Source organism: Anopheles coustani, chromosome 2 (assembly GCF_943734705.1).
Source record: "Anopheles coustani chromosome 2, idAnoCousDA_361_x.2, whole genome shotgun sequence".
NCBI classification, from domain to species: Eukaryota; Metazoa; Arthropoda; class Insecta; order Diptera; family Culicidae; genus Anopheles; species Anopheles coustani.
This window is the reverse complement of record NC_071289.1, coordinates 2221467-2334975: the sequence shown is the minus strand read 5'-3', so window position 1 is coordinate 2334975 and position 113509 is coordinate 2221467. Positions and strand designations below refer to the sequence as shown.

Sequence of the window (113509 nt, the reverse complement as noted above, 5' to 3'; positions counted from 1 at the left end):
GTGTGTCAGTGTAAGCCGCAACGCGACGCATATGTAATGTATGCTGCCGTTTGGCATAATTTTTGTAAAGCCCCTCTTTTTTTTCCTCAGGTCGCTGCTGCAATGAACCAATTTTTGAAACAAACGACCCCAGCGCCGAATGATGGAATCAGAGCTCAGCCGTCTCAGCCGAGGACGACCACATGCTCGGAAACGGGACATGGCTGGTAGAGTTAGGTTTTCTGCAGGGACTCCACGGTGTGCTTACACAAACGTGCACCGTTGCCTCCATTCCAAGTGGAAGGCGGTTCTCTCGTCTGCTGCTGCCGGTCCAGGGTTCAATAAACATATGGCATTGCGTGACCAGCGCACGTTTTTATAACTACTTTCGTTGGCGATGAAGTATTTTAAGGTGCAGACGCGTGCGGAAGCACGTGGAACGACGACGCAAAGCGGGCGCAGTTTTCCCGTCCCGGGGCCCTCCCCTAAACCTACGACACGCGACCGGCCACACCATCACACCATCGTACGAGACCCGTGTAGCACTCAAACACAGAAATTACTTTTTCCCACTATCGAGCGAAAATTTCTCGTCGCAAAATGAACAGAAACTGCACAAACGGAAGCCCCGGGAAAAACCGGGGAAACGGCAGCAGCAGCGTGTGCAGAAAGAAAACTTTATTGAAAATTCATACCACGGAAAAGGCTAGACCCGGGCAGCCATGCTTGTACAGAGAGAAGGAGAGGGAGAGAGAGTGTGAATGGTGGATATTGTACTGCTTCTTGGACGGATGAAAGTAAAGTTACTGAACTATGAACTGCACGTTACATTTTTCCCATCTTTTTCTTGCGTGTTTTGCCCTGTTTGCTTAAGTTATTCTTTTTTTCCCCTCTCCCCCCACGCACAAATACCATTCTTCCAATATTTGGTCAGCTGTTAGGTTTGCCTTTTTTTTTTTTCGTCCATGTCTCGTCCTTTTCCACCGCAGTTAGGATTCAATTAAAATTTAAACCTCATTCCATTCACCTTCGCAGGACCTGCGTTAGTTGCCTCCTGTGTGGAAGAACCGGGAAGTTCGTTGCATTGGCATGGCACTACAAATTTCTTACCCCCCGCGAGACAGCGATTTATTGTTTATCACAATCTTACGAATGTAGCTGCGGAGAAACACACAATGCAACATAAGCGAGAAAGTTGAAAGGTGTTCTAATTTATGTTTGTGCCCTTGTTGGAGAACGGAAGTGCAGCAAATGATAAACATTGCTACGTTGTAAGCAGAGCTAATTTATGTTGGTAAATAAAATTGTACGATTCTGGTGTGTTTTCTCCTACTAGTTTAAAAGTTTCTTGAATGACAATCAACACACATTGGGACGTAACCAACCATTACATTTTAATTGCACCATCTCGGTACACAGCTGAAGCTTACATTCTCGCGCAAGACTTATTTCTACGGGGGATGCTGGTAAATTGGCAAATAAGAACTGAACCGTTCGCGACAAGGCGCTTGAAACCGCGAACCAGGCGCTTACACTCGATTTTAATTGAAATTCTTTCCCCCTTTCCCACCCCCCGTTCGGTTTACGCAAAGTTCTATTGTGCCATTTCCATCTTAAAAACTGGAGCACGAGGACGCTAGATGGCACGTCAATGGAATTGTACGACGCCAAAGTATAATGAGGGTGAAATTGCAGTCGAGTGAATTTGAGTGGAAAACATCCTCGACATCCCGTTCGGAGGAAACACCTTCTGGTGTGCTTAATGTCAACGACGACGCATCGTCGTGGGCTTTTCATCCGCAAGTTGGAGTGGGCAAGCCACGTCAATAATAAAGGACGAACCAAAAAAAAAGGGAGAAAGAAAACAGAAATCCCCCCCCACACGAGTACTTGGTACGAGTTTCTGTAGGCCCATTTTTTCGAGAATGGCGGTTTGTGTTTATGTTTATGTTTTCCCTCTTGAAGTGGCGACGGGGAATTTTAAACGTACTTTCGTAGTGTTTGGCAATGGCGACGAACAATAATAAACATGGTTGGCCAACGAAAACCGCTTCCCTTGAGGCCTAGAGGGGTGGTGGTTGGTTGCTCAAGGAGGGCGGCTGTGATACTGTTTGCAACAATGCACTCCTGTTTCACTAGTCAAGTGGGGATTTCTAAGGACTTGCGTTGTTGCCAAGTAGCGACGGATGATATTGAAATTCAAATTTCGACAACATTGGCGAATGTCTTCTGCAGGAACTAACCTACTTGCTATAATATCTTATAGTGTGTCTGTGTGGGTTGCGAGCTCGAGGCAATTTCGAATCTGAAAATGGGACTCTTCGCTTGTGGTCATGCTCAAACGGGACATAATGTTTGGGGGAGCACAAGATTTCCCATTCAAAAATTTCAAAACACATAAACACTCCCAACACAACCAGCCAGCCAGTCAGCCAAGGGTGGAAAAATTACAAATAAAAGAGAATGTTGTTGGCACGCAGGCGTTATAACTCGGCTTTATCAGCCGAAGGAGTGAGGCAGATGAGATCTGCGGGAGAAAAGCATTACCACCCGTTTCCGCTGGATTTTTTGACATTAGACGCCAAGCATAAGATGGTAAATAAACTTTGATCCAAACAAATTGAAAACAGGACGCAACTGGAAAGCGGAAAGTTAGATCGCCTTTGTAGGACAACCTGACAAGTAAATCTGTGTTCCAGGTGAGACATATTTTAATGAAATTAAACCCTTCTCCTGTCGCCTCGAAGTCTGTCGTCAAAAGTTGCTGACATTAGAATTGAAAGTTCATTTGCGAAAAAATAGTTTCCATTTGTTAGATTAAAATCGAGCTAATGGAGATTAGTTTTAGGTAGCATGCCACGGATGCCAAAAAAGTCAGATAGTTGCTGAAAAATAGTTTAGCCATTGACCCACCCCCAACTTGCACTCACATATGGAAAGTGAATTCAATGGAAAAGCACAATTGGATATAAGTTCTAACTGTCCCATCGAAGCCATTACCCACAAAAAAATGTAACTTTTTCTTTACGTCATACACTGTTCAGATTCCTGACGAAAGCCCCATTTCCTTTGCTCCTGTGTACAGAAAAAATAGGAAACATTCATATCCACACTTTTCAGTAGCATTATCCTTGTGCCCATAAATTCCACTGGCGGAAAAGAGGACGGCCGAGGGGAGCGCACTAGAGACTCGCCGCCCCTCATAACTCATAAAGTATCGATTTTGATATTGGAAAATTCAATAGGACACACACAAAAAAGGGTAGAAAAGGGTCTGAAGCTTACGCTTCTTTCGGTCCTCCTTTCAATCATTTCCAATGAAATCAGCTCGTTTTGGTGCTTCAGGCGACCGGGGGCGGAACGTGACTAAGACAATTTTCCGAGTTTTCCCCACCCTCCCACCCACCACCGATAGGATCCGGCTCTCCTTAGAGGCCGTTTTGGTGCGCTCATCTTTGGTTATGCCGACGTTTGTTAAAATGAAAACCGCAAGCGAAACCCATTATGAAGAAGCGACACTGGATGAGGGCAGAAGCTCTGGGACGAGGGAAAATGGGTTTCTCTTGAAAGACAATACACAGGCAGGACACTTGAATGTGTGGCGTCGTGTGTTCACACACTCAGGCGTATGCATCGTTGGTTCGTTTGACTTTATGGGGTGGGAGATAAATTGCGGCTAAAATTGTGTTTCTTTGAAGAAGTTCGATAAGTGCTTCGCCACAAGTCACAACATTATGCTCCGATTTATCTTCTTATTTTCATACAAAGATGCTCGGCATGGAAAGTCAAATAAAACCAAGTGGTGTCGTAACATTAGAGAGTATGAATTTTGAATTGAATTCCATTGAGCACAATCTTGATTCTGACAAGAGTGGATATTTTTCCTCGAATGCTATTTTCATGCTCTAGAAAATTCTGTGTAAGACTCACAGCATTGTAAATATCCGCAGGTTAAAATAGAATCGCTAAAATGTTTCAATGAGTTTGTAACTTTTTTTTATGAAACACGTTTATGTTTCATCAAACGTTCCATTCAATTTTAACGACGGCAGATTTGCAAATGGAACGTCGAAGGAAGTGGAAATCGCTTCACAAAAAAGCAAACAATCAGGCATCATCAACACTCCCTTTGCCCACTTACCAATTCCTCCACTCCTCACCCCACGAAGGCGAGAGTTCGATGAAAATTATCGCTACCGATGTCAACAATCAACGAAACATTGCGAACCTCACCGATCCACCCCTTCGCACCGAATGCTTGTAATATCTAGCGGAAACGTCAGATTGCCAATTCAATGGAAATTTGTTCCGTACACAGCTTCTGATCCGCACCCCCGTTGTCTCGTCGTTTCCCTGTTCCAGCTTTTTCAAACGATCGAACGAATGGTGAACAAAACCGTGTTCATAACAAGGCTGCTGCCGGCATGAAAGCAGAGGTGGACGCGCTTTTCCAACTGCCTGGAGGATGGGCGCAATGTTCGTGACATCACGACCAGCTACAAAAGGCTGCACCACACCACGCATCGGGCACGATACAGAACAAATTTAAACTACCAAGAAGAGCCAACAACTATAAAAACGGACCGAAAGAGACCGTCCTTCTACTATTCAACAGATAGCAATCGGTTCGGAATACGCAAAATACGTTTGTGCTGGCGATTGGAATCCCCACCGTCGATTACATGCCGATTCGATCGGGAATGTGTCGTGCGCCAATGGTTTGGGTAAAATTGGCTGCAATCGTGGGGAAGGAAGGAAGGACGTGGTTGATTTGTTAAGCCGGAAATAAGCCGGAAAACGTTAAACGGACACACACACGTAACGCGTGTGGGCGATGGGAAAAGACAGATTGCTTAACACACACCGAAACACCCCAGCCTCCCTCCCTCCTTTGGCATCGGATTAGATTCCTCGTCATGAATGGTCAGCAGTAACCCTCAGCCTTCCTTCCATGGGACTTTGTTTTGACAACTGGACACTCACTCACACACAGTCGTCCTTGTTCGTCCTTTCGATGTTGTTTTTCGCCGAACGCCGGGGAGACGGGAGTGCGTGCGATTGAATTTATGAATAAATTAGCAAATTCAATTTCAAATTTCCGGGCGTCGTTTTGCCAAACGGCGAAGGAGTGGCCCGGTCCGCGACTGTTTGACCATCGAAACCCAGTAAAGCCACCCCTCACCCCAGTTGCTTTGGGCGCTTCCGTGCAAACTTATTGCCGCGATGCAATATTTCAGTAAACACCACGCCACGAACACGAATATCACATATCAACCCCTCCGTTGAGGACGAAATAACGCACCTCGACATCGGGGGGAAATGTGTAATACGCCACCAACAACAACATCGCGGACATACATCCTCCTCCGTGTCGACAAACAGTTCGTTCGATGGACTGTGGTCAGGCGCACGACGGGTGTTCGTTTCTGTATCGCTTTTGGGTTAATTTATCGGACAAATATTAGCCACCGTTTTGAAGTCCTCGGACGGAAGACGACCCAGACAGACTAGGGGCCGGTGTATAGACGCCTGCTTCCCTCTTTTTGGTATCGAGACAAGAGGATTTGTGGTGGTTGTTCGTCTTCCTCAAGCACTCACAGCATGTTTTCGGTCGATGCGATTAACTGCTGCATTTAAATGGGATTACTATCGCTATTAATTGTCGAATAATTAAGCGCAGATACATATTGGAATTTGGGTGAGGGCTAACGTTAACGCACGGAATAGGGGTTAATTTTGTTTTTCGGTGGAAAACACATTTTCTGGAAAAGCTTTTCAGTTCGAAAATGAGACTTTTTCTGGGGATTCTTTAACATACGAGCTGCACTTGCAGCGACTCATGTTCGTTGGCGGAGGTGTACGCCGAAGGAATCAAATAAACTTTTCCGTCCATCCATCGACTTTTCTTCACGCGTCGCGTACCTTCCACCCCCCCTCCCTCCCGACCCAATCATCAGTGCCGAATCATTGCCATTTGCCAAACAAGACATGCGCAATACAACGCAAGAATTCTCTATCGACTCGGCAGCCAAACACACGGAACAACACAGAACACGGCAGACGGCGGCGGCGGTTCTAGCGCCATAAAATGTCTCCCCTCCTCAGGAAGGGAGCCGTTCCTTCAGGCGCCACAGGCGGGAAAAGGACGAACCGGACCAACAGCATGTCGAAGCCTCGAGAGAACTGTGTTGGGACGCATTGGCGCTTCTCGGCTTTGCTGCCATCAACGGGGGGGAAAGGTTTCTATGGGGTTGCAAATGTGTTACATTTCATTCCGCAGTGCTTCTTAAACAAACAAAAAAAAAACACCAGGAACGCCAAATTCAACTTCAACGAAGGCAAGCGCAATGACTCAAAGGAGCACAGGGGAGAACACCCCCCCGGGGGAGAACAGATTTTGGGAGGCAGAAAGAAGGAAGGAAGGCAAAAAATGGATCCGTCAGCAAGTTTGTATTCGGGTTCAGGAATTGCATGAACCAGTGGAGAGGCGGACAGTAGATAAGCATTCGAATCACGTCGTTATGCTTTGTGCAGGCTATTTTTAGCACATCCTTTTCGCGAATTCCTCCTGCCGTGAACTAAATACTGGAGGTAGAAAAAAACAGATAACTAAAGGGATGAGAGCAAACCTTTTCAAAGTGTTCTAGTGTGCTGGAACCGGGTGGGTTTTTCCTTTCGCTTGGTCGAAAGCTTGACGAACGAATGGCGTAACAAGCGATTGAACAAGAGGACAACACAGAACAGCGTGGAAGTTTTGGAAGACTTTCCGCCGTGATGGTATTAATTAATCATAGCCTCGAGCAATTACGCAAAACTAATGAGAAGGCCGCTGCTTTCACGGATGCCGCCACAAAGCTTGATGGACGGTTGGCTATAAGCATTAGGGTTTTGGGGTTCTGAGCGACATAATGAAGCTTAGTTCCAACGGCATTTTGTTCTACCATTTATATTGATAAGCTGCACCTAAGATATCTCTATTTTTCATAATCTTCTAACATTCCTAAATGACGTTAAATTCATGATGACCGTTAACACAGGTTACGATTTAAAAAAGTGACCTCTTCCATATTAGTCTAAATACCCTTCTCAAGGACTCTGTCCACCACGCCACTAAGGGACGTGGCCAGATAATTTCTAGCGCAGGCCATACCAATTACTGCCTAATCATCGTGTTTCAATCTGATTTTAATTACTCCCCCGTCGGCCAAACGAAAGGAAGGCAGCTACCCTTACGACTTAAACCCACGCTGGACACATCGCTGATTCCGGCCGTAAAATCTGCGTTCGGCCTCCTGAAAAGCGAATCGAGGGATTAGGTTACGGGTTTCCACTTCAACCGGGAAAATTGGCTCAATTTTCCGGGCCCCCTCAGGCTGACGAGATCCCGTGGAAGCGCCTCTGGCGCCGGAAAGATAACAAACCTGTCCCGCAAAAACAACTCCTCTCGAACCGGCGGTCGGCCGTTTGTTGCAGTGCGCAGAGAGTTGCCGTTTTTGGGTGCGCCCGTCGTGCTGGAAAAGACGCCGACGACGACGACGACGACGCGTATTCCTGGCGGCGAATACCAATTTGTTTAAATATGCAGAAAATTACTAGGCAACTCGAGCGCGCACGCCGCCTTGGGCTTACTCGAGAGGGGCTTTACGCCGAGGTATCTTTTTAATAAAAGGAGATAAATTTTGATACGGAAAATGAGCAACCGTAATCAGCTAGCATACGGGTAACACGCCAAACACACATTACTACCGAGCACTCTCCGAATGGAACTCCTTCCGCAACGAAATCGTGGTGGTTCGGATCGGACGCCAACTTTTAAAAGTTTTGCGACACAAGCACATAAAATGCCACCCTCATGGTGGCGAATACTTAACGCCCGCTTGTTTGCTGCGGCTTGTTGTTGGGTCATGTTTTCCTTCGGTTTTTTCTTTGGTTTGGAACGGTAAACTTTTATGGAGCCTTGGAGCTTCGATCGGGGTTTTTTTAAATTTTTTTTAGATATTCACCTCTTCACTGAAGCATGTGAGGTAGTTGCGGCGGAGTTTGATTTACTTTTCTTTTCAAACTTCTTTTTCAACCTAAGCAAAATCTTTTGATTTTATCTGTGCGGTGGGTGCTTGTTTTTCAAATATTATTGATACCTCTCATAAGAAAATTTGGTTCATTTTAGCAAAAACAAATCCTAGTTCAGGTTTTGTTTACCGAATCATTCAATAGAACTATGCAATACAATATGTTTTAGATACTTACCCAGTAAAGCAGACAGTCGATTATGGGAAAGCAAATATTAATTTGTCCCTCCACTCGGATCACACTATGTTGTCCGTAAACCCACCGCAAAACAGATCTATCGCACGATCTTTCCCTCCTCACTGTGCACACAACAATCGCACGACCATAAGCATTCAACCAAACACTGGCAAAGATAGTACCACCGCTTCGGAACCCGCGCTCGAGTCGTTTCCGAAATCCTTACACAACCAATTACCGCACGACGCAGGCCCTCTCGCTTATCGCTTGGGATGTTGTAGACTGTTATAATTTCTTCCGCAAAGGCGCATATCAAACGACTCTGGTTTATCGTTTATCATTAGCCATTTCCACCGGCTTTCCGTCGTGCTCAACGTCGTCGTCGTCGTCGTCGACTTCGGTTCAGACGTTCACCTTGTCCACCTCCTCGCCACAGATTTTCCGGACCAGTGTACCAACACACGTGCTCATAAACAATACAACAACACTCGGCAGGATGCGTACACCGACACAACCGTACTACACCGTTGTTCGTTCCCGGTCCTGTTAGTGTGTGTAGTGAAGTGTTTCACGATCCTCGTGACGACGTTGATAAGGATGGTTGGGGTTGAACTACTTTGCTCTCTCTCTTCTGGCATACGCTGACGCTCACCAACTACTCCAGTAGAGTCCGGCTAGACACGACGGCTTCTAAGCACACAACTTGCGGCATTCGAAATGTATCTTTCACATTCGCGACCCCGGAAGAAATCGTCTGTTACGGCCAACGATGAGACCACTCGAGGGCCTTCCACTCCAGAGTTATAAGCGACAGACCACAAACAGCACCACTTTGTACACCTCAAATGGCGTGTGACTTGTAGGACGACACCATGTCACCGTTCCTGCGCGATTGCTGCAAAATAGAAAAGGGAGGAAAAATCGTGTTATTAGCATACAACGCTCACTGGACAGTTTTCACCTCTCCTTGAGACACTCATTCTCCATTATTGCTAGCCTAGAGACACGCAGATGCCTCTTGGGCACGTTTTTAAATTAGCAAAGCGTCAGCAGCTACCGAAAGACAGCCTCTTTAAAAGTGCTAAGGATTGCGAAAGGCCTCGCGCTTCTAGAAGACAGATGCTTGGCCAGAAACTAACCGGAAATGAACAACAAAAAAAAGTGTCAGTAGGTCACCAGCACCCGCCCGGTTATTCGTGATCGGTTACATAAACTTATCGAACGCAACCGATGAAGGGAGCGCAATGCAGCGGCCCTCTGACGTACTTCGCGATATCAGAAGGGGTTCGTTATCTCATCTTCCCCCCAGGTTCGGTCAAGGGTTTTTTTTTTGTCAACAAGGACAATGAAATGGTCGATTTTTGACCAGCTGGGTTGGCTATAAGTAAAGAGCTCATGGATATTCACCCCGAAAATGGAAGCGATGGGGAGCGTGTATTACAGAAGCACACCTTTCGACTTACACACGCACAAACACACACTCACGCGCGTACATACACACACGCACACACACACAATCACAAACACACATGCAAGCGCACGCCGTCGCACACGAGAAATGTCACAACCAACGACCGCGGCAGCAACAACTTCTGGCGACCGAGCACGGCCAATCCTTTTCCATCGACTGACGGTGGCCGTTCGCGCTGGCCGTCCTCCGAGCAAGCAGGTTTTCCTCGGAAAACCCGAGGCCTGAATGCCGAACGGGATCCTTCAAACCCACACATACGCAAACATACCGAGGCGAAAAACAACTCCCATAAAAATGTGGTTTGCAATGGTGTTCGCGAGTGCCTCGCATCCTCCATCATGATTCGGGGTGTGTGCACACACACACACACACACACACAAACCCACCCACCCCCCGACGCCCAATGTGGTGTGTTGTGTGCAAGGGTGCGCGCGCATGCGCACCTGTCACGCACAAACACAAGGAGGCGGACAAACACCCTACGTCCGCACCGTAGCGACATACACAATGTCCTTGTCGAAGCTTGTTAAAGGCATGTGGTGTACATGTGTTGGAGGAAAACTGCAGGGAAATGCGGCTGTCGAGACCGGCTTTTGCCGTACGGTACATAACTGTATGCGTGCTTGGCTCTAGGCAAAAAAAAACATCTTCCAACCCCGCTAGAAGACGGGACGTGGGGACGGAAGATTTTGTTGGGGTTTCTGAATGCTTCTTTCCTTCCCCTCTCCCCACGGGAGTGGAAGTGGCAAGGACGAGAAGAAACCACACGGCCAACGCCACTAGCTTCACACTACAATTTCCCACATCCTTTTTTTGTGTGCGCCTTTAAAGCTGTTACCTCTATTCCTTTCGTCTTCAAAAAGGCAAAAAGCAACACTCCCATACTTTTATACCCGCTGGCATCTTCTGGACCCGTTCTAAACACCGTTGCTTGTGTTTTTTTTTTAATATTTTGTTTGCTTCCTTTTTCAAATCGCTGAAAAAGAAAAGGTTTATTAAAATAGGTTCGGATTTGAAAAAATCGCTTTTTGCTAACTGTACAAAATCGTGATGAACACATTACCTTTAAAGATACAAACTGATAAACCAGTTTGAAGTTTATCTATCAACGCGTATTCCCGAAATGTTGATTACGATTTTCTCGTGCAAAATCAAAAAGGAAAAGATTTATCCTTTAGGTGGATTACGCACAGATGTGTTGCATAGAAAAGAAAATATCCCACCGCAACTGTTTGGCCTAATGTGTTGTTGCACGGCTATCATGTTGCCATCTTTTGCACTTTTATGTTCCATATAAACTTCCGTGTGCAAGTGTACGATTCACCTGGCGAGACGAGATTCTGCTGCTTCTGCTTTTCCCTTCCTTTTGGCTCATCGTTGAAGTACAGTTTCCGCCGTGCGGTTTGCGAGAATGACATAATTACGGGCAAGAGAGGACACCCAAGAAGCGGCGCCTTCCGGTTTACACGTGCAAACCCCACAATGCTGTCAAACAAGCCACTTGTATCATCCTTCCGGGAGCCTTCAACCCGCACTCTCCCGGAGGAAAGCCACAACATACGCCTCTTACCTTATGTCACTAAATAAATAATAACGAGAGTAATAGTGCATACTTTTCTGCAGCATCCGTTGACGGAATAACAGCCTGCTTCGTAAGGTTGTCTAGGGCAACCGATGACCAAGGAGCACGAAGGGGGGGTTCACAACATTGCTGCATCAGTTACTTTCGAGTGACAATTGAAGGATCGTGTACAGCCGTTTCCGTTGCAAAAAAGGGTTCGCTCGACCTGTTTTCTGCCGTTCGATGGAGGGAAAAATGGAACGAACTGGAAAGTGATGAAATTTGATACATTGGCCGCATTTAGAAAACCTGTCTGTATAACGGGTTGCCCACCTGTCCCCGAGCACCGGGAAGGGTTCTGGTTAGAGCATGTTTCTCTAGTGACCCCGAAACATTGATGGGTTTCATTCGGACCGAAATCAATACTGTGCTGGTTCGTGTCAGCTGGAGCTGGTTAAACTGTGTAACTGAGCAAAATATTTTTCCAAACGCTATTTTGACATTTTATTTTGTACAATTTATTAATTCTATCAGTATGCTAATAAACAAATAATTACTAAAATAATTAAGAGACATTAGTAATTAAGATCTTTTACAAAAAAGGCCATATCACCACCAGCCCCTGCAGTAAACCGTTTTAAATTCCGATGGAAAAAAGCGGGATTTCATCCAACCCAAAACCTAGCACTCCTAGTTGCTCGCCGGCCACTGCCCTCTTCCATCCTACCGAGGAAAAGACCAACGAACGTCCTATTTGCTGTGTGACGTCAAACACGAAGCATTTCCAGCATCGATTTTCCCTTCATCCTGCTAACCGAAAGCGCACGAAGGGCTCCTGCGGCTTTCACAGATTGGCTCCAGCTGGCGGGTGGAAAAGGTTTCGCCGCTGACGACGACGACGACGACAACGAAGACATCCACTCGAACGCGCGATGAATCTCAAATTGATGATCAAAAGATTGGCCCAGAGAGAGAGAGAATATCGTTTATCGGAGGGGGGCGAAAACAACGGAAGTAACCCCTCCGGGTGCTACGCAAAGAGCGGTGCGTCGGAATGCCTTCGTCTCGCATTCGAGTTCAAAGGATGCGTAGGCCGTAGTCCTCCACCAGCATAGCGGAAGCGTGAAGTTGGGATGAAAAGGGGATGCTTTTCCGACACCAACACATCGGTAAACTCCCGGCACCGGGTAGGTTAACTGGGGTACAGGGAAATCTTGCGCCAGGAAATGGAAATGGCAAAAAAGCATAGCGTTGTATTTGTGCGCCGCTCTGCGTTCGTAACAAAGGGAACAACGGCGGCTACGGCAACTCTTACGGGGCAAAATACCTTCACGAAAATGCGTTTTCCCTTCCACGGTTAGGGAAAGAGTGTTGGCTGTTACTTTCTCTTAATGAAAAACAAACCATGGATGGAACGTTATTTTTGCGACAAGTCGAAGTTCGGTAAAACTTAGGAAAATTCGCTCGTAGGGGATTATCAATTGTAATTGGGAACAATCCTCGTGAAGTATAACTTTCGTTCTAGAACATCCATAGATCTCGTCCATAAAATTGAGGACACACTACATGAAACTCGAGGACGCACATTCATTTCCAGCCTCACATGCGACATAGAATTTCCTCCCATTCTTTCCCCCTTCCCTTCTCCATTAACCATACAGGACGGAAAAAAGGCTCTTCGTATGATAATGGCGATTGTGTTGGTGTCGTTTTTCCGGGCCTGTGTTGGTCCTTTTGAAGGGAAAACATGATCTCCTTGTATAATACATTGGTGTTGGTTTTTGGTTGCAACGAACTGATACCAACACGGTCATACTAATGGCCACGCTTTTTATCCCCCCGTAGGGACACGCAGATCAATAGAGATGAAGTTGTTGGCGGCTGTTGGTGACGAAGTTAGGCCGCAACCACGCCTGGAAGCATCGAAAAGCGGCACGCAGACGCCACCGTGTGTGGGTATTTGTGTGTGGTTGGCCCTATACCTCCAAAAAGAAACCATGTGGAACCATCTTCGCCATAGCAGACCGGCGGATCGAGAAGGCCAGATCGGCACCGACTAGGAATACCTTGTTTTAGCGGGGCGGCAAAGAGCGTATGGTTCTTAGGACGATGCACAAGTGGTGCATCACACTATAATCGGTCAGCGCTACTGTTAAACTACCACGGAAGAAGGATAACCAGGGGTATAATCACCACACAGCAGCGCACTAAAAACAAAAACCCATTGAAAGGGATTTGAAAGTTATCGGGACACATCAGAAACAAGATCCCCTGGAGCTAGAGGGAGGTCTGTAAAAGTTGGCGTACGAGAGAAGACGAATGAGATGAACATCTAGTTTCTTTTTCTCATGCTGTTCGAAGCATCATTTATCACTATCAAAGTGCACTTTTGGGATTAAGTACCAGCTACCCGTGGAAAGAGGAACGCGAGCGATAATCTCTGACCCACTGATGAAGGTTCTTATTTTCTATTCTCTATCACCTTTCAAGGGGTGGGTTAATTGCTATAGAAAATATGCTGATGGAGCTAAACGATGGTAACTACGTGAGATTCATTTACGTCAAATTTACACGGAAGTGTGAAGGAACGAAAGTTCAAAATACCTCTCACATAGCATTGCATAGCTTCGTGAATTGAAGATTATTTTCCTGACGGTACTGATAAGTTAGCTTGCTTCGATAGTATGTGCCACAAATGGGCACACCGATTGCTTCAGTTTTATAACGTTACATTATCGATCCGAGTGTATTGTCGCCAGATTGGATCGATCGTCGCCATCGAAGGCGTTGCTTCAAGATAAACTGAGCTTCCGGTCTCCGGAGTCTTGAATTTGCTATTGACAGCAATAGATAAAGAATCCACTGTTTGCTTCTCATCGATACGGAATTGCTGATGGTTCGCGGATCGGGGCAATTTTGCCTGGCCATACACCATTAATATGTTTACACTCCGAAGTTTAAGCCGTTTTCTTCTTCTTTTCCTCGGGGTTCGATGCAATACTGACATATAATCAATACATCTTCCGGAAAGTTTCCGTCCGCCAAGGAAGATTTAGAAATGCAATTCGTCTTCGCAACCGGCCAGGAGCGATAAGATATCACTGCATATAAACGTCAAGATTCTTCATATTTCGCAATCTACGAATGAAAGGAGCGAAGAATGTGCATCGTAAATCGTGACGGTACGAGGTGAAACTTACCGGGTTGCAAGATCCGTGAGTGTTGAGCTTAAGTGTTTGCAGAATCTTTGATGAAATGCTTGTTCTGCTATTGACGAAAAACGATGAATGCGGGAAGAATCCTTTCTTTCTACAGCAGGACACTGGTTTTCACTACAAACATTCACTGGGGACTTGGCTGGCAAACCTTCTCGAGCGACCGAACCGACCGGAACGATCAGCTGCTACTAACGCGCAAAACGTCCCTCAATCACTCCATGGAATGCGCAAACAAAGCGACTTCCAGCGTTCGCTAGACGAAGGAATGCGACCTTTTTCCGGTCGAGTTTTTGTTAGATTAACAGATCGTCACAGAGAAAAACATCCGAAACGGATTTAAAGACACCAAAATTATGTACGAGGATTATTTAGAATCGCAGGTTATGCGATTTGACAGTTCTTTGACATAGGGAGAGACAAAAGCAAAAAAAAGGTAAGTAACTGTCAAATGCCTGTCAATGCTCGACCGGTGTAAATACCTTGGCATTTTTAATATGAACAAACCGTTACGTGTTTTTCAGATTTTAATTTTTAAGAAAAAATGAAACAAGTACATGGATAATATAATGTACCATTTGTTCAAACGTTTTCTCTTTCCTTTACACACCAACATCACAATCAACTAAATTGACATGATTCATTAACGCATTCCTAGACTAACAAATCTCAAGTGAGGTCTTGTTACGGTCCTAATGAATTTTTAGTGCATTCCAACATAGTCGCACCTTAAAACAGCATTGTTTTCGAAGTTGATTAACCTTCAATTTGGAATTAACTTTCATGAAAAATTGAATTTCTTATCTCTCGTCTCCTCGTTACCACCGGACGGAGGTGGTCAGACTTTGCTCATTACGTGTGACCGAAGCAAAGTGTCTCCGATTACAATTTGAGATACGGCAGTTGATCAAAGTTCAAGTTCGGATGGTCTCCATATGAGGGGGGCAAGCGTGCACAGAAATATTTTATCAGCAATTGAACCGATGCCTTCTCGAGGCATTTTTGAAGCTATTTTTATTGGCATCAAAAAGGCTATTTTTGTGGGTTACCAAATTCGGGAGTAAACAAACGATGCAATGGTAATATTTACCGACTCGCAATATGTTAATGAACGTTAAACCTTGCCCCCAGACCCAGACCCGGGCCCGTCTGCGTCGTTGTCGTCTTCGAGATGGACACGTTTCCCACGCGTGTCTCCCCAGCGTCGAAGGCCACAGACGAAACTTGATTGATAAGCTTAAAACCCGACTTCCGATTTCAACAGCTGTAGGGCCCCGAGCACTGGGAGTTCTGATTCTAAGTTTCGTACAACTCGACCATTGACCTCCTTCCTCAACCACAATCGTGGGTGCGATCGCCCCGCGGGCCTTTAAGGGAATATTTACTAGGCCAATGAACAGAAGGCCACCCCACCGACTGCTGAAGGTTTAACGCTTGACGTCAGAGCAACGCGTACTTTGTACTGATCAAGAAGAAAAGGCCTTAACTGGAAAGTAAAGGCAAGGAAAGGAGCCTGATCGCAATTGCATCTGCAGGAATCGGACGGCGAATCCTGATGTGGTAATACCAATTGTTTGTTTGCGAACCCCCGACAGCGGAAACCATCCAGTGCATTTCTTCTTTTCCAAGTGGGACTAAGCTTATCAACCGTCCGCCGGAAAGTGGCCAACTGATCCTCATGAGCCTCCATCGGGCAGCACATGGAATATTTTCCATCCGTAGTTATTGATTGAATGGGAACGCATCGTCGAAAGGGCATCCACGCGGAAGGCAATGGCAGAGATAAGCCATGCAAAAACGCACCACGGTTTATGTTGTGCTAACCCCAAGGCGTTTCTTTTGACACTTTACTATCTTCTGCGTAAGTGCACAGCGACTCATTTCATCGATCATTTAATCTGGTCCCAACACGTCTGCGATTGGATGCATCTACACAAGAAAAGGAGACAAAGAGGCACACGGGTGGCAATAAAAAAAAAAGATTTTGAGCTTTAAACATTATAAATGTAGACAGAGTGTTTGCTGCAATGATTCGTTCCCCACGTTTTCAAATGTAAAAAGAGGAAGTGTTGACCTCTAGAACTGGCTGCAGAATGAATAGATGCTATTACGATAACCGTTTAAAAACACGTCGTCATTACTAGGTGGGAGGGTGACGGTAATTACAGTTCCTAAGTAACATTTTATGTTTTATCATGGTTCTAACAATGTTGTTAATGCTTATTATTAAATCTCATCTTAAGAGTAACAAATCTTAAAGACCTTCATAAACCCGTTTTAAATGTAAGAGGGCCCACTCTACAGAACGTTGTCAAAATCTTCCCTAACACCTTCCCCATTGACTAGTTTTAAGTGAAGGTTTTAAGAAGGACTTAACAGCATTTTCACAAGCTCTTTAAAAAAACAAAATGTTTAGACTTAATGGGTGGTTTTATGACTATCTTTAAAAGATTTTAAAGATGGTAAAATTATTAAAACTATTTTGCATGCTGAGAAACCTCTATAAATCTTATTGTACTTTGTACATCCATGTTAAAGCAGTGATAAAACTGATTAAAGTCTATTAGGTTTTGAAAATGTTACTTGGGTTTATGCGAAACTGTGAACAACACATGGATTCGAAAATAAATCACTTACCTCCAGTGGAATATTGAAACTTTGAAGCAATAAGCAGTACTTTGTTTTATATTTCATATAAAATTAGCTGATTAAGTTAAACCATTTCCGGAAATTATTTGTTTATGGTTTTGGGCTTGAAAAGCGTGATTGCTTCTGAAAAATGTTAACAAAGTCTCCAACGCTCGCTCTGGTAATAATCAACAATCCCACATGCGGCCCGTGAGACGATGGAAATTTTCTGCATAATTATTTTCTTGACGTCAAGAGACTAGGCATGGCATATCTGCACCGGTTAAATGCGAGATAGAGAACTGGTTTCTAGATGTTCGATTACTAGACGTATTTCTTTGAACAGGCCTGTGAGTGTTTTCCGTTCTTGGATCGTCTTTGTTACGATTAACGTGAAATGCTTTTTTACCCCTTCTCGAAGTTTGTTTTTAAATATTTTCATTAATTACACATTACATGGGACTTGATGTCCATTATGCAATTGAAATATGTATCTAAGCACCTTTACATGGCTTTTTTGGACAGTTATTATATGCCTTCGGTAGACGGATGATGAATTGACATAAAATGAAACTGTACACAAGATCACTTGGATAGAGGGTCGAGTGAGGGGTGACGATCTTGAACGATCTCTCGATGACACGCCCAACGAAAACCGGCAAGTCATTACCGTCCACAATGCTTCACCCGTTTTAAAAACAAATAATTGAAGAGCTTGAGGGTTTTTGCACATGTTTCGCAAGCGCCACTCTGCGGTGAACAATATTTTTAAGCCGTGTTTCCGTTTATCCTATTGCGATCGATGACGAACATGGAAGTTGAGACGTGGTTTACCCCGGGATGTGCCGAACAATGTAATGTGCAGTTTCCCGCCTGAATAAACAAACGGCGAAGTGTTTTTGAACTCTTAACTCTCACGCCCAGCTGAATCACACGAGCGATGAGTCGATCAAAAAAGATTCAGATCTAAATATTCCAACATTGCACAAGAATGAATGCGTTTTCTCACGGAGCTTTTTTGACCTCCACCGATTTTGCGGGGAGGAATTAACTTGCATCCGATTATAGGGCAGCGTCAGAGTTCAAGTAATTAGCTTGATTTCCCCACCAACCGGGCAGCGCAGTTCCGGTTTTGGTCGAGACGACTTCGCTGACCTTGTGCAGTTCGTGTAAACAGCAAACAACTTTCGCCACCTACACCAAGCTCCCTGGGGTCGAGTTCAAGTGATGATGTAACCAAGAAAGTACCAGCAAATGATATTTTAATTAGGGTTATCTCACGTCTTGAAAGTATTCCATTCGATAGTGTGGCGCTACAAAAGACTCCTATGAAACGAACCCTCTCTTATGCAGAAAAGCATGCTGTCGCAAAGCAGCAATTTTTGTGCATGTGATAAGAACCAAAAAAGGTACACCTGTTATCAACTTCGTAGCAATGTCGTGCGATGTGAATTTCGAAGACCGGAGTGTTAAGAAGACGTTGAAAAAACCACTGTTCGCCGAGGGCGAAGATAACATCGACTAAAGGGTGCCAAAATGCTCCCTCCCCCTACGAGGGGGAAACACTCATACAACATGCAGTCAATCGCTCCCGAATCAATCGTTATCAGCTGGAGCTGGAGCAGCAATGTATGGTGATCGGTTGGGGGGTTGCGGAAATCTCCACACCCCAAGACGTTGGGGTAGCTCACCGAGGGTTGAAGTGTTGGAATCTGTGCTTCACTAGCAGATGTATGCGGTCGCGCAACCAAGACAGCAAAACAGCAAGTCGCTGAGTCTGTCTCAACCTGCAAGCGCCGGCTCGTCGTCGTCGTCGTGCGGGGTTTGCCGCCTTCGATTGCGTTAGTTGAGAATCAGTAGTTCTTTGTCGCTAGACCGGGTTAGAAGTGGTCGCTCGTCTCGTCCGGTGGATATTCGCGTACGTCCACACAAAGGAGCAACACGTCGTCGTCGTAAGGACACAGAGACGTTACTTCTCGCGAGTGCCGACGGTGCACTTCGTGCGTGTTCTATTTCGTCTAGGCAGTGCAGCCAGGCTGTTTACGTTTTACGTGTTGGTGTACTCGTTTAATGCACTCTATCGTTGTGTACTACCATTCTCCAACGGAAGGAGAGAGATTGACTGTTCCACATTTAGTCTTGGCGTGACGTGAACGAGGTCTACCGGTCTCTTGAGTTACTAGGGAACAATCAGTGGCACCTGAGGTGGCTCAGAAGTTCACTGGACGTCGGTCAGAGTGGATCGTCACCGGGGGGTGGTAAGGGTTGTGAGCCGCGAGTGATTAGCAGTGTACATACAGGTGTGCCTGAGAGCCTTTAGGTCTGAGAGCTGATGACAAACAGACTCTAGGGAAGCCTGAATTGCTCTGAATCCGATTTTGAACAACTAGACGCGACGTTAGTCAAGAGGGTGCAAAGTGTAAGTGGTGTTGAGCAAAGTCTGGAGTTCCCACGAAGTGCCCCTCTCGAACGAAGATGGATATCCTACAGCAGGAAGTGCGGGGCATTGCGCTGGCCAATCTCTCCGAGGCTCAGTCGGCCCCGGTGTACAACCAAACGACGGTGCCGCTGAATCGTAAGGACTCGCGCAACATGGACCAGGCGGTAATTCGTAACAACACCGGCAACGGCAATTCGTTCACCTCGAACCACGACATCGAGAGCCATGCCGTCCGGCCGTTCCAGAACCTGCCGCCACGCGAACCCGTCGACATTCAGTTCAAAGATGTGTCGTACGTCGTGGATCTCGGATTTCGCAAAGGTAAGCACCGGCAGGAAGGTGACAAATCGACTTACCACTTCCCACCCCGGACCACGCGGTTCGTCCGAAAGGGATTTTCTCCCATTTTCCCAAGCGGGCGCTCCACGTGACTCCAGCGTTGCTATATTGTGCTGACGCCCAATATCAACCCTCGGAGGACGATCACCTTACCCCGTTTTTTCTTCTTTGCGCTACCCTCAGTATCACCCTCTGCGCGTTTGGCGCAGGCAAGGCGTTTTCGATTTTTATGAGTGTGTTTTTCTTTTTCTTACGGACGCCGCATTGATCGGCCTAGTGATAATCGCCCCCCGTTGAAAGACACTTTTTTCGCTTTCGTTCGACGACGTGCTGCAGCGCAAAACAGGGCACTTTAGCACCGCGCACCGTGATCCGCTTTGTGTGTGAACTCGAGCGTGCAACAAAGAGCCGTTCGGGAGGATCGCGTGTCTTTATCGCGATTTTCGACCGGATCGGGGTGAACGCGGTGGAAATTCCGCTCAGAATGCACCCTAGACGGGGGGGAGTGTTGGTGGCGCGCGGGATAGGTCAGGGCAAGCGTTTAGGACAAGACCCGCGGACGATGGCAACAAAGTGTTAAAGTCGCTCCCTACAGAGAGTGTCTCAAACACGAGACTCTAATCTCGTACGGTTTGTGCGAATGATTTGCATCAATTAGTCGCCCAACGGAAGGTGTCGGGGTGAGGGAGAAGAACGGGGACAGGGTAGTGTACCTTTCGAGAAGCGAGTCATATGCATCGAAACACTTTAATTGATTCACACTGCTATGTTTCTTCGAGCGATTCATCCAAACAACAACGATAGAAAGATAGATTTTATTGAACCACGATCGGGTGCTTCCTGTCACATTTCAAATGCCAACGAGCTCAAGATCACCCATTTTATGACCTAGCTTAGTTGTTTAACTGAATGTAACCTTCATAAAATGTATGACATAATCGTAAAAACACACTTCCTAATGTTCAATCAATTTGGTTGATTGAGGCGAAAACATCCACTTGGTTTTCGCCTTTTCGGAAGGTATCTGGTTTTACCAAAATTACACTTTGAAGGCCGTCGTCACATCATATTTACAGTTTACATTCTCATCGTTGGTTGTTTGGAAAGCTTATGAATACATAAAGAGCGTCAGTTTTGTTTTGTGTTCCTTGGAAATGCCTCGGTTATGACAATTCGAAAACAAACCGCGGTTAATGAATGACGTGAATGAATCATAATTTGTTCCACAAACCAAAGTCTTATTGATATTTGAACTACGTCGATCGTTTAGAGCGTTAAATCAAACGTTGCCTTTAAATATTCCAATCACATCTGAAACTATTCTTGTTCACCTAACGGACACACATGTGGTTTACCTTTGGAGAATAGTAAACAGCACAACGGGCTCGTGTCGTCCGTGTCCGTGATTGCAAGACACGATCGTGCATCGATCATCATCACGTAGTTTTCGCTACCGGTTTGTGTGGTCGATCGCACATGTCCTTGAAGTAGTTCGCACAGGGCAGGATTCCTGCAGGCGCCGGAACGATCCACTTCGATCACGATCGCGATCGGTGTTGCGAAGAAAGACGTCCGGTGTCAAGAGGACACTTGAATGCAGTCAGCCCTTTGCGTGAACAAAGAAAGTTCATAAAGAGAGAAGGAAAGTGTTGATAATGTCGATCGATGCCGGTGTCAAATAGACGCTTCAGTAAAACGGAGTGACGCATGGCCAGTATGAGGACCGCTCGGTTGGTTGTTTTGTTTGTTGACTGGCTTTGCACCGACAGCATAAAGATTGCAAGTGCGTCGATCGCCACGGTCAACTGGTTCTCTAACGTCGCTGGACGGCGTCGTCGCTGCAAGCCGTTAATTTTCCACTCGAACACACTTCCTCGTCGGCACCGGGGATCGTGACGGATGTTGTGTACGCGTCCACACATGCCACTGACTCACGTGCGTACGATCGCCCCAAGCCTGTAGCCCTCTAACCTTGCGGAAAAGGGTGGAAAAAGGTGCAGCCTACTATCTGTCGCGTACTCTCGTAGGCATCATTAGTCTCTCTCTGGAAGCCTTATTAGCAAAGCCGGTTTGCTGTGGCTCACATAGCGATTTTACACCTAGCACGTCCTTTAGCATTTGTCCTGCGAGGGAGCAAATTTATGAACTTGAACTCGGTTGGTGAGGATTGTGGCTGCGGAGATCGGGAGTAACATGTCATCCACGTGTGCACGCTTGCGGATTAATACCTAAACCCTGAGTTCGCGATCCGGAACGTCTTATTTGCAATTTGATTCAGCTGCCAAGCATAAATGAGGGAGTCTGTAAGTGATTCTTATCTGACCCTTCGTTATTCTGCTTGGATACAAACCTACCTGCTGCATGTATCGAGTAAATAATAATCAGAACGGCATCGGAAACAAGCCATTTCCGGTCGAAGCACTTGTTTAAGTCTGTTGCCCCTAAGATACTTGATACTCAACGAGCAAACATAAATCACAGTTTCATTACCCGTGATTGGAAAAATATGACACAGCCCTCTTTTGTGACGCAACCCTTCGTAAAAATAGCCACAGTACGAAAGAGCTCTACTTCAAAATTCACCTTTGCCCAGCTCGGGCCTCTTAGGGTGTTATCTGGCTCCAGGATAAGCTCCTGCCATTGTGCTGCAAACCAGCTGATAAACAACGAAACCACCACCAAGCTCTGGGGAAGAAATACAAAACGAGTGTAATGCATAATCCTTCTCGCCACTTCACGATTGAGGATCGCAATCGAATCGCAGCTCGTTGTTTTCATGTGCCCCTGCTTATTATCCCTTCTAGACCTCTAGGTGAGGATGAAGGTTGGTTGGGCGGGGATCAATCTCTGATTATTTGTCGTATGTCCCTTATCATGCAGCTTTGCTTGCGTCAACAAAGTCCATAGGTGGTTATGAGGCACAGTATTAACCATTTTTTTTCTTTAGTCTGTACTAAATCGTTCACTGGAGTATTAGTCGTACTTATAGTTTACTGTTCGACAAACAAAAAGCGCACGGTGATCGAGTGCTATCAAAACAGTTATTTACTACTCGGTCTCGAGCACTACCTCTTATTCCGGGAGCAAAACACCCAACTTAAACGGCGACGTTCTAAGCCGGCTGGGGGGTTGAAAGGACTTTGCCCTGCGGGGCTTAGTTCCTGGTGCTTCCATTACACTAGAATGGAGGTGTTGTAGAAGGTGGTTTGTTATTCAAAAAGGGCATATACACTCCGGATCGGAGAGAAAATATTGCTGTACTTTGAAACCAACATTTTATAAACTTCACACCCGGTATTCTTGCTTATCGATGATTCGTGGGAAATGGGGGGTGAAGGTGAGGTCCGGGGAGAGGGGACGGTGATACAAAAATCAAGGAAATAGCTGATAAGATACCACCTTGCTGATATTTATTTCACGGCCGTTTACATTCCCGGAGAAACAATTTTTGATTTATTATTCTACCAGCTCGGGATTATTTTGGTCTCGAGAATGCGATGGCGTGTGTGAGTAACGCTTTTTTACGACTTGCTCGTGGAAAAAGGTCCAAGGGTAAACATGTGATGTAGTAACGAGGAAGGCCGCTTCGATTAATCTCAATTTCTTCTTCTCGGTCTCGATTCTCCCTCCCTTCCAGGGCAAAAAGAAATTCTCCACAAGGTGAATGGGAAGTTCCCGGGCTCTCAGCTGATCGCCATCATGGGTCCGTCGGGGGCGGGTAAATCGACGTTACTGGACGTGCTATCGGGCTACCGGAAGACGGGCGTCGAAGGAGCGGTGTACGTGAACGGGCGCATTCGCAACCTCAACAGTTTCCGGCGGATGACGTGCTACATCACGCAGGTCGACCGGTTGCAGACGCTGCTGACGGTGCTGGAGAATATGCGCATCGCGGCGGATCTGAAGCTAGGTCCGGAAGTGACCCGTCACGAGAAGGAATCCATTGTAAGTCGCCTTTGCAATGGCCGATAGAGAGTTGTTACTAAACGTATGTTTGCTTCAAGATTGAAGACATCCTGACGGTACTTGGCCTGTACGAGCATCAGTTCACCATCACGAAGCGTCTGTCCGGAGGGCAGCGGAAAAGGTTGTCCATTGCGCTGGAGCTCATCAACAACCCGACGATCATGTTCTTGGACGAGCCAACCACGTAAGAAACTCAACTTCATGCAAGTGTTGGAACCTTCGATTGCTATTTTGTTTTTCTCCACAGTGGTTTGGATAGTTTCTCGTGCAACCAAGTTGTGGGCCTGCTAAAACAATTGGCCAACCAGGGACGAACGATCATCTGCACCATTCATCAGCCATCCGCCAAGCTGTTCCAGGAGTTTGATCAGGTGTACGTCCTCTCGAACGGCGAGTGCATGTATCAGGGTTGCACGAACAGTCTCGTTCCATTCCTGCAATCCGTCGAGATGCCTTGTCCTGTGTACCACAACCCCGCTGATTATGGTGAGTGCCCTCTCAACACTCAGTTAACTTTAGAATGTGACGTGATTATTTGGCTTTCACTGGTTTTAGTGATCGAACTTGCCTGCGGGGAGTATGGAGACGATCGCATCCAGCGCATGGTGATGGAGATGGGAAACGGTGAAAGCACTGAATGGTTCACCGATAAGCGGAAATTGCTAAAGCTCGAACAGCTACGCAAGAAGTACCCACTGAAGAAGATCATCGAGCAGAACGAGGATCTTACTACGACGTCCCAGGTGCACCAGCTTCAGGTGCTTATCAAGCGCGGCATAATCAAGGCTCGGCGAGACGCCACCCTTACTCATCTGAGGATTGGAGTGAACATAGTCATCGCCGCCATGCTGGGGTTCCTGTTCATTGACGCCGGCAACGAAGGGTCACGGGTACTCGACAACTACAATCTGCTTTTTTCCATCCTGATGCATCATATGATGGCCACGATGATGCTAACCGTGCTGACATGTAAGTCAAACAATTCTGACAACGACACAGACGACGCCTGACTGTCTGGCTGGTCAATGGCATAGAGTAACCCCCACATGCTATAACTTTCGATTTCTCGGTCTCTCACTCTCTTTCTTCCAGTCCCCACCGAGATGGGTGTAATTCTGAAGGAACACTTTAATCGGTGGTACACGTTAAAGTGTTACTACCTCTCGGTGTCGATCATTGATATTCCGCTCTCCGTATTCTGCTGTCTGATCTTCACCGTCATCATCTACCTGATGAGCGGGCAGCCCATGGAATGGTTCCGCTTCGGGATGTTCTTTACCATCAGTCTGTTGATTGTGTTGATAGCCCAGAGTATCGGACTGACCATCGGTGCCTGGTTTAATGTGGTGGTAAGTAATGGTTCGCTTATCGCACGTCAGTGAAGAGTTGTCCATGCTGAGTTGTAATACAATACGTGGCCTTTTCGGTCCATTTCCACAGAACGGTACCTTCCTGGGACCTGTACTGACCATCCCGATGATGATGTTCGCCGGGTTCGGTGTGACGTTGCGCGATCTTCCGAGCTACCTTAAATGGGGCAGCCACATCTCTTATCTACGCTACGGCTTAGAGGGTTACGTTAACGCAATATACGGCGAAAACCGCGAGACGCTCGATTGCGAGCTGAAGCCTTACTGCCATTACAGGTGAGTTGGTCAGTGTTGCTGTGTCTTCGAACCCATCGATGTAATATTGTCCTTTATCGTTTAGATATCCGGCCAAGTTCTTGTCAGAGATTTCGATGGAGGGCGACCAGTTCTGGAAGGACGTGTACGCTTTATGCGCCACGTTGTTGCTTGTCCGTGTGGCCTGCTACTTCTGCCTACGGTGGAAGGTTGTGTCCGTGCGGTAGAGAACGTCCTGTGTTTAGTCATAGGTTAGAGTCCAACGGTAGCGTAGAATTCCAACGCAGTTTTCCCCACGCAAGCTGATCCAGTTATCCAGCGCCATGTGATGAATAGCAATGTTTGATGTGATGTTCGTTGCCAGAGATCGTGCCAGTGGATGGAGGGGGAACACAACAAAACGAAACCAAAAAGGGTTTGCCAAAAGAATTCGTTTCAATTCAGATTCCACAATCTTATCGAGGTGCATTTTTAGCTGTATATAATTCAGAACAAGATTACTTTTCTCTTTGCTTTCGTGCTCCTAGAAGTTAAACGTTTACTGTAGCTGTGAATGAAATGTCCCCTTTTTCTTTAGCAGATTTCGTCGGTTTAAGGTTTTTTTACTGATAAAGTACCGTTGAATTAGCGCCTAATGTATTGTTAGTAATTGTTTTAGTCAATAAATGCAACACAAACACATTCTATAAAATAACTGCGTTTGTTTCTGAGTTTTGAACTTGGTCATTCTTCCAGGTAACGATCAATTCCGTGCAATAGAATGCTTTATTAGACCAACAGCAATTCATTTTATGTACTGGTCAATGTAATTGCTAGTAAGAAACGATAAACTTGCTCAATCGTTTGTGTTAGCGTCAATTATTGATCCACGTTCAATACATTGTTACGACGAACGTGATACGACGTGAAGATTGTTGGATTTTAATTATATAATTAGACTAGACAGCTTATGGAAGAATCGTGACCGATGGATACTCAATCAAACTGGGATTTTAAATAACAGTCTATGGATAAAGTATGACAATGTATTCTGCTCCGAAATATAACCAAGGATATTCCATTGTACTATGGAGAATACTAGCAAATTTAATTTCTTAGTCTGATAAGTTAACTGTTTGGTAGAGAGATGGAACTTGGGGAAGAAAGATACTAATTTAATTTAAAACAGCAAAAGCCAATCCAGGGAAAATCTTTTGAATGAAAGGACTTTTAAAGATGATTTTGTCTAATGAAAAATGTTTCAATCATTTCTATTTTTGAAAAACCTATTTTTTTAAACATTAGCAAACCGGTACACTAGCCGGTAGTTGAACCAGTTTACCGTTTCACCAAGCTACATAAGCAAAGATAAACTTGACCATTTACCAAGGTGTAGATAATCGGTATTACAAATAAGGTGTCTTGAATAAAGCTTGTTTTAGGATTTTCAAAATAAAAGTTTACTGGCCGTTGTTAATTTTTCATTTATTGACGATTTTAATTTTGCTGCATTGGTAAATGTTGTATCTTAAATACTTATTATTCAACCATAACAAAACATACATCAGGTTGGTTTCATATTCCATCCATGTCCTTCGAACTGACACAAATTCCACAAGGCCACTACGGTTTTCTTAGAGATGACTGGTTTTAGTTGGTGACACTGTAAACTCTTTCTAATTTCACAAAATCAGCTCAAGTTTCAAACATGTAAAACGTGTATAACCCCGTTAACAGCGAAGTGTGATCGTTGCATGGTGATCATGCTTCAAAGAAACGGTGGCATAATCCATCAGGTAGAATTTTGCCGCTGCGTCGCGCTATGATTGCATTAGAGATGCATCAAAGATGCAATACTCGCTCGGCGGGGTCGCAGTTGTAACACGCTAATAGAAGCTAATGGAAAGGGTAAATGCTGCAAAACGGTAGTCATCTTTCTCGCTATGCTGCTCACGGTATCACGATTAAGCGGTGGGGGGTTTATTGTTTCCACTGGAATGGATCTCACTGAAATGATTAGTGTGCTTTTAAGAAATTCGAACCGAAGAGTTTCAAAATCGTAATAGAATAACATACAGTAGATCAAGGCAAACATGAAGCGACTAAAACACGCAAAAAGGAACAGTCACCCTTTCGTCAGACAAACATCAGTTTTATCGGACGCACAGGGGACGCGAAAACAAACACCATTCGCTGAGGTAAGCTTGCTACCTAATGACCAGTTATTAACCCGACCTAATTATATATTGAACGTAGCCTTTTCGGAGCATAACATTGTCACATTAATTTGTATTTGAACGGAAATGGAACAACGGTTTGCTACGCGACTGTTACTACTATCGTTGATTTCATCAGCAATTGTTGACCATCCATTCACTAAAATTGGTGGGAGCTAACGTTCCCAAACATTAGAAGCACTCATAGTTTCCACCCACTATTGAACTTGAAAGATAAGCGAATGTATTTGATATTGTGGAATCGAAAAAAAGTGTAATTTCGGTTTCGTACAGTATTACAGGTGTTATCTTATCGTGCAATAAAATCACCAACGTCAGGCCCGTAGAGACAGTGCTGCGATAAGCGCGGTGCAGCAAGGGTTGCGAAAATGCACTTTGGAGGCACGGTAGTATCAAAAAATCCAGGTGCAATGACCTAAAACGGGAGGGTGTTTATTATCAGTTTTATCAGGATTAGACTATCGACTTCGGCGAATCGGGTCCTTCCATTCGGGAATCCTTGACATTGATTTCTTACCCAGGATTACATGTGCTCACGATCTTTTCCCCTTCATTTGGGGAAACCAATCATCCAGCACACGCTTACATTGTAGGGAAAACCGCATGGGTAAACGCATCGCCCCCTTGCACACCTCGCTGTAATGAGAGATAAATACGGCAGATTACGTTACCTGCTGCCGCCATCGGATATGTAATCAAAGGCTTGGACTAGAATCGAAGGTAAGCATCGAGTCTCGTCGCCGTAGTCGTCGCGATCGGCTTTTGTAACAGGCGTGTTCCAAGCGCTGGTCCTGGGCCGTCGAACGAACCGTCGGCAAAAATGGGTCATACGGTGCAACGGAGACCTTCTAGTGGAACGAGTTTAGCCGCTAGGTAGTAAATAGGCCCCATTACTAGTAGACGCATCGTCGCGTTCTACCACAAACACATTGCCGGGTGTTTGGATGTTGCCAATTAGAACACGGTGTTTCTTGGGTCAAACCCTTCGGGTGTCGGTTTTCGAACAGCTGTGTGATTCATTTTTCTCAGCATCGATCCTCCGATGGATCGGTCACGACCCCTTTTTGCCTTGGATCATAACCGTGCGGGTGTTGGTGGCGCCTTTGAGGGTGTAGAATCTATTTGCATTCGTATAATTAATTATCTCCCGGCGGCAGCATAGCCGGGCTACGCGTGATCACTGCATTGACTAATGGGCAACGCTATATTTCTCCTATCGCGCGGAAACTGTTGCGTATTTTCCACGGTAGTACTGGGGAGGGCTTCGACCGAGTGCCCTCCAGTTGTCAGAGATGTGATGACCGTGAATGTAGCTCCGCAAAATGGACGCAGACTCTTCGGCCACTTTCCAAGCAACGGGTCGAACACTCCTTATCAACCATTCTATGCTGTTCGATAGGTCGTTGCTGTTGCACTATCACTTCAACCAGATCTTCTTAAGTCCTTCCTTTGAGTCTCGATAGTTCCCCGGAAGTAGTTGGTTGGGAATAACATCATCAACAGTTAGCCGTTTGTCAAGTGCAAGATCAAGCAATAAGAAAACAAAAACAATGTCGAATGGAATCCTATGCAAAGATCACACTATTCAGGTTCACGACTGCAGGGCTGTCGCACGAGTCGCTGAACGGGTGAAGGAGAAGTCTGCTGAGCCCAGTAGGAATGTTTTTCCCATAACGACGTGGTGGTCAGTGTGGTTCTGAAAGTGTGGGATTTTAGAGCGAGTCACTGTTTCATTAATTAGTTTGAAAGTGTCCGGAGGGGAATTTGCTGAAAGTCGACGAGAAATAACCAAAATCTCACTCATTTGTATCGCGTCTTTAGCCTTCATCAACATAGATTTTCTCATGTTTTGAACTCCGCTCAAAAATCGTTTATGTTCCATTCTTTACATGAGATGAACTATTAAAAAGATCCTCCAATTCTCATTCCATTGTCCTGCTGAATGTTTTGGAATGGGTCCTCAAACAGGTTTTTCGACTTGGATCTCCCGATCGTCACAGCTTAAAACTTGAATTTTCTACGTCATGCTCTAGGTCGTCCAATGAAACGGACCAATGCATGATTTCACCGAACGTAGAATGAGAATATCCGAGCGGCCATATGGATAGTAGGATGCATTTTTGGGAGTGCGATCACAATTCCCAAAACTGTTCGCTTCACGCTTTTCCCGGGGAAGCTCTCTCTCTCGAACGGTTTCCGAAGCTCTCACACACTCTCAGCAACGCTCGCGGGAAGGTTTTCCGATCCGATCACCCTTCCCCCGGCCCAGGTTCCCATCGTCCACGTCTTCTTTCTACGTAGCCGCCGGTGGTGGAGCGCACGCCTGGTGGAGCAGCATCGGACTCGCGAGCTATATCGCCTTCCTTCGCTCGTAATCGCGCTTCAGTCGAACCGTTTCTTCCGTCGAGACAAGACGCGTGAAACCACGCGCACGGACACGCGCGGAGTCAGCGAAATCGAAGCAAGCGGGGTGTGTTTTATTTTCTTTGGCTGCTTTCTGCTGTTCTACCATTTCTTGGCGATCGTGCGCCAACACGAAAAGGGTAGTTTTTGATCGTGCGTGCCTGAGAGTTTCTTCATTTTTCTGTGCTAGAAAAGAACAAAGAAAGTGGGTTTTTTTAAAGTAGTGTGCTTATTATTTGTAGCACTTTCTTGCCGATGACTAATACATTCTAATACCTACTTTCTGCGATGGAAAAAAGAACTAAATCGTAAGTACAAAACAGTCAACATTCGGTGTCTAGCCAGTGTTTGTTTTCCGTACTTTTCCGTGTTCCGATCGATATTCTTCCACCGCGCCGTGGAACAGGAAGGAAGTGATGATGGTGTGCTACTGGACTTTGTGCGTCAGAATAGGCAAAGCAAAGTAAAAGTGTCACGGCTAAGTGTGCCACATTCGGTTCTGCCTCGGTTCGGTTGGTGGACTATTTGCCCAATGAGATCGCCAAAAAATCGCCAATGTTTACAGACATCCCATCCCATTTGCTACACATTCGTCATCGCGTTTGTTCTCGGGTCGTAAACAGGAAGCATGACGTTGATGATGATGAAATATTCGCCCACATGTTCGAATCGGCTCCGGGAGACGACAGTGCAGTAGAAATGTGCTTGTGATGCCACCAAGAGAGCAGTTGGTTTGGGTGCATCGCGCCGTTTCTGTTTACATTTCGCGCCCCAGTGCCGTGAGATAAGAACCCAACCGTGATAAGAACGATCAATTTCATACGGGATGACGCCTGTATGAACTGACGTCCCCAAGAGATACCCAACCGAATGCTGATGGTGTCTGTGAAATTTAAAAAAAAGCCTACTCCAATCCACCAAAAGGTGCTTGCGGAGTGTGTTTTAAAATGTGGAGTAAATTAAATCTTTTCCTGGTGCGATTAAACTTTGCTCCGGAGTCAAATTGTGGTGTCCATTCGCGTCACGTCCTCGGTGGAGCGTATTTTCGGTGGCATCAAACATGTGTAGCGTTTTTCGATTCGAACCCCTTCGAATCGCCGGAGGTGCCTGAACCACAGTCGGCTGCGTATGTGAAGTACCGTTTCGGCAACGTTCTGCTACGATAATTGAGCCGTTCGTTTGTCTCACTGTTTGTCTTTTCGCGATGCCATTCGAATAACGCAAGGGGAAGGTCGTTGTTGATGTTGTTGTTGAAGCTATGTGCCGGAGAGTTTAAGTCGAACCCGCGAAATCGTGCCGTTCGTGTTGGCGGGTAGCCGGAGTGTTGCATAAAAACCTTCACCGTCGTCGATGATCGTCGATCACCGATCGCATCGAGAATGCTGCCTTCGAAGTGGCAACAGGTGCTTGAAGACGGGGTTGGGGCGAACGGCGAGGAGGAGGGTAGAGAGTGTTTGTGTGTTGCGCAAATGCAGAAGAAGGCAGTGTTGTATCGGGTCTATGCCATGGCAAACGAGTAATGTGCAACGTCGACGTCGAGCCCCGTGTGGAGGGTCGGGAAGGGATAGGCTCGCCCTGTGCTGGACGTCACGAGGGGGCACGCGGGCCGAGGAAGGACGGCCGGCAGAACCCCGCCGGACACGTGAAGGAGAACATAAACATTCGCTCAATGCTGCACGCGGAACGGCGGGCGAAGTGCAGTTGCAGTGGTGCACGGTTGCATTTCGAGCTGCTACCACCAATGAACCAACCCGGACGCCATTGAGCGTTCGGTGGAGATGATTTATCAGGAGAGGGAAAGAAAATAGAAACAAGTATCGCCCATTATGGTGACTTAGAAAGGCCCCTAAGGAAGGGTTTTGTTTTGCATGTGCGATCACTCATCCAACCTCCTACACGAGCTATCAGAAGAGTTGTGGATTTTCACGAAGGGGAAGCATGATTCTTCTGTAAGTGGCAATCTTGTAGAAGCAGAAAACATTGTCGTTGGTACATGTTATCGCTGTGTATGAAATGTTTAGAACGCGCCTGGTGCCATATGGATTTGTTGGTTCTTTGAAACAAATCATCAAACTGCCTCATTGAAACGGATGCAGATGAGATCTGCATGTTATTCAATCCAATTAAATTTTCTTGATGCGTATTTGTTTGCCTTTCAGCAACGAGACAATGTCATTCGGAATGAATCTTGTCTCTGTTGAGTCCACAATTTCATATTGGGCTTCAGTACAGATTTAATTAACATCCAAATATGCATGATTCCTCCAGTATCTTAAACCAGTTTCTTTTGCGCACGTTTTGCCCACATCATCTTCTGGTGTAATTAAAAAGGTTCGGGACTGCCGTTCCTCAATGTATGACTGAAAAAATAAAAGCATCAACATGTGTAGCCTTTTCGGTGATCGTTAACTCACGGGGCACTTTTTTACGCTACATCAACCATCAACACCGGTGACCGGTAGGATGGAACGGTTCATCTGGTGAATTGCTGGATCGCTATCACAAGGTCAATAGCATTGCGTTCAACAGCCTCCGAAATGATTTCTGGTAAAGTTTTAATGTTCTCTTGCTTCGGGAACTTAATGTGTGCGACTTATTCTTCAAGTTGGTGGTAATCTCTAAATCTGCGACGTGCCATTTCCTCCCGCATTGCCCGTGGCGCATATGCGTCGTTGACATTATGCATTTTCAATGCCAAGGGTAGCTCAGTTGGATGCAAGATTAATATTCCAGACACACCATGGCGGTGGCGGAACACGCATCCTCAAAGAGGGTGACAGTTTACTCATCTTAGGTTAACATCGAGGCGCTGCACCAAGCTGAGCTTGCGCAAACGGATGTAACGATTTGTATCGTAATGCCTTTACACATCACCCTTGCGCGGATGATGGGAGGCATGTCTGTCGTGCTTCCGCTTTTGGTAATTCATCGTTCATAGCGAAGGAAATTTTATAAGCCGCATCATTGAGCAGTGGCAACCTTTGGAACAATGGAGGACATTCAAACGGATGGGATAGCCATTTTGGCGTTGGGTTCTCTCAGCACCTCCATTCTCGCGTGGAAAATCCTTTGAAACGATTAATTACGGCTAACAATTAACCAACGGCTTCATCGATCATCGTACGGCTTGGCGTCTTGTTGATGCGCGGACGTACTGACATTTCACGACACAACCGGCAAGTGACACGTGGCGTATCGATACCCATATTATATCGGGCAGCGGGTTTGACGGATACTAAGAGCTTTGAACTTTAGCTTTCAACCCCGGCAGTGCGCTTTCGCATATGCAAATGTGAACAACGCTCGCTGCGGTCGCCGGTTGTTGCTGCTGTTGTTGGGAAGATGGAAGAATGTGCTGCTTTAAATCGCTACGAGGCGCTTGTTTACTTCCTGTGAGAGAACGCTGTTCGAAACTGTAGAGTACTTTAATTTATCGAACCAACGATCCGGAACGATCCCACGATCTTCCACGATTTGGTGCAAACACAGTGCTGGAGGATCATCGGTTGATGCCGTGACTAGACATCGTCACTAGGTCGTTCGCGGGGGCAACAAAGAACAAACACCACACTCGAGGCGTACGAAATGGCATTCGTTTGCGTTCCTGCCAGACGACACGCACACGGCTTCCCGGTGCTCGCGCTGATGGCTGGAGCTTGCTGTTGTTGTCAGCTGCTTCGTTGGTGCGAGATAAGGGCCTCCAATGGGCACGAACGACGCCAAACTGTGTCTGTTCCGGATTCTTTGCCTGTACCGCACCGTTACCCGTGTCAGCCGGGGTTGATAAAGTCCAACGCGGTTGAAAGTGAATCATTATTATCTCGCCCACCGTTATTGGTGAGGGACGGCTTTAACCGGAATCGTCTAGGAACATCTCCAAGGGTAGAGTGGGGGACGCAGCCGTTATAGAATTTGGTTACTAGGTTACATGATTGCTGGCATTAGGAGACCCTCACGGAATAATTGCGCAATCGAACACAATGTGACCATCCTCGTTTTCGTCCGCTGTGACCTAAAATTGAGAAGCAAACGACGCCAAGTGATTGAGTTCGTTTCCATTTGGTTAAATCCTTAGATGATCAGTTACCTTATAGGGAGTTCTAATTTGTCTTTGCCTGCTTTGTGGATAGCTTTTTTTTTTCAACGGCTGGTGAAAGGTGAATGCTGGACGTCGAGCTGACTTAAACTGATGTGAGAGGTCAGCAGCTAAAGTGGAACGAATCAAACTCACCGGTCGGTGATTGATTGACCGAAACGAAAATGGACACTTTGACAGGCGGCTTAAGGTTGAAATTGGCGACATAAATTATGCAAACGAACCTTTCGGTGGTGGTCCAACTATATATCCAGTCCATCCTGATGTGACCAACCTGTAGAAAAGTTAGTTAATGAAACATTAGCAGGTTGGTATTTGCCCAATGTGTTTTCCTGTCAATTACATTGTTACCCCGGAGGGACGAATTGGTGTTGCATGGAGGGAATTATCCTTCTCCTGGGTCTACCGTTGAATCAGCGGCTAGAAATTGATGGCACACGCTGGAAAATTGGATCATTACTGCATTAATACCTAAGGAAGAGCTATAATTAGCTCGCCTCTAGAGATTGACCCACCTGCGTCGTTTGTTCGAAGGTTGAATTGCGTGAATAATTCATCGTCACATCGTTGGGTTGGTAAAGCACCATGAGTAACGGATCTGCTGACGTGATTCCAGTCATGTTATCATTGTTGCAATCGAACAACAATCCTTCCGGCTAGATCGTTCGTTTGGAGAACATGATTAGAAAAGATGAAACGCGGTTTCCGATCAAACTCCCGACAAGGCGAATCTGTGTGGCTCTAGGAATGTTAAACATTCTTCTTAGCTGATTATCGAACGTACTCGTAGGCTATCCACCAGTAATGCTATCTACGCGGATGATCAAAACTAGCGAAATTCGCACGGGAGTTAAATCGCTAAATAATAATGCTTTTGTTCCGCTTCGCTGACGCAAAATTCTACCTAACGAATCGATTGGCAGTGAGATTAACGACTGCAAGTAGAAAAAAAATGAGAACGCCAGGAGCATTTGATGTGCCATTTATCGAGCAGAAATAATCTCGTATTTTTTTCAAAAGTGAGATCGTGCGAGATGCGATAGACCTTAGGGGCGTTTTGCAGCAGTACAATTTCAAATGCCAGTCAGTGAACGGTTGCGATCGAGGAAGGAGGGTTGTCAATCGCACAACGTGCTGCTTCCCCACACGTGCATCTCGACATTGCATCCCCAACAAGCTTTTCTAGGTCTGTCAATCAATGTTTCTCGCTGAAGTTCATGGCAGAAGGTTGCTGGGTTGATAAGGAAACTTTGTTTGATTTTTTTATACTTCCTCGTACTGAATTAGGGAAATAGGTTTAAATCTTCCTTGAGTAAATCTTCTCATTTACAAGCAAACGTTGTAAAACAAGATATGATGAGCTTGTACTTTTTTATTTTTCAATTTCTATGATCATGGCATCGCATGATACCATATAAAGCTTGTTGATTACATAAACGTTAGAACACACCCGGAACCTTGTGCTATTCATGTAACGCGTGAGAGTATACCGTCTGAAATTAGTGTTTTCATGTCATGTTTTTTTATTCAGACACTCACTCTATAATTATTGTTTTTTAACCTGGGAAAACTCAATATCCAATAGGTGAAAATTAAACTCGAGTGAGTGTTGAAACAGTGTGACTATTACCTAGCGGTGATGTTCTGGTGAATTGTATTCGTATGCCCAACATCGAATGTATGGGAAAACTTTGCAAGACGAAGCAGTGAAACAGTGAGCAGTGAGCGATCAATTGAAGCGATCGCTCGAGACAGTGAAACTTGCGTAGAAAGCAGAAACGTCCTGTGGCATCCCCCCGGTAAAAGTATTAAATTCTGCAAGTGATGGCTTCTCCGGCCACGACAACAACCACGACCACCACGGTTGGGCCGACCGCAACCACAACGTCCGGTTCGTCCGGATTCAGCTGCTGTCCGGCGAACGGTGAAAGCTCGTCGATCGACGATTCGATCGAGCTGAACGACGGCCAGGAAGGAGGCAACAACAACACCGTGTACCACAACGGGCTGCTGGAGAAGCAGGACTATCGCTTCCCGAAGCGACCGCCGGTGGACCTCGTGTTCCGCGATATCCGCTACGACGTGAAGCGGTTCAACATCTCCAAGGCAAAGTTTGGTAAGTTGGTTTCGCGAGAGGAACAAACAAAAAATATACACCCTATAATCTGCTCCTTAGTAAAGGTTGATCACGTCTTAAAGACTTTACGCTTGATTTATTCTTAGGTGGATGAGTTTAAACGTAACGAACATTGAAAATCAGGTTCCTGACGCGTGGAACCACAACCAGTTTTTCGAAACCAGGTTAACAACCGCGAACTTTAATTTTTGTTGTGTCTTAAATGTCTAAAAGGCACCTATTTTGGATTCGGCCAGGCCAAAATTAGGTCCGGCTTTGAAAATGGAATCCAGATAAGCCGATCGCGTTCGGCTGTTCTTCTAATCCGCTGGGTTTGTAAACAAGCGATAATAGTATACAATTCCATTAGCAGGGTCCGTGTGAAGACAATTCATCTTTTTAGAAGGTTTCTCTTAGCTCAACCATACGCCGTTGTGGCTTTATCTAAATCCCCTCGTGAATTATGTATTTCCTTAATGATCGAATGGTTCATTACCTTCCCTTCCCGAGTGCGCTGGAAATCAACGAAAATTGTTTGCTCACTGCGATGATAATTCATTCGAATGATTATTTTTGCAAACTACGGGAACCCAACCCGTTGTTGTAGAGCATTCCCACAGCCGGCGCGATCGGTGCAATGTGACGACGGGCAGGAATATCATAAATTCTCAATGTGGATTTACAATCACAAATATGATCGCCGCGCAAATCATTAGCACGATAAATTTTATAGTTTTCCCTCCATTCAAGATCCTCATAACCGGTCACGATTAGTGCTACTGTAGTCGCGCGATTCCCCCTTTAGCGGCACCTGTTGGCTACCCCGTCCAACTTCAAATCAATAAATTCACTTCTCAATGATCGAATGGTTTTCCTTCCCTCTCTACGGTCGTTGCTGCATCCATCCGGTTTCACTTCAGCAACTTCCGAGTTTGGCATATTCAAATGATTTCACGCGATAAACCATTGCTTTCAATCAGATCCGATGTTGATGAGCGTGAGATGATCATTAAGATTCCGAGATGTCGCTCATTTATGCATGGCGTTTCGAGGTTCTATTCCACAGGAATCGGGGAATCTGGTTTCAGATCATAAATGCATTTCCCAAGCACACGTGATTGTGAATTCCCTCATGAGACTGCCCGCTGCTAGCGGTAGTTTTCACCATTAAAATTAGCATAGTTTAAACGGGGAGTTTTGCAAGCTGTAAATAATGATATGCCCTTCAAAATCTTAGGTTATTTTCTAGGCTAGGGAAGTATCACGAGTTTAGTTTTTCTTTTCGTTTTCTACATTCTACCAGGCGTTCCGTTCTAATGACTTCTATGTATGCTGCTTGTTTGAGCCGTCATTACTTTTTTTTATCGCTGCCAACCACGTACAGTAGAACATGTTCTTAGGCATTGTAAATTTTCTTACGCCCACCAACATTCCAAGCCACCAACCGCTCACCTTCTTATGGATAAGCCGACTTCGGTTTCGTTCGTTCTCGTCTTAGCTTCATTCCTCGCTCCTTCGACGTTAGATTACTGCTGGTCCAAGGTGGTCCAGTCCGGTGCAATCAGAACGGATATGAGCACATCACAGGCTGGTAGTGATTTTTCGAGCAAAAACTACACCACGGTCCGAGGAGAATTAACACCGCTCGATCGGCGATCATTAGTAGAGGTTGGTGGTTTGCAGAAATGCCGATGCGATGAAAACCAACGTGTGCTGTTGTGAGTATGTGTGTGGGGCACATGTTTTTTTGTTGTTGTTACTATCATCTATGGTCGGTCAACAAACGGCGAAGGGCGATTATGATTGCGTGGATCGGTAAAACTCTTTCGGCTCTCCACTATGCGCTGCCCTGTGTGTGCATAATGAGGATCGGTAATTACAGTGTGTCCACTGGTGCGTTCACCAGAGACGGAATTCGAAGCGACCGTTGGGGCGTGCGTTGCTGCAATGTTGGCCATACGAACAAACCATCGACGGGGAGTTCTCTTCGATGGTTGGCTTAACATGAAAATTCAGTTAAAATCAAATTGTATGCACGCCTATCATTTCGCAATGTTATTCCATTTTTCCTTGAGAGATATATTGGTATCAGTGCAGTTTGGCTGGAATATATTTGAATTTCTAATTTCATATCGTCCAACATTCGCAGGTAAACTGGTAAACACTTTCGGGTTTGCTTAGCTTCTTGATTGATTGTTCCTTCAGCTTGCTTCTTTAATCGAACTGGTTTTCGAACAAGATAAAACGAGCCGGAGCGGGAAATATCGACCTTTTGGGAGCCGATTCTCTACTTCGTAGGATTGTGCCAATCCAAAATACATGGAAGTAAGAAAACACGAAGATTCGTACAATCCATAGACCAGACACCATATTAGCGACATCCTGCTGCTAATGTTATGCATATTTTGTTTCAAAATAATCGGCCGATTTTCGATTCGAAGACCAACCAAAAAAAAAAGGCTACTTGGGTCAGAAGAATCACATTTCTTGATGCGTCCTATCAGGCCTCCTATTTCTAATGTCCTTCGAACAAAATTTATGATGCGGCTTATGAGCTAGAGGTGTGTGTTTCGCAAACGATTTTGCAAATGTTGCTCCGACCATCCTTCACGTGCCCACCGACGGCTTCGGCCAGTCGGTTGCGGTCTCTCCCTCGTTCGTCTATGGCACTTGACCTAGAAAAGTAAAGTTACACCGGATCACCCTTGCGAACACCACGACGACAAGCAAACCGACGTGCCTTCTCCGGTTACCACGTGCGTGTGTTGTTCTGAGATCTGAGAACAGAAGATTGTCTTGTCTAGCGTTCTGGTCTTTTCGCTCTGGTGCACGAAAGTGAGCTTAAACCGTTCAGCGTACACCCTTCATTGGAGATTTTAAGCCACATACATTTTAGCTCAGAACGGCAAACGATGAGGTAATAACGTTGGATACCTCACAAATCTATCCGTGAGCAAGTTATCGGATACTTAAAAAACTATTGAATTTAATCAACCATAGAATCGATTGACACACGCTTGTTACTCGGCTGACATGGAAGGTGTTGGGCGTTCACGATGAAGGTGTTACACTCGAAGGTGTCAATGATCTTGAAGTGATAAACATTGCTGGGATATATGAATTCCACACCTTGCATATCTGATTGCTGAATCCGGTAATCCCTAGCGTAGGCATTACTCTTGAAAGTTTAACATTGTTTAATAACCTTTCTTTGCTATATCAACTTCAGTACAGAAAGTGAAAAGCATGTTCCATTTTCGTTGGGTTGAATTACGATTTTATTAAGCAGTAATATTAACGTCGATTGACCCGAGGCGTTTTATCGACCATAAACATTTATAGGTAGGTCAATATTTGAACCCAGACGGCTAGTTTGGTTGTTTCTTTCCCACTCTCAACGCTTCGCTGCATTCGAGTACAATATGAATACAGTTTCACGGGTGAATAAAGATCTTCAAATGCGGTGCCGTGTGGTGCCGACATTGCCTACTTGCCACCCCTTGGAGGCTGATGATCCAATGGACCGCTAATAGGTTGAACCTGACCTTCATCGCGATCGACAGAATTCTCCAATAGAGACGTAGTTCCCCTCCTAGGCACCCCATAGCGTGGCGCATTATACACGATCAGCTTTTGTACCGTCGCAGATCGGAGTTCTTGGGACAAACAATATCATTACAATCCTAACCCAGACAGCGTGAGAGTGGGAAAGGGTAAAGGATGGCTTGGTGGTTTGGTCAACAAGGTATGTTTTCTGCTCTTACAATATATCAATATTTGGCCAGCCGACGAGAGCCACCAGGACAACGGCCGAGTCCGCTACCGTTTCCCCCGGCGATTCGCGTCTTGTGAGGCTGAGACGGTCGGTTGGACTCGAGACACGCAGTGGAGTTCAATTGGAGTTCAATTAACTCGGAATTTGACGAGTGAAATGGCCTCCGCTGGGAGGTGGTGTCCATTTGGTGCCCTTGTGCCTTGTACGGTTGATCGAGTTGGAGGCTGTGATGATCGTGAATCTTGTGAGGGATGATGACAAAGACGATTACCTTCTAGAAGGTTTTTCGTAGAAAAATAACAAAACAAGTCTGATGCCATCACATGCGAGCGTCGTTTGTTCGAGAAGAACCTAATGGAGGCATTTCTTCGACTCATGTTGTGCGGAACGAAAGTGCAGTAATTTAATGCTGATGCAAATGCGTTCGAATTACCCAAGTTGCAGCTACTAAGTATTGCTTTTCCGCACCTTTTCACTTTCTAATATCACGCTACGGGTCGGTTGCGGCCGCTTTTTGCCTCGCTTTATCATCCCTCCTTTTCGATCAAACGGTAGAGGGGGCCTATCGATAACGGGTTGGAAATGTGGAAATCTCCACGAGAAATAAATCGCTTCCGCCACAAGGGTTCGTGCGGATCGCGTTTGCCCTCGAGGGAAAGGGAAGTTGCGTCATGCGGTCGGTCGTATTGAATGCTTCCTGTCCTGGGACTGAACGAGTGTGACCGCCTCGTGGACAAGGCCTCGTGCGCTGACCAGAGACATCGCAATCCCTCCAACTGCTAGGAAGTAGGAAGATAACGAGCGAACCGGGCGGACGATGCCGATGGCGACGTGTAACCTCAGTGAACTGGAAATGGTCTCCACGGGCTAGTGGTGACAGTAAAAGCTAGACGTCCGCTACAAATTGACAGAGACAAAACCACAGGCGGGAAAAGTATTGCTCAAAAGATGGTGGCGAAACGATTGGGTTCCAATTTTATGCGACTCGAACGTCCATCGGTTGTTTGCTTTCAAATCAGTCGGTTGATCAATCAAACAATCCCACGAAACTGCGATCGGATCTGAGTTTGTAAGAGGTGAACTGTTGTCCAGTAAAGGAACAGAAGGGTCGAAACCAGTTTCTTCACGAAAATACCAGATTCTAAATGTATCTCTTCTTGCTGATTCATATGTTAGTTAGAACGAACTTTGAATGGAGTATAAAACGGTGGTCGTTTTTGAAAGAATAACTACAAAATGTGAATTTGATTATTTTATTCTACCCTTTTACAGTCCAGTCCAAACACAGAAATAAGCACACTGCCAGAGGACATCTGCTAAGAACAGGTTTTTTTAATTTATCGGAAGAATCCAGACAAGCTCGAGCCGAAGGCAGCCTGTTTGAGGCGATAAGATTACCTTATGCAAAACTTAAGCGATTTGATGGATGACTTTTCGAATGTTCACCAGTCGCATATCCTTCTATACGAGATACGACTGGCTAATGTGAACTATCTATTTACCCCTGCGATGCCATGACATGCGCATTTTTTAGTAAATTGTGTGAAAAAGAAGACGAAAAGAGGATGATTAAAAGCACAGGACGATCGATACGAGACCTTCGGTGGTGGCGTTGAGAACACACATGTTCTTTCCGATCCAAACTTTGTTGATTCTGACGCAAATTGAACGTACATGGAACGTGAATTATGGAATACCATTGGCATTTTTGGGAGATTTTATCATCCATTCTGAATAAACAACTCTCGATTATCGTCTCGTTGCAGAATCCAAAGAAATTCTTCATGGCCTGAATGGATCGTTCAAGTCGGGTGAGCTGACGGCAATTATGGGACCTTCCGGGGCGGGTAAGAGTACCTTGCTCAACATCATGGCAGGTTATGTGTAAGTATGGCGGTTCGTCAACCGGCTCCGACCCTGGAACTTTATGATTACCCTTTTTATTTAACCCTTTCCCTCCCTCTCTCCCTCTTAGTTCGTCCGGTGTCAGCGGAATGGTGCAGGTGAATGGTAAAAGTCGATCGCACAACTCGGAGAGCTTCCGCAAGCTGTCATGCTACATCCAGCAGCACGACGCCCTTCGACCCTGGCTGACGGTGAACGAGGCCATGATCTGCGCGACGCACCTGAAGCTCGGCTTCGGCATCAGCATGGACGAGAAGCGCAAGCTGATCGAGAAGATCCTGTTCATGCTTGGGCTGGAGCAGAAGGGCAGCACGCCGACGATGGGTCTCTCCGGTGGCCAGAAGAAGCGGCTGGCCATCGCACTGGAGATGATCAGCAACCCGCCGATCCTGTTCCTGGACGAACCGACCACCGGACTGGACAGTTCGTCCTGTACGCAGTGTATTTCGTTGTTGAAACGGTTGGCGCAGGATGGGCGAACGATCGTCTGCACGATCCACACGCCCAGTGCGCTGCTGTTCGAGATGTTCGACCAGCTGTACACGGTGGTGCAGGGTCACTGCTTCTACCAGGGACCGACGAACGAGATGCTGCCGTTCCTGGGCGACCTTGGCTATCATTGCCCAAGCTATCACAATCCGGCCGATTTCAGTGAGTTACGACGATGACACCTGGCGATGGCATGGTCTCACATCCATTTCTAACGATCTCTCACTCCTTTCTTCCTAATGGACACACACCAAACAGTGATGGAAATAGCGGTCGGTGAGTATGGGGCCGACGTGGGAAAGATTATCAAGGCCGCGCTGAAGAAATATTACGAAATCAGCAGCCGGTGCATCGATCTGGATTCGACGTTCGATGATAACGGTAAGTCGATAATTTTCACATATTTCCTTTTCGGAACCAGGTCTTGCACGATCAAAGTACCCGCAGTGTGTACGCGGAGGTCAACCAGAATTCCGACCAGTTGAGCTCGATGTGCGAAATCAGGTGCCTTCGAACGACTTATCATCGTGCCAAGTGGTGCGGACTTCTTTGTTCGCTGCCATTTACAGCCATTTCTTCCGAGCCATTTCTAGCATCGGCGTGACCTCCAGTAGCTCTCCGGGCGGTTCTTGCACTCTTGCAGCTCGACACACCACCGACCATTGGAGTGGTTTTAATTACGTAGGATCGAGTATTGATCCGCTCGGCGTACCAGGGTTTGGTTGCGCCACCCAACTTGCTCCCAACAGCAAAACCCTTAGATGCTGTCTGAACCACCCTTTGTCGATCGCCTCGCCACGATAGAGAGGAACCTTCAGATCAATCATTGAACTACCGCCGTGGCTCTCGACGGTAGCCTTTTGTGTCTTGCAGGGTTTCTCTGCAAGCGACGACAAGCGATCGGCATACCTAACTGACTTGGCAAACAGAAACACGGTGTACACGCATTCTGTGTAGGGTAGTATCCTCCCTTCAACTTAGAACTTTGGCGCTGGTTTGCTGTTTGAACACGCTAATACCTGTATTTTCTTGGCGTGGCAATTCCATCATCCGCCTCCCGGTATTGTTTGAATTTTACATTCATTAGCGCGTAATTAATGACACGTCCGGTACGACGAATATCGAACGCATCTCCGCTCAACCGTAGTCCACGTGTGATCTTGAACCTGGTGGAAGGATTCTTGTCATATCATATGCACAGACGGGTTTAGTACACTCTGCTGCTGGTGTGACATTTCGCACGGAATATTTCGAACCTTGTTGCGAGTTGATTTTGGTGTGGCATTGTACGTTTGCTCTCGAATAGAAGAGTTCCGTGTTACTTAATTCAAATTTCCTACATCAGTAAGTACACAAGAGTGCGAGAAAAAGACAATCTTGTTGTTGCTCATTGTTTGATTTCTAGATATTTTCGAATATACTTCATTTTCTACACAACCATTTCATTTATTCCTTGCACATCGAAAGTGTTTTGGAAACAGTTTGTCTACTTCCAAACGGAACCAAATCCTCTGTCCACACAATGTAGCTGACGATAACCGGTAAACATAAACAAATCAGAAACACAGCGCATTTAAAAGTTGTTACTGCTTAATCAAGAAATACAAGCAAACATTATTCGGCAAATGTCACGAAGACTCTAGAACACCAAAGATGAATATATTCGTCATCAGCTTTAGAACGCGCCAGCGTTCAAGCGATTTTGCTTTATTTTGGAATCCACGAAGGTGTTAATTCTTTGGTATGCCTTACTTTAGCCCGAGATTGGCCCAGTCATGGTGGTTAAAATGAGTCAAGAAGGTAAGCAGACATGTTGACAGAATGTTTGCCGCTTAAGGTTAATCATTTCCAAATAGAAGCGCACGACTCTGTGGGTTCAAGAAATAGACGGCGCAAATAGGTGTAAGCTTTAAAGAAAACCTCTCGATCCCCAGTCACCGTAGTTTTGAGCATACAACAGTGCCATTCATTGATTGGACGGACGAGAGTTACAGTTCTACGGCGCAAAAAATATCGCCGAGATTTTATCATGGTTGAGAGCGTATTAGACAGAGCATTAAATTTATTTTATTGTCTGCAGATTTGGCCAAATAGATAAGTCTGCTAATTTTTTTAACGACTCAATCAATTTTTTATCGTTTTGTTTTCATTTCATTAGTTTATCTTTTTCTTCATGGCAATATAATGCTTCGGTTTCATTAAAGCACCGAGCAACTGAATTGAAACCACTGGTGTTTCCTTTTGGTGTAGAAAACAAACATAGTTGAGTCGAAGTTTGGACTTCTGTTACTAAAACTGACGTATACATAAATCGTCATTCCATTGTTGATTCCACAAAAAATTGCATTCATCATACAAACCCCTTCAAGCAGATACATCATTATTAACCTTCTTTTTCTATGTACCTTCCTTTCAGTTAAGTCCATCGAAAGTTACTCGATGAGAGAAAAGGGAGAAGAAATGTGCACCTTGCGGAAGGAAGCGGAATCGATGGAGACAACGTCGTACGACGAAGAGGACATTTTTTCGAAGACGAAACCAGCTTCCCTAGTGATGCAGTTTCTGCTACTGTTCTATAGAAATTTACTAATGACGCGGCGAAACTACGTGAGTATATTTGCTACCCAATGGAAATTCTGCTGGAAAGATTAGATAGTTTAGTTTAAGTTTGAAATTATGCAGAACAGTCATTAGCATCGAATGACCGAGCATCGAGTACTAAATATTTACACAAGCGAATGAGCAAATAAAATTATCATTGCTTATCAGTAAGTTCACGGAAGCAAAATAGTTGGAGCATTAAATTGTAAACGCCGGTTTACCTGTTCCGAGTGAGTTTATTGACAGTGTGCAATTAGCATTGTAAAATGCTAGCAATTATTGTTTCGTTGGTAATGATCGGACACCCATTATAGGTGTTTCTAGTTGCATGAAAACCAGTAATTACAATCCGATTTTTGTATATTTATCTGAGCAGAAATGCCATTTGAAATGTTACGATAGCTGTGTGAATTTCAATTATTGCTTTTAAACCTATTAACTCTTCGACAGACTATAAGCATTTTACTGTCGTTCGGAAATGATAGTACAGTCAAGTCTTTTTGTTTCCGACTTCTTTATTGACAACCACTCCTTTGTTGGTCACAGAAAGTAACACCACGAGAACTAGAACAGCTAAACGGATTTCTAGCTCAAGAGCAGCGATGTCGTGTCTATGGGAACTAGAATCGGGTGCCTCAGGGAATGCATACGACCTTGGTCGAATGGCGCAGACATTAAAACTGGGTGATTATAATTAGCTGTTTGTGCGTTAGATATCGACGGAGAAGGGAGTGGAGCCGTCCGGTAGAGTAAAGTTTACTTTTTTACCGACAAGAACGATGTAAAATGTTACAAAAAATTCACCATACATTCGTCTTTAGTTTTTGCTCTCCTGCAGAATCTTGGCCCATGCGGTGATAGCTACGGTCTTCGGGTACCTTTACAGTGGCGTTGGCCCAAACGCCAACCAAGTTTTGGCGAATTATGTGTACCTTTATGGCTCGATGCTGGTGATGGTGTATACGGGAAAGATGGCTGTTGTACTTTCATGTAAGTATCCTACAAACGCAAACATAATCTGCATAGAAACCAACGAGACATGTTTTATTGTTGTTTCATTCCATGGCCACATAATCTGTACGGATCATCGACAGTCCAAATCGAGATGGAATCTCTAACGAGAGAGCATTTCAACCGATGGTACAAGCTGGGTCCTTACTTCCTATCTGTGCTGGTCCTTGAAATTCCGGTGCAGGTGAGTGAAAACCGTACGCAGTGAAAGTGTTTCATCGTTGAAAGTTTGTGCGTTTTTCTGGCCATACCTCAGAAGCGAACGCACAACAGGTACCGTTAGCATCACTCCATCATTTCATCATCACAAAGCAACACTTGAAGGCGTTGAGATGATTTTGAATGGAGACGCACGAAACGGTTGGGATGATTCAGCTTTTGCCGCCATATGAGCGGAATGACTCAAGTATTATATTGCACTTTTTTTAACAAGACGCCTTTTTACTTCCTCTTTCAGATTTGCTGCTCTATGATATACGTGGTGATCAGCTACCATCTGACCGGGAACTATGTCAACTTTGAGCGGTTCTGTGTGTTTGCGTTGTTTTGTATTGCTGGCTCGATCTGTGCCCAGTCGTGGGGATTCTTCGTCGGTGCAACGCTCTCTGTAAAGGTAAGCGGCAGCGTGTGGGCATTACGGGGCGTCGCGTCGCATATGAGAGCCTTCAAATGTTTAATGATGTCCTTCATCGATCGATCGTGCATAAAATATCAATTATTTAAAAAAAAAACACGTTGAACATCTCCGAGCCATAAGAGTTTACCATAATCTATAAAATAATTATACCACCACAACTTTATAGCATTCCATTCTCAGTTTTATAACACTTAGCTTTATGGCATTATGGCGTTGGTATTCAAACTCAAATAATTTTCAACCGTTACTTTTCGCAGCTTGCCGTTTTCATCGGACCGATCTTGGCGGTGCTGTTCTCGGTGTTTGGCTTCTGCACTCGGTACGTTGACATAACGCCGGTATTCAAGTGGATGTGGCACATCAGCTACTACCGGGCGAGCTTCCACGGTATCCTGAACTCGGTGTACGGCATGAACCGTGAGGATCTGCACTGCCCGGAGACGCAGATCTACTGCCACTTCAAGAACCCGGTGCTGTTCCAAAAGGACATGGATATCGAGCACGTCGATATGCAGTCGAACATGGTGCTGATTACACTTATCATCATCACGATGTACATAAGCACGATCTTTGTACTGTGGTATAAATTGAACAAACGGTGAAGGCGCAACCCGTTGGGAGTTTTACTTACAATGTACATTCTAGCCGTCTCTTAGCCAACTTAGCAGTTAAGTTAAGCACAAAGCGGTTGCGGTGAGGAAAAATGTTCAGTGAATCGTTCGTGGGGAAGGATCGCTCAGCAACAAAAAGAAAATAAATCACGCATGTTAATACTATACGTAGCCACACACTTGATGATGGTGTTAAAACACTAGAGAGCATGCAGTGTTTGTTTGTTATCGATATCTGTGATCAATTGCACGAGTAAGGGAGTTGTTGAAAACAACTATTTTGAATACACACGTCTTCTGTTAAAAATGAACGAATCTGGAGCGAATGAGACAAGAATCTTCAGTTTACGTGATAAGCAAAGTGGAAACGATGAGTAGATAGGACAAATGTATTAGGAATCGTGGCTCATATCGTATACATGTAGTTTAAATTATGTTTAATTTTGAATACGAATAAAGGAAGCTGATAATGTGCACAATAACCAACACCACAGTGAATTGTGTGCCTGATTGATCGTTAGAAAAAGTCCATTCAACAGAACATGGTTAAAAAGAAGGTGAACCTCTTGGGCAAGCTTTACTGGGCTGAGCGTGCCATAGATAAGCCCAGCCTAATCGTAAGTGGAACATTGGCACAAGCTATAGTCCTGGAGTAGCGCACAAATGCCGCAGGAAGAAGCGATTAGTATGAAGACACATCAAATCGGGTTTAATCGTTCCTTTTCACAAAATAATACACATTGTTCTGCGAGGCATGAACGAGCGAAATGGCGGAACGTCAGCGAAAATCTTATCATCACAAGCACTTGAGGGTGGACGCTTTCGAGTACAACATCTGCTGGACCGGCAAAGGAACTTCCACGTGGATTAGATGTTGGCGCGAGCTTCGGGTTTGTTCACCTTCGCTCAAGAGGAGTGTGTAAGGGGCGATTTTTGTTGAATTATAAAAATAACTTCCGAAGCTTATGGTCGGTCCAGTAACATGAGCAGTTCAAGTTGAAGGAACAACAGGAAGACATAATAAAAGAAAATTTATAAAGCAAACTGTTTGTTTGAACGCATTCAACTCATCAGAAAGATCGGGTTATTCATTCGTATCAAGTTTGTTAGTTCTTTTTCGACTAGTTTTTAATGAATAAAGGGAATATTTAGCCAAACCAAAAAAGACGGAACTAAAACTAAGGCCGTAGGGCTTGATTAAACCAATGTGAATTTACGACCGTTTGAAGAGAGTGTTTGGGTAATGAATTGTGAATGATAACCTTTGCTCGGTCCGAGGGACATTCATTTCGGAAGGTTATCACTTCAAACTATTCGAAACTAGTACGAAGAAGGCGCCCCAAATTGAACTTGAAATTGAACGGTCTGTTGACAATGACATGGTTAGAGGTGATTGAAACCCTTATCGATGTATAAGGCAGTAGTAGTTATAATGTTTGCTACCGCATACTAGATTGTCGTTTCCAGATGCAATTGAAAAGCATCCAGCTGCATGAATACTTCAGGTGGATCAAGAACAAAAAACACGTTGCTTAAGTTTTTGCTCTAACATAGAGTACAGCTGATTTCATCCAGCCGCAAGTAAATGTACTGATAGCAACCAGCTGTGCTGTGGAGCACTCGGCGGAACACAGTCCGACAGGTCACAAGATAAGCTCAGTTTGTATGTTCGTGATACCCCCGTGGACCCCCGATTCCGGTAGCGCGCACAAGAATGAGAATTTCTTCCTATGTTTGCGAATATGATACGCTTATCAAATGTTATGTTATGGAAGGCCACAGTCGGTGTCACATAAGGATCAACATCGTGTCGGTACACGGACTGAATCTCTATTATCGTTGCGCATGGAACATTATCAATTAGGCGGTTTAAGATCGTAGCAAGACGCAGATACTAAGAATAAAACCGGGAGGAAGAGTCTTCCTTAGGATCCAGTTCTGTAAGTAATTAGTCTTCCAGACTCCGTTTCAACTGATCAGCGTTCCAGCTAAGCGCATGCACGACGCTGTTCTGGAGCTCTACCATAGGGTGGCAGATACGACGGTGAGTTCCTTTATTTTCTCGCGCTCGCGTGTGCACCACGCCGATGAATGCGTCCGCGAGCTCCAACGCGAGCTCGGGCGCTGCGCGGAACAGCTGTGGCCTTTCAGTACAGTTCGAGCGTCGGAAGATCGCGGTTTGGTTTCCACCGAGACGGTTGGTTGCGTGCACGGGTTCGCTTGCAACGGTTTCGATGAACCGATTCGAGGCTACCACGAGAGAAAGGAAATTTGTACTTAGCGCTTGTACGTGCTTGTGATTGTGTCTCAGGTTTCGTGAACCGTTACTCACGGCGCGACGTGCAGAGGACTGCACTCTGGACGGCCACGGCAGTGCATCATCATCATCGACACCAACACGCTGCACCAACGTCGAAGCAGGTTGCCTCAGGTCCGCCCGACGCCCTCACCGTTGCCTCTTTCCGTGTGGTTGGTGTTTTTGTTTGCGGCCGTCGAGTAATCTACTTTGCGCCTGGGCTTGTGTGTGCTGTAAATAATCAAATAGTTCAACACACAAAAAACAGCCGCCTCGTCTCGTCTCATGCATCGTCGTGCAGCGTGCCTCCGTGCACGTTCGTTCGCTGGTGTCAATCGGGCGCATGCATGCTTTGGTTTTCGTGCGCTTTAGCTTCCCGCTGAGCCAACAGATTCGCGAACCGTTTGCGCACAACAGTGGAGGCCACCACCAGAGCTCATTGCGTCCCACTTTTCCGTGACGATGGTGGCTTCGTGAAGGTTTTGAGCGTCCCTCTTCAAGTGGCCGATGGTTGCCGAGGGGGTAGAGAAATCCGGTGGCATTGTTGATAAGGGTACAACGTCCTAGAAGGAAAACCTTTGTCCCGAGTGTGGTCAACCGGACCCGAGCCCTGCAGTCGTAGGCGTGTTAGCTGGAAGACTGAAAGAAACGAATGGACCTTAGTGATATGCAACGATAGTGTGTCTTCGCTTTTCCACCGCATTTGTAGATGGTGTATTTTTAGCCCCTCCCAACACTGCTCCGAACAGCGACAGACGCGGTCGAAGCCGCCATGTGCCAGTGATAGTTCTTCGTTAGCACGCCCAATTGCACGCATTGCGAATTCGCGAAATTCACCGTCCCCATATGCGGTAGGAAGGCCCTCAGAAACCCTTCAAGAAGAGAATTACTGTGCACGATCAGCACGAGCTGAGGAAGAAATGGCTGAGGAAGCATACGAAATGAAAATGGCACCCGATGTGACACAGGGAACCAGCGCCGAGGAAACCGTTCCCATCGTCGGAGGTATCGGTGCCCGGCGGCCCAGCGCGGCCAAGCTAGAACCGCTGCTCATCCCCGAGCGACCGGGCGCGGAGCACGATCAGTACGCGGCCCCTTCGCTCGTCGCCGCCCGACTCTTCAAACCGGTTACGGTCGGGTTTAAGAACCTGTCGTACTCGGTACGCAACGGAATATTTCGAAAAGGTAAGAGTTTGCGTTCGATCTTCATCGCCCCGTCTTATCTTTCGCTCGTGGGGCGCGCAATCGCGACAGAAGTAAGGGCTACAGGCACGGGGTGTGATAGCGAGTGTTGTGTTTTATAGCACCGCTGGATAATCAAATGAGGCCAGCACATGGCGTGGAGTTTGGTTATGTTTGGGGGAACCATTTGGGAAACTCGATAGCCCCCAACATCGGGGACTTTGTGTTTAGGTGTGTGGAAGAGAGTCCATACCAACGGGGGTACACCGAGTATCACGATGTTAATCGTTTCCTATTAATATCTGACCAATCTTGAAGTTCTGCACGCAGCTTCACTCTGCGGTTATTAGCTGGCCGTTGGCAACACTTTGTTGAGACCGTTAATTAAAGCTTCTATGTAAAGTGATCCGACGCCAAAAGAAAGTAAAAGTGAGATCATCACGATCAGCTGCTAATTCATCCAATTATTAGAAGTTTCTAGTTCTCCGATGCGTACAACATTGTTTCCCGTGCAATCAATTCCCCAACGCACGCTGGCCGAGAAGAGGAACGTTTACGCTTATCGTGTACGACACCACGACTCGGGGCCAGTTCTTCGTGGACACAGCTTGCAAAAAACAAGAGAAAAAAGAAAAGCAAAGATTTCAGCACGAACATTATCATCAAACATGTGTCTGCCTCGTGGCGTGCGGTTGTATTTGGATTATTTTTAACGCGAGTTTTTCGGTTTTTCGCGACCGTCCACATTCGCCGTCGAGAAAATCGTTTCCCGGTAGGAAATGACTTTGACACCATTTTTTAATCCAATCACATACAAACGCGCTCGAAAGAGGTCAGAAATGTTGATCGCGTTTTTTTGGGTATGTAATTGTAGTCAAGACGTTAAGTCGATCGATCGAAAGGGAGGTCTTTGGGGTGGTTAACTAGCTCGGTGCAACAAACAATCACGCGAGGCAACAAGTTGTACAAGAAGATCGCGATCGCGGGTGGAAGGTGGTTGCGTGTTAACGAGTGCTAATTGTAGTTTGATTTGCTAATATCTGCTAACTCGTTTTCATCTGATAGACCCTAATCGAATCACGATAACAATGTAAACTACTAGCCATTAGATAATCTTCATTTAAAGTTGTTTAAACATAAAATGCATAAATGTTGAAACATATGAAAATGCTTAAAAGAATCTTCAATCATAAAATGATGTTACCAAGATATTCACTCTCAACCGTTGACGGGTCTCGAAACCCGGCCATTTTGTCAACCACTTGATTGTTCAAGTGTGTTCTTGCCAACTGTCTATACAGTTCTCATCTCAATAACATCCTCGCCGTATAGACCTCATCCTCGCCGTTTGTCGTCGGCTGCCACATTATTCCACACGAAAATACCCCATTTCGCATCAAAACGACCTTCTCCGTCGTATCCACCGCCTGAACCAACGGTAGGATGTCTTGTTTGACCAATTTTGTTTTCCTTTCGTGCTTGAACTTCTTCCTCTTCTTTGGAGGTTTTGATTTGTTTTCAACACCGAAAAAAAGGTGAAGCGATGCCTTGCGTTTCTCCGGTTCGTTGAAGTTTCATTCCAGAACCGCCAGCACGCAGCGTGTTCTTGTAGCAACCGGCCACGAGGCAGTGTGGTTTTTGGCCATATTTGATTTGAAAAATTCATGAGGCACGATCCATTACCAGGGGCGTTGGGTAGCAGCGTGTCAGGGCTTGGTGGTTGTCAGGTCCGTCTTGCGCCAGTTTTCTTTTGCCGTTTCGACCGCGAAGCACAACATAATCATCACGTCTGTCGACCACGACCAGACACGCACTGTCGCCAGGCCCATCGACAGGGCGTCTTTGGCCGTTGAATGATTTAAACATTCAAAAACTAAAATGAAAACAGTTGTGCCTTCTCTTTTTGAAAGTTCTCATAGAGCTCCAAATGTTCATAAGACTTTAATATTTGGTAGTAGAAAGAGGGCGATGCTCTCGATCATTTCCGCTCTGTCTCATTCTTGCTTGATATTCATTTTTTTCGGTGCCATGTGGCGCTAACGGAACGCGACGATACATTACACGGCGAGCGGACAGATACCCCCTTTTTTTTGGGGCGGTTTCGGCAAACCTAACCCAACCATACGCTTATGCTCCGGGTCGACGAGCGTGCGAGGCGACGGGTTTCGATGATCGTACCATGCTGCACACGCACGCTGCCATAGCTCACATTTTGCAAGAGTTGAACGAACTTCAGATAACCTTCGGTGAGATTATTTTCGACCGCCGCCTCGTCGTTGTCGCGACCGCCGTCGCGCATCCGCGGCCTCTGCAGCTCCGTTCACTACCGCTGTGTGCGTGAAAGCGCCACGCGCCTGCAAACGATCGCCGCCGCCGCATGATCACTCGCTCAGTTCCGTTCGGTTCGTTGGTCCCGCGGTTCGACGAAAAACTTTGTCGAAGATTTGTTTACCTATTTTCGTCCGAGACTAAACTATCTTGGGCCTTCCTCACGGCCGGCTGCGTGTGCCGTCGTTCCGGGTGCATTGCTATGTAGAATCTTGACGTGACTTTGTCACTCGCTTTGGGTACAGAAGCGGGAACCGGTTCCATCCGGTGCGTGAGATGATGGAGTGCATGTTGGACGACGGATCGCACTCGGAACAAAGGCTAGGCCGTCTGGGGCCTCGGGGCGAGATATTGGACATGGGTGCGGCACACTCTACAACCAACACTATCTCGGCCTGTCCGATACACCCACACCACTCAGGTTCTTTGCCATTAGAACTCCGGTTGATCGATGTGTGAATCGACACCCGATAGCCATCACCCGATAGCCGATCCCAACGGGGGTAAGTGCAAGGCCAGGGTGAGGGGATTATGCAAGCGATGCTCAAGTGTCATCCAGTCCCGTACTGTGCAAATATGCTAAACTGGTAACCTGTCGATGGGCAGCTACTGGTGAGGTTGTGACGTTTCGGTCTGATCCGACTGCTTCCTCGTGTTTGAGGGCAAATGTATTGGCTCGCCTCAGTTAAGCTTCTTTCTTCTTCGCGTGCGGATCCCATTTGGAAAGTCACTAGACATCTCAACCATCATCATCATCATCAGCATCATCATCATCATCTGCGTCAGACTCGGAACTCTAGTGCGAATGTCGTGGTCGTACTCCCTTGTCTGATTGACCCGGTTTTAAGTTGGACGAGGCTATTCGCGATGCTTCCGAGACGCTCTTTCCTAAAACAAAAAAGAAAGAAATTAAAAACACACTTATCTAACTTGTCTATCTACAGCGACGACTGTTAAGGCCGGGTCGGCGGAACACAGCCGAACGTTGGACGCAAGTGTGCGTCGCGTTTCTCGGCGTCTTAAACGCGACAGGCTGATTTAAATATTTACTTTGTTCCTTGCCTTACCACATTGCTTTATCAATCCACCGTTTCGCGCTCGATGCTGATTCGCAGTGCAAAATGTGTGGGTCTTTTGCCTGCGAGCGGGAAGAGCACCCAATGTTCGTGCGTTACAAGGCTGTATGTTTGGAAATAAAATTGATAATCGACGACCTCTCTACGCCTTAGGACGGACATTGGCTGGGAGCGCTTTTGCAAAGCCATTTTGTTTGACTTCCCGATTGGATCTTCTTACCAGTCGGTCGCGAGTGGCTCCGGCTTCTTTTACCACTTCCTATCGCGGCAATCAAATCGTTGCCTGGTCGAGCTACAGTCTCGCTGGCAAGGAACGTTGGCAACGTTGTTTGGATTCGGCTCACGGAAGTTCTCGCGCATGGGATTTGCTTTTGTTTTCTTTACTCGACATCAAGTATTATGAATTATGCAAGCTCATGTGTTTGGAAGTCAGAATTTTGTGTTTGCCACGATGTGAGGCACGCTCCATCGAAAATGTATCCATTGTGATTTCGCATTTGCTCGCCTCGATCATGACACTGCAATGTGATGGTTTTCGCCATTGATGGCGTACAACAAACCTCATGGTCACTTGCACGAACTGCAAAATGCATCGAACCTAATCACGAACACAGAGACACCGTTTCATACCAGTTACTGTTAGATCGGTGGCCTCGATACCCAAACTGAAGGAGCTTCTATTATTTTTCTAAAATGTTTTCACTATTCAACGGTGCAAAATTACTCCCTGAAATTTGTACGTAGAGTCGTAAGTAATCTGTCATAAGATTCATATATGAATTTGTCTACCAGTTAAACAATCTTAAATGAGTTTACACTCGTTCGAAAGAAACAAAACAGAACCATTTAAAATGATGCAGTAAACAAATCCCTTTACCAGTGCAAGTAAAAATGCATCCTAACGCGAACGAAATTGGGAAAGGTTAGTTCTGCTTCAACGAAATGCGTCACAGTAAAAACCCCTCCGTGACGTAACACCGAACGAAACGATTCGAAACCATTTGGGGGTGTAAGTGTACGAATTGAACTGCCGGACTACGCGTGTCTGGCCGGGAGGTTGATGCTCACGAAGCACGCTCTCGTAAATGAATCTCTCGTTTATGAATCAAAGTCGTTAGCATACGAACGAAAAGAATGTGCGACCGCGGTGTTTCAATAACGACAAGTTCTGGATGGCAATGACATGTCCTGAGACCGGTCAGTAGTTTGCGGCTCCATTGATACGGACGAAACGATCGGTCTATTAAGGCTAATGTACGCAAACATATTTAGATCTATACAGATCCGCTTTTTGATGCGAGAGAAGTAGGTACGTGTTACGTAGTCCCGAAGGAAGATCTTCAATGATCTAGAAATCTGTACTTGGAGTTCGTTGGCAAAGGTGGTACGTAAAAATCTTTTCTAAATCAACGATTGCCGCTAGAGTACGAGAAAGATCGTGATGTTGCGATCTTAAGTGGGCGAAATTTGATTAAATGGAAGCTTGGAGTAGGATGCTCTATTGTTTAATTGAACTCAATTGGAGGATCACGGGGACGTGGGAGATTATGCAATTTTTTATTTTCGCGATCGTAGTTTCATTGCGCTAGTTTTCCAGAACATCATGCTCCTTGAGGATGACTCCTGGCGCTCGGCAATCAGCATCAAGTCTGTGACGTTGAGTGGGACGCTTTTGGAACACCTTCACACTCTTCTCATTCACCTACTCCTCTGCCTCGATGTCTCATTCTTTCGGAACCTCCTTGGCTAGGCCAGGAACCGGTTTCCTTATGCGCAAGATGAACCCGAGCGCACGGGAGAAATATGAGTAGACCGACGACTGGAGGAACCAGCTCTTTCATACCAATGAGATGCCCTTTCTTTCCTTTTACCCCAGCGTGCACGGGGATGGAAATCTGAGTAGAACGACTCGATCGATCGAAAACCAGTTTTCGAGATGGTTTCATGTGTGCGTCCGGTTTTCGCCAGGTCGTTTCTATCCTGGTAGCATGCAAACGGAATTAAAGAGGAGAAAAACCCATCAAACAGAAACGCGCTGCATGATACCAACTCGTTGGACACACACGCACGCAAAGCAGCTGATCTTCGGACACCTCAACTGGTAAGGTTGGCCTAGTTCTTGAACCGACATCTTTCGCACCCAACCACCGACCAGTTATGGCTGCGTATAATAAAACAAGCTGGCGGACCATGAACTGTGTTGCATCCTTCTCGATCGGAGGAGATACACCGCCGCTCTAATGGAGGTTAACATTATGGCCTAGAAAAATGTCGAATACCAAGTCGTTGGGGAACATGCACAATGAATCTTCATTTCCATCGCTTATTTGAAGGAGAATCTTTGTACCTTCTATCGTGAAAATCATCATTTTCCCATCCCAAAGTATTTGTTTATAGAATCAATAGTGGAAGTTCATTTTCCCAGTCCATGATTGCGCAACTCAGAACTTAGTAGTTGCTAACTGGTTGTGTGTTCCAAGGAAATTGCGGTTTGAGGCTTCATCGATTCATCGATTACATGCAGTTGTTGGTTATTCTATGTAAATGCAAATATAGTCGTTATCACGCAAAACCGGAATATTTCAACCTGTATTACTGACTTCTCGACTTCTAGAAGCTTCACATCCGCATCCGCAAATTGAGCAGTAACAGTATTTTACTTATTTCAGTTGTAGATCAATTTATGTTGGACTTGTTCCTTGCTCGTCTGCTCTTCCTCCATTAACCTTGTTCAAGTTGCCGTTCGTTGGCCAGGTGTCTTTGTTCGCGTCGTAATGATCGCACCTGCAAGCGCGTTGTATGGAATTGCAAAACGTCTCCAGCCGTTGTTTATCCGCAGCAAAGTCCATGGCGATGACTTCTCCGTCTGAGGTTGGTTCACTCTTCTTCCTGTTTTGCCGATTACAAATCGATCTCCTTACTGGTTCACGCCAGGTGCTATCCCCCGAATGTGTTTATCAGCTAGCAAACCACCCTACTGCTTCGTTATCGGTGGCTAAGGTGTCCCCCAAGTTGTGTTGTTGCAAAGCAAACCCTCTAGCCCTCAACGGTAGTACGTTGTCTATGAGTACTTTTCGAATGCCCACCAAGAGTTTTGAAGACGCGCACACCTGATGTTTAACGTTTTATCTCTCTTTCCGCAGGTCGGGACATACTGAAAGATATCAGCGGCGAGTTTCGGGCGGGAGAGCTGACGGCCATCATGGGCCCGTCCGGGGCTGGCAAGAGCACCCTGCTGGATATCTTGGCCGGATTCACGTAAGTTCCCCACCGGGACCGGAAGTGCCAATTGAAGGTGGTTGGCATTTCATTTAAAGGCAATTGCACAAAGTTCTGCGGCAGAGCATGGGTTGTTTTCGTAGCGTTTGGTGGATGACTCACGGGTTTTTGGCATACACATTTCACATACACTGCGGCGCACCTCCTGACATACACAGATGACGGAAAGTTGCACATTCATTGATTAGAAACCCTTTCGGCCATCAGTTTTGCCTTCATGGGACTTTTGTTGATAAGCAATATCGATACTTTTTTTGTACGAAACAATGAACCCCGCATTGACATCATATGCGTTTCACCTGGTCGCGCTCCGTTAAAGTCTATAGGCTCGTGGATTCGCCGTTCGCTCGATTTAGAAAAGTCGCGTGTTATTTTGTAACAAAGAAGCAAGTAAACCTGCACTCGAGGAACCGCTTTGTGCGATTGGCGTGCACTTAGACATTGTGCTTAATCCATGCTTTTAACACATACCACATAAGACCGACGATGGTCAGCAACGATGATCGATGGCCCTAAGGTTGATTGACACTCGAGCGGTGGATGGCTAATCGGTCACGAACCACAAACGGACCAATTTCATGAGTCAATAGGTGCACGATCGTGGGTGCGGTGGATAGAAAGCCTTCCAAACGGCTTGCTTGCGTTTCCTAGAATCTGTTGATACACGAAAGACGCGGAACGACTCGGACGAGAGCAAAAGGCCGCACATTTCTTATGAGTCAACAGTAGCGGACTCTCGGGTTTTGTACTTTGTACCGGTGGAATCCGTTCGCCTTTGCTTCCGTCTAACCAACCAGCGGACCAGTTTCCATCGTACGAAACAAGAGAAAAACCAACCCCAAGCTTTACAAGCATCGCTGGGGAGCAACTGCAATCGACTCACTCGCGTGTTTCTTTGTGTGTTCGTTGCCTCGGTCGCGGTTGCTGGCTTTCGGGTGCACCCGCACCGAACCGAGTTGATGGCCGGTACAGCTGCACCGAACGCCCGCAAGCCAGCGAAAGCCTTTCGGTACGAATGAGTGCCGTGCCTTGAGGTTACAACGAGCACGATCACAAGCACCATGGAGGCTTAGACGAGGCTGGTACATTCATTCATTCGGAGCGACCACCCTTTGGTGCGTTTGAGATCCGTAAACCTTTGTCGAAAAATTCGTTAGTGCATCTGAGATGCCACGGATCGTGCTTCGGTGGTGGTTTGCGTGCTATCGCCCTCGAGCCTTGTTCGGTTCGGCGGTAAAGATTTGTTTTTTGGTGAACGATGACTGTTTAACTTCATGCGATGATAGAGCAAATTTGTTCAGCTCCACTACCTGCAGGTGGAAAGCGGCCGTTCCTCTTTTCCGGTGTATTGAGAGTCGCTTCCTCGTGAGGGCTTAATTTGACGCAGTACGTTGGCGGGCAGCACTATCAGGGATGAGGCGTCGGTGCTTATCGAAAAGTAGTTTCATCATCGTCATCCGAAAACTCCATTCTGCGCCGAAGCGGAAGATATCGGAACGCCCAACTATCTTGCCTGCCTATTCACTATCTACGTTGTGTCGGCCATAATCCATAGACAGGAAATGACATCTGTGTCCTGGTTTTTCGCCCACCCACAGGGAAGGGGGTTTTACCGGAGAAATTCTCGTCAACAAGCAGCATAGGGATCTGAAACGATTCCGACGATTGTCCGCGTACATTATGCAGGATCACGATCTGCAGCCACATCTGACCGTACTGGAGGCGATGCATTTCTCGGCCAATCTCAAGATCGGTGCCGAACTCAGTCCAGCTAGCAAGAAAATACGCGTAAGTGTTTACCGCATCCCCTGCGTCGGGAGTTTGATCTTGATGAGATTTTTCTTTTTTCTTTCGTGACGCCCCAGATGAACGAAATACTCCGCGCCATCGGGTTGCACGAGTCGAAGAAAACGCGCACGGGAAAGCTCTCGGGCGGACAGAAGAAGCGCCTGGCGATCGCACTGGAGATCGTCAACAATCCGCCGGTGATGTTCTTCGACGAGCCGACGAGCGGCCTGGATAGCTCCACATCAACCCAGTGTGTGGCATTGCTGAAGCAGTTGGCTCGCGAGGGTCGCACGATCATCTGCACTATCCATCAGCCGTCCGCGCTGCTGTTCAACATGTTCGACCATCTGTACGCGGTGGCCGAGGGTGAATGCATATACACCGGCGGCACCGGGAACATCGTGTCGTTCCTCAAGGAGCTGGACATCGTTTGTCCAGAGCACTACAATCCTTCTGATTACCGTAAGTAATGTTGACGAGTCCTACGGAAAGCAAAACATCAAATATTAGGCATAACCATCGCGTTGGGGTGGATTATTTTTAAATAGTTAGGCGTCATGCTAGCCTATGCTTACCGTTTGTTTCGTCATTGCGATTCATTATCGATGAGCTGTGCCGCCAATAACTAACGATAGTCAACTGGAACATTCGCTCAATGTCAGCTATAAAGATAAGAAACTGAATGATAACAATCCCAAATTTGGTGTTGTCATCGTCATGCTCTGATGATAAAAAACTGTTTGTACTGTTAAAGTTAAATTTGAACGTTACGTTTTCCCTAGCACAACAGTTTCAAAAAATGACATATAGATGTCGCGCGTATAGCAGAGCTTTTCGAGTTTGAATTAAAGTTTCAATTAGTTTGAACGATTAAATTAAATTAATTTTTGTCTTTCTGCAGTATTGGAGATCGCCACACACGACTATGGTCGCCTGAATGATAGTCTAGTCGAAAAGATGATGAACGGACAGAGCCACTTCTACCGGAACCCGGAACCGTTCTCGCCCGCGTACGAGAGCAAGCTGATGCCAATCAAAGAGTCGTCGCCCGGCAGCCCCGATGGGCCGATGGTGCTGTTGGAGATGCCAGTGTTCCCGGAGAACGACCAAGCCCAGCGAACGGTATCGCCCACGCTGGCCAAGCCAAAGAAACTCGCCAAGAAGCTTTCCTTCAATCCGGAAAAGTGGTGCGGCCGGGACGAGGTGTACACGACCAGCTTCTGCCGGCAGTTCTATCTGCTGCTGTTGCGCACGTTCCTGATACTGAGCCGCGATCGGTCGCTCATGACGATGCGCTTCGTCATACACGCCCTCATAGCGCCGCTGATTGGGTTGCTGTACTTCGGCATTGGCAACCAGGCGGCGCAAATCTTCAACAACTACAACTATGTGTTCTTTTCGATCATGTTTCTCATGTTTACCGCGTTCAGTTCGATGACTATGGCGTGTAAGTAACAAAATGGTTGAAGATGTCATTTTGCAGTATTCAAGTGCTTCGTTCAATTCTCTTCCCACAGTTCCCCTTGAGTTGCCGATCATAACGAGGGAGCATTTCAATCGATGGTACTCGCTGCGGGCATACTACATCGCCATGACGGTGGCAGATGCTCCGATACAGCTTCTATGCACCGTCACGTACATCGTTATCACGTACTACATGACGGCGCAGCCTCCCGAAGCCTTCCGCATCGGTCTCTTCACACTAATATGTCTGATGGTGGCGTGGGTTGCACAAGGACTTGGTCTGCTTGTGGCTTCATTGTTTGACGTGAAGGTACTTGAGCTGAAATTCAATGAGCAAACAAACCATTTGACACTCAACAACATAAATCCCATTCCCCTTCACAGAACGGTGCTGTTTTTGGGCCTTTCTTCATCTGCCCGTTCCTCATATTCTCCGGCTTCTTCATCCACCTGAACGACGCACATCCCGTGATGCACTGGCTGTTCCACATCTCCTTTCTCAAGTACGCACTTCAAGGCGCGGCGATGGCGATCTTCGGCTACGACCGACCGCGGATGGACTGCGACGAGACGTACTGTCACTATGTGTTGCCAAAGAAGTTCCTGAAGGAAGTCGACATGCTGAACGCAGACTTTGTCGAGGCTGTGATAGCTCTAAGTGTGATATTTTTCGTCTTCCGAGTATCGGCCTTCTACGTGATGCAGTATCGGATGAAGAATAAAATCTAGCACCCGACATCCACTCATTCAACGGGCTTGTACCCCCTTCTTCGAAGGTTTTCGCCTTTCCCATGGGGGAAAGGTACACGAAATACACATTCCACCGTGTAGCTCTGCTTCCTGAGCAAGAGGCCTGCACGGCTTGGACTAGTGCAGGGAGAAAAGAAGTGATGGATACAAATTTTACCCTTAGCATATAGCAAAATCGTCGAGGCGTCGATCGTCGTTTTTAGGTGGAGCTTTTGTTCTTCGTTTCGCAATAGCATTTAAAATCAAAGAAAAGTGTCTTTTATTTGTGTAACTTTTACGAATCAATTCCAGTACTCAACACGGTGTGTCACGACTCGTGTCACAGTGCCTTCCATAAGTGGAAGCGTTCATTATGATTTCCCATAAGACGATTAGGTTTCATTATAGTTTTTTTTTACTGTTGTGATATGTATGTAAATATGAGCGATGAATACAATATAGAAAGTTTAATAAGTTTAATAATGTTTCTCTATGCTGTTTTATTGCTATGTCAATATCTATCATATCATTATAATAAGAAAGAAATGCTATCGGATGAGCTAAGTTTTACGGTCGAAAGAAACTAGAATGAAATAAAATGTGTTAACATTATTCATGTTCCCACAATTGTTGAGCTGGCCCGCCCTACATAAGAAGACCGTTCAGATGAGGTATCGTTAATGTTGTTGCGTTAGATAATATTGATTTCTTATCTCAGTATACACGGACGTACGTAGATTTCGCCCACGTTTGGATCGTTCGTGTACCCATTCATGAAAACTTATATCACAAGGGTTCACTTTCTCGTTAGCATTATGCTCAAATCGATCTAAACAGCAGAAAAATATTTACTTAATCGATGCGCAGCCCGCTTAGAAGGGAAAACAGGTTTCCACACTCGTTGGGGTAGTACACGAATTGGCAGTGGAATGAAAAAAAGGCGGGAGACGGCTGCGAGCGCCAGTCAGTCGGGCCCCCGTAGGTGAAGTGAGAAAATTGACCGTCTCGTCGTGCGCGATCGCGATTTCACACAGTTGTGCTGGAGCTTTGAATGAGTGTGGACGGTGCTTTGCAGTGGTTGGTATGTGAACGTGTGCTAAGACGTTCTCTGCCATCACAAGCGTGGTTCAAAATAGGAAGAATCGATAGATATAGATCGTAGCATATTAGCATATTCAAATCGGAGATGGTCTGAGAAGTGTCTAGAACCGGTTCTCGAATAAATTTCACTTTCCTGGAAGTCCATGCTGAATCAGGATTACAAGAATTTGGCAACAACAATTCTTTAGAAGACCCATCTAGATCAGTGCGCAGTTGATCTTCGTTAGATTGAGACGGATCAGAACCAAGTGTTTATTACGATTGGCAAGTGATGGCCGACGAAAGTGTAGATTCAGTTACGCTCAATGTGAACGACTCCATATCGTGCTCGGGGTTGACACTGGCCTTCCGCAACGTGTGCTATAGGCAGAAAGCCTCAGATGGCGGTCGAGCCAAGGACATCATCAAGAGTGTATCGGGAAGGTTTCTACCGGGACGACTGGTGGCGATTCTCGGTCCTTCCGGTGCTGGCAAATCTTCGCTGTTGAGCATCCTTTCCGGATTGAAGTAAGTGGTGATATACGTGCAGCTCGTGAGATTATTGAATTTATGGATTTGCACTTCACCCTTCAGACAAACCGGTTACATCGGGACGATAGAAATCAATGGGACCATTCTGGACCGAAGCCGCTATCGGCAGCAGTGTGTCTATATTCAACAGGATTTTAGCCTGATCGAACACCTGACCGTGCTGGAAACGATGCAATACGCGGCCGAGCTGAAGATGCCCCGACAGTCCCGCTCGGAGATGGTACGCAAGAAGAAGGTGAACGACATCCTGCGCGTATTGGGCCTCATGACCAGCATCGGTACGCTGGTAAGCAAACTGTCCGGTGGCGAAAAGAAGCGCCTTTCGATTGGCATCGAAATGGTATGCAATCCTCCGATCATACTGCTCGACGAACCGACCAGCGGATTGGACAGTGTTGCAGCCATGGAGCTGATCAACTATGTGAAAACCGTGGCCAGTGAGGGACGTACCGTTGTCTGCGTGATTCATCAGCCATCGTCGAGTTTGTTCCAACTGTTCGATGACTTGTATCTCCTATCAGCCGGAAGGTGCATTTATCGTGGACCACTGGATTCCATGGTTGAATCTCTTGGGGAGATGGGATTCCAGTGCCCAAAGTATTACAACCGAGCTGATTTTGGTAGGAGCCGGACAAAATTATTCAGAAAGCATAGATTCTCATGATCCGTATAATTCCAGCTCTTGAAGTTGCTGCCAAACCTTCTAATGAGCTCGATAATCTTGTTCAGAAGTACAACAAACTCTCCGTCGATCGGAAACTGTCGCCCAAAACGAACGAAATGCTACCATTTGAGGAGGATGCTATCATTAACAGATCCAGAACAACAGTCGCACAATATCAAATTCCACAGTGGAAGCAATTTTATGTTCTTCTGCGACGATCGTTGCGTGTTACTTCGAGAGACTTTGTGAGTGTTTTGATACGAGATATTTGCATAATTGTTTTAGATGTTTAAAATGTCATCATCGTGTTCGGTTTTGGATTGCAGTTCTTTGCTCAGCTTCGGGTTATTACACATATCTTGGTGGGTTTCCTGCTTGGGGCCGTATTCTACAACTGCGGCCAAGATGGCGCCTATGTGATGGTCAACGGAGCCTGTCTATTCTTCTTCCAACTGTTTATCTTTTTCGGCAATTCCATGCCTTGCGTTATCACATGTAAGTATGCAAATTTGTGTTTCCTCCAAAAAGTGAGTATTAATAAGTAGGTCTTTCTTCGACAGTTCCCCTCGAGGCAAAAGTGTTTATTCGAGAACGTCTCAACAACTGGTATTCGCTCGAGGCGTACTATCTGTCCAAGATTGTGGCCGATCTTCCGCTACAACTTCTTTGCCCGTCGCTCTTTCTTGCCATCTCATACTACATGACCAATCAACCGTTCGAGTGGGAGCGCTTCGGAATGCTCTGGTTGATACTGCTCCTCCTGGGGATCTTTGCCCAAACCGTAGGTCTGCTTTCGGGTGCTGCGTTCAACATGCAGATGGCCACCTTCTTCGTGCCCAGCTTCAGCATTCCAGCGCTACTGTTTTGCGGCTTCTTCGTCAAATCGTACGAAATGCATCCGGTGCTGAGTTACTTAGCCAATTTGTCCTTCTTACGGTACAGTCTGCAGGGATCGCTGCAGGCGCTCTACGGCAACAACCGGACGACCTTTCCCTGCTCCGAGAGCTTCTGTTACTACAACAAGCCAGCCAAATTTCTCAAATTTATGGACACCCGCGAGGACGGGTACTGGGACAGCGTGTACGCGCTGGTCGGTTTCCTACTGCTATTTCAAATTATTCTGTACATTGTGCTGCGGCTTCGATTGAAAATATATCAGTGAAAGAGACCAACGGCTTGATGCGAAAAAGTTGCTCTTGTGTTTTAATGCAAAGTAATGAGAAACACGTTTGCAGCCTTCACCTCGTATGGCGCAGCCTATGAAAGAAGTATGTCTAAGCCATATCCATTAGACAAGGGAGAGGAAGGAGGTACGTATCGTCGCGCGGTGGTGGTATGTTTTAATTGAATTCCATAGAATTGCACACCGGCGCAAAAAACAACACACACAGTCCAAATCACATTCAAGTGCACACGCGAAGTTAATCGTCAGTTATATACACATCACTTAGTTAACGATCACTAGGACCGGCTTAGGGTGAAGCTGCTTGCTAAAGCCGCCGGCGTTAGTGTACATTCTCCTACGAAGCTGATGTAACGATACTGAGGGGAAGGTTGATGGTTCACTATAGAAGCCACCGATTTCTAAGCTCGGAATCGCGAAAAAAGCTTGCGAAGTGAGGTGGGTCGGGTCGGGTACAACACACGTGTGTTGTATGAGTAATTTCCCAGGTCGCTTGTCGTCGGGGAAGGGGTTTTCTATTGCCATTGGATAGTATGGGTGCCCACCGTAATGAGTGATACGATAGGTAGGATGCTGTTTACGGCTACTAGAATCACAGTGTTGTGCTTTGTTGAAGCAACCTCAGTGCTGAATCGTGCGTCATGCTGTGATGATGGCCGATCGTGAGGAAATTGAACTAACGCCGATCCCGGCAGCGATGCCACTGCTCAACTTTGTACCATCGACATTGCGCTTCCGGAACGTCTCATACAGAACCAATGGTAGGTAAGCCGTTTGAAGGTCGTCTCTTAGTAGATCCACCTCAGGTTGATTTCCATCCCCACAGATAAGGAAATATTAGCGAATATCTCAGGACGCTTCCAGCATGGTCGCTTGGTGGCTCTCATGGGTCCTTCTGGTGCGGGAAAATCGTCTCTCCTTAATGCTCTTTCCGGTGCGGAAATGTTCGGAATGATCGGTACGGTTACGATCAACGGTGAACCGGTGGAGGAGAACGATCCACGGAGTGTTTACGTTGAGCAGGAGTGCCCACTGCTGGCATTTCTCACCGTTCAGGAAACGATGGAGTTCGCGGTCAACATGAAGATGCCCCAAGGATCCCCACCGTCGCTCAAGGGTGCGAAAGTGAGCGAAATTCTCAACATGGTCGGTCTCGACGGGTCGCGACCTACGGTTGTGAGAAACCTGTCCGGAGGGGAACAGCGTAGGCTAGCGGTAGCCGTCGAGCTCATCACAAACCCACCGATCATGCTGCTGGACGAACCCACAAGTGGCCTGGACAGTGTGTCGTCGATGCAGGTGATATCGCACCTCAAATCGCTCGCCATGAGTGGAAGGACGATCATCTGTACGATCCACCAGCCCGCCTCGAGCCTTTTCCAGTTGTTCGACGACGTGTACCTCCTCCGGCAGGGCCGCTGTCTATATGCAGGCCCGGTCGAAAACCTGCTACCACAGTTCGCACGTGTCGGACTGCACTGTCCTGAGTACTACAACCCGGCCGATTTCGCTCTCGAAGCCATCACCAACGCGGAACACACTGACGCCCACGAGACGCTGGCTCGAATGGTGGATGATGAAATGCGCGAGATAAACGCCGCCGCACCCTCCAGTCCGACAACTCTTGCGGCTCAGCTTTGCACCGGGAAAAAGATCGCACGTTACCAGACGGCATGGTACTACCAGCTCTACACGCTGCTCAAGCGCTCGGTGATTGCGTCGGCTCGCGATGAGTTTTTCCTCAAAATGCGCATCGGAATGCATCTGGCGCTGGGGCTCGTGTTTGGTGTGGTGCATTACGACGTCGGATCGGACGCCGCGAAAGTGTTGACCAATGTCGGTTGCTTTTTCCAACTGTTTGCCTTCGTGTACTTCTCCAACGCGGTCTCGGTGGTGAACTGTGAGTTGTGCGGTGCCTAGGGGCTTTGTTTCTTGCAATTTCCCATGACGTCTACCGATTTCTTCCAGATGCGGACGAAGTTAACGTTGCCATCAAGGAGATCGCCAACAATTGGTACTCGCGCGAGGCGTACTTCTTCGCGAAGCTGTTCCACGATCTCCCGCTGCAACTCCTCTGTCCTTCGCTGATGCTCGCCATCGTGTACTATCTCACCGGGCAGCCGATGGAATGGAACCGCATTGGGATGATACTGGGCGTGTTTGCGGTCGGTGCCATAATCGGCCAGAGTCTCGGGCTAATCGGAGGCATCTGCTTCGACGTGGGGATGCAAAATTTCTTTGTCGCGAACGCGTGCATCGTGCCGCTACTGTTTTCCGGGTTTTTCGTCAATGCCAAGGATTTGGTCTCGATACTGAAACCGCTGAGTGTGGTGTCGTTCTTCCGGTATCAGTTTCACGGGGCCATGCAAGCGCTGTACGGCTACGATCGGGAGAATATTCCGTGCCGCCAGGTGTTCTGCTACTACAAAAAACCGATCACCATTCTCGAGCAGTTCGACATCGATGAGCACGGATATGGACGCAACATTTCCAACGCTCTTATCTTGATACTCATCATGCAGGTGATTATTTATGTTGGCTTCGTTGTGAGATTGAGGCGAATAAAGTGACATTTGTCCGTTTGATATACTACAAAACTAATGTTATGTTTTTTTTTTATATTCTTGATTGATGAGGAATCCCAACAGTCTCAGGTAGACGGTAAAAAAAACTCTAGAAAACATAAATTTGTTGCTATAGCTAACGATCGAAAATCCCATAAGATTCAGATAATTCACCATAATCATTTCAATTGCATACATTCCGGCGTTGAATATGTAACGCAGAGTTGCTGCTGTTACAAGACGTATCAGGTGTTGTAAATGCTTTTCTTAAAATAACCGCTGCTATGGTCCCTTCGTAAGATTTTAGCTATCAGTGTGCTGATAAGCTAAAAGGTCTGTTCAAAAGTGCATCTTTAAGATAGTTAACACTTGATAAAATGTTTATGATCCTCAAGATCCACATGTGTCCTCAAAAACGTTCCCCACATCTCTTGGCAATTTATTACGTTTTTTTTCTATGCCTCTCTCGGGGGCGCGTCGTTTTGCTCTCATTCCGCCTCATGGGGATACTTTCAGTTGAAGTTTCTCTTCTAGTTTATCTACCACGCAGTTGGAGTACGAAGTCTCCACGGTGATGGAGCTGGTTGTAAAACCAGCCTGATTTTTTTCAAATTTTAATGGGTCAACGAACCAGTGAAAGAGTGAAAGTACATTGGTTCACGATGTAGCGTAACGTAAGGGCAGTTACAGTTTTGTTTTCTCGTTCTCTTTGTTCCTCTGCTTGTGTTTGTTTCTTGAAACGGAATCATCAACAACGAAGCTTAATTGAACGGTGGTGCATCACACGGTGGCGCCCTTCTCCAACTCTCCTCGATAAACGGCTAGCTCGCCGATGGCCTGCTCTCGGAGATCCGCGAGCGCAAACCTTCAACGCGACGGACTGTGGCCATCGCGATCCAATCATACGGCGACATCGGAGTCCACCGGACGTATCCGGAAGAATAGCGTCGCATTCGCGCAAACATTCAAACGGCGCGTGAAGTGTTTGCCGGGAACACTCTTATCTATCGAAGCCCTGCTGATTGTACCAGTACGAAGTGTGTGTGCAAAACAGATGCCTACATAGAATCAGAGCGGGTGTGGTGTTAGAAGCGTCGATTATTGAAGCCGCGCGGTGACCGTTTGAACGCGCAAGAATATGAAACAGTTCTAGTGCAGCACAAGAGGAGGTAAGAAGCTAATGGTTTACGGCGACACACCATACTTTAACAAGGGAAATTATTCCGCCGAAGTATCGAACAGGTTATTAAAGACGGCGCAGCTTCGAAGATATCAGTGGCTACAGTCTCTCGAGTGATCGTTCATGGTATCCACAATGTATGCGAAGGTTAATCAATTTGTTTATGCTGGTGACGAGTATCGTGTGACCTGCTTCTGACCTGCAAATTGTTCCCTCAAGTTGCGTTGGGTCTTGCAGTGCGAAGTTTAACATGCTCTGTGTGGTGAAACCTTTATGATCGGAATACATCTAGAAATATGCTTGTTTTGTACAACATATGGTTCGTGAAATCGTCCCGTTAGGCTGACCTTGATAGCCACGGTGGTATAAGAGTCCAAACTTCACGGATCCGGGATGTGGGCATAACTTTCGGCAACTTGTTGTTATCACCACCGCTTGCCACTAGTGATTACAGTAACCTTTAGATTCTATTTTTGCTCAGCCTGTCAAGCATTCTGTTAACCTTATAGATTATGCATTAGCCTTCGATGGGTGGCGCAGAAAATCCATATGGTTCGAGCGTGATTCGATGGTGTTGGCCCTCTGATGGCCGATTTGATACATTCCGTGATAAGCGGCCTTTTCACAATGAACGTTATCTAAGACCAGATAAGATGAAGTAATGCACCCGGTCGAATGATTTTGGTAGTTATTGTTGATCAAGTGCGATAGATTGTTTATTCGCATTTTTGCTACAAAATATTCTGCTCCGTCGAAGAACAAACGTTCCTACGTTTCTACGTCCAGTGAATATTGCAGGGCAAAGTTATTAGCCATAACGTATTTGATCGTGTCTAGGTCAAAAGTGTCATTTGTCAAGATCTACAATTATCTAGTGAATAATTCCATCTTTGTCTCTTTCTTCCCCCTTGTTAACATCGACCTATTCTGATTAATTCCAGTCGGGCACTTGTATTATGAAAACGTGAACCATCGTTGATTGCGGCAACAAACAGTAGACTACAGGAAAATGGGCACAGATACAGCGATCGTGATTGGAGGAGATGGTCAAGATCCAGCCCGTTCGACAACACTTGCCTTCCAAGATATATCATATCGAGTGCGTCACAATGATGAACCTAACAAGCAGCTGCTCCACGGAGTCTCAGGAGTGTTTCGTTCCGGTCGTTTGGCAGGCATTCTTGGGCCTTCTGGGGCGGGTAAATCTACACTGCTCAATATTCTTAGTGGTTTCAAGTGAGGATCGTTTGCAGTTCAACTATTATGGATAAGAGATGTTATTTATTTTTAATTTCATTGTTCTGTTTTTAGGACTAACAATGTTACTGGTAACATTCTCGTGAACGGAACAGCGATTGATCGTCGAAAATATCGCCGAGAGGTTTCGTACACTCCACAAGAGGTGTGCCTGCTGGGGAACATAAGCGTCACGGAAAGTATGGAGTTTGCGGCGGATCTAAAGCTTGCTCCGGACATTTCGAAACCCCACAAGACGGCCGAGATCGAGAGCGTGCTGAAGCTGCTCGGCCTCTCCAAGTGTGCCCGCAATCAGGTGGCAAACCTTTCCGGGGGAGAAAAAAAGCGCCTTTCGATCGCGCTGGAGTTGATTTCCAATCCAAAGATCATGTTCTTCGACGAACCGACCAGCGGACTGGACATCATAGCGGCGATGCAGGTAGTCGCCCATCTGAAGGATCTGGCCGTGAGCGGACGGTGTGTAGTATGCGTCATACACCAGCCCAGCTCGAGTATTCTGCAAATGTTTGACGATCTGCTAGTGCTATCGGAGGGCCATTCCCTCTACCGAGGACCGCTGGATGAGCTGGTCAGCTCGTTCAAGGCGTGTGGGTTCGAATGCCCCAATTACTACAATCGGGCCGATTTCGCCCTGGAAATTGCGAGCCTCAAGCATGATGGAAACATCTTAAAGCTGAAGGAACAGGCGCAGATCCAGGAGAGGATGATTTCCAACGGCAAAGCGGCTCCAAACAGTGCTGACTATTGCGACGAAAAGGATGCAATGTTGACAACGGTTGCCGAACCAGGAGTAACCTGTCCGGCGGGCAAAGATCGGCAGTATCCGACCTCCGAGTGGGCACAGTTTGTAACCCTAACACGTCGCACGATGTTGTGCACATTTCGTGATCTGCAGCTTACGAAGATGCGCCTTTTGGCACATTTTTTCGTCGGTTTACTGATTGCGTTCGTGTTCTATGATGTTGGAAACGATGGAAACAAAGTTCTAAGCAACGCATCCTGTCTGTTTTTCCTGCTGATTTTCGTCTTTTTTGCCAACTCGATGCCACTAGTTATGACATGTGAGTGTGCTTTCTCGGAAAGGTGATGCAAACTTATATTTCTTGCAGGACGCTAACCATTCTGTATATTTTTAGTTCCACTCGAAGCTTCAGTGTTCGTGCGGGAAAGAATGAACAACTGGTATTCACTTAGAGCCTATTACTTCTCCAAACTTGTAGCAGATTTTCCATTCCTGGTAAGAGCCGGCTTCTTGTTCTGTTTTTACTGGATCATTTTTTCACCGTTTCCTGTCTCAAATTTTAGATACTTGGTCCGTCCGTGTTCTTGGCCACAGCATACTACTTAACCGCCCAACCGATCGAGGCCGATCGTATCGTGATGCTGTGGAGCATATGCATCTTTACCAGCTGGATCGCTCAAATGACGGGGCTGCTGGCGGGTAGCTGCCTTCCGCTGGAGCTGAGCGTCTTCTGCGTACCCTGCTCGCTCATTCCGATGCTCATTTTTTGCGGGTTTTTCGTTCGCTTCCGGGAAATGTTCGACTTTCTCATACCGTTCACGTACGTTGGCTACTTCCGATACAGTTTTGAGGGAGCAATGCAGGCAATCTACGGTTTCGATAGACCGAATTTGCCATGCTCAGGCGAGTTCTGCTACTTCAGCAAGGTGAGCAAGTTCATGGAGAGCTTCGACATGCTGGAAAACACATTCCTGATGGATGTCTGTGGGTTGGTTGTTTGGATTTTCCTGCTGCACGTCGCCCTGTACGCTAGCTTAGCTTGGAGGCTAAAGCGAACGAGATAGGCGGAGTAGCAATGTGCATGGTTCAGAAGCATTTTTAAGATTTAAGAAACGGTAACCCTCCATAGGTTCGAGATTTTACAATTTTATTACACATTTTTTGTTACATATGCTAAACGCATTTTTTACTAAGCTAAGTTTCCAATAAAGGGATCTTAATCTGATTTACTTTTGTCAGATCTACTGTATATTTTGTTTAAAATTATATTATTTAAGCACATGGTCCGGAAATTGTACTCACTTGATTCTATCTGGTTAAAAAATGTTCCCTCCACTGAACCGGGACGTTCATATCGAGTGTTTCGTGTCCAGCGTATTTGCATAACCATATCGTTTGCAACCAACCAGCATCGACATTTACATCACAATCCTCTACAACTTCCGCAAACACCAAGGATAAGCAAATCAAGGGGAATGGAAGCCGTTTATTGACAAGTGCACGAATACATGGACTGAGGACGGGACGAGTACCGTGCGTGACGAGTGACAATAATTACATCTTAACATTTTTCCGATGAGCCACACACTGTTTACCTCCCGTACACTGCAGCGGATCGCCATCTCCAAACAACGTTCATCCCGTGCCAACCTTAAATAAACAGTAATGGACATTCCACTCCACACGAACCAAGAGCTTTACATAACACACGCGATGTTGTATTGTGAGTCTCCAAAAAAAGATCACCAACATGCGTCCCCCCCCCCCGAAGAGAGCACGAAGTGATCATCACCGAAATGAGTCACTACTGTTGGACGGAATTTGAATGGAGGATGAGAACACATGCGTTTGCTTAAATCTCGTTGATGAATTCTTAAGTCATTTCTCCGGCGCACTCGAGGGACTTGCGCTGGGGTTGGGAGTAGTAAGGAACGAAGTATACAACCACATCCACACGTAGTGGGGAATGCAGTCCAGCGCGTGGTATTTATTTTCTTGTCTTATGGGGGCCCACTTTCTGTCGTGGGATGGCGCGCCATGTGGACTCCCGTTTAGAATATGCCGCGGTTTGATACAGCCGCTATATCTCGCGCCTCGAAAGGGGGTGCACCTTTTGTCTCCAGCCCTTGTGTGCATGTGTGTTGGTGGGTATATAATGAAACAGACAGATATATGTGCAAGATCGCCTTGGAGCGAAGAAAAGAGAAGCCACCGGGAACTGATGCATAGTGAGAAAGAGAGTCCGCGGATTCCACAAACATAGATCAATCCACCCGTGAGTTTGGGGCGCCCTCCCACCCCAGAGCACATACACCCAAAAGTGGCGCACGAGACTCCAAAGCATGATTATTATGCTCAGTCAGCCCAGTCGCTCCCAACGTAACGGATCTGGTCGGAGTGTTAGCGTTCGTTTCGATCTGCCGGTCGTTCGCCCGCGGATTGATTGAGTGAAGTTGAGGATTGAATTGTGGATCGAAAACACAATTAACCGTATCAGACTATCCATTCTATTGCTTTAACGACCGCTAGAAGAAGAGAGAAGGTAAGAAGCAACACAATTTACGGATCAATTTATGTTCTTCAGACTGCTGGTTTAAATATTCAAAACCGACAGAGTCGTGTTACCACTCCGGTTGCGTGTGCATGTGTGTAAGTGTGTGCGATCGTGCTCGCCTCGAAGACAGTTCCGCGCGGGTCGTCAATTGATCTTCGTTAACTAGAATTCCACACACGACAAATACTGTCGCCTCTACCGCGGTGACTGTTTGACATTTCGTGCGGCTTCACGGTCCGCTCGGGGGTTTTCGAGTTGAAAAGCACCGGCCGGAAACTGATGCTTCACCGCCAAATCGATCGCGATCGGCAACGATCTGCGGTGATAATTCGTTCTCCAAATTTGGGCGAAAGCAAACAAAACAAGGCGGTGGCTACGCGAGGTGCATAATCAATCAGCGCAGCAGGAAGACGGGCGAGGCATTTTTGTTTTTCCGGTTTTTTTCGGTGGCCATCCCGTGCAGCAGATGGTCCGAGCCTCTTCTCCGGAGTTTCAATGGAGCTCGGCGCAACGTGTGCCTACGGTGACGTCATACCGGTGAATTTAATGACTTTCAATATCTGGTTTGAAGGCAGAAGAAGAAGAGGAAGAACTAGGAGAAGAAGATGAAGACAACATGAAAGAGATAGATGGGGAGAAAAGAACTACAAACGCATGTTGCTAGTGAGTTTGGAGAGCGATCATGAGACGAAGATCAGGTGAATTCCGAGCATTACAATCCGCGGTCGTCGTGTCGGTGTGTTGGTTTCCTCGCTTCCTATGTTTACAAACATTAACCGGTCCATAAAAACGGCCCACCGTATGATGATGTTTATGCCTGAAGCAGCTGTCAGAAGTGTTGATCAACCCTTTTAAATACAAAGCACTTCAAATTGTACCATCTTGTGTTTGAAAAAACTAATTACGATTCTTATCCTGACATGATCTGGTATTTGGTATTATAGGTTGGCCGTCGGCATGAGTTCAGACGATACGGTCGAGGTGATCATACCGCTCGTCAAGACTATAACCAACCTGACCTTCCGCAATCTATGCTACAGCATAGCGGATCCGCACGGAGAGGGGGAGGAAAAGAAGCATCTCCTGCGGAATATCTCAGGGACACTAAAATCTGGCCGATTAACGGCAATTCTTGGACCATCCGGAGCGGGAAAATCAACCTTATTGAATATTCTCAGCGGTTTTAGGTAAGAAGACATCCTTTGGTTGATATCTGTCAAGGGTTTCAAAGGTAACTCTGTCATTCTTTTGCAGGACTCAGGGAGTACATGGGAAAATCCTCATCAACAACGAAGTGATCGACTGCCAAAAGTATCGCCAACTAGTCGCCTACACCGAGCAGGATGTGCCGTTGCTGCAGAATCTCACCGTGCGCGAAACGCTTCACTACGTGGCCGACCTTCGACTCTCGAAGAATGTCTCCTACATCCACAAGACAAAGATAGTGAACGACATAGTGGCGTTGTTGGGGCTGGAAAAGTGTTCCCACAGTCAAGCGCGGACACTTTCCGGAGGCGAAAGGAAGCGGCTCTCGATCGGGTTGGAACTGGTCTCCAACCCGAAGATCATGTTTTTCGACGAGCCAACTAGTGGGCTGGATAGTGTGGCCTCGTACCAGGTGATATCGTACATGCGAGACCTGGCCCGGCAGGGACGCTGTGTGGCCAGTGTGATCCATCAGCCCAGCTCGGAGCTTTTGGAGCTGTTCGACGATGTTTACGTGGTGGTCGATGGCCGCTGCATGTATCAAGGGTCGTTGGATGATCTGATACCGACACTGGAGGAGGTTGGATTCACCTGCCCACAGTACTACAACCGTGCTGATTTTGGTGAGTTAAGCCATGTCCAGTTAAGAGAATATGTCAAAACTAGGTTTCGTTGCAGTGCTAAAGATTGCATCTCGTCAGAATGAAGACACGGACAGTGTGGAAAAACTGATCGCCCGAGCTGATACTGCTATCAATGGATATTTGGAGCATGGTAAAACACTTGGTTCGACTTCCGTGGTCGCCTTATCTCAATAATATCGATCCCATTTCTGCAGATACGGCTAACGTCGATGATGGAAAGTGTGTACTGGCGGAAAGGCGGTCCGGATCCCAATATCCAATCGCCTGGTGGCGTCAGTTTGTGGTACTGGTGAGACGGACCACCCTTGGAACGGTGAGGAACATCACGTTGACGCGATTCCGCCTGCTAGGCCATCTACTGTTTGGACTCTTGCTCGGCAGCGTGTACTACAACGTGGGTGATGACGGTGCGAAGGTGATATCGAACGTGTCCTGCCTCATCGCATTTCTCATGTTTATCGTGTTCGCTAACGCCATGACAGTGGTTCTGACGTGTAAGTAGTAAGCCATACAAAATTAGCATGTACATAGCTTGTCATGGTAAATTATTATAATCAACGCGCGTGTGCACCGTAGTTCCCCTGGAAATGGCAGTGTTCGTGCGAGAGTACAAGAGCAACTACTATCCTGTTTCGGTGTACTACTTCTCCAAGCTCGTCGCCGATTTCCCGCTGATGATCAGCGGCGTAACCTGTTTCCAGCTCATCGTGTACTACCTCACGGGCCAACCGAACGAAACCAACCGGGTGCTGATGTTTTGGGGCATCACCGTCCTATTCGGGTGGCTGGCCCAGATGTATGGAATGGTCTTCGGAAGTCTGCTGCCCCTCGAGGTCAGTCCATTCGTGGTGCCAGCGTCGGTCATTCCAGCAGTTCTATTTTCCGGATTCTTCATCCGCTACAACGAGCTGCTACCTGTATTCAAACCCCTTACCTACATCAGCTACTTCCGGTACGGGTTTGAGGGATTGGCACAGACGACCTACGGTTTGAACCGGACGCAACTCGGCTGCAGCGAAATATTCTGTTACTACCGTAAGTCGAGCAAGGTGATGGAAATGCTGCAGATGGAACCCGATTGGTATTGGTATGATGTAGCAGGGCTGGGAGTGTGGATAGCGTCGCTACATGTTGTGTTGTACGTCATTCTAAGACTGAGACTCAAATGGAACCATTAGGTAGGACATAAACATCTTAACAGCAATAATTCCTAGCAAAAATAAGCAATAACTCCTGCAAAAACAGTCATGTCGTGTTTTATTTTGCGCCCTTGAATCTCAGCACAAGCAAAACAAATAGACAAACTAAGATGCCCATGTAAAAAACAACATTAAAATAAAAGATACAAATATACTAGGTACCTCTTTTATGTGCGATAAAATTAACATGCCGACTCTTTCGTCTTCACGATCTAGACAAAACGACTTCCAGTTGAATGTCATGTAACTTTTTCTTGCTCTTGTGTACCTCTCCTATTAGTAGCTACCAAGCTACGGTTTGGCGGAGGGAGCGGTGCATGTTTGCACCATATGTTTGCATATAATCTTATCTCCTTGTTGTAGCGAATGCAGCAAATTCTCAAATCGGGAGTAGGGGATAAAAAAGTTACTTAACAACCTTGATCATTTGAACCACTTGCTAGTTGCCGAAAAGATTTGCAGACGTGCTCGTTACAGCGCTTAGCGCTCAGAGTACATAAAGTATTTTTGATAACGGTTTCAACATATTGCATAGTGTTTGGAGATTGTAGAAAATAAATGTGCAACAATTGGGTGCGTAGGCATACGTATAAACGCACCATGACCTTAACGGTAAGGTAAGATAACGGTTTTAATGCAGCTCATGGCAATAAGAGATCAGCAGTGCGTGCTTAAACAACCGACTAGCAATAGAAAATGCTGGAAGACATATCTACGCCAACCGTCCGTACGATTGTGCTCTTTGTGAAGACTCCGTGGGAGCGGTTTCTATTGACTTTACGGAAACGTCGCGCCGACAGGGAAACCGCCCCCCTTCGTAGTGTGCGAGTCCAGTAAGGTATCTAGCCTAGGGCAGTCCCCATCTTACGAAGGTGTGTAGTGACGAATCTAGTCTGGCGTGAAACAAGTATGTAAAGCATTACAAAAAGTGAGCAGGGTGATTGGAATAACCGGTTCGGTATCAAGTTCTGATCCGAACGGACGACCATCATCTCGGTTGATGAACGGAAGATCGACTCAGTACGGTTGTGAGTGGTGTACAGACTGCAAGCACTCTGATGCTTCCGCATGCTCAGCTTTAGTTTCACTTGTCCTTGAAGGTGGGAAAATTTTCTCAAACCTTCACTAGGCGATCAGCACTGTGCGTGGCGCACTCGTGAAAAATATTTCTGAAGTGAATGTGACTTATCCTACGCAGCTTTTCCTAATTTGAGCAAAGGGAGTGATAAAAGATGGAAACGAAAGGTGATACTGTGGCCATTACGCTGCCGCTGATGCATGCGGCAAGCGCCAATCTTCAGTTCCAGAACATAACCTACGAGGTACGGCATCGCAAAGAACGGAAGCAACTGTTGAACAACATTTGCGGTTCATTCGAGAGCGGTCGTCTCACGGCAATTCTTGGCCCTTCTGGCGCGGGAAAGTCAACCCTGCTGAACGTGCTCAGTGGCTTCAAGTAAGTGTGATCGGTTGCGCGCAGTTGCATATTCAAACGGCTACGAATGATTTATCTTCCTAGAACGCAGGGCGTCAGTGGTAAAATTGCCGTAAACAATGAAATCATCAGTCGGCAGCAGTATCGTCAGTTGGTTGCGTACACGGCCCAGGATGTAGCGCTGCTGCCTAATATAACGCTACGTGAAAATTTGCACTACGCGGCCGACCTGAAGCTTTCCGCCGAAGTGTCCCAGTTGCAGAAGATCAAGATCGTGAACGATGTTATTGCGCTGCTGGGGTTGCAAAAATGTGCGCATAACAGGTCGCAAAGTCTTTCCGGTGGCGAGAAGAAGCGGCTTTCCATCGGGCTAGAATTGGTTTCCAATCCACAGATTATGTTTTTCGACGAGCCTACAAGCGGGCTTGATAGTGTTTCGTCGTATCAGGTTATTTCGTACATGAAGGATCTCGCGAGGCAAGGGCGGTGCGTGGTGAGTGTGATTCATCAGCCCAGTTCGGAGCTGCTGGAGCTGTTCGATGACATCTACGTCGTTGTGGATGGACGCTGCATGTATCAAGGGACGTTAGATAATTTGATACCGACCTTTGCCGAAGCTGGATTCATCTGCCCTCCGTACTACAATCGAGGGGATTTTGGTATGTTTCCCTAAAAGTTTAATAAATTCAGAGGATAATCGTTTCCATCTTTCGATGTATGTTTCCACTTCTCAGTGCTTAAGATAGCAGCACTGCACGATACGAAGAAGGCGGACATTCAAAAACTCATGGTCAAATCGGAGAAATCCGTTAGCGCATCGATGAACCAAGGTGAGACGCCAAAAGTTATGCAATGCGCAGTACATACAGTGATACAGCGTTTTACATACAGCATTTCCCGGCTTTTTATTCCAAAGTCCCATCAAAACTTTATTAAGTAGCAGGTTTCATCTAACAAATACTTAACAGTAGACTATCATTGTTTGATGTTCTACATACACTGCCGGGGTTGCGGGATGATATGTAAAACGCTGTAAACCGCTCCCATTAACACATCAAGTAATTTCAATTTCTGAAGGCATCCAGCAAGAGTTCAACTCAATGGAATTTCTCATCGACGGACGGGGGCCGCAGTTTCCGACGACGTGGTGGAAGCAGTTTACCATCCTTACGCGACGGACAGCTTTGGGCACGGTCCGGAATCCCGCCCTGATGGGGTTGCGCTTTTTCGGTCACATTCTGTTCGGCTTCACGATCGGTTGGGTATTCCTCAACGTCGGAGACGACGCGTCGAAGGTCCTGTCGAATATTTCGCTGCTTATTGCCTTCTTGATGTTCATTATCTTTGCCAATGCCATGACCGTGATCTTGACTTGTAAGTTGCTAGGTACATGACACTTTCTGGAGTGTTCTTTCACGTTCGATATCCATTCTCTTTTGATCTCCGGTTTTGAATCGGTAGTTCCCCTCGAGATGGCTGTGTTTGTGCGGGAGCACAAAAGTAACTACTACTCCGTGTCGGCCTACTTCTTCTCCAAGCTGGTCGCCGACTTTCCGTGGATGATTTCGGGCGTGACTGTGTTCCAACTGCTGATGTACTACCTGAGTGGCCAGCTGAATGAAACCGACCGGGTCATCATGTTTTGGGGCATCTGCGCCCTGTTCGGGTGGCTGTCGCAGGTCTACGGCCTGATCGCCGGTGCTCTCTTCCCGATCGAGGTCAGCCCGTTCATCGTGCCGGCGTCGATCATTCCGGCGCTGCTGTTCTCCGGTTTCTTCATTCGCTACAACGAGCTGCAGGACATGTTTAAGCCGCTCACGCTGATCAGCTACTTCCGGTACGGGTTCGAAGGATTAGTGCAGGCCACGTACGGTCACAACCGGACTGAGTTGGGGTGTGAGGAAATATTCTGCTACTATCGGAAGACGAGCAAAATACTGGAAGCCCTACACATGGAACCGAACCGGTACTGGGTTGATGTGGCCGGTCTATCGATCTGGATCGTGTTTCTGCACGTGGTGCTGTACCTTAGCTTAAGACTGCGTCTTCGATGGAATCGCTGAAACTGGTAGCTCAGACGAGCTTTAGATGAGCAGTCAAGGTTTTTGAAAGAACAGTCGTAGATTTTTTCCAGTGTGATCGGAGAAACCGTTCGATGCAGGCAAAACAGTCTCCAGTAACGTAGGAATTATTCATCATTCCGTCGCAAACAACAAGGTATTTGCGCAAGTGTGTAAAGTATTGCGTGTAGTTAATACATTGCTTCATTGGCGCATTCGAATGAATGGACGTACGAGTGGTGGTGAACTTGCAAACCACTTCTTAGAACATGAATGTTTGGGAGTGATTCAATTCCGCATTACGCAAAAAAAACCTGCAAAGTCCAAAACAAGAGGTTGAGGGTGAAATCTTTATCTAATGAAAATAAAGGATCAATGTACAACAAAAACCGACTCTTTCCATCATTATTAAGACATTAATCGAACTATCCTCAGGCGATTGGATATTTTTAGCTATTTTTAGAGCCCTGCTCCCGCCACAACACTCGCGTCAAAAGTGCGAACATTAGCAAAACACGGTGGCGCAAAAAATGGACCATCGAATGAATTTGCTCATCGAACCCCGATGGTGCTCAAGGAATGATTATGAAGCCTCTTCAGCACCGGTGAATGGATACATCGGTAGATGTAGCGATTGCAGCATAACCGGCCGATGCTCGAGGAGCTCGCTCCGTCACTTGACCTCTAGACGTTAGCTCTATCTTCAGCTTCAGAGATGCAGTCCATCGTGCTGCTGTTGGCAATGCGCCTGAAGATTGCTTCGATATTGACCAACAAAACAAACGGAGCCCAACCGAAAGGGCAAGAGGGTAAACGCTTTGCAGCAGGTCTCCATCGGCTAATTACCGACCACACTTCAAGCCGATTTCCCAATGGTACCAACGACGCGGCGCGGACACGGCTATTCTTTTCCCGATCTGGGGCACTTCCATGGTGGCTCAAAAATGGGCTGGAACAGGAAGGCGGTAAAGGAGCGCTAGGCACAAGGAATAAAAATTAAACAAATCAACGACATCGTGCGATCGAACTGGATAATCCGGTTTGTATGAATTAATTTCAATCGTGTGTCGATTGAAAATCGATTCTCAGGGAGATGATGATGAATAAGCTTTCGCGAATATTCAGCTTTGAACTCATTACTTCCATCCTCCCCACGGGGGAACTCTATTGAAAAGCGTCCAACTGTTCATTATAAAGTGAAGAAAACAAAAAATAAACGTGAGCATCGCGTCAATTAAACCCTCAGGCGTAGCGGATACAGTTTCACTCATCCTTACGATCGGAGCTGATAAATCATCGCCGCAAAGTAAATCGGACGTGCTGTAGCCCACAAATCACGTGCGCTTGGCGCGCGGGGATGCACTTAAAATCGAAACGTAAGGACAGGAAACGATCGACGCTTATCGTGCTCCGAACATCTTCAAGTTGGCCAAATTGCGCAGCATTTTCTTAGAAGTAAATTTGTATTTACTGTATTCTTACAAACAGAAAATCATTAAAAATAAAAAGGCCCAACCGCAGACTATGGGCAACCACCTTGGATGTGTAAACGATTGTGCCGAGATGATTATTAAATTTCGTTAAGGTTCGAATCGTGCAATGCATTGTTCAGCATTTTTCGTATTCAACCAAAGTTTGATTATTCATTAAATACATTTCAAAAAACCAAGCACAAGTGTTAGCTTATGTATTCATCGTCCGGATGGGAAGAAACATACTTGCTGAGTGAGTAATGAGTAATTTATTTACATCAATGTCACCACGGTTTATCGCGAGCATTCTGTAAATACAAAAGAAGAACCATTGTTGTATTATACGATCATCTGAACTTGTTTCTAGACCAATGACTCAGTCTCCTGGCGCAATGTGACAGGTAAGGTTTTCACTTTATCTTCTGGTCTTCTAGAACAAGGCCTTACGTACGGAACTAGCTTTGACATGTTTGAATGCTAGCGACGTACCTCTGAGTTTAAAATATTATTGAGATGAACAGCTCAAATTCAATTGAATCTAAGTTAAAATAAACAAAATTTAAGCTTAAAGAAATATTTTTAAAATGCCAGGAACTATAAAACTATAGTGGTCTATTCTAACTTTCTTTAAATCAAAACGCATTGTTCAGATAAAGACAAATGCGTTGAAGAAGAAGAGACAAAAAATGTGGAACAAGCTTTTGATGGAAGAAGAAATCGAACAGTTGAAAAAGCCATTAAAGGCTGTGAAAGGAACACTTAAAATATTGATAATATAGATACAAAAGGACCATTAGGAGAAAGATAAAAACGTCAAACAACGATATAGTTTTTACCCAAAAGACCGCACGAAACACTACAACCTTATTGTGAAGAAGGAAACGATCCAAAGCATAGGCCAAAGAAGTTTAAAAAAGCGGCACTAGCGGAACGCGAAGAAAAAAAGCAATATTCATAACTGCTTCCGTCATGAGGGCGCGGTAGCAATTTCCACCTGACTTCTTCTACCGAGATGACTAGCCCATTACGGGCTGTTTGTCGCCTGAACTGAATGCCATCGCCAAGCATGGGTAGCCCAAGCGGTGCAGTGAGGCCAGGAATAAAAAAGCCGGCCTTCGGCGCATCAGCTTCGCGTGCCAAGCGCGGTATAACGACCTTGACCAGGGTTACGATGCGCGAAGGGTGCAGAGACGACGTGTGTGTGTGTGATTGAACGTGGCATCACTAATCGGACCAGAGCACGATCCGACTCGAGAACGATCCACTGATCGGCACCATACCCATTAACCGTTTGATCGATCGTTTGGTAGGTTTGCCGGAAAAACAAATGCATTTAAATTCCTACATGTACTTTTTCCTTTCCCAATGCAGCGCGCCTACGTTTAGATATTTTGATCTGGTTATTTGAAATAAGCACCGCTAGGTGGGAGCGCCGTTGTTGACATGGCCACGTGCTCGAGGTTGAATTGGTGGTTGCGGCTCAGTTATCGGCAAACGTTCAACAGCTGATGCTGGAGTCTTCTCGGTCAGCAACGGTCAAGAGTATTTATGGTGCGGCGGAAAAATGCTTTCCGATATCGCACTCAGCGACATAAATGCGCAAGCAATCAAGTCATACCCTTAGATAGCACCACAGTACATCGTGGAAGGAAGTTGGTGTACGAGAAAGTTCCGTTTGCGCGACCAATTTGGTTTACTTATCGTTTATCGCGTGGCAGAATCGCTCCTCCTCGTGGAAGGCCCATTTTTTCGGTTTGTTTCCTTTTAACACAGAAGCGTTAATCGACATCAGAACGTTGGCAAAATGCAACTCGAGTCGTTCACTTCTCATCTCCATTTACACCACCGATTAGTCGACAGCTTTAGAACACGACGACTGTCGCTTCCAATCGGTCCTGTGGCGAAGCAGGAAGATGCGAGCAAAATTATTCTTACATGTGGAATGAAAATGGCATAAGTCACGCTGCCTTTGGTGGATGTATGAATGAAAAAAAGAACCCGACGAAGAAGAGTGAAGGTGAGTGTGGTTACGACCGTTTAAGATGCGATTGTGTACTTTGCGTTCGAAGGGTCGAGTCGGTGATATCCGGGAAATGTCACACTTTCAATAAAATTGTCCTTTTGAGGTTCGTTTCCTGGGACAGATGAATGTTAACGGGGGTTCACCTAAAAATACAAATAATTTGAAATTTATTAAAACTAATTCAAAAACTAACCTTAGAAACCAAACCGGCAAATGGAGGGAACTTTTTACAACACTCCAGCACTCGGGTTTGCTGATGCCCCGTCATAACAGAGCAACAGACCGTCGACCGTAGCTCGCTGCTCCCAGATGCCGTGGCTCACCGTTTAGCATCCACGCCAGCCGGAAAGGGGGGTCTCGATTGTGGAGCGAACGGGACCGTCGGATGTCGACCGCTGGATGCGGGACAGAAATGGCCTCAGGAGTGCCAGCGCGCGGGCCACCGCATCATCATGACTCACGGGGCCGGTCGCATATATAGACGTTGTGCGGCCGGCGAGCACCGGTTAGTCGAGAGAACGTGTTCCGAGAGTACGAACGCGCCTTTTAACATACGCCAGTGCTGGTGAACCGTCAGTGAGTTGTGAGACGCCAGGCCGATATATCTCGCGTTACCAGGTACGCTACACGGTGTTTTTATCCGGAGGAAAAAGCGCGAGTACACTGCTCTCCCGAACGATTGCCACTCCAGCAGTGGGCCATTTGACGAATTTGTGTTTTGACTGTGGTCGCGCAAGTGCCCGGAAGGAAGTCACACGTTGGGTGGTGAAAATACTATCCAGCAAGCATTTTTCTGAGCCCATTCCATGTTAGTAACTTATTTAACTGTGTCATCGTTTCTTGCAGTGTTTAGTTCCATCGAGCGCCGACCGAAGTGAAGTGTGCCGTGTGTGTTTGTGTGACGCAATCGAGCAACAGACATTCGCGTACTTTTACCGGAAAGGTTGGAAATTTCTGGAAAACTCTCAACATTTGCGACGTAGGTGACAACGCTTGACAAATCAACGGACGTCCAGAAGAATGCGACGATTTGCGACCAGCTGCCTGCTGGTGGTTGCCCTGACCGTGACCGCCACCTTCGCCCTTCCAGGTAGGTTTGTTTTTGAGGACACGAGCGTGAAACGCGAAAGAATCCGGTTTTGGATGCCTTCAATATGGACGCGCTCCAGTTTGCCCCAAGGGCGGACTTTCTTGTTTTTCAAAGCCACCAAAAAAAGCGCATCGCCCCTATTGTAGCATTTGTAGGTTGTGGGTCGCTTTCTGTGACATTCGTCGGCGGTGTCGAACGGATCGATGGCCGTAAAAAATCAATTCTGACCGCCGTAACTGCCGCTACTCCCAAGACGAAGGTCAACGGCGTGTGTGGGTGTGACAATGCGGACCATTGTCGTTGGGTTATTTTTACAATTGACGTTCAACCTACTGCACGCCAGTGCATGGGGATGGTGGGTAATTCGTAGAATCATTCCATACGTAACATTGCGTGCATCTATGGGGGTTTGTTTTCGTTGAGCCATGTAGCATGTCTTTCCAAAGGTGCTTAGGCTTTTCGAAATAGTGCACTTTAATAACGTTGCAATTGTAAACTCCCTTTAATCGAATCGTCAGTTGCGCGTTTGGAGGAACGTAATCAAAAATCGTGTCTAGCGTCTAGGGTTGTAGGCTGACGAGTACAGCCTCTTCCATCCCAGAGCTCGAGCGCAATTACCTGAGGCGCAATTTTACGTCGATCGTGTGCCCAAGTGGCGTATAATGACTTCCAGCGCCGACCAAAAATATCCACTTCGAGAACAACGACGGCGGAGGGTTTGTCGTATTTCGCCAACCGAACACTCGAACGTGTTGTCCACGTTATCGCCCTCACGTTCGGTTGAGCAGGAGAACAGGTTTTGCTGCATTCTGGTTTTGCCATATGTTCTCGACCAACTTCGCTCTGGAAATTCCAAATATTTCATCCGAAAAAAACCAGCCGGCAGCTGAAGCGGTGGTCGTATTCTAAAATGAAGAAACAATCGAATTTAATAATTCCGGGCTTTTTAAGATACATACCACCGTTTCCGCAATCACTTCAACACTCTCGATCACCACCATATTGTACGGATTTCTAATTGACACGCCAGATTTAAGCCGCCAGTTCCGTTTCCCCTAAAGCTTGATTGCGCAAGTAGGATCTGGTGCTGGAGAATCACGATTCTGGAAGGAGATGAGGTTGAAGCTCATTAAAATCAATCTAATACGTAACCACGACGCAGATGTATATATTGTTGGGATGAAGTAACAGCGTGTAGGAGATTATTTTTAAATCACAGCATCAACCACAACCGGTGCTGGTGCGTTTTTATTTCTGTTTTCGCTGCGAAGATTTTCCCGGAATGAATTTCTTCATCCTCATATATTTGGCACTCTTGCTCTTTGGCATTTCCGACTTTGGAGCTGAACCTTTTCGTCTTGTTGGACGGTGTATTTCCTCAGGTTCATTTCCATGTCCATTCGCGTACGGTTGACCTTGCGATGGGGCTTTGGATTGGTTTGGGAGAGTGATTCACTGCTCCTCTGCGTCATTTCACGGCCAATTTAATACCGTTTCCACCAAAGCATGTGTCGTTTCTTTTTTGCCGATGTTAGAGTAGCCGCGATCATCATCTCGTTCACCTGTGGAGGTACATTAAGAAAACTGGCTGGGCCTCGTTGTACACGTGTATGGATCGTTTTAAAGTGGAAGCAATTTGGAAAATGAAGAACCCAACTCCATGCTCCGCTAAAACGATGATATCCCATACCCAGGTGGTTTGCATGCGAAATATAATTGCGAATGGATTAAATCCAAAATCCTTGAAAAAAGTTCTCCAACTAGCATTAAATGCCGCCTGCTATCACGTAGTCTTGACCTCCCGAACAAAATGCCACATGCTGTAGAGGAGACTTTGCCTCACATGTCCGGAAAGTGGCTATGGGTAGTACAATTCTATTAACAATTTCGGTTGATTACGGCCGCGTCGGGGGATTGGTTTGATGGCCAGGGGAAAAAGCATCCGCCTGAACCAAGGGATGTTCGTGCTGACAATTCACACGATATTACGACGTACATAGACGTATTGCCGCATTGAATGTGGGAGCGAACCGCGCGTGGTAGGGTGGGTATGGGAAGTAAGCGAGATGCGCCGCATTTTCATTGACGCTGGTTGAGGGGGAGAGAGAGATTTTCGCTGCACCAGCTCCGACCCCTGTTGGTCACTGGCATCAAATGAAACCGTCCAACTGATGCTGCATATTGATTTAACCCGATGGCGTCGTGAAAACGTGGGCGAGCAGAACGTCGCGCAGTTCTATTTATTTCCCGCCGCTGTCGCCGTGGAAGTAGATGATGTTAACACCGCTAGGGAGACGATTTTGTATCTTTGAAAAATGGTAAAAATGGTACGTACGTATGATGAATGAATGACGCGATGTTTATTATTATTTCATTGAGGAATATTTCTCAAACCGGCGGAACTAACTAAATTAAACACTAAATTAAGGGACAATCAAGGGCTGTTTCAGATGAAATTTTTGCTATCGCCATTCAAAGATACACCACCCCAAACAAGGTATTCATCTCCTGGATGTAATTTTCAAACGGTAGAGAAATTGTTTGTTCTTGAAAACTTCGGCCACAACAAGTCGGGGTGGGGGGGAAGCACTTGAAATGGATCGAGCATCGTTGAGCGGGCTCATTAAAATGCTTTCGCGGCCGAACAGGTGGCGGTAGCTAGAGAGGTGCCGGATGGAAATGAAAAGCACGTCAAGTGTTTCGAATTCTTCGAGCCTCGAATGTTTGGATCGTTTGAATCGTGTTCTTGGGGTGAACATTGGAGGCGACTGAAGGAAGTATGGCGAATCGGGTGTTTAGGGAAAACTTTGGCAACGTTTCTAAGACACACGAAGGTCAATGGTTCAATTGGTTAATTTATTGGTCAGATGCAGTTGAATAGAAAGTCAAGGTGTAACGCTTTAGTTGTCCGTTTTCTGAGCGTTGATGGCGACGGATGAAAATTCGAAATTCCATTCCTGTATCGGGAATTGGTTCTCTGACGTTGATGTCTTTCAACCTGAAACATGTCTTACCAAACAACTCGACCACCTACGCTGTTCAAATAGATGTGGTATTACATTCTTGCAGCTGTGTGTGGCGGTTCTCCCCAACACGTGTAACGGTATGTTTGATGTTGATTTATTCCGTTGCATGTTTTGAATACAATTCAAACTCCAAATGCACGCCACGATCTTGCGTTTATCTGACCCGTCAGCCGTTGGCTTCCATTTGCCTCCCAATCTATGCTGCATTCCGGTGCCGAAGTTGGCAAACTGCATCGATGCACGTGACATTTACTGCAAAACCAGTTCTTGCTCAATGAATATGTTACATTCGGTTTTCTTTTCCTGTGAATGTCTGTGGGTGTATTTGAAATTGTCTGAAATATGCTAAAAGTAATCAATTGTGCCACTTGGGCATACCAAATTTGCTACGTTTTACATAACTAAAAAATGATTTCTTTATGTGAAGCTGTCGACATGCATAAACACAATTTCGATTGTTTTAGCAGGAAATTAGTGTGCAACCAACGGAACAGGAAAATCCTTCAGTTGCGTAAAGTGCACATGCTCGTAGAGTGGCAAATAGTTGGATGTAACTATGAATAATTTTCACCTTGCCGTCAAAGGCCATTTCAGTGCGAAAAAGGCATTCAATTTTGCTCCACCAAACATCTTTCAAAGATGATACCGAAGACATCAGAGGTAAAGGAAAGAATCAGAAAAACAACATCTTGTGAAACTACTGTTTGCAACAGAGAACAAAACACCAACTGCACGAACTGGTCCGCGGTGAGTAGGTCAACCTACTTCTATCGGAAGCTTGTCACGTAGCCGAATATTGTCGCTAATAACAATGTCAATAGCACCATTGAAAGAAGTTAGAGAGCCACGGTCGTGATCGAGATCGCTGCCAAGAGTTTGAATTGGGATCATCCTGCAATTTGTTTAGCTGTTCTACAATTCTGAACAAAATAGGACAATTATAGGTCAACACCTGTCGGGCTCGAGAGAGTCATGTCATGCATCGTTAGGGATGAATAAACAGTATAATACATATTTATAAGCTTTCGGTTAGGTGTTTTTAAAAATAATCTGCTTGAAGCACAATTTCATGGCGGCTTTTCCCGGAACAAGGAACTATTTAAAAAAAACTCAAATTTGTAATTGAAATTGAAAGTCAAATGTGACTATCTACACATTTTACTGTAGCTTTAAAGTATGCAAAGTGTCATTTCCTCTACAGGCTGTGTAAATGTAAGGCCCCGTGGGACGTTGTTTCGTAATGGAATGGAAAAAGCTGGAGATAACTGTTCACCGGAGTGAACACTCGGCTCTGTTGATTACCCGTAGGCGAACAGACATACGGGCAGCGGCAGATAAATGAGTTACATCAATTATGAACCACAGAAACAGGCAGATGACACGCAAAGGTAGCAAACGAGTGACTGTTTCACGCGATTTTGTCACGCAATTACTCATCGGCCTGATCCCCGGAAATTTCTGCGGAACGAATGAAATTTTTACCAAAAACATCGATTCTTTTTTTCATGACCAAACTTCACTTTCTGGTCCACGACTCATCGCGAGTAGTTTTTTGTGAGTTTCACTTGTTTTCTTCTTGCTGGCCTTCTTCTGAAGAAGATAGTTCTACTCGGCGATCTCCACACAACCCCTCGAGGAGGAGGATCACGAATTTCAAACGCAAGTGTCATTCAAACGATTTGAGACTCGACCCGCTTGCATGCCCTTCGACGAATAATGATCGTTTTCCATTTTTTTCGAATAACAACGGACAACATCTTCATTAGGCCACTGAAGCGCACCAATTACCGTCGATTAGGGTAGCCACAGGCACACGGGGTGGTTGCAATTATTCGTCTCCTACCCCGAGAAAAGTTTGGGCTGAACAGTTCCAAGACCCCTCTTACAGACCAGTCATCGCCTACTCCACCCCAAATGAAGCAGATATGGCCGTTTTTTTGCCTACAATTCAAATCGATTTCACCTTGATCAAGCCTCCTCCCCTTACATAGCAGCTGGCTAGCAGTAGGCCATGATGGGGCATTTTCCAGCACGCAGAGATGCGCAATAAGCCTGATGACGATGATCGATAATTCATTTATCTCTCGCTTCGTCTCCACCTTCAAACTTTGGTTTCCACTTTCAGCGAGCTACGAGAAGGAATCGGACTCGTCGGATGATGCGGAGTTCATCGTAGTGCCACTTTCGCACCAGCGCCCGTCGTTCCCTCGGTACCCGTCGACGTCTTTCGAAAACTTCGACGGAGTGGTGGATACCGGCGATTTCTACCCCGTGCCGGCCCGGCCCATCTACTTCCCGTCGTACAATCCGTTCTCGTGGCATCTGACGGGATATTTGGATGGTCAGTACACACACATCTGGTTAATCATTGCGATAGAAGAGTAATCTAATCGGTTTTTCTCGTTCGTAGATCTCATGAAGCGGGTGCGTGATCGTTTCGCCGGCTCGTGGAATCCGTTCTACGGTGGGGACTTGGTACCATCCGGACCCGGCGTGTGGCCTGTTGGCATTCCGGAAGATTCCGGGGAAGATGGCGCCGCCACCAACTCCACCTCGACGGTCAAGGTATGCAGAAACTGGTGGTTTTTGGAATCGTTTGAAACAACCCATTTCGTTTTAGGTTATCGATGGACACAAGGTTGTGATCAATGATACGTACTACACCAAGAAGACCGACTTCGGAACATCGATCTTCAAGGTGCGCGTTATTGATGTTAAGCCGGTAGATGAGGCACCTGCCGGGGAAGCCCCGAAACCGGAAACCCCCACTGAGGTCGAAGTCGACAACCGAAATGGAGAAGACGACGACGACGATAAGGAGGCAAGCGCTCCGGGCACCGACGCCCCCAAACGGGACACGGAACTGGAATCGAGCGATGAGGAGAAAACGCCCGATGCCGATGAGAAGCTGAACACGATCGACACCTCCAACGTGGACATCGATGAGGCGAAGCCGAAGGAGAAGGATGCGCTGACCGAAAAGTCGGAGGTAAATACCGAGAGCGTCACTGAAGAAGCCGATGTCGCGGCGGAAACCACTACCATAGCCGCCGCAGACGCTGCCTAACAACCTTCTCAGCCTCTCGCTGTTCCTCGCCCCTAGTGCCACGCTTGGCTAATATTTTCCACCTCTTTCGGGCTGCTATTTTCTGAAGTCCAGTGCTATTCTCTGCAAAATCCCAATTTCCTACGCATCTTTGGGTTCCGCCATTTCTCGTATCGTCTTCATGGAACGGAATTCCTACATCTGAAATGGAATCTTCTCACATCTGACACTCCATCTGCATCAACTATTACTCTTCTTTAACGATCGGTCGCTATCTGAATCTTTCAAAACTTAACTCATTTATTTTAATTGTTCCCTGCATCCATTAGACGTTCCTTTTTCAAACTTAACATTCCTCCCATGTAAACGCATGTGTATCGGTCCCAAGTATATGGATGTGAATTCACGGTTACCAACCAATTTCCACATGTTTTCCATCTTGACCGCAGGGCTAGGGCACACTTTCCTACCGGTGCCAACTAGTTTCATCCTGACGACGAAAAACAATATAATACTACAAAACACAACGAGATGCACCGTTTCTGCAACAGAGAGAACGTCGGAAGAGTGGGGGGAGGAGTTTGGTCTTTTTCAAAAAACGATAAAAAGGGAACCAGAATGCATGTTTGACCGGTTTCATTTGGGAATGGAAAGCGTTAGCGTCTTCGATTTTATTCGATTGGCTCTAAATTTGTGATGGAGGAACAAAACGCAGAGGAAAATACCCGGAGAAGGTGTGATCTTACAAAACACCTCTTGGTATATGCTACCAATTGTACAGTATTGGGATTGGATTGTAAAACCGGATAACGAGGTCGGGATGCAGACGTGTTTCGCTGGTTGCTGCTCTTCCGAGTTTTTTTACATTAATAAGTCTAACCAAGATAAGCATTACAAACATAATGATGTAAATAAAGTTGAAAAGAACTTGAACATTTCTTCTCCTTTTTCCCATTCCGTGCTCAATCTTCCGCCGATTGTTCTTGCCTGATCTGCTGCTTGAAATCTAATTATTTCCGTTTTTCTACTGATCCCTTACGTTATGCTATATTTAACAACAATCATAATGAAAGCTATGTGTGAGGAGCGGCATGTGAATATAGAGTAAGCCTGGGATAATATTTTTATATTTTCTTATTGTGATGAGAATGGAAACGTTCCTTTGCGATCGTGTACATATCTAAAGCATAAGGAACCAACACTGTTTAACTATTTTCTTACCTTTACGCCTAAATGATAATTCTGTATTATAAAATTGTGATAAGAAAACGCCAGATGCATTAACTAGCTACCAGTTGCCAGATTAAAATGATACATCTTTCTCGCAACAACGGTAAGCCAAGCCAAGACGATAAGAATAAGAAGTAATTAATTTTGAACAGTCCTCGGAACAGTGGAAGGGACTGGAGTCGTTCGAAGGACCATCGCATTCGGACGAGAAGAAAATGGTGGAGCAACGCAACCGAGCCACCAGCGAACTGCTCGACGCGAGCTCCGACGAGGAATCTCTGTACGAGGATTTGCTCGAAACCTACCCAACCCGCCTTTCGGAGTGGGACGAAGCATGGCCGATAAAGTGGGAAGAAACCAGCCGACAAAAGGAACATCGCATTATTGTACCAACATCGAACCAGTTCGAGCATGTCTTCAACGAACATCAGGAACGCCCGCTGGCGGACGAGGGAACTCCAGCGCCGGCACACGATCTTACGAACGATATTGCCATCAACTTCCGGCTGGCCACGGACCGGAGCGTCACGGTCAACCCGTTCGCCATCACGTTCGATCCGACGGTGAAGCCATCGGTCGTCGTCCAGCGCGATCCGTTCCCGGGACCCGGAACATTTCCCGCCCCGAACGGGTGGCCATCGATGGGATTTCCTCCGCAGCAGCAACCGGGCGGTGGTGGTGCTTTCCCGATGGCTGGCGGATCGTTCCCAGGTTCTCAATTTCCGTTCCCCATGCAGCCACCCCTGTTCACGGTCCCCGGCGTAGGACCGACGCCGAACTTTGGCTTGCCCCAGAACCCGCAGGCACCGCCGTTCTTCTTCGGCAACGGTCAGTTCGGACGGCCCTAGGGGAGAGACAGGAGCCGGCCGGCGTTAAACTTTTCCAACCTAAGAGACGTTTATTTATTTATTGATCTAAATTATTTTACTAGAAGAAACCAAGAGAAGGTTGGTAGGAGTAGATTTTATAAGGGACGATTGATGGAAAATCGGGTGCATGTATGTGGATGCGTGAGTGTGTATGTGTTTGTTTGTGTGTGTGTGGTGCACTAGGAAAGCATAAGGAGGTGCACCAAAGGAGCCGGGCGTCTTGTTTTCAACTAATACCAAAGAAGTTTCTTCGGTCGGTCGGTGAAATGTCGAGTGTAAGCACTTCCGAAAGAAATGTGCCCCTCTCCCAACCTTCACTCCCCACAGCCGGTAAAAAGCGGCCATTCCCTTCTGGAAGAGGTCAGCGAAAAAGCAGCACAACATACGCACCCGGGTGGGGGAAAAGCCCGGGGAAAACCGGAAGGCCGAAGCGAAGAAGAGATTTTATTCTTCATTGGAAAATAATTTATTTACAACAGTTTCGGACATTCTTCCGTTCCGTCGTGTGGCTTAAAACTTTCCCATCAGGCGAACGCGGAGGGTGGGGGAGGGGGAGGGAGTTCGGGGGGAATATAAAACCCGATGATAGTATCCGAGTAGCTTCGGTTAGTTCTCTATTCTCATGGTTGATTGGCGTTCCGGCGTGGTGGTTCGATTTCGAAGCACGACGGGAGGGAACACCAAGAGGAGCGGATGGGGGAGGCGGGCCGCGGCCAGACCGAGAAACTTTTCTACAAATCCTGCTCGTAAAAGTACGAAATAGTTTGTTTGCACTCTCCCGTCTTTTTTCTTTCTCGTTGTTGCTGTTTGCATTATGGAAGGATTAGTGAAGGGGTTGATAAACTTGGCTTAAATTGAGAGAACGGCGGGAGAAGGCTGCTCCATTATGAGTGGCCGGGGGTTATTTTTCCGAAGAACGGAGCAAATAATCCTGATGAAAATGGCTACATCATGGCCGAGATAAACAATGTGCCGATGGAGTGATCAATTGGTTTTTCTGTGAGCAACCCTTTCCAATATCAAAGTTATTACCTTCGTCTGTTCTTCACCGAATGCACACCAATTTCGAAAGTAGTTTAAGAGAACGCCTTTGTCGAGAGGACGATGACCAGAGGAAGGAATCTTCCGTTGAATGAAAAAAAAGAAGGAAAAATTGCAACCAACGAACTAATTAGTCGGAGCGGTTAACAAATAGTCGAAAAATCTAGTGTAAAACACAGGGAAAGTGTAGAGATAAAATTAATTTCAGCCAATTCGCACAGGTAATAAAGTGGAAGTTTTCATTACGATAGTGTAGTCGGCAATGTAACGAAAGGAAAGTAAACAGTTCAATAAATCCTTTCTATCCTGACATCCCCTCCCCTAAAATTGCATCCGAAGCGAAAGGATAGCGTTTTGCTCAAATGCAGGTAGAAAACACGCGCATTCGTAGATATCGGGATAAAAAAAGTCCACGGAAAAATATGTTCGGGTTTTTTGGCACACATTTCCCTTCGCCGTGCAGCGAAAAACCTGGTAAGTTGAAAATAAGATTTTAATTAGCACTTTCAGAAATTAATTTATATCCAACCGTGCGCTTCCATCCCAAAATCCCACTGGATTTTCCGGAATCGTGGAAGTATTTTCGGTGGGAAAACTGTAGCCGAAAAAAAAGGCGGCGGCAAATCTTTCACTGCAAATAGACTAATAGACAAAAGATGCTGGAAAGTAACACGGTTCGATCTGATACCTATCGTGCAGCCGGAACCGGAGCCAGGAAAAGCGGTCCGTTGTTTTTCTTTTCCCCTTTTTCTTCTCGGGCAGTGGATTTTCGCTACATCGATCGCCTCGAATCCTCCGTCCGTCCGTTCGAGAGGAAGCAGTTCTTGCCTTCTGGCATTTCACTTGTAGAATGGTGCTGCTGCTCCTTTGAAGGACCTTACGGTTGCACTGTACTGGATGGGATTGAGTTTCCCATGTTCGACTTCTGTTGATTCACCCTTCCTACCACTCCCTGCCCACTGGAGTGGTCGTCCGTTCGGCGAGCGATGATATCAAATTATATTTATTGAAAATTACTTTTTATTTAATTTCTTTCACTTTCAAACCTTCCTTTTGCGACTCCCTTTTTCCAACCTGACACCCGAACCGGGGACGAAGGCGGTGCTGTGCCTTGGCGAGAGCCACAAAAGAATGAATGTACAGAAGATATGCTTTCTTCTTTGACAAAAAGTATTCCGTCTCTGGCGAGCATTGGTTTACCAAACGTACCGAACATCAATCGCATCCGGAGAGTTATGGCAAAGGAAGGAAAAAAAAATGGCTACGTCAGGGGTAAGGTAAGGATGGAAGAGTGCCAGAGCAAATAGACAAGCTGGTAGGATAGACCAGTGCCTTTTGTTTGCCTTTCGATTGCATTCACTCTGTTTAAACTATGGTTTCATCGCTCCGGGGAAATCTTCCCCCCCGTTTTCCCCAGCGCATTCCTCGGCAGTCCGGTGTCTTCCTTCCCCTTTGCGGGTGGGAAAGTGATGCTTCAGCAAATCGCCGCCCCACCGTCTTGTCCCTTTGGCCCGGCGCCATGGTGCCATAGTGCTCAGTAATGGTGTACATTTTCAGTTCGACAAGGAAAAGCTGCTTTTCCGTTTTCTTATCATTATTCTGGCTGCTCCGCTCTGGGTCGTGGAGAAGGGCGGGAGTGGGGTGTGCATCCCTCAAGGGGAGCCGAAGAAAAGATGAGCAATCCAGTGCCGAACAATGAAAAGCCATCGGTTGCACTATGCGGCAGTAAGGATGCAATCGACCGGCCAAAGAAAACCAAAGCAGAGCTAGATAAACATATTGGGAAAAATGTTACCAATCAATTGAAAAAGGAGTATAAAATAATTGAAGTAGATAAGGTAAGTATACGAAAAGAAAACCATTTAAGAACGAAAACGCTTTTGCTTAGGGTACTTTCGACATATAAACCATATTGTATCCCAAAAGCTAAACATCTGAAACGAATCGCATTGGCATAAGCCAGTTTTGGATTCTTCCAAAAATGAAGAAAATAAGCATCAACTCCCTCGACCTGTGCTTTCCTTTCCATTCGGAGTTGTACCCCCCGAGTGCGAAAGTTTTCGGCGAAAGTAACGGTACACAAAGGGACGCACAAGCTCACCGGCAAGGCATTCGTTTCGTTTACGAGATAACAGGATGATTTAGTACTTTGTTTTTAAGGAAATATAGCCTCGCATCCTCCCTTCCCTTCCTTACACACATACACATATACGCAGGATGCAGCAAAACCATCCAAATCCGCTTGATTCCCCCTCGGACTCGGTGAAGCGAATCCGTAATTCCTTTTAAGACATTCGTGTGCGATGCTGCGGTGAGTTTGCACTTCCTGGCCCGGTGTCCTGTGTGTGAGTGGTCATAAATCAAACACGTTTCCGTGTTTTTACGCATCCCGGGTGTGCTAAGAGGCTAAAGATGATCCTTAGCCTGTGACCAACGAAGTAAAACAAAAAAAAAAACGGAGAGAGAGCGTCGTGCGACGGTCGACTATTTGTTTGATAATTATTTCGATTAATCTTTGACTCAAATAATCCAATTAGTTCCCCCCACCCTCCCTCACCCCATGGAACGGCTTCCTAGTGGCAAATTGGCACGGAAGATCCCCTTCCCAGAAGCACACTTCAAAGAGAAGCACGGCACGCATCGGTCTTGTTGTCCTACACACACATAAATAGTTAGGAACTCTGTTCGATGGAAGTAACGTATCCCGCACGAAGATGCAACAAGACCAGTCACTTTCGATGCAAACTCACTTGACCCAAATTGCCGACGGTGGGATATGGCTTCCTTCCGGTTTCACCCAAGACTAGTTTGAAACAAAATTGGTTCGCCACTAAAGCGGTTTGACATTTTCCAAACGGAAGTGGGAAGAGGACAAGGTTATGCGTTAACACTTGAGTGCGCACATTGCAAATGGAAGACGTTCCTTGCTGGTTCCAGCTTGGTGTGGGTCCTTACATCTCATGTGCTGTGTTCCAATATCGTTAGCCCTTGGCCTCGAATTGAAGCTGGCCTCTCATATCCTTCCAATATCTGCACCATCCCTCCATTTCTCTGGATGGTATCCAATAGAAGACAGCAGACACCACCATAGACGGTCGTCAAAGGGGTGAATCGGAAGATGATGGATAATAAATTGTACCCTTGAATCATTTGTCAAAGGTGGCTACGGTTGGATCACTGAATTATACGGTGAAACCATGGTTGCCCGAGGAACGTTATTCCTTTCAAGCCACCGCAACTCCCTACCACCTGAGGATCAGGTTCATCATAAGCCTCGGAGGGCATTACGCACCGCATGGCTGAACACCGTAATGTACGGCATGTTGTCCTGCCGTAAACCATTCCAGTGTTGCTTACACTTCGCGGTGTGCATCGAATCCTAAATCGAATCCAATACTCACCACCATTGGGCTCATCAGCAAATATTTACCCTTGCCGAGCTCGAATGTAATTTCCATTCAGAAATGTACGCTCAAGCAAGCGTGTCGCTGTTCCGATCTGAGTTCCGGGCCGCATCTCCTCATTCTCGACAGAAAAGGAATGTTTGTGAGCGGATCTTGTCTCCATCCGCGGATCCAATTGGAGGCGACAACAAAGATTCCCTCCAGAACACAGAGGTGGTTTGCAAAGTGATTTCCGAACTCGACACTCTTCCTCCAAATAGACCTGTTTGATACTGACTGATGTCGGTGTGTGAATGTTTTCAGTTTGCCACCGTGTGTGCGCATTAAATTAATTGCTATCCAATTCGATCGGGAGCAATCAATCCAATCGAGTGCGCCCCGCTGTTACTGAATATTGACGAATTAATGTAATGGTGGTAGCAATTAATCACTGCCGTCGTGGGGGAAACTCCAATATCTGAATCAGTCGCAACTCCTGTGCATTTGCATTTCGCGTGACAACGGAAAAGTGGTGTCGTTTGATTCACTCGAGGTGCGCTTTCAATTAGCATTGCAAGAGTGATATATACAAAAAAAAACGTGCTTTCTGTTTCAAAATGTAGTAACTCTATCAACTGGGACTACCCAACAAACCGTTCAGAGCCACGAGGGTCACTGTCCTTTAATAGTAGCATTAAAGCAGTGATTACATTTAAATGATGTAAATTCGCTGCTCCGTGGTTCCGTTGCTCCCACGGGATATGGTGGACAATCTCCGAACAAATTGCTTGTAAATCGTGATTGTCGTCATCATTCCGTGCTTAAGGCGCTAAATCTCAACGCACCCTCGCCAATTCCGCCGGTCGCTAAATAGCGGACGACTGTTCCCTCGAGAGTGCGTTTTCCTCCCGCGCGCCACTCCAACTTCCTGCTGGGAGTTTCCTTCCACTTAATTATGCTCCCCAAGGGTACGGTGAAGTTCTGGCTATGGCGTTAAGGCACAATGGCCGGGCACAATAGGTGGAACTATTGGGGCATTGTGTACTCTCATGAGCTGCCACTCGTTGGCATCCCCCTTGGTGGTGGTGATGGGATGTATTGCATCCCTGCATTGTCGTCCGGCGAGCTTCCGGCTATGATGAGCCGTCATCCCGTGCGTCGCGTTCTTCGCGTATTACAAAATACCGTTATCGGTGGAGCTCGAATGGAAGTTGGGGAACTCGCTGAGGGATATAACCCATGGTCATGTCCTCGCGTCTGACGGTTGTTTATGAATTCCTGTACGCGGGTTTTTCGTCTGGCCGGGGTTTGGAAGACCTCTCTCTATCTTCAAAACGACCATGGTAATGGCGCGAGTTGAAATATAGTGCGCTTCCATTCGGCGACGCTATCAGGTTCCTTCGCGTACCTTCCCAGCTGGCAGGCCAACGTTCAAGGGCTCTTTCATTGGGTGGTCTTTGAGGCTTTGTTTAAAGTGGCCCTTACAGAACGCCATGGGAAATCTAACTCTACTCGCAGTTCTCGACATTCCCCCGCGTTTGTGAGTGTCCTTTCAAACTGCGTCCTTTGAAGCATCCAAACAATGCTTAGGAGCTTCCGCAAGCGTCTTCTTAAAGGCTAGTGTGTTGGTAAGGATGGTTGTTTGGTAGAATTTAATAACCGGCTCATGTATCCTCCTCTTCCTCTCTCGCTCTTGCTCTTTAACGAACTTTGCCACACTGCCAATTTGTTATTCCTGGGGGTTGGGTCCATATGCGTCAATATTAAGTTTGATTGAACGCCACAACTGACGAGGCATAACAATGTGTGCAACGCAACACCAACAACATATCACACCCACTCCCCGGGAAAGCCTGTGGCTACACGGTAGGCTTACGAAAAGCTTTCAGGATTTGTGACAGATTGAATCTGTCAGCCTGACGTCTGCTGCCGGTGCCTCGCGCCGAGGGAATTAGAACGATGGATTTGTGTTGTGTGATCTGTTGCGTAACGCGTCCACACACGCCGAGGGATCGAGCCTCCTGTTCCACACATTAGCACGTGGGGAAAGAGAAAAACGAGACTTTCCCCCATTTATTGTGCGTGTGGTGGAAAACGCTCATTTACATGCAACGGTAGTGCTGTCGTTGGGTTGGCGATATTAAAACTAATCGCTGCCGGAATGGCGCAAGCACGGTGTCTTAGGAAAGGATGAAGTTTGCAAGGACCTCAAAGAGGAAGGAGACTTGCGAAGGAAAGCATGTTCTAGCGATTAGTTTTATCGTTTTCCGGTGTTTCTCACTCCAGTAGCTTTTCACCACACACACACGCAACCCCAATGAAGGGTGAGAAAGATCCGGATTGTGTTTGCGGGTGTGATGCGGATATCAACAGTTTCTAATTAAGTTTCCGCGCGGCGTAAGATTCGTTGTCGCGAAAGAAAAGGATATGATATCCGTTGAACATCATCATCATCATCATCGTCATGATCGGCGTAGGTCCTTTCGACGGCCGGTGTCAATGGTGGTGTAATTTAGCATTTAGACAACACTTCGAGCTCTTGCTCACTTCCCTCCATATTTAATGGGTGAATACTAGAGGGGATTAAAACTGACGTCGATTCGTATAAACGAGCCGAACGAGTAGCACCGTAAAGTTGTGAATTAATCGTGCATTAAATCCACCTCTGATGGGAGAAAACGGCGAGACTTTGGAAACGGATTTTGAAGGAAATTAAATTTCCAGAGAAACCTGCTTGATGTCTAATTCCGGATCGGGTAGATCTTAGGTAACACAGTTGACGTTCTTGTGTTATGCAATGCACAAACCATCCCAAAAACTGCAAGTCTTCAAGTTGCCTTCATTGGCGATGGTGGCAAATCAAATTGTTACCAGCAAGGAAAGCAAAAACTCTGTATTGTCTCTTGGCTAGCACGTGTGTGTGTAACGATGTCAGTGATACCTTCTTTCAATCATTTCAAATAAAAATCTATGCCATATTTGCTTCCCCCACATCATGGCGAGACTTTGCTCAAGACACTTCCCGAGTGGTGCGCGCAAGGAAATAGCGAATTCGAACCTTTGTGCCATCGCCGATTGTTTACCTTTCCCATTTTCGCTGTGTGTGTGTGCAAGTGCGGAAAATCGGGCACGTAAAGTGAGAGTTCGGTTGGCCCGAAGGGGTAGAGCCCGAACGATCCCTGGAGTGTCACGGTTGGTTGGTAATATGATTCGATCCAATCTCATATCATAAAATGAGTTTCACCAAACCGCAACCACCACCAACACCAACACCATCCCCCCTCCCGTTGCTGCAGGGAGTCCTTCAATGAACCTTTCTTCTCTCTCGGCCGCAACGCCAACGGGTTTTGCGGTGTGTATCCGTTACACGCGGCGAAACGAGGGGATGCCCTTTCCTATCTCACCCATTCCGGTAGGCAACTTTTGCTGACTGTTGATACAGATCCCCGAGTGGCTGCACAGTGCCGTGTCTCCGCCAGTCCGGAGGTTTTCCCCCCACCGCCCGGACCGGAAACAAAATGAAACGGGGAACCTGCACAGTGACTTTTCAGTGCTCAATAAGAGCGAAGTCGAAAGGGAAAAACACGGTGGCATGTGTTATTGAAAAACATAACAATTTGATATCGTTAAAACACCCCATAAGGAGTGTCCCTTTTCGCAAGCATCTTCCCGTCGTGTAATGCGGCGCTTTTTTTCTTTCTTTCCGTTCGATTCCTTCAAACGCACCAAACACCAGAAGGTTGGTAAAGAGGATGTTTTAGGTTCGTATTTTCCATCAGCATAATGCAAATATCACCCGGTCTCGTACCGGACCGGGCTCACAACGGATGCGCAAATCACTTCACTCTAATGGAAGCGCCGGGAAGTTGTGCGGAATGTGCTGTGCTTCCTTTACCCACCGACATTTATCTCACGTGGCTCCGCGTCCCAATATCAATTCATTTCACCCCGCCAGAAGTCGCATCATTCGGTATCGATTTGTCCTCGTAATGCCCGGGTTGGTGCACACACGTGGAGAAGTATTCGAATAGAAGCAGCTCCAAGGTCCGGTGACAGCTTGATTGTCGTTGATTCGAGCGCCAATCTCTTATCTCTCCCTGGGTGAATTATGTTTTATGTTACTGCTCCGATTTTCCATTACTTTTTGCACTCAACCGCATCCGCCGTGTCCATCCGGAGGCATATCATCCCTACGGTAGCTGTGTATGTGTGTGTGTGTGTGTGTGTGTTTGACCGAAGCGCGGTGCAAATGGATTGGAGTGCCAATTAGGCGACTGGCCCTGGAATGAAATTTCCCGTTTTCCCTTCTAGCCAAAGGAGCTGGGCGGGCTCAATGTATCCACGACAAGGGAAAAAGGAAAAAGTGACCATCTTCTTCGGCCAGATAAAGCGCCACATGCCCCCCATTTTCCGGTGGGGATCGCAGCTAGCAGGAGCAGCTTGCGGGTCAGCGGAAATGCGTCCACGTTTGCGTGAACGTTGCGTTGTGGCGGAATGTTCCTGGAAAAGGGATGGCGGAAATACCGGAACAGGAAGCTCTGTAAGCTTCACCTCTCTGGGGCCGTTCGGGACGAAGCGAAAACTTATTGATTTTAATTAAATTCTCCCCGGAGGAGGTTGGACGGTTTCTATCACGTTCGATTTCTTAATCGCTTTAATTTGACTCTGCGACTCTGCGGGCGATTCTTTCCGCTTCCGGGCGGCATTAGGTTGTCCCTTAGGGATACCTGAGGCGGAAAAGGCGAACGAAATGCTAGTTAAACCGTGGTACTATGTTTTAATCTAAGAAATAGAAAGAATTCTCAATGATTGTTACAATAATTAAGGAATGTGTGCTTAAGAAATTATCGGTTATTTTAGAATGTAAGAACAAGTTCAGCTTATTGCATACTTTCAGGCGTTAAATTTACACCGCACTTTAAAAAAAAGGAAATCTACACCACATCCGTTAACGAGGCGGAATGTTTAAACTCTCCCTTTAACCCAGTGTCCATTTTCTCGTCATCCCTCTTTTGTCGGGCTGCATTTAGCAACAATGTCAAAAACGCACTAGAGGAGCAAGCAGAGGAACGTGTTATTAAAAAGATTAGATCGAATGACAAGGGTATTTTACCCTCCCGTTCGGAAAATCGTTCGTGCTAGATTGTTTCATCGTCGTCTCCTGCTGCTGATGAGGAGGAAACCGTTGAATCGACAGAAAAAAAAATCAAACCAACGAAAACATTATCCCTCTTCGGGTTCGCTGTAATTGCAAAGCGCCGGAACCAACAAGGTCCTCTACTATGTGTGTGTGTGTTTGTCAATCTAAACGACTGGAGCAGGTCAGCTGGCAGGATAACTGGCTCCCCAACCAGTTGTTGGTCAGCCCACACACACCCAGCACATTCCAATTTCCCATCGGCTTAACGATCGATCCCTGGCGCTTTTCCTGGGCATTGGGATTCATGCTGATTTTTATCTTCTGCCCTACACTCAATCCGCACAAAAACGCTGCACGTTGGCAAAAAGAAGCCGGGCTATGGCCACGTGCCAACGTGAAGGAATCACTTTGTAATTAATTAATTAAGTTAGGATTTTTCATCCTCGTCCCAAAACCCATGCCGGCGAGAGAACGACTAGGACCCTATTCGGAGTTCCAAGGAGGAGCATTCGACCAACGCCCGGACACGTTGATGATTAAACTTTATCGCTTCGTTTTCGGCACAGCGAGCCACATTTGATTGAATTTGACTGTAGTCCCAGGGATGTCGGTCGTGTGTTTATTGAACAGTTGTCGAACGGCGCGTGATAGGAAAAACGCTCCGGGAAAGCGCATACACCGGCGCAATGCCAAACAATACGCGAAGGAACAGGTGTTGCTAGCGAAAATATGTCTTGTTCTGCGCGCCAGACAAATCCTATTACGAGCAGACGCCCCCCATTCCCAACCCCCCCTTCGCTTTCCACCAAATGGTGGAGTTGCAACCCTAAAGTGAAAAAGCGGCGCGCTTGCAGAAAATGGCAAACGATGAATATCTCAGATTACAACTTCTTCACGCTCGAGCGATGATGTGTCGTGCGGTGTCACCAGTGTGCGTTCTCGTCCTCGTCCTCGGTCGATTTGCCGGCGGTCTTTGCTGAGGTTGACACTCTGGCGAAGGATGATGAGGGGCGGGTAAGAGGGCCACGAGACGATTTATTCGCGCGACTCAAAAGTTTTCCCTCAAATGCAGACATTTTTCATGCAAACGCATCAGGGGCAACATAATGCTCCGCCTAGCAAGCGCGGTACAAAACCCAACCCGAGCGACCCTTTCGTTCAGTTTGTCGTTCGTGAAGAGAGTGTGACAGGACCTCGGCAAGAACCATGGATTGTGCCCGCGTCCCCAGGCCACCGGTGATCCTGAACGTGAAGGATGCGTCAGGACGAACGTCTCGTGGGATCGTGGTTTTCGCAGCAGAACAGTGAAATATGTGCTGTTCCATCATTTTAATCTTAATCTATTTTTCGTGTGAACAAGCGGAACGTTGCGCAATGACGCAGGGGGATGGCAGTTTGCTCGTGTATTTAAACTTGCGAAATGTGACTACCGTTTCTTCGAGTACAATGAGTGGGAGAAAAATAGGCGTTAAGACGATCAAGCCTCCGTTTTTTCACACCGCAATATAAACCGCTTCCGTTTAATGGTTTTTAATAAAAAATTACAATTTTTACACCTTTATAGGTTTGATGTTTTTGTATGGATTTAACGAAGCATCGCAACTAAATCACGTTGAACATGGATGCACATTTCACAGAACCAACGCGATCGAAATGTTTTGTCAACAAGGTGCAGCGCGATCGTGCATCTTCCAACACAATTTGTCAACAAACAGCGATCGTCGTATCTCTCCCGCGTGAACATTTCGATGCGAAACGGAGGAGGAGAAAGAGAGCGAAGGCCGGTGAGGTGATAAGGAAAACGTGCCCGTATGAACCCGTTGCTTGTGGTAGTTTCCACTAGCTACGTGTTTTCGAGCACTCGTACAAAGTTTCTTTAAGTTTTGACGATTCTTGGACCTTCGAAAAAAGATCTTGGGTGATAAGACCATAATAAATAAGACGGTTGTCAAATGATCGGTATCTCCTTGTGTTTGATGAAAAAGAACATATTCCACCCCAAACACGGAGTGGTCTTCTTACACTGAAAACCTTTTAGAAGAAATGCGCCACATAATTTCCGTTATCAGACCAATTAGAAAAAATCAACAATAAGAAGGTGTCATCTTTACATCTGCCTTTACCACCACCACCACCACCACCACCATGCGTGTTAACATGCGTGAACGATGGGGCGCGTGTTTTTCGCCCTTCACACCAAGACGATCGCGAACGACGACGGCGAGCGATACGACGAAAACCCGACGTCGTTCACGCCGTTCAGTTCTCCTGGTGGCGTTTTCCGACTTGGATGCGCGCGTGGTTTCCCGTTTTCGTCTGCGTTCTTTGCGTGCGCTCGCGCCCGGCTTTTCCCGCATACATTTTCCGTCGCTCGATTAACGATCATCCTCTCCTCTCCGTCCAGGGGAGGATCTTTCAAAGGCTATTTTTTGATCTTTTTGTCGGATCGATTCGTGCGAGAGAACCATTAGGGGAGTGTTTTACACCTCTACGGTTCTAAACGATCAGCTGCAGCAGCCGGTTTAATCCGGCACCTCGTTCGACGTACCTCGTTTAGTTGAGATTTTGTGCTACCTCGTCTGTGTGTAAGTGAGCTTGTTCTCGTGTACTGTGCCTTTTAAAAAAGAAAAATATTCTTATTAAATCGAAAATGAAAACGATGTGTGCTTAACGCCAATGTTCTTGTCGTGTCGCTCGCGAATGATCACTTGTTGTTTATTGATGTGCTATCGCTCTCTGTGTATGTGTGTTTGTGTGTTTTTCCTTCGGTGCATCAGCTGGCTAATACTACCGAGCGCTTTAAAAACATTGCCGATGACTTTCGAAACAGTTTTCGTTGTTAATTTATATTTAATCCCTCGTAGTTGTGTTTCCTTCTTGTTGCATCTTGCTCTCTGTTCCCCGTTTCTTCACGCTTTCCAACGCTCATTGTCGCTTCACTTGGTGTATGTGTGTTTTGATCTTGAATGCGCCACACGCTGTATATATCGTTTTCACAAGCAAAATTGTGCCACTCTTGATTGTCCTGAATGTCCTCGAGTCGAAAATTGCACTGTAATTCAAAGACGGGATCGTTCATTACCAACATCAACTGCATGAACAAACAAAGACAGTGTTTTTGTCCCATGATGCACCCGACATCACACACGCTGGCCCTTTCTGTTCCTTTCTAACGATCGGTAAGTAGCTACACACTATTCTACTATTTCATACTAACCACCACGGCTCGTTGTAATTCCCCTTGCGACCTTTCTTCCCTCGACTCCTTGTGGTCTATTATGTTTTCACATTTTTCTTCCCATTTGCGATCTATTCCTACCAACGTCTTGTTGTGCTGGCCGTTTTCAAATGCATTCCTCACGTTCCTCGCGATTTCTATGCTCGCTAATTCGCCGAATTTTCGCCGGCGGGATCATCCCTCATCCTGCGTTCCGTGCGTGCGTTCGTGCGTTCGTGCGTGACGGCGTATCATGATGTCCGTCTGTCCCTTCCTATTTCAGCTCAATTTACAATTATTTTTAAATCATGCCCTCCCTTCTCCGTCGACCGGCCCCACCGCACATGGCGGGGACCGGGGGTTTGGGTTTGGGTTGTTTGATTGTTCTTTGCCTGAAGATCTCTGTCTGTCTGTCCGTCCGTCTTAGTTCGTCGCATTTGTCGCTGTTTTTGCTGTTGCTCCTAGTGTATTGCACTCTGTTGTTCTTGCTCTCTGTCTCTGTCTATCTCTCTGTGTCTCTGTGTGTCTCTGTGTGTGTGCGTGTTGTGTGTGTGTGTGACAGTGCACGAGGTACGTTTAAGACGTTGACAAAATGTGTGCTGCTGCTGAAGAAAATAGCCGAACCGCCAACAGCCGTTACCGGTTGTTGTTTGAATTCCTTCCTTCCGCGAGGTGAAATTAATTTTCGTGCATTTTTAGGAAGCACCCAGGGAGGGCGAATTTACTGAAGAAAAAATTGGGTGGATAACTGAGACTTTAGTGCACGGTACAGGAAATAGCGCACCCTCGCGCGGGTTTCAAATTCTTCCACGAGCCATGGCGAAACGCGATCGAGCAGCGGACGAGAGACAACTCCGGCCGCCAAACGGAAGATCAGCTTCACCCTCAGTGCGAGCTGTCTTATCTTATCTCTCGGCCCGCACCCGAGGCCGAGGGCCGCCGTTTGCCAAGCCGGCAAAGTAAACACCATGCCCGCGGACGTCCTCGCACCTTCTCCCCCGCGCCACCCCCGGTGGATTAGTTCGCGCACACCACCGAAAGGTACAATTATCAGCATTATCAGCTCCTCGGGGACCTGAACCGACACACACACGCAAAACACCGCAGCGACCGGCCGTTTCCTGCTGGGCCGGGCGGAACGGGGACCACCATCGGAACACAACACCACCTTGGCGTGTTTGTGTTTGTACTTGTTCTCGCTGGCTGTTGACACAATCTGTATTTGAAGAGAGTGCGCGCGGGGAATCGCTGACGAAATGAAATGTGGCACCGAAATGTGACGTCCCACCGTGCGGCGTCAACGCATCCAACCGATGGGCCTCCCGAGGGTGGAGTGACCGACCACGCTGTACCCAAGGCCCCCGAAACATGTGGTCGGTTTGAAGGTTTTTTTTCTCACAAGTCGTCAATCGATGACTGTTGCAGTTTCCTTCGCCGCAAAAACATTGCATGTTGACAAGCCGGAAAGTAGGTCTTCAACTGGTTCAAGGGTTGGCCTAAAGCTACAAATTATGCCGACATGCACCTGGTGTACGATTCCGAGGTCAATATTGCTTAATTTTTGTGATTAAAGGAGTATTCTCGAAGTGAACAAATTTTAAAGGTTAAGAAACCGTTGAATAGAGAGTGAAATAGAATAATACGTTCACGATCAAATGAAGTACAGGAATTTTCAGATGATATCATAACTGTAGCAGCATTCATTCCAACTGCAGCACATAATATTCGAACAGTGCCTGTTGATTTTATGACACGATCATGTTTATTATAACTGTGTCAGTTGAAATCAGAATCGAAGCAGTTGATATTATAATCCTCCTGACACAGTTCGAATAAACATGATCGCGTTATAAAATCAACTGGTACTGTTGGAATATCATGTGCTGCAGTTGGAATAAATGCTGCTACTGTTATGATATCATCTGAAAATCCCTGTAAGTCGTTCTAAGACCAACTATTTCTACAGAGATTGAAACAACGTAATGATTATCATGAAATGTAAAAAAAAGTTTGTGGAAAATATAAGCACGCAGTAATAAAACAGTATTGATCGCTAAACATACGATAGCCAGAAACAATTCATCGTCTTTGAGGTGTCTAAAATTATCCGAACATTTTCCAATGGCTTGCTCTTTAAGGAATTGTATTCCCCATACAAATAGGGGAATGTAATAAACCAACCATTTCCCAATCCCGCGCTTCGTTCCGCTAATTAAAGGAGAGTAACATCGATCCCTCGTGGTGGCGCATATTTAGTACCTCGCAGTCGCTCTACGCCTCGTCTAGAACGTGGCCATTCGCGTCGTAAAGGTGTTAGAGTGCCGCCGTGGTTTTTCGAAAAGGTCCAATCGTGTCCAATCCCCCCGTTCGGTCGGGCCAAGGTTTTCGTAATTTCCTAACGCGAACGGCTAGGGAGGGCAAACATTCAAATGAAACATTCTACCTCCACCCGACGGAATGCCACGTTCCTCATTCGTCATAAATTCACAAAACAAACCCATAAACCGACGGCGTTCTCGTGTTCCCCGCACTGCACCGCGCGTGTCCGCTGTTTTCTCTCTTGCAGATTGAGTGGCTGTTGATACGGTGATCGTAAACTGCTCGTCATACACCTTTTTCCAACCCCTTTCGGTGGGAGATCACTCGGGATCAAGAACACCACCAACAGGTACTCGTTTCCGAGCGTCAAGCATGACGTTTTTTCCTCCAAACACCTGTTGGGATCGATCATGCTTAATATGTTTTAAAAAGATTTTCCTCTCAGTAACGAATGGCGACGAGGGCCTTGGTCGTTGCTGGAAGAAGCAAGTGGTTTGCATTTTCTCCGCCAAGGACAAACACGGGTTCTGTTTTAATTTACTCTCTACTTCGTCTTTTGAATTTGCTTCAAAAGAAGTACCATTGGGAGCGCAAAGGAAAAATGCAGCTCGTTTTCATATTTTCCCATGGGAAAATATTTCGCCCCCTATTCGCTTGAGTTGTTCGTAAAGAGCCTTCATCACCGTGGCGACATTTTCGTAATAAGGATCAGAAAGCAGAAGCATGTTCGTCGGTTTTTTTTGTGAGCGTCCCCGGCCCATCTTGAGACAAAATCTGTACCACTCCTCGGTCGAGGAGCAAAAGCATCTGCATTTGATAAAGCGGCACTTGCACGGTTTCTGCACGGAATATGGAAGCCCTCCTTGAAACTCGTTGTACCTTTTTCCTTTTTGTCACCGGGCATTCCGAGAATCTCGACAGTTTGGGGAGCAGAATGACTGCATCGTTCGGTCCTTAGTTCCCCGGCTGCATTGTCGGTCGCTCAGATCCTACCGAGACAAATTGTTTTGCAGCGATTCAATTATCGGTCTGAGAAGAAAATGGGGGTTCGAAAAAGTGAAGAAAAGGCCGCCACACGCTACGAGACCCCAACCCAGTGGAATGGATGTAATTTTAGCCTAATTAAGAAGAGCCGGTCGCAGTGCATCGGGATCTTCCCAGGCTGACAGACTGCGCAGTTCGGAACTCACAGGTTGGTGGTTGCAGCTGCCAACTCTTGCAGCGTTCGTCGGTTTCCTTATTTTTCCTACTCTCGGTTCAACTCGATTCTCCGCTGTGGAGAAATAGCATTAAATTTACATAGAATTTCCTTCATTCACACATTTGCGTGCACAAGGGCAGCCGAGTTTCCCTGTCGGAAGGAGAAAGCCGAGTCCGAGTAGGAGTGAAATTCAATTTGCTAGATTCAATTTGTGGGCCACTGGACGAATGTTTCGCACTGCGACGACGACGACGACTTGATGATGAGGGTGTGATGGTCAACAGCGTCCGCTTGTGTCCGCTTGGAGGCAGCAAGCCGGAAGCAATCACTTGTTGGATCGAGCGGGTGTTGGCCCTTTCTCGGTTGAACGGTCAGTTATCAGCTGCCGGTCGATAGTTGCAGGATGTTGTTGAAGCGCTGCAACTTTCCTTCCTAAACCCAGGCGATGCCGATTGATTGCCGTTGAGTGATTGGTCCGACTCCGAGTTCCGGCGACAGCTGCGAATTGCCTATAAATCATCGGAGCGTTTGAGACATTCGCTTGCACAGAAAGGAGGTTTGGCCGCTTTTTCTCGTTTGGCCCAATAAATCGACCGGATTGACTCCCTGCCTTTCGCACGAAGGTGTTCGATGGGCCACAGGACCGGGTTCGAGGGCGCTCGATGGAAATTTATCGCAACAGGTGCCCTTCGGTGTCACGCGAAACTTCCCTCCTCCGTATTGGGGCGAACATTCCAGCGACGATGGAAGGTGGGGCTCGGGGGGTCGAGGATGTTGGCAGAACGAATTATCGTTTGGCATGGCATGAAAAATGGCCCGCCATCTTTGGACCGCCGCGAAGGGCGAAAGCGAATCACATTTCTGACTTCTTTACGGGTCCGTGACGCGACATGACTTTTCCAGGTGAAACTCGTCAAGGGGATGGAGCACGAACGTTCTTGTTTTATGCCGAATCAAGGTGACTTGCCACGGTGTTAATTATGTTCGGTACGGAGCATATATATTCTGGCCTTGGTATTCAAATTGATCATGTAATCATGTTGATCCTCTGATGTAACCTGCGAAAAGAAATAACCATCTGTTGATTATTTAAGAACCAATTGTTAAAAAATGTCTACCAATGTAACATACCATTAATGCTGCAATCAGTGTGTTGTTTTCCACCTCGAGGGATTGTTTTTCTTCTCTCATCTGAGTCACACGTTCACGTCGTTTCACGGAATGTACCGCACCGTTATCATATACCAGCACGATTCGGTTCGATTCCAACATTTTCCCCCCTTCATGTCGCCATGTTTCACGCCGTTACAAACTTGTAACTTCGAATCGACATTGACTGGGCTATTTCTGGTCAGCGTGACAATGTACCTCGGCGCAGAACTGGCTAACGATTACCGCCCCTGGCTTAACAAGGAAAACTTGCGGTGAGTGTATATTTTCTATCGTGTAAGGGTGTGTTGGTGTGTGTGTTTGAATGGGTCTTTTCTCTCTTTCGGGGGGAAAAGAAAGTCACAATTTGTTCAAAGATGTGTCTCCTCGTTTGGGGTTTCGTAGGGCGGGCGCTGCGAAAGAAAAGAAAAATCTAAATGCAGTATCACGTCCCTTCATTCTATCGGTGCACCTCTCCAACTTCCCCCACCCTAGCCACCCAACCGGTCGGATACAATTTAGTCAAATTGTTGCAGTTTTCTTTCGCGCACGAGAAAAGTTCACCCCCCCCCCCAAAGCCATCCGACGAATCCGATCAACGAAACCGACGAAACCTGGGCGAGAATTCGAACCGGGTTCAATTCGAATTCCCCTCCCCCCTCCATTCCCACCGAGTTACACACTTCCCTCCGTCACCCGCTCCACCCTCAGGGAAGGAGGGTTGACAACATTTGGCAAACGATCTGTCGCCGCCGATAAAGTTAATTATAAACTTGGCCAATCTCGGGCGCGGGAAAACAACCGTCGTGAACCACGTCTCCGGGTTCGCTACAAGTGAGCGGTGGAATGTAGATGGGGGACAGGTGGGACAGAAAATTCGCAACAAATAGTCAAATAAGCGATTCGGAAGGACCCGTGGCGGGAGGGAAATGGAAGGCAAGAAGAAAACACCTCCGTTGGTTAGGAAAGGGAAACGCTGGCTGGAAATGGAATGAACGTGGGAAAAATGTCCAACGCGAGTTAGAAAAAGTGTATATTGTCAAACTTTAGATGGTGAGTCGTTTCGACAAAAACTGGACGGGGTTTTCTTGCTGGGAAACCGAAATGGAAAATGAACCTGATATTACCAATAATGGGGACGTCCAAGCGATGCGACTTCTACGAAGAAGCTCGTCGCAGACAAATTGATGAGGTTCTTAAGTAAACGTCCATTATTTTACACGCTGGAGAAAAAAAGGATTCGCCTCTCTGCCAAGGTCCAGTAGCGTTTTTCCCAACACCCTATCCCCCCCGAGTCAATATATTGGATGAAGAATTGACAAATTAGTCGCTCCGGCTTCCCAAAGGGTTGCTTTATTTTCCTTTCGCTAACACTACAATGCGAGGAAAAGCAACGAGGTCCCTAAACTATTTCGATTCATTTGTTTCAAACCCAGCGTTCATTACGCTCCCGGTCCGAGCCCTTCCCCCCCCACCATCCGGATGTCCGGTTTTCGCTTTCCCGAGCATGCTTTCGTCCTTTGAAAACTCCACTTCCAATTCTGCTCGACAAGAGTTATTTGCTCGCGCAAACAATTGCGCTCGCTATTGTTTAGCATAATTTCTCACATTTTTCCACCGGCAAACCGGTCGTTTCCTGATTTCCCACCCCTCTCGTGCTCTCCTCCAACACACACCGCTTCATCTCGAGTGGCGCGATTTTGTCCGCCAAGCCAAGGAGGACATGCTTTATATTGTTCGAGAAGGGTTGGAAAATCCAAGCTGGAGTAGGTGGAAGGGACGGACCAGTATTGTGTATTATTCCTCCGAGTGTGTCGCGTGGTACGTACACCCGCGGTCATCTTTCGCGTCTTGAATGAAGCCGGCAGCGCTTCCTTTCCGGCTCGCACAATAATGGTCAAAATGGTGTAAGGAAAGAATGCTTCGCTCAAAAGACGCTCTTCGCTGGTAATAAAGCAAGAAAGCAGCGCGACCACACCAGAGACAAATGAGACGGGGTCGGTGCGGGGTGGGAAAAATTGGGTGGGAGGGTTTGGGTACGCTTGATTGTTTACAATTTTTGCTGCACGCCTTTTCCTTCTGCTGCTCGTCTCTCGCGCGCGAAAAGACGATGCTGGGAAAGCGCTTTTACACGCGCGGCGGCTCTTTTCATCCGTTTGCCCTTTGGCCTGCACCACGTCAGGGGCTCTGTCTTTCAAACCCCCCCCCCCCTTCCCCCCTTCTCGTTGGAATGTCCTTTCCCTCGCGGCGGAACCACGAACAGCGAAGTGGCTGCTTTGTCTGTCGCGCGGGTGTTAAGAGGAGGAGTACCGTCTTCCGGCAAGCAATCAGTTTTGCACTTTCGCTCCAAACCCCGAGGAGGAAATCCTTCGCAGCAGCCATTTAGTTTTTCCTGGCTCTTGTTGCTTGTTTTTTTTCCCCCTGCTGGCAAGAACAAATGTTTCACGACGGAATATAGTCGTCCGTGTTTTTGCTTTGTTTGTTTGTTGCTGCCCCCCCTCCCCTTTTCGTTACAAAACGTACACAAAACTTTGATCGTACGATTTTGCGCCAGAACCGAACCGATACCGGGCGAAAAGGGGAACCCCGGAAGCTTCCCGGTGGGATGTCCGACCTTTCCGCTTTCACCGATGCGATGAGATGAATGAATCAATGGCCAGGTCCGCTGCTGTTTGGAAAACTTGCTCTTACATACATGATTGTCGGCTTATTCGCCCCGGTTCAATCCTCAACTTTCTCCTCGTTCTTTTCTCCAGCAGGAGCTAAAAATTATCTTCTCAAAGGCTGGTGGCCGGTTACAGCATCACTTTGCCGCCTGTGGCTTCGCTGGTGGAACCGGGAGGGCGAGGATTAATGAAGCTTACTTTATGATTAATTTCGGAAAATATTGCCCCACCGCGTCGTCGGTTTGTTTGGCCACGTTGTCCCGAATGCTCCCGATGGTGTGTGTGTGTGTTCGAAATGATGGCTCAGCTGGACGAACGGATGTTGCAATTCATTTCCCAGCCCCCTTCACAGCAAACAGCACTCGAGCTTCCTTGCTTTGTTTTCCCGGGACGACGCGCGCCTCGAAATTGTACATTTTTGCGCCACGAGGAACAACGACGCGGGCAGCAAACTAGTGCTTGAAACACTTTCATCGTTGTTTATCCATTTTCCCACCGTCGAAAGGAGAGAGAAAAGCGGGATGGGCAAATTGTTTCCGAGGTGAAGTGCTATTTATGTACAGCAAATCTCTCCAAGCTCTCGTCGCGCCCTTAAGCAGGAAGTGATTTATTTAAATATTAATTTATTTTTCCACTAGAAACAAAGTCGATACTAAACAGGAACCCTTCTCCCGGGGAATCACTTAGCAAAACAAAGGCAATTGTGAGGAAAACGAATAAAATAAACAACGATAGAGAACAAGTAAATGAACTGATGTCTCACTGAAATACTTTAATTTGAAAAAAAGCCCTTAGCTTGTTATTCTTTGAACTGGCTAAGCCATTGTTAATGGGGAATTCCGCA

At 46.5% G+C, this 113509-nt stretch overlaps 8 protein-coding genes across 8 annotated transcripts; all 8 read left to right on the top strand.

The window, feature by feature from the left end:
- The first annotated feature begins 19576 nt into the window (after nucleotides 1-19576).
- On the top strand, nucleotides 19577-26149 carry LOC131267070 (ATP-binding cassette sub-family G member 4). The gene is made up of 8 exons (XM_058269826.1): nucleotides 19577-19862; nucleotides 23518-23825; nucleotides 23885-24030; nucleotides 24094-24332; nucleotides 24402-24815; nucleotides 24939-25195; nucleotides 25287-25492; nucleotides 25557-26149. Exons 1-8 carry the CDS (start codon nucleotides 19577-19579, stop codon nucleotides 25696-25698), a joined length of 1998 nt encoding a protein of 665 aa, XP_058125809.1. The 3' UTR covers nucleotides 25699-26149.
- Nucleotides 26150-36010: 9861 nt separating this feature from the next.
- LOC131267438 (uncharacterized) lies at nucleotides 36011-61922 on the top strand. The gene is made up of 17 exons (XM_058270317.1): nucleotides 36011-36302; nucleotides 41844-41961; nucleotides 42053-42633; nucleotides 42730-42852; nucleotides 44888-45078; nucleotides 45894-46062; nucleotides 46167-46267; nucleotides 46541-46696; nucleotides 46978-47320; nucleotides 49643-49762; nucleotides 50483-50812; nucleotides 57357-57471; nucleotides 59091-59280; nucleotides 59358-59742; nucleotides 60182-60727; nucleotides 60798-61054; nucleotides 61129-61922. The coding sequence occupies exons 1-17, from the start codon at nucleotides 36011-36013 to the stop codon at nucleotides 61471-61473; spliced, it is 4362 nt and encodes a 1453-aa protein (XP_058126300.1). The 3' UTR covers nucleotides 61474-61922.
- Nucleotides 61923-62845: 923 nt separating this feature from the next.
- On the top strand, nucleotides 62846-64931 carry LOC131267074 (ATP-binding cassette sub-family G member 4-like). The gene is made up of 5 exons (XM_058269831.1): nucleotides 62846-63081; nucleotides 63148-63725; nucleotides 63785-64014; nucleotides 64096-64264; nucleotides 64330-64931. The coding sequence occupies exons 1-5, from the start codon at nucleotides 62846-62848 to the stop codon at nucleotides 64929-64931; spliced, it is 1815 nt and encodes a 604-aa protein (XP_058125814.1).
- A 670-nt stretch (nucleotides 64932-65601) lies between these two features.
- LOC131267081 (ATP-binding cassette sub-family G member 4-like) lies at nucleotides 65602-67522 on the top strand. The gene is made up of 3 exons (XM_058269840.1): nucleotides 65602-65713; nucleotides 65779-66852; nucleotides 66921-67522. The coding sequence occupies exons 1-3, from the start codon at nucleotides 65602-65604 to the stop codon at nucleotides 67520-67522; spliced, it is 1788 nt and encodes a 595-aa protein (XP_058125823.1).
- Nucleotides 67523-68083: 561 nt separating this feature from the next.
- LOC131267072 (ATP-binding cassette sub-family G member 4-like) lies at nucleotides 68084-71944 on the top strand. Its single transcript, XM_058269827.1, has 5 exons — nucleotides 68084-68685; nucleotides 69638-69932; nucleotides 70008-71014; nucleotides 71090-71190; nucleotides 71259-71944. Exons 2-5 carry the CDS (start codon nucleotides 69706-69708, stop codon nucleotides 71757-71759), a joined length of 1836 nt encoding a protein of 611 aa, XP_058125810.1. The 5' UTR covers nucleotides 68084-68685; nucleotides 69638-69705; the 3' UTR covers nucleotides 71760-71944.
- Nucleotides 71945-74206: 2262 nt separating this feature from the next.
- On the top strand, nucleotides 74207-76277 carry LOC131267434 (ATP-binding cassette sub-family G member 1-like). The gene is made up of 5 exons (XM_058270314.1): nucleotides 74207-74436; nucleotides 74504-75078; nucleotides 75134-75229; nucleotides 75294-75593; nucleotides 75676-76277. Exons 1-5 carry the CDS (start codon nucleotides 74207-74209, stop codon nucleotides 76275-76277), a joined length of 1803 nt encoding a protein of 600 aa, XP_058126297.1.
- Nucleotides 76278-77530: 1253 nt separating this feature from the next.
- On the top strand, nucleotides 77531-80100 carry LOC131267431 (ATP-binding cassette sub-family G member 4-like). Its single transcript, XM_058270311.1, has 5 exons — nucleotides 77531-77754; nucleotides 77818-78392; nucleotides 78468-78563; nucleotides 78811-79107; nucleotides 79195-80100. Exons 1-5 carry the CDS (start codon nucleotides 77531-77533, stop codon nucleotides 79794-79796), a joined length of 1794 nt encoding a protein of 597 aa, XP_058126294.1. The 3' UTR covers nucleotides 79797-80100.
- Nucleotides 80101-83824: 3724 nt separating this feature from the next.
- LOC131267076 (uncharacterized) lies at nucleotides 83825-93894 on the top strand. Its single transcript, XM_058269835.1, has 6 exons — nucleotides 83825-83906; nucleotides 84135-84378; nucleotides 89530-89745; nucleotides 89815-89969; nucleotides 90025-90393; nucleotides 91833-93894. The coding sequence occupies exons 2-6, from the start codon at nucleotides 84309-84311 to the stop codon at nucleotides 92526-92528; spliced, it is 1506 nt and encodes a 501-aa protein (XP_058125818.1). The 5' UTR covers nucleotides 83825-83906; nucleotides 84135-84308; the 3' UTR covers nucleotides 92529-93894.
- Nucleotides 93895-113509: the final 19615 nt, after the last annotated feature.

Coding starts and splice junctions, on each gene's coding strand:
- LOC131267438 (XM_058270317.1), top strand. CDS start 36,011: ATGGCTTCTCCGGCCACGACAACAACCACGACCACCACGGTTGGGCCG. Junction 42,634..42,729: donor TCACAATCCGGCCGATTTCA/GTGAGTTACGAC, acceptor CACACCAAACAG/TGATGGAAATAGCGGTCGGT. Junction 61,055..61,128: donor CTTCATTGTTTGACGTGAAG/GTACTTGAGCTG, acceptor TCCCCTTCACAG/AACGGTGCTGTTTTTGGGCC.
- LOC131267434 (XM_058270314.1), top strand. CDS start 74,207: ATGAGTTCAGACGATACGGTCGAGGTGATCATACCGCTCGTCAAGACT. Junction 75,079..75,133: donor CTACAACCGTGCTGATTTTG/GTGAGTTAAGCC, acceptor GTTTCGTTGCAG/TGCTAAAGATTGCATCTCGT. Junction 75,230..75,293: donor CAATGGATATTTGGAGCATG/GTAAAACACTTG, acceptor CCATTTCTGCAG/ATACGGCTAACGTCGATGAT.
- LOC131267072 (XM_058269827.1), top strand. CDS start 69,706: ATGGGCACAGATACAGCGATCGTGATTGGAGGAGATGGTCAAGATCCA. Junction 69,933..70,007: donor AATATTCTTAGTGGTTTCAA/GTGAGGATCGTT, acceptor TTCTGTTTTTAG/GACTAACAATGTTACTGGTA. Junction 71,015..71,089: donor GATGCCACTAGTTATGACAT/GTGAGTGTGCTT, acceptor GTATATTTTTAG/TTCCACTCGAAGCTTCAGTG.
- LOC131267074 (XM_058269831.1), top strand. CDS start 62,846: ATGGCCGACGAAAGTGTAGATTCAGTTACGCTCAATGTGAACGACTCC. Junction 63,082..63,147: donor AGCATCCTTTCCGGATTGAA/GTAAGTGGTGAT, acceptor TTCACCCTTCAG/ACAAACCGGTTACATCGGGA. Junction 63,726..63,784: donor TTACAACCGAGCTGATTTTG/GTAGGAGCCGGA, acceptor GTATAATTCCAG/CTCTTGAAGTTGCTGCCAAA.
- LOC131267070 (XM_058269826.1), top strand. CDS start 19,577: ATGGATATCCTACAGCAGGAAGTGCGGGGCATTGCGCTGGCCAATCTC. Junction 19,863..23,517: donor GGATCTCGGATTTCGCAAAG/GTAAGCACCGGC, acceptor CCTCCCTTCCAG/GGCAAAAAGAAATTCTCCAC. Junction 24,333..24,401: donor CCACAACCCCGCTGATTATG/GTGAGTGCCCTC, acceptor CACTGGTTTTAG/TGATCGAACTTGCCTGCGGG.
- LOC131267431 (XM_058270311.1), top strand. CDS start 77,531: ATGGAAACGAAAGGTGATACTGTGGCCATTACGCTGCCGCTGATGCAT. Junction 77,755..77,817: donor AACGTGCTCAGTGGCTTCAA/GTAAGTGTGATC, acceptor TTATCTTCCTAG/AACGCAGGGCGTCAGTGGTA. Junction 78,564..78,810: donor TAGCGCATCGATGAACCAAG/GTGAGACGCCAA, acceptor CAATTTCTGAAG/GCATCCAGCAAGAGTTCAAC.
- LOC131267076 (XM_058269835.1), top strand. CDS start 84,309: ATGCGACGATTTGCGACCAGCTGCCTGCTGGTGGTTGCCCTGACCGTG. Junction 84,379..89,529: donor CGCCACCTTCGCCCTTCCAG/GTAGGTTTGTTT, acceptor TTCCACTTTCAG/CGAGCTACGAGAAGGAATCG. Junction 90,394..91,832: donor CGCTGACCGAAAAGTCGGAG/GTAAATACCGAG, acceptor AATTTTGAACAG/TCCTCGGAACAGTGGAAGGG.
- LOC131267081 (XM_058269840.1), top strand. CDS start 65,602: ATGATGGCCGATCGTGAGGAAATTGAACTAACGCCGATCCCGGCAGCG. Junction 65,714..65,778: donor CGTCTCATACAGAACCAATG/GTAGGTAAGCCG, acceptor CCATCCCCACAG/ATAAGGAAATATTAGCGAAT. Junction 66,853..66,920: donor CGCGGTCTCGGTGGTGAACT/GTGAGTTGTGCG, acceptor GATTTCTTCCAG/ATGCGGACGAAGTTAACGTT.